The 140,293-nt window shown below is 53.2% G+C and overlaps 4 protein-coding genes and 1 long non-coding RNA gene across 8 annotated transcripts; 3 read left to right on the top strand and 2 right to left on the bottom strand.

The window, feature by feature from the left end:
• The first annotated feature begins 661 nt into the window (after positions 1-661).
• On the top strand, positions 662-9,821 carry LOC147583971 (uncharacterized). The gene is made up of 6 exons (XM_086674838.1): positions 662-676; positions 777-936; positions 1,285-1,373; positions 1,857-2,457; positions 4,602-4,754; positions 7,202-9,821. Exons 1-6 carry the CDS (start codon positions 662-664, stop codon positions 7,432-7,434), a joined length of 1,251 nt encoding a protein of 416 aa, XP_086530964.1. The 3' UTR covers positions 7,435-9,821.
• A 4,829-nt stretch (positions 9,822-14,650) lies between these two features.
• On the top strand, positions 14,651-31,728 carry LOC147583970 (uncharacterized). The gene is made up of 5 exons (XM_086675107.1): positions 14,651-15,374; positions 19,184-19,218; positions 20,682-20,782; positions 26,258-26,330; positions 29,988-31,728. The coding sequence occupies exons 1-5, from the start codon at positions 15,189-15,191 to the stop codon at positions 30,226-30,228; spliced, it is 636 nt and encodes a 211-aa protein (XP_086531233.1). The 5' UTR covers positions 14,651-15,188; the 3' UTR covers positions 30,229-31,728.
• Positions 31,729-36,690: 4,962 nt separating this feature from the next.
• Positions 36,691-63,023, top strand: TPPP (tubulin polymerization promoting protein). Of its 2 annotated transcripts, none has more exons than XM_086675101.1 (4): positions 36,691-36,802; positions 48,804-49,124; positions 58,337-58,490; positions 58,660-63,023. In XM_086675101.1, the coding sequence occupies exons 2-4, from the start codon at positions 48,808-48,810 to the stop codon at positions 58,852-58,854; spliced, it is 666 nt and encodes a 221-aa protein (XP_086531227.1). In that variant the 5' UTR covers positions 36,691-36,802; positions 48,804-48,807; the 3' UTR covers positions 58,855-63,023. The 2 variants fall into 2 exon arrangements, with proteins under 2 accessions (XP_086531227.1, XP_086531219.1); XM_086675093.1 differs by lacking the exon at positions 36,691-36,802 and adding an exon at positions 37,447-37,713.
• A 3,969-nt stretch (positions 63,024-66,992) lies between these two features.
• On the bottom strand, positions 66,993-103,446 carry CEP72 (centrosomal protein 72). Of its 3 annotated transcripts, none has more exons than XM_086675063.1 (12): positions 103,341-103,446; positions 97,527-97,654; positions 96,436-96,628; positions 94,627-94,735; positions 86,539-86,717; positions 85,038-85,220; positions 82,265-82,566; positions 79,989-80,130; positions 78,721-78,917; positions 71,753-71,879; positions 69,086-69,197; positions 66,993-67,611 (listed from the first exon to the last, which is right to left on the bottom strand). In XM_086675063.1, the coding sequence occupies exons 1-12, from the start codon at positions 103,420-103,422 to the stop codon at positions 67,470-67,472; spliced, it is 1,896 nt and encodes a 631-aa protein (XP_086531189.1). In that variant the 5' UTR covers positions 103,423-103,446; the 3' UTR covers positions 66,993-67,469. The 3 variants fall into 3 exon arrangements, 2 of the variants coding, with proteins under 2 accessions (XP_086531189.1, XP_086531200.1); XM_086675074.1 differs by having other exon boundaries at positions 97,539-97,654; XR_015240226.1 differs by lacking the exon at positions 71,753-71,879 and having other exon boundaries at positions 67,479-67,611.
• A 20,910-nt stretch (positions 103,447-124,356) lies between these two features.
• Positions 124,357-126,451, bottom strand: LOC147583969 (uncharacterized). Its single transcript, XR_015255049.1, has 4 exons — positions 126,048-126,451; positions 125,488-125,582; positions 125,183-125,228; positions 124,357-124,985 (listed from the first exon to the last, which is right to left on the bottom strand). It is a non-coding gene; the product is annotated as an uncharacterized LOC147583969 (long non-coding RNA).
• Positions 126,452-140,293: the final 13,842 nt, after the last annotated feature.

Raw genomic sequence — 140,293 nt, 5'->3', positions numbered from 1 at the left:
AGGGTTGTGCTCCGTGCAGCCCGGTCATGGAGCGTCGTGGTCTGTGCTCCGTGCAGCCCGGTCCAGGAGGGTTGTGCTCCGTGCAGCCCGGTCATGGAGCGTCGTGGTCTGTGCTCCGTGCAGCCCGGTCCAGGAGGGTTGTGCTCCGTGCAGCCCGGTCATGGAGCGTCGTGGTCTGTGCAGCCCGGTCCAGGAGGGTTGTGCTCCGTGCAGCCCAGTCATGGAGCGTCGTGGTCTGTGCTCCGTGCAGCCCGGTCCAGGAGGGTTGTGCTCCGTGCAGCCCGGTCCAGGAGGGTTGTGCTCCGTGCAGCCCGGTCACGGAGCGTCGTGGTCTGTGCTCCGTGCAGCCCGGTCCAGGAGGGTTGTGCTCCGTGCAGCCCGGTCACGGAGCGTCGTGGTCTGTGCAGCCCGGTCCAGGAGGGTTGTGCTCCGTGCAGCCCGGTCATGGAGCGTCGTGGTCTGTGCTCCGTGCAGCCCGGTCATGGAGCGTCGTGGTCTGTGCTCCGTGCAGCTTGGTCCAGGAGGACCATGCTCCGTGCAACCCAGTCAAGAAATGCTCCACTTGTTCAGGTTGGACAAGTGTTGCTGCTTTGAGCAGAAGGAAATGCAAAGCTGTCATGATTAGAAAAGTCTAATGAGAATCGGGGGCCTGGGAGCCCCCATGCCGCCCTCTCCCGTACAGAGGAGGAGCCCCAGGCCAGCTGGGGCTGCCTCCTCAGGGTAGCAGGGCTTTCTTCTCTCCCCCAGACGCTCCTCTTAAGGCCTTGGTGCCACAGGCTGGTGGCCTTGAGGTCTGGTCAGCCGTTGGGGACGGGCGAGGGTTTGTGGCCCTGCCACTGAGGAGGACCAAGCAGACCGGGCCCCAAAGGGCACACAGGGTGGAGTTCCGAGGTCCTGACAGTGGCCTCCGGGCACAACAGGCTGCAGAAGTTCCTGGTGGGGACGGCTGGGCCCCAGGAGCCCTCCTACCCACTGGGCAGTGTCAGCAGCAAGGAGTGTGCACAGAAGTGAGTGAGGGCACCGTGTGTGCGGGGGTCCTGGTGAGGGCGTGGCCACCCCTGTCCACGTGGAGTCCCAGACTCCCTCCTGTCCCTTCCACCGTCAGGCAGAGAAAGCAACAGGAAATGACTGCATTTAGAAGACGAGTTGGCCAAAACAGTTGGCAAAGTGTGATAAGCTCCTGAGAGGACGTGCCTTCATGGGGAAGTGCCCGGACTGGGCGCTGAGGCACCACAGACGCGGGAGTCAGGGACGACAGCGACGTTTCTGGCCCCGAACGTGCAGCTGGAGTGGCTTTGGCCCTCACCCTGCCGGGAGGGCCGCCTCTGGCCGGGTGCCAGCAGCAGCGGATGGCCGAGGGCCTTCTGCTGAGGGTGAGCCCGCCGGCTGGAACAGCTGCACTGCACATTACAGGCTCCCCGGGGACCAGAGCCAGGTGTGGGGCCAGGCTTCTGCCCCCTGCAGCTTGGGGACACACAGGACATGTGCCCTCCAGGGCCTTCGACAAGGGGCCACAATGCAGGCTGCCCTCCACATCCATGTGACCCTTTGAGGACATTCACATTTTAGCTCTCTGCCTAAAGATGTGTTAAAAAAAAAAAAAAAACAAACCTCAAGATGTTCTGGAAAAGAATAACGGAGTCAGATAAATTTCAGCTGGAGAAAAGACATTGATGAAGATTGAAAATGCTAAAGAAACGGTTTCCTTAAATATCACCACGGTAGAAAGCCCAAAGGAAGACCTTGCAGCAGAAGCTTATTCCAAGAATTGCTGACCAGAATTTAATTTTTGGATGGTTAGATCATTCTCTGTCCTGAGCACAGGCAAGAGGACAGGAGTGATTCTGGTCTAATGCCAAAGCACAAGATGTCACTTGTGCACAGAAGTGTGCACAGGCCCCTGGAGGGTGTGTGGAGATGATGCACCGTGGGCCGCTGGCCGGCCAGGTGCCTGTCCCAGCACCTCTGGCCTTCCCGACCTGCTGGGCTTCCATGCCTCTGGATGGAAGCACAGCACCCAGGATCCCGTGCAACATGGGGGGCAGGGGTGGTGGTCCCGACCCCGACCTGGTGGAGCCCTGGTGAGCGGTGGCGGCGTGTGGAGGAAGCTGCGGGCGGCCCGACCTGCTTGGAGCCTCTGTGTACCCACCTGGGAGCCAGGCCGGGCCCTTCTCACTGCCGCGTGGGGGTGGGAGGGGGACAGAGAAACTGGAGGTGCCCTCAGGGCGTCCCCTGGGGAGCTCGGGTGCCAGGAGACAGGAAGAAGGCTGGGCCTTGGGTTCAGGGTCAGGGGCACCTTGCCCAGCCCTGAGTCTGGCTCTGCCCCCCGCAGATATTTCTTCTGCTCCTTGGTCTCTGCCTCGGCCAGCCTGCTCTGCCTGATCACCATCCTGCTGTACATCTTCATCCAGTACTTTGTCAACCCGGAGGTGCTGCGCACTCATCCCCTCTATGAAGGTACGGGGTGGGGGTGGGGGCTCCTCTCTGGCGCTGCTTTCTCTCGGGTCCCTCGTGGTGGTAGCCTCTCCCTCCAGCTGTCTTTCGGGGAAAGCTCTCCCTATGGGGGGTATCAGTCTGGCCCGCCCCCTAGCTGGTTGAGCTGCGGGGCCGGGCAGGAGGGCAGCAGCCCCCCAGGCACCAGAAGGCAGGTTTGGGGCCCGGTGCCCATCACCCAGTAGTTGGTCTTGGCAGGGAGCAGGGTGGGGCGGGAGGGCAGGGCTGCCTGGGGAAGGTGCCGGGTGGTGTGTGGCTGCAGGTGTCTGCTGAGCGGCTCCAGGAGCCTGGCCTTGGGAACACATGTGCCTCAAAGGTCTGCCCACCACTGCCCACCCTCCGGGCCTGTGACCATGACCTTATTTGGAGAGAGGGTCCTCCCAAATGTGATTAAGGATCCTGAGATGATCATGGGTTACCCGGCAATGTGTGGGGTCCTGGATCTAGTGAAAACATCCTTATAGGAGACTGGGGGGACATGGGCACAAGCCCAGGGGTGCCTGGAGCCCCAGAAGCTGGAAGATCCAAGGATAGATCCTCCCCCGTGGCCTTGGAGGGAGACGGGCCCTGCAACAGCCTGACATCGGGGCTTCATCTCTGCTGTTGAAACTGCCTGGTCTGTGGCCATCGGTCACAGCAGCCCTGGACACTGATGCAGGGAGGACCCCAAGCAGAGCACCTCGTGTGTCTGTCCTGAGTGGGGATCTCAGCCCTCAGGGTGCAGAGCAAAGCTTCCTTTCTCAGTCCAGGCCTCTCTCCAGAGCACGTCACGGCCATGCCCTCTTCCTGGAGGGGCACCATGCCCTGTGCACCTTCACCCCCAGGCCCGCACTGCACCTGGGCTGGATGAGCCCTCGTGGGATGGGCCATCTGACCTGCACCTGCTCCGGAGTGTATCCTGGTGATTTCCATGGTAAAAGGGAACAGTGGGGTCTCAGCGAGACCCGGCCCTGCTCAGCGGGAAGAGCCACCTGCGCTCTGCACACAGCCAGCTGGAGGCCTCCGCCTGCCATCCTTCCTGACAGTCTCCACACGCAGCCTGAGCAGAAGGGCTGGCCGGTGACCGCCGCCTCAGAACAGTCACCGGTGGGCACTGGGGCTTCCCCGCAAAGGTCCTCCCGGCCACGGGGCCTCTCATCGCCCCAACACACTCTGAAATGTGGCTCGCACGTGGTAAGGGGCAGCCTCAGTGCACCCGAGTTCCATGGCACGTGTCCTTACTTCCTCCCAATGTGGGCGTCGGCTGGGCCCTCGCTGCCACACGCTGGCAGGACAGAGGGCAGCCTGGTCTCCGAAGGTGCTTCTCTCTGGGAACTTGCTGGCCCCGGAACCATTGTGGATGTGCCGCACATGATTGCCTGATGACTGAGGCAATCTCCTGGGTTTGCTGTTCCAGAAGACTCCATGGGGCTGCTTACCCGCCAGTTCCCTGGGGCACTTTGCTCTCATTGGTGGGAATCATCAAGACATTACGGCTGAGGGGACAAGCATGTGGCCGGCCACCCCATGGTACATCCGGCCTCATGCACACTGCGCTGCAGCCCCCGAGGCGCACAGCGGGCCTGGCGGCCACTTTTCCATGCCACATAAGGGACTGGAATCAGTACCTCCCAGACTCTGTGGTGGGATGAGAGCGTTTCAGCTGGATTCCATCTCCATGGGCCTGCCTGCAGATTCCTCAGTGCTTTCCTCACACTTAAGTTTGGAAGTGTCAGCAGCCCTCGGGGCCCAGAGGACCACATCCTGGAAATGTCCCAAGGCGCTGGCTACTGCCTTGCAGTTCCCTGTGAGGGCGGCTGACTGAGAACGGGGAGGGCCTGGCACAGTGGCATGGCCCTCGGGACAGGGTGGGGGTTCAGCCAGGCAGGGTGTCAGACTCTGTGACCCGGACCCTTAGTTATCCTCTCCCAGCCTCACCTTCCAGACCCGTAAAGTGGGGCTGCGACACCCACCTCAGTCAGGGGGCTGCAAGGGCACCTGGGCGAGGTAGGGCACACACTGGGGTGGGGAAGAGGCTCCCTCGGGCTGCTCACCCTCCCCCACCTCCCAAGGAGGGGCTGGCCATGCCCCAGGTGCTGGATGCATGCGCGTCTCCCTTGCCTCCGCAGACGTCTCCAAGGACACTTGGCTGCTGTTCCTTCCTTTGTTCCCTGTAAAGACGAAGACCCTGGTGGTCCTGGGCATTGGGGTGTTCGTCCTGCTGCTGTCCGCCCTCAGCCTCCTGCTACTTGGACACCTGCTCATCTTCCACCTCTTCTTAAGTATGTGTCCTGACCCCCACTCCAGTCTTTGTCCCTTGCGTTCCAACATGGCCCAAGACAAGGTCTGCTGGCCCCTGCTAGAAACGAGCACAGCAGACAAATCACAGGCAGAGACACCCCTAGAGGGACAGCCGGGCTCATTCTGCTCTGAGGCCCGCAGAGGACACGAGAGGGCCTAGGAGTAAGTTAGATAAGGGAGCAGAACGTGTGAGGCAGGAACAGGCACCATTAAAAAAAGAACAGGGGATTTAGAGAAGCACCAAGTCCTAACAATGAAAAATAGTGAGCCAGCGACAGGGTATCTGCTGACCCAGCTCGCTGCAGGGACACTGGCCGTTTCCTGGAGTCCACGCAGCACTGCGTGCAGCAGGCTCCACTATGCCGTGGCCCAGGGGAGGACACGACTTCTCTCTGTGGCCTCTGCAAGGGAGAAGGTGGCAGCGGGGGCCCTATGTGGCTGCCGGAGCAGGTCTGGCACAGGGAGTGTCCTCAGCAGAGCCAGGGCCAGAATCAGCACCCAGAGCCAGCGGTGGGTCAGCCCAGGCCCTTATCCTAAAGCTTCCACGCACTGGCCAATAGGGACAAGGGTGCATTTGGGGACAGTGCCCCAGCTGCAGCCTACATGACAGCCGGCAGGTGGCAAGCTGGGCAGGTCCAGAAGTCCACTGCGGCCACTCAGGACAGATGGATGTGAGACTGGAGAATAGGCCCACGGGACAGATGGCCAATGGGAGAGGGACCAGAGGGCCCCAACCCAAGCAACAGGGAGGGTGGTGGTGCCACACTCACTGTGGGGGTAGGGGAGGGAGACGCACACGGAGCTTATGGCTCAAGGTACTGTTGACAGGGTATCTGGACAGCAAAACACAGACTTCCAGAAAAAGTTGGATTATTAGCTATTGTTACAGTAAACTTACCCTGCTTGAAGTAACAGAGTTATCACCTTGCAGTCTCTGTGGGTCATGGGTTCAGCATAGCTTCGCTGGGTCCACTGGCCCTGCTCGGCCACAAGGCTTCCGCCAGGTGTGGGGAGGGCTGTGGTCTCATCCGACCGGGACCCACGTTTAGGATCAACGCCAGGGTGTTGGCAGGCCAGTTCCTGGCCTCAGTTCCCCGTGAGTTGTTGGCCGGTGCCTCTTCCCACCAGGACACTCCAGCACGAGGGGGCAGCCGGCCTTTTGTAGCCCAGTCATGGAAGTGACGCCCCTCACCTCTTATGCAAGGCGCGGGGGCCACCCACTCTCCAAGGGACGGTGTGATGCAAATACCCTGAGGTGGGGGGTGGGGGCTGCTGGGGGGCCTGTCGGAAGCCGTGGGCAGCTGGACGCCCCGTGTTGAAGTTTGGGGGAAGGACATCCTGACGAGGCTGCAGCACGAGCGGAGTGCAGCGTTGGTGAGGGCAAGACCTCCCAGGAAGACGCACGGATGTCGGGGTGCCAGCAGCAGGAGTGTGGGGAAAGCCTCCTCCACACGAGCGGGGGGACAGAGCATCCCAGAGACCAGCGGCCCTGGCTGCTGTGCTGGCGCCTAGTGTCGCCGCGGGGGGGGGGGGGGGGGGGACATGGCAGACGCTCATTCGGTGCACACCGCACTCTGGCCTCCCTCCCCAGCCACATCTCCTCTCGCTACTGTCAGATGAAGGCGTTTACACAAAACTCAGGACGAGTGTGAGCTCTGGGGAACACACAGTGTGTACTTGCCACCCGATGACGATGGCAGCCATCCCTGCAATCCCTGCAAGAGAACGAGTGTTTTCGCGAGCGTGTGGCCAGGCGCAAATGACGCCCTGACGCAGGTTCTGGGGGAGGTGGGAGGACCAGTAAGAGCCAGGTGGAGTTCAGCAGGAAGCCAAAGCAAACACAGACAGACGCACTTGTACACACCACCCAGGGAAGGGAACGGGCTCCACGCGGGTGTGGGGGCAGCCCACCCTCCGTCTGCTCCTCCAGCTGCGAATAGGCTTCTGTGGGCGGCCCTTCTCCCTTTCCAGAAATAATTAGAAGCCATCTGTCCTCGTGTTGGTTTTGGGGAAAGAGAAGTGGGAGGATTGGTGCCTCTGCTGAAGCAGGCACAGAACCCGTTTCGTGGACGGTGCTGTCTGTTGACAGACCTGGGTCTCAGATGTCCTTTCAGTGACCCGGGGTGCTTCTGGCACAGTGCCGGAGCCGGCGTCCGGGTCCACACTGGCTTTGCGGGCCTGGAAGGCTGCAGGGCAGCTGTTCCTGGGACGGGGCGCCAGCAGCCTTGGGGCTGTGACGAGCTACCGCTTGCCTCCCACAGGCCAGGTGGGCCCTGGGGTGGCCATGCAGCAGCCTCCCGGCGCCCGGGGTTAGGAGGCAGCTCCCGGCACCCTGGGGGGAAGCCCTGGAAGACCGGCTTGTGGCCTGTGGGCCACTCTGCCCGCCTGCGTAATTGTAACTGCCCGTTTCCGCCTTTCTCCTCTCTAGTGTTCAAGAAGTTGAGCACGTATGAGTATGTGACACAGAACCGCTGTCAAAAGACTCCAAAAGTTCCAGCAGGGAGGAAAGAGCTGTCCTTCAAAATAAGCACGCCACAGGTAGCGGGTGCCCCTCTGCTTCACCATCTGCGCTATCCGGGCCTGGGGCAGCGCCCAGTGTCACCTTGCAGCTGGGACTTCTCAAACACAGTCCTTTGCTTCTGTGTTGGCACAGTCCTCTGATCCCGTGTGTGTGTGCACGCGCGTTGTGTGATGCAGTGCAGGTGTGTGTGATGCGGTGTGTGTGCGTGTGCGTGTTTGGTGTGAGATGCACTGCATGTTTGCACGTGTGAGTGCATGATGTGTATAATGTGATGCACATGTGTGTGGTTGTGTGTGCATAGTATGTGATGCAGTGCGTGTGTGTGTGGTTTTGTGTGTGTGTGTTTAGTGTGAGATACAGTGCGTGTATGTGACTGAGTGCATGTGTGTGACTGAGTGCATGTGTATGTGTGCATGTGTACATGGTGTGTGTGTGTGCAGCACGGTACATGTGTGTTTGGTGTGTGGGAGGATTTGTACGTTCACTATCCACAGAATCAAGCCGGCAGGGCTGACTCCTTTTAGGCCCATATATTAATGCAGCTGCTTCTCATCAAAATTAAAAACATTTGCTTTTCAAACGGGTGCCATTAAGAAAATGAAAACATAAGCCAAAGGCAGAAATATATGCAAATCATATACTTGTGTCCAGAATATATAAAGAATTCAAAATTCCATTATAAGAAAAATGACCCAGTGTTTTAACTTTTTAAATGGGCAAAAGATTTGAACCAACTGTTCACCAAGGAGGATCCATGGTGGCAGATAAGCACATCGACATCATTTACCACTAAGAAAACACAAAACCACAGTAAGATACCATTACACACCCATTAGAATGGCTATAATCAAAAGAACCAACAATAAAAAGCGTTGGTGAAGCTGTAGATCGAAAGGCTCCTACGTTACTAGTGCAGACACCAAACTCTATCACTTTGATAAGCAGTGTGGTGTTTTCTTAAAAAGTGAAATGTATACTCACCGTTGAAGTCAGCAATCCCACTTCCAGTTTCTTAACTATTAGAAGTGAAAACACAGGTATTCATGTGATGGGTGCTATCCCCCAGTGAGATCCTTTCCTAGGGCCCAGGAGACTGAGGCACCATTACTCAAAATTAACTAATAACTGACTTGAATTGTGTATAAGACTAAGCCCAGTGTCAGCAGCTTTTTCACTTTGTGAATTTTTATCGCCCACAGCAAGCAGATGACGACCGGAGTCCATCTGCACGTAGGTAAATGTGTAAGCTTACTAGAGTTGTTTTATCTGTCTGACAAATACTATATGCTCTCAACAGTCTTGCTTTAAAAAGTCTTCATGACTCCAAGGTTACACAAATGTTCACATTCTTTGCTAGTATTTTCACCAGTTTTATTCGCTTTGCTTTTTGATTTCCAAGCCGTCCTGAATTTGTTTGCGTGTTCACGGAGACAGGGGCTAAGGTCGTTATGTCGCCCTGAGCCAGCGCCGCACTTCGCCCAGGACCTGGTGCCCCGGGCTCCCCCGGGAGACCCTCTTCCGGCCGCGCCTCACCCTGAACGTCCGGCAGGGGAACGCCCTCGGCATTCTTTAGTTTTCATAGTTGACAATTCCTCCACGTTTTTAGTTTCTGTGTAAATTTTTAAATAGTTTTCGTGCAGTTCTGAGGAAGGCGGAGTTCGAAGTGGAGTTACAATAAACATTCCCTAGAGGCGGGAGGGAGCGGAGCCGCATGGTCTCAGCTCCACGCCCTGAAACTGCCCCGGAAGTCGGTCTCCCCCGGGGGAGCGGGCCGGAAGTGCCTCAGTTCGGTGGTGCTCTCGGAAGCTCGGTCCTCGCAGAAACGGGTCGGGGGCGACTCCCGTGTTCCGGCGGAGCGGGGCGGGTCGCAGGGCCGGTGCCGGCTCGCGACGGAGGAGCGGGAATCCCTCCAAAGAATCCGCTCGTTCCTTCTGCGTTTGTTTCCTTAGACACCCGGTGGCCATGCTTCTGGGAAAACCCGGGTCGTTTGGGAGTTTCACTTGAAGCATCGCCTCACTGCGGTCCAGGTACAATCTGAGCACATTCCCCTCACCCTGACCGGCCTGGGGGCCAGCCGCCTCTAGAAGCAACCGAGGCTAACCCCGTTTTCGGGCAGTCGGTGTGGACGCCGCGCAGGAACTGGGGACCCAAAGTCGCTGGCCGCCCCACGCGCTGCAGTCACTGCTGGCGCTCCGAGGACTGTCTTCCAAGTTCCGTTTTAGTGTTATTTTGTGAGTTATACTCACGATGCTTTGTTTTTATAAAATTGTAATCACATTGTTCAACTCTTGAGCCCCTTTTAAAAATTCCATATATTGTGGTGCCACTGGGTGGCTCAGGCTTAGGTTAAGCATGGGACACTTGGTTTCTACTGAGGTCATGATCTCACGGTTTGTAGGTTTGAGCCCCACGTTGGGCTGTGTGCTGGCAGCAGTGAGCCTGCTTGGGATTCTCTCTGCCTCTCTCTCTGCCCCTTCTCCCCAAGGTCTCTCTCTGTCAAAATAAATAAATAAACTTTAAAAAATTCCATACGTTGTGGACATAGTTAAAAGAAAAAGAACCATAATTTTTATGAATATAAGTTATTTCATCTTTGCGAGGGACCATATTCCTCATTTCTGGAATGTTATTTCTTATTTTCAATCACTATAGTGTTCCCTTCTCCAACTGGAAAGTGAGCTGCTAACCTTTGTATTGAAAGGTCGATTGTGTTGAGAGACAAGCCCTCTCAATGCGCTGGGCCGTCTGTCACAGTGGCCTCTCTTTCCTGCAGAAGTGTCCCTAGTTTGACCTGGACACTCACAGCCTTACATGTTAGGCAAAGCCCACTGTCAGAATGTCAGCTCCTAGAGATCAGAGAATATGTTTAAATCATGTGGCACTCCGCCCACCCCCCAAAAGAAAAATCCACTCAGTAAGTGCCTGTGGAGTTCCATGATGTAAATCACTGGTATATTTTAGGGGAGAACTTAGTGTCGGACTCTCTAAGGTGCTTCTCTCTAATAGTAGTTATCAGGCCAATTTGTTGGGAGTATTTCCTCTGGACCGTTAATCTGCTGCGAAAGCAGGATCACACGTGTGAAGATACTTCTTGCCTAATTCTACAGGTGTTGTGCTCAGCTAATGTCCATCAAGTGGCTTGTATTTATTTTCTATTGCTACGTGGCAAATTCCCACAAATGTAGTGGCTTGAACTAAGACTCGTCTGAAAGCGCTTGTGGGTCACGTGCCTGGCAAGCTCAGCTGGGTCCCTGGCTGGTGCCTCCCAAGGCAGCAGTCACGGCTTACAGGTCAGCCCTCCCTTCTGGAGGTTATGGGGACGAGTCTGCTTCTGGGCAGATTGAGAATGCCGATGCAGCTGTTGCTTTCCCGCTCTTGCCACGTGGCCCTTCTGTCTCTAAGTCGGTAATGGTGGGTCTAGTCTCCTCATAGTTTAGATCTCTCGGACCTCCTCCTTTTCCTCATTTCTCAGTTTTTAAGGATTCGTGTGATTGCATTGGACCTACTTGGGTAATCAAGGACAATCCTCCGTTTCCTACAGTTGCTGCAAGGAATGAGCACAAAGTGACAATGCCGTGGTCTCCAAGGCAGGTCACTTTGTCCATTTGTAACTGAGCTCTGCTGCACCCACAGACTCGGGCACGCAGTGGCCCAGCGTGGGGGCGCCGCAGCAGGAAGAAGCACCCCTGTGGCCTCCCGCCGGCAAGCAGTCATAGACCTTTACGGGTGGCGCTCCTGCGCTGTGTCCTCCGTCGTGCAGCCAACCCGAGGGCACACGGACGGCCTCCCAGGAGCTGCTGGCTCTGAGGCTCCGCAGACGAGCATGTCACGATGGCGGCCAGTGCATGGAGCTTTGCAGCTGTCGGCGGCGCTCTCTGAGCTCACTGCACAAAGCAAGGCCCTTCTTTGCTGATGGGAGTCTGTCCTCCCTTTTGCCCCATCCCTGTAGAGAGCAGCGCAAGGAGACCCCGCCGCAGCCGAGGTGTCCGGGTCTGTGTCCCACCATCGCCACGTGCCGGGAGAGCTCCCCGCTGCAGGTGAGAGCCGCCGGGCACGTGAAGGGTCTCAGGCTGCCCCCGGAATGAGGACAGAAAACGCTTGGGATTGCTTGTTTGATTTGAAGCATTTACTCGGTACCCGGGCATGCTACTCATATGGGAACAAAGGTGGAGGGAGAAGACAAGAAAAACTGACAGAAAATATTCTTAACTTTAGGGCTTATAGTGTGTGTGTGTGTGTGTGTGTGTGTGTGTGTGTGTGTGTGTGTAAGGGGAGAGAAAGAGATAAATGCAGTGCAATTGGGGTGTGCTAAGACTGAAGTGGCATCCGTGTGCTTTAACAAAGGGTACTGATGTCTGTGTCCTGCTGGCTTTGAAAAGGACCAGAAAATAAAATGATGGATGGATAGTCACGTGTTTAAAAAGAAATATTTACAGCAAAATTTTAATGATGATAGGACCTGGAAATTGAGTGTGTGGGCATTCTTGTACAATCCTTTCCACTTTCCTGGGTGTTTGAAATTGTCCATTCTTAAAAAAGTGTTAGGGAATAACTATAGGCCACAGACATGGAGTAAGGGGTGTGTGTGTGTGTGTGTGTGTGTGTGTGTGTGTGTGTGTGTCTGTTTATGTCTGCTCTTCACAGATTGAGACTGAGGCAAGAATGTCCACCTCAAACTTCTATTTGACATTTGACTAAAGTTCCAGCCAGTGTAATACAGCAAGAAATACACAGACATATAGATTTGAAAATGAAACTGTATTTATTTGCAGGAAACATGCTTCTAACAAATCTGCAAGATATATGGTAGAAATAATAAGATAGCTCAGCAAGGTGGTAGGATACAAAATCAATATAATAACCCCAATTATATTTCTGTATACTAACAACGAAAAATCTCAAAATGATATTAAGAAAACCATTCCACCTGCAATAGCATTGAAAATGATAAAATAAAATAAAACAAGCACCAAATGTATGTACTTAAAGCTACAAACTATTGATGAGAGAAACTGAGCACAATCCAAATAAACGGAAAGATTTACAATATTCGTGGACTGGAACGCAAAATATTGTCATGATAGAAAACTCCCCCCAAAATTGATCTACATAATTACCATGATCCCTATTGAGTTTCCAGCAAGCTTTTTTCTTTAAGGAAATAGCAAGCCAGCCCTAAAACAGATACAGAAATCCAAAGGACGTAGAGTGACCGAAAGAATTTAGAGAAAGAAGCAGCAAATTGGAGGACTTACTCAACCTGACTTAAAAATGAACTATCGGGCTACAGTAGTCGGCACAGTGTGGGCCGTGAGGGTGGTGTGCCCAGTGAGGGGAGACATGCAGGTCAAGGGAACAGGATAGGAGGTCCAGAAATAAAACCCGATCAGTGGGTGTTAGAGGTGCCAGGATAATCCAACGGGGAGAGATGAGAGCACATTCAATAAACTGTACCAGAACAATTGGATGACCGTCTGCAAAAAGAGAGGCGGGGAAGAGCTTAATAGCTGCTTCACACCATACACACAAGAATAACTCAGAATCAGTCACAGTTCTGAATTTAGGGGCTAACCTATAACACTGTAGGAAGAAAACGGAATAAAACCTTTGTGGTCTTGGGGTAGACAAAGTTTTCTTTAATATGGGCACCAAAACCACTATTAAGGAATAAAATGGAAAATTTGACTTTTTTATATAAAAGAAAGCATTTCCTGTTCAGAATTCACCACTGCAAAAATAAAAATGTAAGTCACAGGTTGGAATAAATATTTGCAAACCCTGTACTTAAATCCAGAATAAATAAAGAACTCTTAACACTTAATAGGGAAAAACGGCCCCATTTTTAAAATGGGGAAAAGATTCTAATTAACTTTACCAAATAGGCTATATGGGTGGCAGATAATCACCTGACGAGATGTTCCACATCATCCACCACTAGGCAAGTGCAACTAAAGCCACGGTAAGACAGCGGAACGGCTCCCTCAGAAAGGCTACCGGCGCCAGGAGCGGGAGACACGGAGGGACCGGCGGCCCGCAGGTAGCCGTGCGAAGTCGGGGGCTTCCGGTGACACCACCGTGGAAAGTAGTTCGACAGTTTCCTAAGATCTTCAGTGTGTTCCTAACCTCTGACACGGCGACCCCCACGCAGAGACCCCTTCCTGGGAAGGCCCTGAGCCACACGCACCTGAAACTGATGACGGACTTGATTTGCTACGAACAAGCCTCAGTACCAACGATTTCTTCTCCTTTTTCCTTTACTCCCACAGGCAGCCACGGGTGACCTGCAATCACCCTCACACAGGTAGGTTGTAAGCTTCCCGGACTGGTTCTCTCTGAATGAAAACGGCTACGCGCTCTTAAGTCGAGTGCTTTGGAAAGTGACTCACGTCTGATGGGGTATTTTGAAATCATGTGACAACACAGTAGGAAATAACGCTGTTTCGCGTAGCAGTGCCACGTACAGCTACGCAGGGACCTCTTGCGCTCCACGTGCTTGGGGAAATGCAGTAATTGTCTCCCTGCGGACGACTCGCATCTCAACCAGCACGGCAGCGGCAGCGCTCATTTCTTCTGTGTGTCGGTCGGAGAATGTGTGAGGAGCGGGTCCCAGCCTCCTTTCTACGACCTCCGATAATACGTAGTTGCCCGTCGCTCCTGAGCCGTGCCTGCTCATTCTGAGCCCGCGAGGAGTCACACAGAGGACAGCCCTGCACGTGCACACGCACCCAAAGTGCACCCCTGCAAAGTCACAGAAGCAGAAAGTGGCCCATTATGAAGGTCACGACCCAGGGTGAGCACACATTTTAAAACGTGCACTTGGTCTCCACTTTGAAATCGTACCAGTGTGGAAAGTCACCTCGGAACACGGAGAAACGAGAAATGTGCTCACGTTAGGGTGAGGGTCTCGATCTGCCAGGGCTGCCCTGACAAAGGACCACAAAACAGGTGGCTTAAAAAACAGAAACGTACTGTCTCACTGCTCTGGAGGCTGGAGCCGGACTCACCTCGACGTGTCCCCAGTCACAGGACCTGCACTTGGCTTCTCTCCTTGGCTCGTACCTGATGCTGCTTTCCCTTTGTCTCTTCAATTTTCCCATTTTGCCCCTTTCTGGCAAGAATGATTGAAAATTAACGAACCAGGAGGGCCTGCCTGCCCTCTTGCACGGACGCGGTCGTCAGGCCGAGGGCCTGCCCGTCTTCTGGCATGGACGTGGTCACCCCTCTGAAGGCCTACCTGTCCTCTTGCACGGACGTGGTCGTCGGGCTAGGGCCTGTCCTCTTGCACGGACGTGGTCGTCGGGCCGAGGGCTGGCCTGTCCTCTTGCACGGACGCGGCCATCGGGCTGAGGGCCTGTCCTCTTGCACGGACGCAGTCGTTGGGCTGAGGGCCTGTCCTCTTGTATGGACGTGTTTGTCGGGCCGAGGGCCTGTCTTCTTGCATGGACTCGGTCGTCGGGCCGAGGGCTGGCCTGTCTTCTTGCTCGGATGCGGTCATTGGGCTGAGGGCCCATCCTCTTGCACGGACACAGTCGTCGGGCTGACCCTGGTCTCAGGCGATGACACCTTGAGCTGCTAGAGTCGCTGCATCTGAAAACCCCCCTTACAGCGATGTGAGGTCATTGGTGGACACTGTTCAATCCACTTGCACAGTTCAGTTAGCCGAGTGTCCCACGACCTACATCCCCACCATTGCTCTTGGTAATTCCTGAACGTCTCTTCCCTTCCAAACCCAGGGCCTCTCCCCAAATCCCCTCCTGATCTGCAGGGGCACCCCTTGTTGTTGACACCCCCTGCTGCTCCTGCAGCTCTCCCTTTAGGTGCTCCTCCCCTGCCCTCCCGGGGTCTCCCACCGTGCAGTGGACCTGAGGGGAAAGGGCGGTAAGGAGGCTGTGTGATGCCGTGGCCTGTGGTTTCCGGCAGCCATCAGCATCCCCTCCAGGAAGCAGCGGCCGTCCTTGCCGATGAGTGTCTCCCCTTCCCCCCGCCATCCCACAGAGTGAAGTCCAACCGTCTGCTGCCGGACGTGCGCTCAGGTCCACCCTCCTCCACCAACGCGTTCGTGGAGGACTCGTGGGTGATGGTGAGTGAGGCGTGGCCGTGTGTGTGTGAGCCTCAAACACAGGGGTGGGGTCCAGTGCTGAGTCTAAGCTCCCCACAAGAGCAAGGGCAGGACAGTATTTGGACCTGCTTGTCTGGCTGGTTTAAGGCATTTATGGTGTCCTTCGGGGACACTGCTCGAACAGGACAGTGGCGGGAGGGGGATAAAGGGAAACAAGGCGGGCAGCACAAACGATCTACAGCGCGGGGCGTGTGTGTGAGCAGAGAAACATGACGGAAAAATGGGTGCAACTGGAACGGAAGCATCACACGTGTGCTTGGGTGACATGTGTGCGCTCCGGCAAGCTGGCGGGATTCTGGCCAGGAAGGGCTCAGTGACCCACTTACTGTCACGGCAGAAGGGTGCCCCTGCTCATCTCCCAGGTCAGCGGGGAGGAGGGACATACCTGGTCCACTGTGTTCATTGCAGAGCCTGGAGTCAGAGCTCCGTGTTGGAGATGCTGGAGGCCGGTCTTCAGTGGGGACTGGGTGTGACTGGCCAAGTCACAGCTTAAACCGTAGCCAACACAATTATGGCATGACCCCTCCCCGCCACTAGCTCCCATCAAGCCTTCCAACAAGCACATACTTTACGTGCATGGAGACCAGGCTGCTGCTCCATTCCAGGGGTCACAGTGGTGGCTGTGGCAGTGATAGCATCTATTGGCGCCCATCCCTGCCATCCCTTCTGGGGTGGTGGTGGCCACACAGCTTCTGAGTGACATGAGGACACATCTCAAGAAGCAAAAATGTGATGACCATGTGGGTGTTGACCATGTATGACCGTGAGGGCCATGTCCCCCCGCTGGTTATAATGTGTGTCCAGGTGAACATGTGGAAGCCCTCTCTCTGATGTGTGGCTCTGGAGCTCGCCTCTAGAATGTGTAGTAGAGCAGTCTCAGGGCCACCTCATTCCGATCCTGTCTCAGGAATCCAAGGAAGCTGTGACCGTTCGTTGTCACTCTGCTGGACACTTGTCATCCATCATCACGTTTAATCCCTCTGTGGATTGTCTGAGACAGATCATCATCCCACTTTGATGGCCGGGCTCGCCTCTTGGTGTGCGTGGAGCTTTAGGACCCCACCGGCTTAAACCCTCCCCACCCCACACCCCTGAGGATACATTTTCTTCTGCTTTCAAAACTGTATATGCCAGATATGGTCATATGGCTTTCTAGTGCCACAGTAGTAACAGCATGGGGTCTGGGGCTTTTAAGCATTTGTATACTTCACTCTAAATCTTCCAGTGTTGAAAAACGCATTTCTCACTTAAGAAAGGTAGTTACCTTTCCAGCCAATTTACACAAATTACCAACACTGTCGAATTCTACCAAATTTTTAAAAAATAATGACACAAACCCTCTCAGAATATAGAGGAAGGGAGACCTGTTCTGTGAGGCCAGTTCCAACCTGATACCAAAGCCAGACAATGTCATCCCAAAAGAATACCATGAGGCAAAATCCTTCAAGAAAACACAGACAGAAACCATTGATTAAGTGTTAGCAAACCAAATCTAGCAGCACACAGGATTAAGTACCATGGCTATGTGAAAATTAATTGACATTATACAAAATACTAACAGTAAATGACAATAATATGGCACTGTCAATTCAGAAAGGGAGTTGCCAATAAGAAACTCTCACGTGTGACAAAAAAATAGTCTCAACAAATTAGGAATGAAATGAAAAGATCTTCATTCTGACCTATGCAATACACCTATGAAATACAACTAACATACTTCGGTGAAAGACTGAGTACGTCTTAAAACCGGGAATAAGGCAAGGATGTACTGAAGTTCCAGCTGGTGCAATAAGACAAGAAAAAGGAATAAAGAATAGAAAGTGAAACTGTGTTGATCACAGACAACATGATTCTAAAATACAAACAAAACAAAAAACAAAACTACTAGTAATAAAATAGCTTTGCAGGAAGCAGGTAAAGTGCTCTCCAGTAAGCTCTGGGACATTTATCTTCAGTGTTATCCAGAGCACACCTGAAATCAAGTACAGTCCCTACCTGGCGTCAGGAACCTCTGTGTGCCTCCAGCTAGCTCCACAGCAAATTGCCTCAGCATGGTCAAAGTAAAAGTTTCTCCATTGCCTTGGCTGACCTAGAAATGTTTTATGTAATTTGCCATTATCTGGAATGGAAACAGTAAAAAATAAATCTCTTTTGACTTTGTATTGTTAAAAAAATAGCAAATCCAGTCATATTTCTGTATTTGGCAAAAATGCCACTGAAAATAATATTAGTTATTTTATTAACAATAGCATTAACAATAATGAATTTAACGAAACTGTAGTAAAGTCTATACATTGAAAGTTATAAGTCATTGCTGAGAGAAACTGAAGACATTTAAAATAAATGGAAAGATATACAACGTTCATGGATTGGAACACTCAATATTGTTAAGATAGAATTTCCCCCAAAACTGATCTATGGACATAGTACAATCCCTATTGAATTCCTAGGAGGTTCTCCTTTGTTTTGTTTTGTTTTGTTTTGTTTTTTAACCAACAAGCTGATCATAAAATGTACATGGAAATTCAGAGTACCTAGAGTAGCCAGAACAATTTTGAAAAGAGAACAAAACTGGAAGAATTATACAATCTGACTTCAAAATTTACTAAAAAGCTATAGTAATCAGGTTAGTGTAGTCAATGGAATAGAAATGGAATAGAATAAAAATTCTAGAAATAAGCCTTCACATTTATGGCCAAGGCAATCCTTTGGGGAGAAGTGAAAATTTCAACAAATGGTCCTGGAACAACCGGATATCCATCGTGAAATAAAAATAACACCGTACTGGGAATGCAAGCTGGTGCAGCCACTCGGGAAAATAGTATGGAGGTTCCTCAAAAAGCTAAAACTAGAACTACCCTATGACCCAGCAATTGCACTACTAGGTATTTATCCAGGGGAGACAGGTGTGCTGCTTCAAAGGGACACATGCACCCCCATGTTTATAGCAGCACTATCAACAATAGCCAAAGTATGGAAAGAGCCCAAATGTCCATCGATGGATGAATGGATAAAGAAAATGTGGTATATACAATGGAGTATTACTCGGCAATCAAAAAGAATGAAATCTTGCCATTTGCAACTACGTGGATGGAACTGGAGGGTATTATGCTAAGTGAAATTAGTCAGAGAAAGACAAAAATCATAGGACTTCACATGAACACAAGGGAAGCAAAAATAATATAAAAACGGAGGGGGACAAAACAGAAGAGACTCATAAATATGGAGAACAAACAGAGGGTTATGGGAGGGATTGTGGGAGGGGGGGATGGGCTAAATGGGTAAGCGGCACTAAGGAATCTACTCCTGAAATCATTGTTGCGCTATATGCTGATTTGGATGTAAATTTTAAAAAATAAAAAATAAAATTAAAAAAATAATAATACCGTACTTAGGTATTGACTGCCCTGAGACCCAGGTGCTGTCAAGGTCAGACTCTCCTGGGGCGTCTCCCCTCAGCTCTCCGAGTCCTCAGGCGGCCCCTCCTCTGTGCGCCTCGGTCCTGGCCGCTGCCCGCGTGCAGACCTGCCACAGAAGTCAGGGCCGCCCGGTGGCCGCGTGTGACACATACCGGTCCTGAGCGGGCTCCTTGGCCAGTGTGGACACTGGCTGTGGAGCGGGCTCCCCCACAGACCCCTTCCCTGGCCCCGGGACCCTGAGGACGTTTGCTCCAAATCGGTAATAACGAATGTCGTTTTGTTTAACAGTAAGCTCGAGGTTGACCACTCCATCTTGTTTCCTGTCGTGAACAATCATTTCTTCCCTCACAGGAAATAGCCAGCAGCCTGACTTCGTCTGCCCTCAGGTGAGTCTCTGAGCCTCCTGCAGGTGCTTCCCGCGTCTCAAAGACTTCACCACGATTCCCGACGAACACAGTCTTTGGTGGGAAACCTTAGGGTACTGTGATGATGTGATCGAAGACAAACCAGTTTCCCTTGACGTCACAGACGCGGACAGCCACCCGAAGGGCTCGCCGTACTCTGCTCGCTGGAGCTTGCGATGAGACCTCTCTAGGTTCTTCACAAGTAACGCGAGCCAGTGCACAGGTGTGAGCGATGCCCGTCTACTTTCTGTCTGTGAGCATGTGCCGCGTGCAGAGGGTGCCGCGGTCCATGACCGTGTGCAGCAGAGGCAGGGCTCTCCATGTGCCGGGTGGGTGACCGCACCTCGCAGGCCCCTGGGGAGCACACGGCCTCTGCCCCTCCTGTGCCACAGAGGCAGAGAGTGGCCCCTTTCACATCGTGGCCCAGCTTCAAGCGCACATTTTAGAGAGTAAATCAGGTGCAGCGGAACACTGTGACTACTGTCCCCGCGACAAGACGTCGTCTTCTCCTGGAGTATGAGTAACAGGAGGCCACACGGCACCCATGTCAGTGAGGTCCGTGCTGTCTCCCCTACATTTCCCTGAGCACACGGTGAGCACAGGCTCCCTCTGTTTCTGGAAGGATGGTTCTGGGGAACATTTCACAGCTGTAACTGTCTGAATATTGTATCCTCACTTCACAACCTCAGTAACTTTGCACCAAGTGCCCTTTAATGCATTTGAAGTGAAATTAAAAAGGGCAAGTTATTTACTTGAATGTCACCCACCACACACACACACAGACCTCCCGCTCTGGCCTGCAGGGACTGTTGCAGAAAATGTTTCTTTGGTAACCGAAGAGTTTGGACCCAGTTGAGCAGCTAGCACTTTAGACACCTTCCGTGGCCTGCTCCTGAGGCCTCACCCGAGTCTCAGTCCTCGAGGCCCACCCACCAGGGGCCTCCCTGGGACGTCGATCACAGGGAAACCTTGTAGGACTTCATACAGCCCGTGTTCCTCGCGGTCGCTGGCAGACAAACTTATTGGGAGTACTTCTTCCCGGCTGCTCATCTGTCTAGGGTGTCCGGTCTGCTGGTTGTGTACAAATCAGCCAAGCAGTGAATATATGAATAAGGGGGAGGGTCCATCATGCAGGTGAAGCTGCTTCTGTCTGGTTTTAAAGGCATTTCTGTCGGCAGAAATCCACCGGGTGGCTTGTTTTAGTTTTCCACTGGTGGTGGAAGCCTGCAGCGTCCTTCTCGCATGAACCTTCTGCGTGTTTATGGCGCGGGACCCCCTCTGGCACTCAGCCTCCAGGCGCTGCCTGCTCCCCAGACTGCAGATAAGAGGGGGCCCCAGCGGGGAGACGTCCACGGGCACCGTGGAGCCTGCAGGGTCCCCACGCACTAGCCCGCCCGGCGAGGGCCTGCCCTGTAACGTGTTCTTTCTTCCCCGCTCTGCCCTAGCGGACCCGGGAGCAAGGTGTTCCTGTCGCCATCCGGTGATCCAGTGACTTCACCCTACACTCCACCTTGGCCTCCGGCACAGAGGACCACCTGCGGTGAAGGTGAGCCCGTGCTCAGATGTAGGGCCTGGGGCTCCCTCCTAAGCCGGGCTCAGCACCATACCTGGATGCTGGTCGCACTGGTGTTCTGCATTTACTGGGTGCCTGGGCCACTACACAAAGGGCACCGACGGTGTGTGTGGAGTGGGAGGAGAAGCGAGGGCAGATCACGCTCCTGACGGGGGCCCGTGTGTGTGAGAAGCGGAGTCCCCAGACAGGTGTCCCTAAAACGAGCCTCGTACGTGTGCTCTGGTGCCACGTGCTGGTGATGGCCACGTGGTAGGTGACACAGACCAGAACGCCCGCTGTGATAGACTCTCAGCAGTGGGTGTTTTCAGGGTGTCCCGTGTAATCCCTTCAACTTTCTGTGTGTTTGGAGATTTTCATGATAAATGTTGGGATAGAGAAGGGGTGTGTATAACTGACAGTCAACACAGAGCGTGTGAGCCACACACGGGGTTGAGTGAGGAAGCCTGCAGACGATACGCTCATGGCCCCAGGACCGGGCGGGCGGGGTGGCCTGTGCGGCCAGGCAGGAGACACAGGCAGACACAGTGTGGTGGCAGTCTCACCGGCAGGTGAGTGTAGAACCCGGAAAGGCGGGGCTGTGGAGGGCCCGGCTCCCACTGTCCGTCCTTCTGTGTGCTCCCTTCCAGAGTGGCTCACGGGGCCACCCAGCCAGTGGGGCCTGAGTTGCTTCTGTAACAGCAAGAGGCTCCAGACAATGTGCTGGAAGCCTCGGCTTCGAGCCTGACGGCACTTGAGAGGGCCCCTCAGACCCTGGCGCTCAGCCGCCCATGCACATTCACCGAACTCACACGCCCAGCCCCGGGCTGGGGCTTCCTCTCTGCTCATTCTGGAACCCGCGTTTAATCCTGACGCCCTGTGTGCCCCACTTCACGCCAGGCCCACCCCTCTGCGGGCGACCCCAAGGCCCGTAGCTCTTAGCAGAGTCCTTAGAGACAAATGGGCGCCATAAGGCACACTTGGACTTGGGAGTCCACTCTGGTGTGCAGGCGTGACTGGCTCCACAGCCCAGAGTAAGTTCTTTAACCTCCTGGAGTGCCTGGGTCTCCACGCTTGCAAGATACGCATGGACTCCGTGAGGGGTCCCGAGTCCTGCTGCCGGTGTCCAGCTGGGACTGGTGCTCAGTAAATGGTAACCGCCGTTCCCCATCATACCTGCTTTGGACTTTGCTGCCCATTAATTATAATCCTCATCTGAGGACACAGACTCATCACTGATCTATGCGTTACCTGCTTCCTAAGTTTACTTGGTATTTTATTTATTTTTGGTAACAGAGGTAGCATCACTGCCCCCCCACTCCCCGAAAAAGGCAGGGTCCTGATGTGGTCAACTTCTGTGTGGCCCGGCCATGTGTGGTCTTCTTCTGTGTACGTGGCTTGGCCACGCTCTTTGTTCTCATGTTTTCCTTTCACTTCAGTGTTTCACATCATATGTAGTCCTAAAAAATAGATGCTCACAACACATCGGTTACTCTTTATTTCACAGAAAGGACATAGTGTGTATGTGAAGTTTGGAATTTGGGGGAATCACCTTTTCACTTACTACCTCTCGGTCAAAACGGTGGTTCCCTGTCCCGGGTGGCCGAGCTCATTTGCCTTCCTTCTGCGACTGCTTCTTGTAACTCGTCCGTCCCCTCTGCTGTGGGCCAGCAGGACGTGTGCCCCTGTGCGGGTCCCTGTGATGAGCAGCAGGCCATCTCTTCTACAAGGCCAGACTCTTCTACAGGGGTGCTCGGTCTGCACTCCCGCAGAAGCATATGCATATTCGGAGCCCCGTAGGTCCGTGTCGTCCCCAACACCTGGGGCACCGAGTGGTGCGGCTGGCGGCTCACGATCCCTCCCAGCCTTCCCTCACCACCAATGGTGCTGAATATGCATTAGCCATGTAAATTTCCTTCTGTCGGAAGTGCTTCCTCTTGTCCTTGGCCCATTTTCCTCCTGGGCTCTTTCTGCTTTTCTTATAGATTTATTTGTGTGCTTTATATATGCTTGATACAAACGCCTCATTAGTTGGGTGAATTACAGATAGAGTGTCACAGCAACTCGACTCCATGCTTAGCTGAACTCAACATTTGATGAGTCAGAGTCACACTCACACTTGTGCATATTTTATGATAATGCCTTTTGGTCTCGATTAATCTTGAACCCAATCTTCTAAAAGACAGTCATCTATACTTTCCACTGCTAATTTTCAACATTTGATTTTGAGAGTTGAGTCCTCACTCTGTGGGTCATTGGTGTGTTTAGTGTGAGGTAGGGATCCAGCTTCATCCGTTCCAGGTGGTTTCTGTTGCTCCAGCTGCTTTTGCTAAACATCAGATTGACCTTCTTTCCCCCACTGATTTATTTTTTGTATGTCTCGTATATTTTTTATTCCATAATTCCTCCACTACTGCCTTTCTGTATTTAGTTGAATTTGCATACTGTGCCATTGTGATTCCCATCTTCTTTCCTTTTGCTTATACTTTTTAGTTACCTTCTTACTGGTTACCTTGGGGATTACAATTAATACCTTAAGCTTATAAGAGTCTAGTTTGAATAATACTACGTTAATTTCAGTAGTATATACTCTGATCCTATACGTCTTCCTACCTTTTCCTTTATATTGTTACATCTTTATACATTGTGTGCCCATTAAGAAAGATTTATAATTATTCTGTGAATTGGTCTTTTAAGTCACATAGAGAAGAAGAGGAGTTACAAACCAAAGTACGACAATCCTTGCTTATGTCTCGACCTGTGTGGTTACCTTTCCGAGCGTACTTTATTTCAGCTACTGTCTAGAGCCTCTGTTTTAGCCTAAAGATCTCCCTTTAGCATTTCTTGTAGGGGAGGTCTGTTGGTCATGAATTCTCTCAGCTTTTGTTTATCTAAGAACATCTTAATTTCTTCTTTATTCCCAAAATACGGTTTTGTTGGATTTAGAATTCTTGGTCGGCAGATTTATTTTCCCTCCAGGACTTGAAAGGTGCCCTCTGGACTCCATGGTTTCTGATGAGAAATCAGCTGTTGATCTTACTGAGGCCCCCTGTACGTGATTAACCACTTCTCTCTCAATGCTTTCAGACTCCTCTCTTTGGGTTCTGAGAATCTGGCAGTGCTGTGTCTTGGTGCGAACCCTTCTGAGTTTACCTTGCTTGGAGTTTGTGGAGCATCTTGGATGTGTAGATCCGTATCTTCCATCGGATTTGGAAAGCATGCGGGCAGTGTTTCTTCGGATACTTTTTCTCTCTGCCCCCTCTCTTCTCCTTCTGGGCCTCAGGTCCGCCAGGTGCTCTTCATTTTCCTTTGTTCCATTTTTCTCCCTGGTCCTCAGGTTGGAGAATTTCAATTGTCTTCAGGCTCACAGATCCTTTCTTCTCCTGCTCTGTTTTGAACTCTTCTAGTGAATTTTTAATTTCACACTTTTCAGTGGCAGAATTTGTTTGGTTCTTTTTTGTAATTCTATCTCTTTATTGATTTTCTTTTTTGTTCATTCAGTATTTTCATGACTTCCTTTAACTCTTCACCTTGGCTCATTGAGCACATTTAAGATAACTGACCTAATGTCCTTGACTACTAATTCAAATGTCTGGGCTTCTTCCAGGAAATTCTGTCAAATTCTTTTTCTCCTTTGAATGGGCCATATTTTCCTTTTTCTCTGGATGTTTTATAATTTTTTGTTGAGAACTGTATATTCTGAGTATTATAATGTGGTTAAGTCTGGACATCAGATTCTCCCACTGCTTGGGATTGTAGATCTTTGCTTGTTGGACTATCAGTTTGTGACTCTCCCAGGCTATTTTTGCAAAACATGTATTTGTTGTTGCAGAGTTTCTCTCATTATCTCTGTGGTCAGCCAGTGTTTTCCTTCAATGTCTGGCTGAAAATAGGGGGACTAAGGTCCCAGTAGATGCTCCCAAAGACAGCTACTGCTGCCAAGGGGGCCAGGGCAAGCGAGCCCTTGTGCCGGCCCCTCGGGACATGACCAGACTGACCAAAAGGCACAACAGACAAGTTTTGGAGTACAGAGTCCCTACTGCCTGCGCAGGAATGAAGGCTGTTGGCCTGTAGCCGCAGGAGGACTGAGGGTGGGTTGTCGCTGCTCTGTTGACACCACTCACTCGGGAGAGTTGGACAGCATCTCTCCCCTGGTGCTGTGCAGTGTGTCTGGTCTGGCTTCAGAGTCTGGAATAGTTGACCCCAAAGGCTCTCTTTAGCACAGTGGTCACATCTGTGGAGGACCAATCTCTCGTGCTTCCTGATCCCCGGCTTTGTCCTCAGGTGAAGGATGCTGATGTGCACTCTGAGAACACGTGTCACCACCTCCCCACAAATCTCTACCCCGCAGGCAGGCCTCCACTGTTCCACTGCCCGGCTCCATTGTGTTTCTGTTTTCATTCTAAGCAAACAGTGTGCTTCCCTGGGACATCATTTCAGTAATACCTTGATCACCTTTGCTTCCAAGCACCACCACCTCCTTCTGTGGGTTTTTCTTACACGTCCTGCCTCTACCAGGTTGCTGCCCACTCCGTGGCCCTCTGTGGCCAGCACGCCCACCTCTTACCCATCGGAGCCTTGCCCCCACCTCAGCTCCCACAACTGCCTCTGCGTTGGGTCCCCTGGGGGCCTGTCCATCCCGACAGCATTGTCCTCACACCTGGCTTTTCTACAGTCTGTTCCCGTTTGCTTCCTCTTCTTCAGGGAGTCATTGTTCATTGAGGTTCCCCTTTCATTTCCTTCCTATTTAATCTCATTCACGCCTCAGTTTGTATCTTGACCAATTCTCAAGAGCTGGCTCTGGGAGGAGGATGAAGGCATGTACGGGTTTAGAGATCTCCTAGACACACTGGACTTGCAGAACCTTCCAAGGAAAGTTGTGCACAGCTGCACAGTCCAGTCCCGCCGCACACAGCCCTGTAAGTCAGAAGGAGCACCGTCCCTGGCCGTTTGGCAAGAGCCGTGCTCTCCCCTGTCGTCCGTGCGGGGGATCTGAAGTCACCGTCAGCAGGCCCAGTAGCACCAGGGCAAGGGAGAAACCTCCTGCTTTCGGGAGATGGTGTGAGGACATTCGGGGCCTCTGGGTAGCCAGGACGCACCACCAGCAGGCAGAGTTGTGCAGAGAAGGTGCCAAGCAAGATGAGGCGGCCTGTGTTGTGTCTTCCCCCCCCATGCCAAGGGTCCAAATAGGCTTTGGTGCCCCCCGGGAGACCCTCCTGCTCATCAGGAAAAGCACCACTTGTCTCTGTCCCGATGCGCGTGCAGAGGGAAAAGCCACCCCCCACCCCCAGCGCAGCCTCATCAGCAGCCCCACATACAAGCGAGTGCTCTGAACTCAAGAGGCGAGATGGCCGCCGGTGTCCCAGAGCCCGTCGTGGCTCCGTCTCCAAAATGTGCTCTTGCTGCTCCGTTCTGTTCCCTTTGGCAGTGCAAGAGATGCCATGTCACGTGTTTCCTGTTATTTCTCTGCAGGTCTCAAAGGACCAACAGGAAATGAGGTTGCCTGTGAAAGCAGACAGCGCCGAGGGCAGAGGCCCAGCTTCAGGTAAGACATCACACAGTGTGGGAGTTGAGATCCACCCAAGTTTGATTCCCTAAAGAGGAAAACGTTTTCTACAGAAAAACAAGGAGAGGGAGAAATCACCGGTGGGGCGTCAAAGGCTAGGATGCTTGTTGTCTCAGTGGCACGGAGGACGAGCTCGGGCTCACGTAGTGTCTGCCGATGGGGCCTGGCGTCCCCGCGCTAGCCCCGCCACCTGCTCTGTGTGCCACAAGGCAGCAGGTGCAAGACGTGGGGCTGGATGCCCAGCTGAAAGAGCGCCTGCAAGGTAGGAGCTGGCCCTGGGTGGCGTCGCTGTGGCCACCGATCTGAGCCGTGGACCCTGACGTGCAACGGTGGCCAGCCTAACGATGGCACCAGAGCGAGGGCCACGGAGAGTTTGACTAGTGACCGGAACCAAAGGCCCGATGTGCTCTGTTAGAGGCTCAGACTCCACCACCCGCACGCTGTCTGCCGAAATGCACGGTGATTTTGTTATTCACTCGCCTGACCTTTCCAGAGTCCTTCTGAGACTGCCCCACCTCATCTAAGGAAATGTTCACCACTCGGCTTTGAAACAACTACCTACCCTTGGCCACGATGACGCCTCCTGCTGCCGCCGTCGCGTCAGAGCTCACAGTGCAATTCTCCAGTGCTCCTGTTTCTAGAAAAGAGGTGGAGGCTGACCTTTCAACACACCCGTGGCCGCAGGAGTCAGTGGCTCCTGTTTCTAGAAAAGAGGTGGAGGCTGAGAGGGTGAGTTTGATTTCTGCGTGATTCCAGAAAGGCCAAAGCTGGATTTTAAGAAACCTAAACTACGAGCAAGTGGCAAAGTGACAGGGAGCCTGAGCCTCAGGTCTGGGTACGTGGCAGGTTGGCTCCTGAGTGGACTGACGCCACGGGGGCATGCATGTGCACGCCGTCCATGTGGGTGTAGGTGCTCGTGGACAGGTAAGAACAAGGGGTCCTCAGCCAGGGACGGAGGCAAAGAGAAAACCCACAGAGAGCCCCGTGGGCACCTGCAGCCTGTGTCCCAAGGGCCCCTGCCTCCCTGGTGAGCCGGGTTCTCGTGGCCTCACAGGGGGGAGAGACAGGCCCAAGCTCAGGGCGCAGCCAGAACGGAAGGCCGGTAAGTCATCCTGTAAAATCGGGACCCAAATGGCTACGCGCGCATGGCAGTGGTGAGCCCAGAGGAACCCCGTGCTCCGCTCCCTCAGGACACAAGAATGAACCTTGGAGCCGAAAGGAGCTGAGAAAATCCCCCAACTCCTCAAGCTGAGGATTAACACCAAGTGATTCTGGACCAGCCGTTTGCAGGTGCCGAGAGGCGCTCCCCTCGCAGGAGCTGGGAAGATACCAGCGGCGCTCATCCCACATGGCCACGCCCTCACGGAGGCCAAGGCCACCACAGAAACAGACACACGTCGGGAGTTGGGCTCGAGGACCAAATGCAAAGTAACTGTGGTTGTTGTTTGGGGAAACAACAGGCAAAGGGAAAAACATCTGAAGAGAACAGAAAACTTGTTTAAATCGCACGTGTATTTGAAGAGAAACCAAATGAAACTCAGAGCTGCAGAAAATACCACTGACATGGGGCGGCTGACTGAGGGTTTTGCGGCACGCGGGTCACAGTTGGAGTTCGTGAGCTCGAAGCTGGAACTGGAGAAGTTACCTGACACCCAAAGACGGGATGACAGGCGGAGAGCGCGACCGGAGGTGGGGCTGGGGTCTGCGGTGTGAGCGGAGTCCCCGGCAGGGAGGGGCGCTCGGGGGGCAGCGTGCGAGGCAGTGGGGCTGAGGGCCCTGCGCTGCAAACCCGCACGCACTCGGGTCCGACGAGTCCAGGAACGGCAAGTGAGACTGTAGCTGTGTCGTGAGCAAGCTGGCACACTCCAGAGACAAAGAAAATGCGTGTTTTTAAATATTTGGCGATAAAAAATGGGGAGTCCTTCCAGGGAATATCGACTGACTACGCTCATTGTAACGGAAGCTACGGCAGAGTGGAGTCCTGCCTGCAGTACGGGGGCCATCAGCCCAGGGCTGCCCTCCTGGCTGATGCACCTTTTAAAGTGAAAGTGAAACAGGCTGTTCACACAGAAGTAAGGAACGTCAGGGAGTGAAAAAGAGACCATTTTCGGAGCGTTTTTAGAAAGCGACGTCCCTAGGAACAGATCTAACAAAAGACACGCTGGACTCATGGAGAAAACGATAAAATTTGCAGAGGGACGTCTTAAGGAGCCTGATGAGTGCGGACAGACCCAGCTCACGGCGTGCGTGCCGGGCGTCCCAGAGAGGCCAGTGCAGGACGCCAGCTTGAAACCCTGCGTCTGAGATGTGTGTGGAACTGCAAAGGACCAAGAATGCCAAGAGGCAGGAGAGGAGCAATTTAGGACGTCTGGCCGGGCCGCTTCCACGAAGCTTGTGAGTCAAAGACAGAGTGGGGTCTGTGCCGAAATAAGCACAGGGCCTGGCGTGGTGGCTTGCAGGGGCCGCGAGCACGTCAGTGGGCACAGGGACACTGTTTGTGGCACGGGGCGGCTGACGAGCAGGGGTGGGTAGATTGTTTCATAAACGCGGAAACATTTGGTGCCGTGTGGGAATAACACTAATGAAATCAGACCCCACCTTGTACCGTTTACACAAATTAATTCCACGTGGACTAAAGACACAATGGGTGAAGGGACAACTATACAGACTGGAAGATAATATTTGGTACTATCTTCTTTTTTTAAGTTTATTTATTTTGGGAGACACGGAGAGTAGGGGAGGGGCAGAGAGCCAGGGAGAGAGAGAATCCCAAGCAGGCTCAGCACTGTCAGCACAGAGCCCGACGCGGGGCTCGATCCCAGCCCCCCCCCCGGGCACCCCTGGTACTGTCCTTATGTCCTCATGGTGACTGAGGGTCCTTAAGCAAGGTTTTCTTAAAGGCACTGTCCCTAAAGGAAGATACACAGAAATTAGATCACACCCAGATACAAAGGGAGGCTGTCAAAAATTGGGAAAATATTTGTGACACATAGGTGACAAAGAATTGGTGTCCAGGACACGAAGTACTATGACACCGGCAGGAAAAACATAGCCACATGATGGCTGGGCACTCCGGGGAACAGGGAACCCAGAAGACCCGCAAACAAGTGCGTACCTTCTGCCATCCTCCGGGAAATGTGACTGAAAACCACACGTGGTGGGGTGCGGTCCCTGTCCCATGAGCAGGTGTGAGTCTGCCATCGCTGAGGACTGGCACGGGTGGGCCTGGGACGCGCACGCGGCTGGTGGGCTGGGCCAGTGCCGCGCCCACAACTGGTGGACAAGGCCGTCGGCACCGCCAGCCATCCCGGGTGTGGGTCGGGAAATGCCTGCCCGCTGCACCAGGAGCCATGAGCATTGCTGCTGGGTCCGAGGAGGTGCCCAGTACAGGGACGCCAGCACGGGGGAGGGGTGGAGGAGGGTTCCCGCTGACCCGCTGAGCGGGGCTGTGTGTGCAGACGCTGATGTTCTGTGCAGAAGCGGCCGCCCTCCTGGCAAGAGGTCAGGACGGACGGCACCAGGAACCTGTCCTTGGCCTTCCTGGCAGAGGGCCGGTTCTGCACCCGGGGCCAAGCACTGGGCGCGCCCTCTGCTCACCGCCCTCGGGTGCTCATGGCACTTTCTTTTGCTCTGCAGGAGCCAAGGAGCCCACACTGGCCAAATGGGCGTCCACACACCCGTGTCCTCAGAGATCCGGGCTCGGGAGGCGGCCCTGGAGAAACTCAGGCTCCCGCACCTGCTGCCCTCCAGCAGCCAGAACGTGCTGCACCTGGATGTCCCCTTGCGGAGGCAGCAGGTCCAGGGCACGGAGCCTGCCACTGTCACCACCACTAGGAAGCCAGCGGATGGGCAGGTGTGCAATCTCCAGCACCTCTAGCTCCCAGGACAGACAGCAGAGGTGGCTTGGGGCCAGGCATCGCCATCCAGCCAGGAAGCAGAGGGCCCGCTCGATGCTTAGGGAGAGACCAGGGTCAACCTGGATATCTGTGTCAGCACGACTTGTGTCCGCGCTGCCACGGATGCCCCTGAGTCCAGGGCAGGCGCTCACCCCGACTCCCACGATGCCTGCCTGGCCTGAGGCCGGCAGGGGCTCCCGCTGTGTTCATGGTGCAGCGCAGCCCTCGCCTCTACGCAGGCACCGGTGGCAGCCGATGGCCCGGCTTCCTCCAAGCCGCGTGCTGGGTCCGCGTCCAGAGTCCAGGAAAGAAGGGAGCCTGTGCACACCCTGACTTGCGCTATTTCCCGAACACGTCCCCATCGTGCTCCAAGATTCAGGACAGACTTGGTGTGATGTTTTCACTTGTGTTACTTAGGAATGTTGACAACTGTTAGGAACCTAAGTAGCCTTTAGGGAAATTCTTCAGAATTTCTTAGACAGTTATACGAAATAATAAAAAATAATTTCATTGGCAATAAGCTTGAAATCAGTCTTGGTAAACTTTAAATTCTTGGGTTTCAAGTGGCCTTTTCGAAGCCTCTCCTGCCCCCACCCAGCCTGAGTCCTGGCCAGAGTGAGGACGAGGGGTGTGATACAGAGGAGGGGATTCTGGCCTTTTTTTTTTTTTTTTTAAGTTTATTTATTTTGAAAGAGAAAGACAGTGAGCAAGGGAGGGGCAGAGAGAAGGGGAGAGAGAGAGAGAGAGAGAGAGAGAGTCCCAAGCAGGCCCCATGCCACCAGCACAGAACCTGATATGGGTCTTGAACTCACAAACAGTGAGATCATGACCTGAGCCAAAACCAAGAGTCAGATGCTTAACCCACTGAGCCCCCCCCCCCCCCACCAGGAGCCCCAGGGCTTCTGGCTTTATGGTGAACTTTTCACCATAAGATAATTAGTGCTCTCATGAAAATGTAATTTCATTACATCCTGGATTCATACAAAGTGAGAAAATCCCCCCAAAACTGGAGAACAAAAGTGAGCTGATAGGTAGGTGGTCCAGGACCAGGGGCTCCTTTGAAACCAGGTCTTGATCCAGAAGCCAGGAACAGAGCTGGGGGCAAGGATCCAGGATGAATCCAGTCTCAGGCAGAAATAAACCGAGCCAAGTTAAGAAGCTAGATTTTCAGAGCTTAAGATCAGTCCAGATAAGCTCACAACCAAAGATCACAAACCATCACGCACGAGAGAGCCAAGAAACAGTAAAAGAGAATTCAGACGCCCAGACACCTCAAGGACTAGAAATACAGGATATTAAGGAGGATGCACAGAATCTTTTAATGTTGGGGCGCATGGGTGGCTCAGTCGGTTGGGCGACTGACTGCAGCTCAGGTCACCATCTCACAGCTCGTGAGTTGGAGCCCCGCGTCGGGCTCTGTGCTGACAGCTGGGAGCCTGGAGCCTGCTTCCGATTCTGTGTCTCCCTCTCTCTCTGACCCTCCCCCTTCATGCTCTGTCTCTCTCTGTCTCAAAAATAAATAAACGTAAAAAAAAATTTTTTTAAAGGCTGAAAAGAATTTTTAGAAATAAAAAATGTACTTGTTAAAAACTTGGATAAATTAAACACCAGATTAAACATAGCCAAAGAGAGAGTTCTTGAACTGGAAAGTAATCTGAAGAAGTTGCCAGAATGTGGATGCAGCCGTGAGGGCCACGTGGAGGGAGGGCCGGCGGGCGCGGGGGGCAGGTGGGCCTCAGACGCGTCCACAAAGCCCTCGAGAAGGGACTGACTGTAGTGGCAGGGTCGCCCAGGACTCACAAAACACGTGCCGGTGGCTTCTTGTCCAGCCAGCTGCACAGGTGAGATCTACACCTCGACCTCCCGTACGGAAGCACGGGGCACCGGAGACACTCTGACCTTAAGAACAGCCGGAGGAAAGATCACCGACAGAGGAAGAGCAGACGGACAGCAGACCTTCTGGCTGTAAGGACAGAGGGAGGAAATAACTCCCACAAAGCATGACAGAAAACAGCTGTTGACCTGGAGTCACATACCCAGAAGTGCTACGCGGAGGAAAAAGTAAAACCACGTTTGTAGATGACAGAGAACTGTGCTTCCTACCACCAAACCCACAGTGCTGTGACTGGAGAAGACAGAAAGGAGAGAAGTGTGCGAAGCAAACACAGACAGGAGCCATGGGAACAGGTGCGACATTCACCCTGACCCTCTCGTGCTTCCTGTCGGCTCACCGGGTTTTCGCACAGTAAAGACACAAATTTGGACGACACAAGTAACGAGCCTGATTCGCGGGACGGCTGCGGACCCCGGGCTCACTTGTTGGGAGGTGTGTGTTCTCCCGGGGCTCGTGGACCTTTTCTAGAAACGGAGCTTGGGCTGACCTGCCTCACCTCAGCGCACTTACCACCCAGGGACCCTCGGCGTGCCGCCCCTCTGTTACTCTGCCCCTTCACACTGTGCCGGTCTCCCGGCTGTTCCTGCCCCTTCCTGCTCACTGCCAGCAGCGTTTCCCTTGTGGTCCTTATGGTTGGGGAGCATCCAGCCTCTTGCGTCTGTGGGTTATAGTTTACGTCAAACTTGGAAACGTTTTGGCCGTTATTTTTCTAACACCTTTTCTGCACCGTTGTCCCAAGTATTCTCTCTGCTTTTGGGGGGACCCCGATTAAGCACACAGTAGGCTGCCTGAAGCTGTCCCACAGATCACGGACGATCCGGGTTTTCTAATTCTCTTCTTCCTGTTTCACTTTGGGTAGCTTCTGTTGCTACATTTGTTCCGTGTCTAATCTGCCATTGGCCCGCCCAGGGTATTTTCCATGTCACACGCTGTGGTTTTTCAGTCCTACTAATTCAGTCTGTGGTGCTGCTGTGACTCCCATGTCTCGACTTAACTTTCAGGCCCTGTGGAATGCAGTTAGCTGTGCTAATACCTCGTGTCAGTCCTGGGTCGGTCCCAGATGGCTGGTCTTGTCACATGGATCTGATTTTCCTGCTGGTTTGTACCCCTGGTAGTGCTACGTGGAATCATTATGTTCACCTTATGGGGTGCTGAACGTTTCTGTATTTTTATGAATATTCTCGAAATTCATTCCGAGATGCAGTTAAAGAGTTTGATCTTTGTGCCTTGGGTGGGGCTAATGGTCCCCCACTAAGTTGTCTCCTTCCCCTGTTGCCTCAGTCGGCACCCCACGGATGCTGAGTCTTGAGCTCGGCCTCCGCACTCGCTGCACACACCGGCCGGACCCAGCTGCATTCTCACGGGGCTCCTGCGGGGCTCTGGGTCCGTCTACTTTGGTACTCCGTCTTTGGGTTCGGTCACCCTGCATGGCGCTTGGAGGCTATACCCAGGCGCTTGCTGGGGACCCTGCCGCTCAGGGGTCCTGTGCTTTGCTGCCTTTGCTCCATGTGAGAGAGCACACCTAATTCCTGTGACTCCGCCTCATCTGGACACGAAAACCTGTTCTGTAACAATGGGACAGACGGTACGTGCTGCTGCACAAAGGTCCATTTTCCTCTGCAAAAGCAGAAAACGCACTCACGGAAGCAGAGTCTGCTGGACCTTAAAAGGCTCAGCTGCTGTGTCCCCGGGAGGTGGAGAGGCGCTGGGATGAACCCCATCCCAGAACTCTTGAGGGGAGCACTGTGTCAGAGCCGAGGGCATGGCTGCGCTAGCCAGGAGGTGCGCACGCGGTCCTGTGCACGGAAGGCCGCAGAGGAACGCTGGCTTAGATTAACTGGGGGCAGATCTGGACCGTACTAAGGGACAGATTTTGTTACCACGTGGAGGCTTCCTGGGAGGCTGTGGCACCTCTCTGTCCCACGGCTGCCTTCTGACAGGTTTTCATGCACATGTGGGAGCAGCTCCTTGAAGGGCTTGGATCTCAGTGGTGGCAGATTGTTTCTGTTTTCATCACCCGACAACTTGGTGATGCACCGCGTCCTCCCAGACGGGCAGCCAGAGAGCCACCTTGTTCACACACTTCCTCTGGTGCACACTCCAGGCCCAGTTTTAGGATTGCAAGGATAAATTCATAAGCTAAAAAACAAGTTTGGGGCTCCCTGGGTGGCTCAGTTGGTTGAGCATCCAACTGTTAATTTTGGCTCAGGTCATGATGTCACAATTCATGAGATCGAGCCCCGTGTCGGGCTCTGCGCTGACAGTGCGGGGCCTGCTTGGGCTTCTCTGTCTCCACCCCCCCCCCCGCCCCTTCCCACCTCTCTCTCTCTCTCTCAAAATAAATAAGTTTGCATTTAAAAATAAAGATGAAAAAGCAAGTTTCTGAAGTAAGCGTCACACGCACGGGCTGTGGGCGCCAGCCCTGCCCTATGCCTCTGTGTGTCCTCTCTGAGTCCCAAGAGTTGCCTGGCAGCAGGACTGCAGTCAGGGCTGTGTTTGCCAAGGACCCCGAGGGGGACCCTGAGCTCTGTTCAATACTCCACTGTTGCCATCCTGGGGGTGCTACCGAGTTTTGCACAAGGGGCCCCAAGTTTGAATTCTGACCAGGCCCCATATGTATAGCTGGTCCTGACAGTGATGCTGTCTCCACCCTCCAGAAACAGGGCGCCAGTCCGCCTGGAATGTGGGGGCAGGACCTCCGCGGGCCCTGACTCTGCCCATCTGGCCCTGAGGGCTCCCCCAGCGCCCTGCCCTGAGGGTGTCCCCATCTCCCAAGGCCTTGCCTCTCCTTCCCAGGGAAAATGCTCCTTGAATATTTATGCTCCTTGAATATTTATGCTCCTGAAACCTGGTGCCCACCTCCGTTGGCAGATTTCCCTGTGTCTATGTCAGAGCTCTAACAGGTCTTGCAAAATGGATTCAACGGTCACCTTTGGCCGATACGACAGTGGGAACATAGTGTGCAATGTTTTTCTTTCTTCCTCTTGCATCGTTAGTAGTGATGTCCAGGAGAAAGCAGTGCTGAGGCCTGAGTGGGATGCAGCGAAGACGCTGTCCAGCTCCGACCGGAACCAACAGAACCCTGAGTCTCAACGAACAGACCTCTAGACGGTCGCCCATCTTCCACCAGTTTGAAGCGGAAGTAGAAACTAGAGGGTTGACAGGAGGCATGTGGAACCCAGGACCTCTGTGGGGCTGGGGTGGGGCTGAGCCCCTAGGGCTGCCTGTCCCTGGCTCCTGAAATGTCAGGAAAAGCACGTCCTCCCCACCGTGGCCTAGTGGACTGCGGCAGAGCCTGCACCACCGCCCCCTCTCTGGTTCGTGAGCTGCCTGTGCAGGCTCTGAGCAGGCCGGAATCTCTGAGGTGAGCCCCAAAGCTGCATCCCACCTGCAGAGGCTGGCACTTGTGATTCATGGGGCTCTGAGAGCAGGGCAGAGTCTGGAGGGGGTGTATGTGTGTGTGTGTGGGGGGGGGGGGGGTCTCTGCAGCTGGGAGAGTTAAGGACAGAGCCTGGGTGGGGGCGGGGGTCTGGTGCCAGATGGACCAAGGACAGAGACTGGGTGGGCATGTGGGTGGGGGTTCTGTAGCCAGGAGGGGAGGGCAGAACCTGGGGTAGTGGTTCCTTGGCGAGGTCCAAGGGAGCCACAGCAATGAAACTGGAAGAAGGGTCACACCCCGTCCCCCGACCGGCCTTCTCCACTGGAGGGTGTCCTGCAGGACAGACAGGGAGGCCCTTGCACCCCAAGCTCCAGCACTAAGCAAGTGGGGCCAGCCTGGAGGGGAAGGGCTGCGGGCCTCACCCAGAAAAGAGAAGGAGACTTTGGAAGATTTCCGGATCTGCGTGCGCAGGTAGGCAGGACGGGCCCACCTCGAGCGCAGGAAGAACAGGGTCTCCAGAGCGCAGGAAGAGAACAGGGTCTCCAGGCTGCGCTGGGGATGCAGCCGCTGCTTGTCCCTGGGAGGGCGGCTCCGGCTGCACCGGGGCCCAGCACAGCCTGACCGCACCCAGGCGCGGCTGCACGTTCCGGCTGCTCCCAATCTCCCGGACGAGGCCCATTCCCCGCCGGCCCTCCCTGCGCCCCCTCCGTGAGGTTCCAGCCCGCACCCCCGATCCCGACCCCACTCCACATTGGGCCTTCTCGTCGGCCCGAGTCTCCGCGGAGAGGGCAGGGCCCCGCCGTCCCCCCGCCCCTCCCCGCAGGCCCGTCCGCTCGCGTGCTGTCGGCCGCGGGGATGCGGGCGGGCCTCCCGAGGTCCCGGAGGGCCAGGTGCGGCCGCCCCTAGCCCATCGCCCCCGGCTCGCCTCCCCTGCGGGGTTCCCACGCCCCTGCGCCGCGCCGGCCTTGTAAGGCAGAGCCGCGTCGCCGCCGGCCTCCGTGCGCCCCGCGCGCTCCCCGGGCCGGGAGGGGCCGGGGGTGTGGCAGGGCCGGGGGCGGGCCAATGAGCGCGCGGGGCGGGGTGGGCCGGGGGCGGGCCAATGAGCGCGCGGGGCGGGGCGGGCCAATGAGCGCGCGGGGCGGGGCGGGCCGGGGGCGGGCCGTCGGGGCGCGCGGGGCGGGGCTGGCGGGCCCGGGGCGGCGGGGGCGCGGGCGCTCGCCGGACACCCGGTCGCGCGCGGCCGAGTCGCGGAGGCGCCCGCTGCAGTGGCCGCATCTCCGAGGTAAGCGTCCGCAGAGCTCGGTCCGGGGCGCTGGACGCAGGACCACCCACCCCGCCCTGGTCCGCCGCGCCTGCCACCTGCGCCCGCCGCGCCTCCTCCTGGCTGCGGCCCCCTGCGTCCCTGCGCCCCCATCCCCGGCCCTGGGCTGCCTGGCGGTCGGTGCTGCGCGCTGAGGCCCCCGGGGGCTGCGTCGGGGGCGTGGGTCCGGGGGCTCGAGGGGCGCGGGCGGGGGCGACCTCGCTGCAAGGGACAGGTGGTTGGTGCGTGGGCCCCGGATGAGGCGCTGGGCCTGTCTGGGCGGCAGCGCTTCACGCGACGAAGCCGCCCCCCCCCCCCCCGGCAGCCCCTTTCCCCGCCGCCGCCGCCGCTGCCGCCTCCCCACGTCCCGCTACGCGGACGCCCAGGCCTGGGGTGGCAAGACCGAAGGGGATTAGGGCGTAGAGGGTGTGAAATGAAGCCAGTGCCCTGCAGCCCCAATTCCAGGAGACCCGGGGCCACGCAGAGGGCCCAGAGTGAGCGTGGTCCCTAGGCAGAGACCGCGCCGCCCCCTCGGGGTCCCAGGCCCCTCTCCGGCCGCATTTGCGTCACCATTATCACGCCAGGTGACAGTGTCAGCCGCACAGTGTGAGACTCCAGCAGCCTCCCCCGGAGGGTGTCACGTTCTCTTATCGCCTGTGAGCACAGAACCCGGCAGTCAGGATGAAGAGATCGGCTGCCAGCAGGTTTGCTCACACACCTCTGGGGAGCAGTGCCCCACCTGTGCAGCAGGACCAGAGAAACCCTTTATTCTGCGGTTTCAGTTACGCAAATGCAGCCTTGAAATGAGCTGGGGAGAAAATCCATTCCTGCCACTCTGCTCATGACTATTTCGACAGGCGTTTGGTGTCTCTGAAGATGAGACACCGTTTAGGGTAAGCTGACAGTGTGGCCATCTATCTGCGTATTTAGTGGTTAATTTACCTGGCATTTTTTGGATACCGGCAGGGTCTCGGCAGGGTCTCGGGGATGCTGGATAAAGGACCCAGCTCCCATGTCCCACTCTGCAGGCCTGTCCTGACTCCCCATGGCCAGCCTCTCAGGGAGGACCCAATGGAGGTGGGGGGGGGCAGGGGGAGCTCTGCACAAAACAGGGCAGCCCGGCACTCCTAGATGGTGATTGGTAAAGGCCAACCTGGATCCCGAGTGCCCTGGGACCACAGGGGCTTGGAGTGATGGGGAGAGAGCTTGGAACAGGCAGGAAATGGGGGTGGGGCAGCGAGACAGCGGCTTGACCGAGGCCTTAATTAAGCTGGGTTCTGTGACCCCGTCTCTGGTACCAGCCACTGTTCCCGTCACATGGTCCAAATCACAGGGCTCCTCGAGGGTTCTGGGGGGAGGGGTGCTGGTGAATTTGTCTGCAAATTGCCTGCGGTAGGAGGGTATGTGCATTCTCCTGGGGGAAGGGTCTGCCGCTTTCCTGATTTCCAGAGGGTTCCGTGAGTCAGAAAGGTACCATAACTTCAGTGCTACATTAGAAAATCCCTCTCCGTGAGTCCGGAAGGATGAAGTGATGGAGATCATGGGAAGCTCTCTTGGCTGTATTCTTATCTCCCTGGTGCTGTTTGGCTCCTCTTCCCGAATCCTTTGAAGTCTCAGTAAATAACTGGTAAAACCGTATACGAGGTTATAAATACTCATGGTGGAAAATGTGTAAATCACAGGAGAATTTAAAGAAAATTAAATCACTCATCACTGCTTGAGGATGCAGAGAAGGCTTTTAGCAGCCAGACGGTCCTCAGGGCCGCAGAGTGCTCCCGGCAGGAGAGACCGAGAATGAAAAGCTTCCTCTGGGAGAGGCTGCGCTGCCTGGAAGCCAGGCCTATTTATAGCTGGTGATGTTGCTGGTGAGGCAGGAGGGGCACGTCTGGGGATCTTGGGACCATGAGGCAAGGGCCCTGCTGCACCTTGAAGTGTCAGGTCCTCTGTGGGCTCAGAGTGGCTCCCGCTGGAGGGCGGTGGGGGCGGGGCGTGTGCCCCTGAGCCCTCAGACCCTGGACCTGGCAGACACTCCCCTGTGTGTAAGCAGCAGCCTTGCCTCAAGGGGGTGGGGGGATGGAGCGCACCTGCACCTGGGGCTCAGACGTGGTCTCCAGCCTTTCTGGGTGGGGACGGAGCCCTGGTGTCTGCCCTCGGCAGTGCGGTGCGTCTTCAGGGGGACCCTTTGCGGCAGCGGAGAGTGCGGGGTGCGGGGTTGGCCCTGCTGGGGCCTCGGGTGAGGGTGCGGCCCTGTGTGAGCCCCAGGAGCGGCCTGTGCGGGGGGCTGCCCCTCCCTCCTCCCCAGCTCTCATCTGATGTGGGGTGTCGGTCTGTTCCCAGGCTCCTTGTTCCCTGGAACTGTGCAATAGCACAGGACGGCCGTCAGCCGGGAGGTGTAATTTAGCGTCCAAACACAGGACCTTCTTTGGTGAAGAGTCCAAAGTCTTGCACGGAGAGTAAGGCAGTGACAGTTTTCTGCCTTCCCCGCCCGCGCCCCCAGCCCTCGCTTCTCTCAGCAGCGGGACCTGCCGGCCGGTCCTGGGAGGAGCACGTGCACACCGACTTTTTCTTGATTTTAATGAGGTTTGTGGTGAGGAATGATGGGTTCTTCCCTTTGCTGAAGCCTAGACGTTAAAACCCCCTGGAGCCTTTTCCACTCCTCCTGCTGCCTCTGTGGTGGGGCGCACCCATGTGTCCCCAGCGTGTGTCCCTGTGTGTCCCCACATGTCCCTGCAGGTCTCCAGCATGTCCCCAGGGTGCCTGTGTCTCTGGTTCTCTTGGCATAAGTGCGGCGCCGCCGCGTGGGCTCCGTGTGACCTCCTGCCCTGAGCCACGTTTCCCCAGACCTCTCCCTGTCACACCTGTGTGATTGCATGTCTGCTGAGCACCTGCCAGGTGGCCTTTACCTGGGAAGCCCCGCTGCAATGGGGACAACACCCAGCAGCCGGCGCCCCCGGGTGACCTCGTGCAGTCCCCACATGCCCCGCTGTCTCACCTGCATGGGGCGGGGGCGGGGGGGGGGGGCGCCAGGTGAGTGGGGGGGTGGGGCGTGCGGTGCAGGTGTGGGTCTGGGCCCAGAACCGACGTTAAGTCGGATTAAGTCAGGTGCTCCCCGAGTGTGCCTGCGACCCTGCGTCACAAGCTGTCTGTAGAAAGCCCGCCCACACCCTCCTTCTCCATCCAGGTGTACGTGCTTCGTGCACTCACTGACCCTCGACCCCGCTCCAGTCATTTAATGCCGTAGGACAGACTGTCCCCAAACCAGGGCTTTAAGACAGTGACCCCGTTTGCTTTTGCTCATGACTCTGCCAGCCAGCAGGGCTTGGCACGGACAGTGGTCCCCATCCCCGGACCTCGGCTAGGGGTCTGCTGGCCAGACAGGACCACCCGAGGCTGCCCTGCTTAGTTGAGTCTGGGTTGAGTGACTGGCACGAGGCTCCCCTGTCTCTGTGTGGGGTCTCTCCAGAACGTTTGCCTGTCCCTCGAGGGAACAGGGGAGCCTGGTTCTTTGTCGTGTGGCTGTGTCCCACGGTCCAGCCAGCTGGGGAAGTGCCCCTGGCTTGAGGGGCGGGAGCTGGTGGGTGGGAGACGCTCTAGGGTGGCCCCTCTTCTCGGTGCTTCGGAGGACCAGTTGTGGCAGCCCCTGGGTCCCCTGGCCCTGTGCCCCTCGGCCTTTGACGGCCCCTGGCCTGCTCCCTCGGGACTCGCTGCACCCTTTCCGTGGCAGCAGGTCGCACGTCTGTGGGTGGACGGCCCCCCCTCGGCCGCGCCGCCCGCTGCGCCCCGGTTCTGAGTCCTGCTGCTTGGTCAGCTGTCCCCCGCGTCCTCGGGGTCTGAGGCTCCGTTCTCCTGACACCCCGCAGGCCCTGCCCCACTGGGCCTTCCAGCCCGGCAGGGGCCCCTGCCTGCTTCTCTGGACTTGCTGCCTTTTTCTCATCGAGTTGTAGGGTCCTTTACGGGTTCTGGAGACAAGCCCACATTTGTATCTTCTCCTACCCCGTGGCTTCCCTTTTCTCTCCATCGGTGATATTTATTGATGAACAGAAGTTCTTGATTTCAGCCTGCTGCCATCCTAGAATGGTTTCCTTTAAGGGCAGCGATTTCTGAGGCTTGTGCAGTGGATCTTTCTCTATCCCCAGGACGTCAGATACCCTCAGCCCTCACCTTCGCGAGGATTTTGCCTCTCCTACTTCAGTCCTCGGAGCGCCTGAAGGGTGGTGTCGACGCCCCGTCTCCCCTGCATCTGCCATTTACTGAAAATGTGCTCCTCCCTTTTTCTGCAGGGCCACCTTGTCACACATGTGTGCGCATGTGTTTGGGCTCTGGCGTCCCTCCCGTTGGTGGTTCTGTCCCATTGGTGCTGTCTTTGCTTCCAGACCTTTCTCTCGAGTCTCCATGCCCACGGAGCAAATCTTGTCTTTCTTTTAAGATCGCTGTGTATTCACAGCCCTTCTCCCACATATGTCAGCTCAGTGCGTCTAGACACTAGACACAAAAGCTGTCGGAGTTTTTATCCAGATTAAGTTAAGCCTGTGGTCGAATTTAAGGACAGTTGACATCTTTCTGTACGTAGATTCCAACCCATGTTCATAACGTCATCATTTAGGCCTTTCGTTTCCTTCAGTGGCCAAGTTTTCTGTGTTGACTGTCTGTGCGTCCTCTGTGAGCGGTGTTCCTAGGAACTTGTGTTTCTTCATATTTTAAATGTTGCGTTTCTAAATGCTTTTTACTGTGCATCTTTGCTGTTACGCAGAAACGAAATGGCCTTTTGTGTGTTGACCACGTATCCAGAAACACCACTAGACTCACTTACTGGTTCTAATAATCGTCCTGGGATCCCTTTGGGTTTGGTGTGTGCACAACCCTAGAAGCTGCAGATGATGAGTTTTTTTCCCTAACAATTTTTATATCTTCATTTCCTTTTCTTGTCTTTCTGTACTGACATGGGGAATACAGTACTTGCCCCAACTTAAAAACAAACGCTTTCAATATTTCAAGTGTGGCGGCTTTTTTCAGTTTTTTTGCAGGTGGCCCTTTTTCTCGGATTAAGGAGTTTTCCTCTTTTTTCGATTTACTAAGAATTCGCATGATGCATAGATGCTGACTTCCGTCAGATGCTCTCCCTGCGTTTATGACGGTGGCATTAGTGTGACTCTCACATTTAGCCACATTCCCGGCCCGGCTCCAACTTGACTGCAAAGTGTTGATCCTTTTTATCTCTGACGGGATTCCGTTGGTTAATGTTTTGTTTAGGATTGCGAAGGACAGTTTTTGTATCCATGGGCAGCTCCTCAGGTCTGCCTGCGGTGTGGAGTGACTCTGGCTCCCACCGAGGCCGGGACCTGGCCGCCTCGCCCCTGCAGCAGGGCTGTGTAGGACCCCCCACCCCCCACCCCCGCCCCCCACTGGCCACTGCCCCAGCATGGGCTTTAAGCCTTTCCTAAAGCAACAGGCTGTGTGAGCCGCCTCTTCCTGTGCCCAGTGCCTGCAACTTGAGGCCAGAGCAGGGATCCCAGCAGGCAGGTGTCATATGGCTGTCCTGTACTGGGAGCCTGTCCTCCAGGGGCCTTTGGAACCCGGCCCCGCCTGATCCTCTGGGCCCTCTGGGCCACGGCCCCTGGCTTCTCTCCTCCACGCACTGTTATCTGTGGGGGACGCTCCTCCTCTGGTCTCTCTGGTCCCCTGAGTGCTCCGAGGTGGCTGTGACAAAGAGCCACAAAACGGTGACTTAACACACAGAAGTTTATCCTCTCTCAGTGCTGGGGCCAGAGGCTTGGGGCCGGGGGCCGGGGGATCTCTCTCCCTCCGGAGGGTCTTGGGGAGGGTCCTTCCTGCCTCTTCCAGCTCCCGGGGTTCCAAGGCTGTGGCTCTGTCATCACGTGGCCTCCCCCATGTCTGTGTGTCTGCTTCCAAGAGCACTTGTCATTGGGTTCAGGGCCGCCAGGCAAATCAGACCTCGCCTTGGTATCTTCAGCTTGATGATGCCCGCAAAGACCCTTTCTCCAAACAAGGTCACATTCACAGTTCTGGGGGTTAGGATGTGGCCGTTCGTTTCTCGGGGCCGCCTCTCAGCCCCCTCCACTTGCCCTCAGGCTGCCTGCAGGCGCTGACAGAGACCCCTGGCCGGGCACTTGTGGGGCCAGGCGCTGGGTGACTGAGCGGCTGGAAGTTTCCACCTGTGTCCTCATCCAACCCGTAGGGCGCCACCTGCCCGGGGACATCTGTCCGGGAGCCTCAAGTCTCCCTCCGGCTCAGCCCACCAAGACCAGAGTATAAAGTGTGGGAAACGCAGCACCCGCACACTCAGGGCTTCAGTGCTTCCCGTGTCGTGGCTGGGACTTGTGGGCAGAGCATCTCAGGACAGGTCTTAGAGAACCCGTGGCCCAGACGGTGAGCCACGGGCTAGTGTGGGCCTGGGCAGCCGTCTCGGAGACCCCAGAGGGCCCAGGTGGGCTGAGCCCCCTTCTCTGTCCCTGCTGGTGCCCGGGGGCCACCCTCCCACGCCACTCTGCTCTCCTTGGTTCTGAGGCCCTCTTTCGGGATTGGGGGTGTGCCGTGGTGCCCTTTGGGGCTGCCCCTTGGCCCCCACAGCCTTCATTTTCTGAGATCCACATGCAGACATGGTCTCCTTCACACTCCTGGTGAGCTGTGGCTTTGGATTCTCTATGAAACTCTCTGAGGGAAGTGGGTCCCCCCGAAATCCCTGGCTTCGTGGTGAGAGGAGAATGTCCCGCTGTTAAGGGGCTGGGGAGAGCCACCCAGAGGTCCTCAAGGGGTAGGTGGGGTTTGAAGGTGCCCTGCCTTCCTCAGTCTCCCTTACCGGAAAGGCTTCTGCCCCACAAGGTCACCTTTTGGAGAGCACACAGCTTGTCCTGGCCCCCCTGTGCTGGCTGCCCAGCCCCCAGCCCCGTCCCTCCCGGCCCCCCAGCCCCGTCCAGCCTGGCCCCCCTGTGCTGGCTGCCCCTAAGCCTGACCCACCAGCTGGGCAGCAGCTCCCCAGGTCAGAGGCTGGGGCTCCCAAGGCAACCTTGCTGCGGGACAGTGCAGGACAGGTCCATGGCCCCGGGATGTTCGGGGACACAGACAAGACACGAGCTTGGTGCTCTGCTCGTGTTTTTCCATTGGAGAGAACTCAGTTTGGTCTTCTGACTGGGAACACACGATGGCCTGGCCTCAGGGCCTGGACAGCCTGGCCCCGGGGGACCTGTCGGGGCCGGTGGCCTCAGGCTACGGGATCTGGGACCTGAGCCGTATCCTGCTCACGCAGCCCAGGTCACGCCAGCTCTCTCACTGGGGCTGTGTCCTGTGGAGGGTGGGATTCCTGGCTGCCCCAGTGTTTCTCGGGAATGCGCAACTCAGAAAGCCTGCTTTGTCTGCCCGGGAGGCTCTCACCGCTTGGAGCGGCCCTCAGCGGGGAGGAGTGGCCCCGGGAGGCTCTCACCGCCTGGAGCGGCCCTCAGCGGGCACGAGTGCCTTTGTTCCCCCAGGGGCAGCAGCCAGGGCGATGCACCTCTAGACCCTGATGCCGGGGCCTGAGCCTCCAGGTGGGCTCAGAAGGTGGAGAGCAGGGAGGCAAGCCACATGAAGTGTTCTGGAAAGGGCCAGCCCGGGGACCTCGGTGCCTCTGCCCGCCGCATCCCACAGGGTCTGCCTGGAAGCCTCAGAGGGGCAAGGAGCGTGTCTCATGTTGTCGTTCTCTTCTGTCTGCGCCTTTTGTTCGCCGTCTCCGCGTTGTCGCTGAGAGCCTGGTGGCATCCGGTAAGGTGCCTCCCACGGCCTCCTCCTGGTTTCCTTGGGTCAGCCCCCATCCCCAGCTGCGCTCCTGGCCGCCCATGAGGTCTGAGCAGGATCCCGCTTTACGCTTGTGTGGCCAGGTCCCTCGAGGGTTCTGGCACAGAAATGGGTTCTCGGTCTGGACCCTGGGCCCCGGCGTCCCGTCGGTGGGCCCAGCGACCATCCCCGGGGCTTCAGCACCTAGAGCTGTCGCTGGCCTGGGCCCAGGTGTCAAGATCCGGGATATGTGGGAGTGAACAGCGGGGACACCGAGCAGGGCCTCAGGGAGAGCCAGAGTGGCTTCCAGGAGCTTCCCTGTGATGCGCCCGCCCCCAGGAGCCCTATCCCCCTACAGGGCCTGTGGTGTCCCTCAGGGGCCCAGAGCCCGGTTCTCAATTCCACTTGCAACACAGTGTGTCCCGTGCAGACCCCGCTGCACCCAGAGGGGCTGGTGCTGTGCCTTTAGCGGAAGAGGTTAAGGCAAGAACCCTGAACAAGATCCTGCCTTTCGTGGGCGGGCACTTCTGGGAGCCAAGGGGCTTGGCGGGGCGAGCAGCCCCCACACAGGCCCGCAGGCCTGTGTCCCTGCCCCTGCACGCAAATAGGGAATTCTCCAGGGAACGCTCTAGGTTCCAAGGCTTCGGGACACTCCAGCCCTGTTATTTTGCAAAGAATATCCGCCTCTTCTGGTTTTGTGGCTGCAGGGTGTCCCCGAGGAGGACACCGGTTCCCCCTGTTTCGGGGGCCTGGACTCACACCGCACCCCAGCAGCACGGGGAGGCCAGCTCAGGACACCGGGGTGCCAGCTGGGCAGGACCTGGCTCCTTCAGGGACACCAACGTGGAGTTCCAGGAGTCAGGACAGAGCCCGGGAGTGTGCTGGGGCACTTGGGGTCACACTGGTGGGCTCCCCCCCATCTCAGAGCGGGGGCCCAGGGGCAGGTGGGCGGGAGGAGGGGCTGGCGTTTCTCAGACAGGGTCTCTGGGAGGCTGCTCACCTCCAGGCCAGAGGTTCCCGGGGAGATGGGGCCAGAGGAGGGGCTCATGCAGTCCCCGGGAAGAGTGACAGAAGCCAGCAGCATGTGGAGGACTGGGGGACAGGGGTCTGGGTGAGCTCTGGCTTCCCTGCGGCCTGTCCAGATTCCCAGACACAGGCGTCCTGCCGGCCCCCACCTTACCCCACTCTGCACGCCATCCCTGGTCTCTGATTCAAGTGTAAGTGCAGCTCTTCCACAGAGCCTGCTCACAGACACCTGCTCCTGCTCACAGACACACCTGCTTCTGTTGCAGGAACATCACTAACAGGGAATTCCAGGTCAGGGAATTCCTGGTCAGGAATTCTGTGTGCTGATGTCCGTGTGGCAGATGACAGTGGTCTGTCGGGGTCTGTCCTGTGTCACCTTTTCTGTAAGTTTCGCTTTAGGCAGCCGAGGCTTAAGGAGGTTGCCAGGGAGAGTCCTTCTGAATTGGGGCCCGACTCATTTTGGAAATAGGGGCCTTGGCCTGGTGCCTCTTTGGGGCCTCGATGGCTCCCGGGGGGTGGGGGCCGAGGAGACCACATGGCGTCTGAGAGACAGCCTTTCCCGGTGGCGGGATGATCCCTGTCTGGCACACACTGGGGCTCAGGCCCATCCAGGTCTGTACGGGGCCCGCTGGCAGGGGCTGCCCTCCGGCCCCCCCCCCCCCCCCCCCCCCCCCCCCCCCCCCCCCCCCCCCGTCCCTATTCCACCTTGGCAGGGCCTCTCGAGGCCCTTCTTTGAAAATGCAAATCCAGTAACACAGTCTCCCCACACCCAGTGTGGGTGTTTATCAGCTCCCTGCTGCTGACCCTTCTGGCCCAGGGGGATGGCTCACGTGAGACCTGGGTGCTTCCTCCCCCTCCTCACTTCCTCTCCACCCCCCTGCGCTCGCTTCCTCCCCACCCCCCTGCACTCACTTCTTCCCCCTCCTCACTTCCTCCCCACCCCCCTGCGCTCACTTCCTCCCCCTCCTCACTTCCTCTCCACCCCCCTGCACTCACTTCCTCCCCACCCCCCTGCGCTCACTTCCTCCCCCTCCTCACTTCCTCCCCACCCCCCTGCACTCACTTCCTCCCCCTCCTCACTTCCTCCCCACCCCCCTGCACTCACTTCCTCCCCCTCCTCACTTCCTCCCCACCCCCCTGCACTCACTTCCTCCCCCTCCTCACTTCCTCCCCACCCCCCTGCACTCACTTCTTCCCCCTCCTCACTTCCTCCCCACCCCCCAGCACTCACTTCTTCCCCCTCCTCACTTCCTCCCCACCCCCCTGCACTCACTTCTTCCCCCTCCTCACTTCCTCCCCACCCCCCTGCACTCACTTCTTCCCCCTCCTCACTTCCTCCCCACCCCCCTGCACTCACTTCTTCCCCCTCCTCACTTCCTCCCCACCCCCCTGCACTCACTTCCTCCCCACCCCCCTGCACTCACTTCCTCCCCCTCCTCACTTCCTCCCCACCCCCCTGCACTCACTTCCTCCCCCTCCTCACTTCCTCCCCACCCCCCTGCACTCACTTCCTCCCCCTCCTCACTTCCTCCCCACCCCCCTGCACTCACTTCCTCCCCCTCCTCACTTCCCCCCCTCCCCACCCTGATTCTTACACATCCCCAAACAGTCTGGGTTTTTTTCAGGAAAGCAGGTGAGGGCAAGGAGAGAGACTCAAGGGTTTCACGGGGGGGGGGTCGTGGGGGTGTAGGGAACTCTTGGGGCGGTCCTGAGCTGGGGGAAGTCCTCACATGGAGGGAGCGGGCAGGGCATTCGGACCGCCAGGTCTCTGGCCAGCCAGAGTGATCCCTGGGCATCCCTGGTCGTACCTGGTCACACGTGAGGGGCCTCCACCCCCACTGTGTGCTGATTTGTGTCCTGCAAGGTAAGGGCTCTCCTCGGGTGACCAGGAGACCCGTGCCCGCAGGTCCGGGCTGCCATCGTCGGCACAGACGGGCCTCTCTCGACAGCTCGGTATTCCAGGAAGCCTCTGCTAGAGCTCTCGGGCTTTTACAAACTAATCGTGTCATTATCTCGTCATATAGCATGTGGATTTATCAAAGGATGGGAAAGGACACGCAGAACGCCTGTGACTCCTCCTCCCTCCGCCCTAAGAAGCTCCTTTTTCAGACAGAGAAATGGGGTCAGCGATAACACTGGAAGTAACTGGGTGTCACCCGGCCTCTGCTGTGGGTCCCTCTGAGGGCAGGCACTGCCAAGGCAGGCGCCGGGTTCCCGTCCCCGGGTGGGCCTGCGGGAGCCTAGAGGGTCTGCTCCCTGTGCATCCACAGGGGGCCGCCTGGAGGAGAGGGCATGGGTGGCCTCGAGAGCCGTCAGTCCAGACCTGCACTGGCTTTGCTGACCGGGTGGGCATGGGTGACCCCGGCCTCAGGTGCCCGTCCTGGCTTCCTCTGGGCCGGCCAGGGCCCCCAGCCCAGACTGGGAGGGGACGCTCACTGAACTGAGGACTCACCACATGCTTGCCGCTCAGGACTCTGCGTGTGCCCTGGGGGCACTCTGCTCTTGCCGAGCCCCCTGGGGCACGGACGGCCACCCACTGCTCCCCTGGGAAGCGACTTCTGGGGGCTCGGTCACACACCTCGGTGGGGCTTGGACACCTCAGGCTCCCGTCTGGGCCGCTGGCCGTGACACAGGGAGGGGGCCCCACAGGGACCCACCGGCCTTGGGGATCAGGTGCCCCACGAAGGCAGAGACCCGTGGATAGGGCAGGGCAGCCTCCGCTGGGCTCCTGATGAGGGGCCCCACATGTGGTCCCCACCCTGGGGCCACGTCTGCCACACTCCCGCTCCCGCCATGTGCCTGCACTAGGTCCGCAGCCCACGGTTCTGGGTCTCCCTCCCCATCACCGGCAGGTCCCTTGGGAGGATGTCATTCTGGAGAGTCAAGCAGATGTGGCCCAGGAAGGAGACAATGACACAGTGGCCAGGAGGGGAGTGACAGGAGGGGCGCCGAGCCCACAGGAGGCCGGATGGGGCGCCTCCCCGTGGACTTTGTTTGGGGACAGCCCTCATCCAACCACCGGGCGCCTGGCGGGGGCCAGCGCTGGGAGGGGCAGAGTGCCTGGCAGTAGCTTGATGCCCGAGGGGCCTGCCCCATCCTGGGTGCCCACTGTGACATGGGCGGCCGGCCTCCTGCCCTACGCATGGCTCTGTAGAAGCGTGGTGACCCCTTTCTCCCCTTCCTCTTCTAGCAACATGGCTGACAGCAAGGCCAAGGCCGCCAAGGCCGCCAACAAGACACCCCCCAAGTCCCCAGGGGACTCCGCAAAGGACAGAGCGGCCAAGAGGCTGTCACTGGAGACAGAAGGTGCCGGCGAAGGGGCGGCCGCTGCGGCCCCAGAGCTCAGCGCCCTGGAGGAGGCTTTCCGGCGCTTTGCCGTGCACGGGGACACCAGGGCCACCGGGCGGGAGATGCACGGCAAGAACTGGTCGAAGCTGTGCAAGGATTGCCAGGTCATCGATGGGAAGAATGTGACCGTCACTGACGTGGACATCGTCTTCAGCAAAATCAAGTAAGTGCCCCCCAGGCCTCGCACTCGGGACTCCCGGTGGGCGTTGTGTTCAGCTGGCAGTGAGGGGTGTGCCAGTGCCCCTGACCCGTCCCTTCTCCGGATAAGATGCCCAGGATTTGGCCGGGGCTGGCGGGGGTCCCTGGAGCTGGCGGCAGAGCTGAGAAGCCTGCCCCTCGGGCGTGACAGGTGCCTCGCACCCTCGAGCCTGGGGAGGTGTTCACACCCGAACTGTGATGCAGCGTCATCGCCGCGGACTCGGTGGCTGTGAGCAGCGAGCCCGTGTGCTTCCTGCACGCGTGCGCGTGTCCTTCCTCCTGGATGCTGGAGAGAGCGTCAGGCGTGGTTACGTGCCTTCCCCGTCCCTCTGGGCGCTTCTGCGGCCCGAGGACACCCTCCCCCGCCTCCCGCCCTCCAAACCTGAGGACCCACCCGAGAAATGTCACAGCGCGCCCAAGGCTGCCTGGCGTCGAGCGATCTCGGTGTAGGTCACACTTGTGGGAAAATAGCTTCTTTCTGACACGTGTCTATCTCAGTTACTGTGATGCCTTAGCTGCACGTCCCCGTGACCTGGGCACGTTTCCTGGGACGGCCCTGTGCCCTCCCTGTACATTCAGCGGTGGATGGTTTCCTCCCTGTGTCCCCCCAGCGGCTGTGACTCCGTGTCACCAGACATGGCGTGTCTATCCAGGGAGGTCTGCCTGCTTTCCTGGGCAAACACTGGTGCCTGTCCTCACAGTGACCACCGACCAAGGGGGCAGCCTTCTCCTCCAGAGCTGGGAGGTTGCAGGAGGGTAGAGCTGCCCCACGAGAAAACCAACCCTTAGGACCCAGATCACTCACCAGGTGGAGGGGACTTGGTGCCAGAGGAGGAACCAGTCAGAATTCAGGGTCCGGGCAGAGGCCCCAAGGGGACCACAGCTGACGGAAAGGGATTCTAGTGAGCACTCCACTCCCAAGGCCCAGGGTCAGAGGGGAAGGGACAGGGCTGGGGTGCAGGGGGGATGAGGAGGGAAAGGTGGGGTGCAGGGGGAGGAGGAGAAGGTGAAGGCAGGGGGAGGAGGAGGAGGGGAAGGCGGGGTGCAGGGGGAGGAGGAGAGGGGGAAGGTGGGGTGCAGGGGGAGGAGGAGGAGGAAAAGGCAGGGTGCAGGGTGAGGAGGAGGAGGGGAAGGCGGGGTGCAGGGGGAGGAGAAGGTGAAAGTGGGGTGCAGGGGGAGGAGAAGGAGAAGGCAGGGTGCAGGGGGAGGAGGAGGAGGGGAAGGCGGGGTGCAGGGCGGGAGGTGCTCTGTGGTTGGTTTGGGGTCCCAGGTAGACATTCCATCACCAGGGCCAGGTGACGCCCTGGGAGCCCCGGAGATGTTCTGCCGACACTGTGGGCCAGAACCCCCAGAGGCCCGGTGTCCCCGCCCCTCCGCCCGCTGACCTGCGCAGTGTCTGTGGGGCAGGGCCCCGGGCGGAGGGCAGGTGCGCGCTCCAGACCTCCTGGGTCCCTCATCGGCTCCCTGGTCTGTAGAGCCCTGGGGCCTGAGGGCCCTGGTCCCCGAACCTGGACCGCTGTCCAGCAGACGGACCGCTCCTCTGACTGGGTGTCCACACGGCGTCGCCTGTGCCCCCCCACCCCCCGGGCCCCGCACCTCCCACCTGTGGAGGCTGAGGAGATAGCCCGGTGGAGGAGCCGGTGTAGACAGATGAGCCCCCCGCCTCTGCCCCCGCTCACCTCTGTTGCTCTGATCTGTGCCCCCTTCTGACCCCGCCCTGTCTGCCCACCCCCTCTGTGCCTGGCTGGGCGCTCTGGTCCCACCCTCCTCCACGCGTCTTGGACTTCAGTGTCCGTGTGGGGTTCGGCTGCGTGGGACCTCCCCTCTGGGGTGTGCTGGGTCTTCTGGTCACTTTGTCACACTGACCTCGGCCTGAGCCTCGGGGCTGACCCCTGCCCATCGCCGCCCTGCTCGCAGACCTGCTGGACCCTGACTTGTGCCGTCCCACCTCCTCACAGAGGCCCAGCCCACCTGAACCCCCACGCACCTGGGGCGCGGGTTCCCGCCCTCTCTTGCTGTGTCCTTGGGGCATCTTCTAGTCCCTCCTCGGCTACAAGCTGCCCCCTGGAGATGAAAAGCTGTGCGCTCCTCAGCTGGGTCTGCCTGATCCCCAGGGTCACCCCCACAGAGCAGGGGCCAGACTCTGGGAGCCTCTGGGAAGTGTGGCCTCAGGGTCAAGGACATTCCCAAGAGGGGCAGGGGCGGGCCACCTCGGCCCAGAAGGTGCTAAAGTGTTCCTACTTGGCGTCCACCGGGGAGGGGCCCCCGGGGAGGGGCCGCATCTTGGTTCTTTCCCCCGTGTCTCCGGGTTGGGGGCTTCAGGACCTTTGGGGACCAGGGAGCCACACGGAGCCTGCCCCTACCCACTGCCCAGGATGGCAGTCTGGCAGCTGGCAGGGACCAGCCCTCTGTGTCCCCACCTGGGGGTCTGCACGTTTGCCGTCCCTGTGGCCCCCGGGGTTGTGACCAAGGGGACTGATACCTGACTCTGGAGATGCTATCATCACCAGGGACCGGGTTCCAGCCCGAGGTGCTGTGTCCTCTGCCGAGGGGGTGGTGGGGGGGGGGGGTGCTGGCCTGCTCTCCTCGCTAAGAAACACGAGCCAGATCTGTGGTGTGGTTCCCGTGGACGGTTGCCACGGCCAGCCGGTCTCGGGCATGTGGTGCCGCTGTTGGCCGACCCCCAGGGCCAGACGGGAGCCCGCGGCTGCCTCCGAAGGTGTCTCTAGCACTTGTTCAGCGGTTCAGCGGTGCAGCCGTGCTCCGGCACCCCAAGCGGGAGGGACAGGAGGGCAGCCGTGTTTACCGTGTGCTCACACTGCTGGGGTGGGGTCAGCAGGAGCCCCAGGGGGCCCACGTGTCCTGAGCTGGGGGGCAGGAACCCCGATGAGGCCCAGCATGGCCCCCATTTCTCCCCTGGGTGTATCTTCAGGCCTTCAGCACTGACCTTGGGAAACCACACGCATCCAGGAGACATGGGCAGGCCCGGGAGCAGAGGAACCTCAGAGCCGTGTCCCTCGGGGAGGGTTTCAACAGGGCGGGGAAGGCACAGCCGGTAACACGCCAGGGGTCCCACACCCTCGGCGCCGGCCCAGACGTCGAACTGTCAGGACGGGTGATGGCAGCCCTTCCTTCCGTCACCTTTCATTCCTGTCACAGAAAGTTGCCTCCACGCTACTGCGCACAGGCATTTGCACATATATGCACACACGCACTCACAGCCCACACTCGTGTGCACAGAAGCACATACACGCACACGGCTCCCAGGACACATGTGTGCACGTACGCAGGCATGTGTGCTCACAGGTAGAACTCAGGCTCTCCACACCCCCGGGGGTGGGGAGGTGGCTCACTCCGAGGATGGGTGCCCTCCTGCGTGCAGGAGGCGTGGGCAGCCCGCCACCCAGGGAGTGGGACGCGGGCCCTGGTGTGAGCACCCGCAAGGGAACCCCATCTGGTTGCAGTCCCCGTCCCAGGAGGCAGGGCGTCAGCCGCTCAGAAGCTTGGGGCCAAGGCTCGGCCCCCGGCCCCTGGGCACAGAGGGCTCCACATCGCAGAGCCCAGGGCTCCCTGGGACCCCCCTGGCGTCTCTGCCCCGGCTCGCATCGGCGGGGGGGGGCGGGGGGGGGGGAGTCGTCTGATGGGTGGGCAGTGGGGGGCCCCAGCCCAGCAAGGGGTTGTGGTCACAACGCAGTCACATGGGCCTGTGGTGGCCACTGGGGCCCCTACAAGGGGGCAGGTGCGGGCAGGGCCCGTGCCCGGGTAGGCTTGCTGGTCACCTTGGAAGGGTGTGGCAGGGGCATCGTGCCTTGTCCCCGGAAGGGGAGGCGGATGGTGTCCCGGGCGGGGTCGTGGGGTCCCAAGGGAAGGCTGCAGGGTTAGAGGACGCTGGGAGGTCCCGAGGAGACCGTCTGGATCTGCTTTTATCTGGCCTTGTGACGAGGGTGGTCTTGGGCGGGACGTGCACGTCCTGATCGATGGGGTCTGGGGTCACACTTGTTCCAGGTGGCAGCCGTGGCAGAAGCGTCCTCGCCTCGTGGGAGCCACGGATGCGGAGCCACAGCCGCAGACTGGTGGAGGAGATCCCGCTCTGTTTGCAGGCGGTTGCCATGGCTCTGCGGGCGGTGGCGCCAGCCCGGGTATCTGCAGGCTTTGTTTAGGTCCTGTTGCCACGGCAGCGCTTGTTTGTTTTGATGTTACTATGTGTTAAATTTTAAACAAATTTCTCGCAGCTCCACTCCAGGTCTCGATTGAACGCTATTGTTACCAAGACAAAGCCTTCTGGCACCCTCTCCGCCCCGAGGGGCAGACCTCGGTGGGTCTGAAATACTAATTCATCCAGACTCTGTGTGCCCAGCACGAATAGCACCCTGACAGCCCCGCGTGGGGAGCCCGGACGACAGCGTCCCCTCGTTCTGCCCGTGTGCTCGCGTGGGGTGCAGGTGGAGGGCCCGGCCTGAGGGGGGCAGAGGGCGGCCTCCTGGCCCCTGCGCGCGCCTATTTTGGGGTTGCTGTGTGTTCAGTGAGGGGCCGTGTTTCCTGCAACATGATGCCGGCGTCTGGGTCTCAGGTTAGGAAGAAGCACCTTGGCGGGGCTCCCTGGGGCCTGTCGGCCACTGACCGGCTCCATTCTTGCCACACACCCCGTGGCCCCGGCCGGGACATGGCCACGGCCCGGACGTGGTGGGACTTGTCCGAGGCAGGAAGCGGGAATAACAGAGCTGAGCCTTCCCCACAGAACACAGTCCAGATGCTGCCCGCCGCCGGTCCACCACGATTGTGGGGCGGGGGCGTCCACGGGAGGTCCGGGTGAGGTTGGCAGGGCCCCGTGCGTGCGGGCACATCCCAGAGACACCAGGGACGGGGGCTCCCCTGTGCCGGGTCTGCCCAGGGCCCACACTGTCCAGGCGGGGGGCAAGCGAGCGTGGGCATTCGGGGTCAGCGGCGGGGTCAGGATGGCCACGTGGCTGAGGCCTTCTCTGTGGGGGCCCTCTCCTGGCCCGAGGCCATGCAGGGCCTCCGCGGTGGGCAGCCTGGTGTGTCTGGAATCAGGGAGTTGCTGGCCCTTGGCCCCTCGCTGGGTTGATGTGGATGCTGGGTCTCAGCATACCTTTTGTCCTTTTAAGGTGACCTTCCCCAAATGCTCAGAAATGGTTTCAGTGACCTCAGTGGGTCTGTTTCATAGCCCATCCCCTGCCATAGCCACGATGGCAATTAGGGGTGCAGGTTGTGGGCGGGGGGGTGGTGGCTGGAGCCCCCAGGGACCCCGCCCCTGCCCCTCACAGGGCAAGCCCAGCCCCAGGCTCCTGCATGAAGCAAGCACGCTAGGGTGGCTTTTACCTACTTGGCGGGGAAGAGTCGGGGCCACAACTGCCCCTTCAGGCAGATCGGGGCCTCCCCGCGGCCCCTACAGACCCACAGCATCATGGTTGTGCCCGGGCCCTGATAGGCGGGTTGGTCAGCAGCACTGGGGAGCCCTGGGCAGGAGCAGGGCGGCCGCTGTCTGCCAGGAAGGTCTGGCTGCAACTGGTCCTCCTTTTTTTGTTGTTTATTTTTTTTAAGAGAGAGCGAGAGCAAGCGAACGCAGGGGAGGGGCAGAGAGAGAGGACAGAGGGTCGGTAGCAGGCTCCGAGCTGTCAGCACAGAGCCCGAAACCCGGGCTCGGACTCGTGTACCGTTGAGACCATGACCTGAGCTGAAGTCAGACACTTGACCGACAGAGCCCCCCAGGCGCCCCACCAGCGGTCCTCCTTGGGCACAGCGTGCAGTTGGAGCCACTCGTCTGGCCTGGGAGCTGCCCCAGGTCAGGCATGACGTGAGGGCACCGCTACGTCACAGCCACAATGACAGCTCCCCCAGGAGCCCCCCACTCCTGCCAGCCCAAAGGAATTCCCCACAGGCCCCTCCTTCTCACTGAGCCTCATCAGAGCCTTAAGTGGCCCCTCGACACCCCACTTCCTGCCTGCGCTGTCACCCTGGCCAGCCAGGCTGCCCTCTGGACAGGTCTCCCAGGGCCCTGGCTTTGCTGCGGGTGGGGGGGGGGGAACGGGGGGCCAGTAGCTTCCTCCCACCCGAGCAGCAAGTTCTCCATAATGACCCAGCATGCTGCCTCCCACCTCTTGGAGAGGTGTCCCTGGGAGTGCCATCGGTCCTGAATCATGGAGGTGCTGGCACGTTTTGGCCCAAAGCCCGGGAGCCTTCCTGCTGTTGGCCCTGGAGGGACATACGCCTGTCTCTGGAGGGCTGCCCTGGCCCCCGCCAGCCCCAGTGTCCCCGGGTGACCTTTGGCACTGGCAGGGTTCAGCCCCCTGCCCACCCTGAGTTGGGTCTGGAGGCCTGGGGGACACAGGGCTTCGGAAGCAAAGTGAAACCCCAGCTCATGGGGCCTTGTGTGTGATCAGTGACCCCATTCCTGCTGGGCGGGCCTGCAGGCAGGGCACGGGCCAGCCCGGCCTAGAGCCGGGAGAGGGGGTTTCAGGGTGGGGACACCCTCCAGTTCTGTGGACTCTGGAGAACAGGCTCACTCTGTGTCCAGAGAGCAGTGTAATGTGATCAGTGTCTCTGGGGAAGAGACGGGCATTGTCATTCTAGAACTTGCTGCGCATGGCTCTCTGCAGCAGGGTGCCGGGTCCCCTGGGGAGAACTCCCTGCTGGGCAGTCACGGTGGGGACACTTGGGGACACCCGGCCCGGCCAGGTGGAGCGGGAGAGTCGGCCTTAGGCCCGTGTCCACCAGCTCTGAATGTGGCCCTCTGATGGGAGCCCCCGTCAGCCTTCCCCCCCACCCCCAGCTCAAGTGACTCACACTGGTGGCGCCTGGTGCCGCGGTGCCCAGAGAGGGCTGCGTGCTCCGGCGGCCAGTCCCGGGGCTGGCCGTCAGGCCTGGCATCCACATGCCACCCGGGCAGGGCGTGAATAGGAGATAGGAGTGCCTTTGACGGCCCAGGACAAACAAACAGGGCCTTGGCCCGGCAGCAGGGCAGGGATCTCCGTGCGGGGCGGCTGCTGTGAGAACCTCGCTGCCCAGGAAGGTTTCCCCAGAGGCTTGCGGGGGGGGGGGGGGGTCGAGACCAACTGCTGCGGGGGCAGAGCCCACTGCCCACCACTGGGTCTGAGGAATCCCTGCACCCGCCAGGCCACCAGCCCCTGCTGTGCGGTCGTGGTCGGGAACAGCACCCGAGGACAGAAGGGGCGTTTGTGCTGAGTGCAGGCCCCGTGGGGGCTCGGGCTTCCCAGCCCCACTCCCCGACTGCGGGCTGTGTCCTGTGTCTTCCGACGGGCACGTCAAGTGCCTCTGAGTCCCTGCGTGTGGTGTCCAGCTGTTCACTGCTGAAGGACACCTGACTACGTGGTTCCCGTGGGACTGCGGTGCGTCTGTCCTGCGTCGAGCCCAGACGTGGGGGCTCAGAGCCGTAACTGCCCAACCGCCTCCCCGGGTGGACGCCACGTCGGAGTGCCTGGCTGACCACATCCTCCCGGTGCGGCCATTTCACCGGCTTCAGCCACGCTGGCCGTCCGGCCCGGTAGGACTCGCCATGTGGGGTGGCGCTTTGTGTACTCTGCCCTGGCCACCCAGGGGTCTTCCTGGACAGTGTCCGGTTCGGGTATTTGCCCCGTTTTCTATGTGGGATCCTCCCTGTTAAGTTTGAAAAACTTTCTCTTTCAGGTGTCTGTTTGCACGTGTTTTCTCCCCATCTGTGGCTCGTTTCGTATTCCTCGGAACAGCATCTTTTCAAGGGCGTGGGGTTTTAAATTTCGGTGCATTCCAATTCCTTGTTTCTTTTATGGACTTTTTTGGTGTTGTTTCTAAGAAATCTTTGCTTCACCCGAGGTCACAAAGTTTTTCTCTTAGGTATTCTTCCAGAAGTTTATAGTTCTAGGCTTTGTGCTGAACTTAGGACGATGGCCCGTTTTGAGTGAGTCTCTGTAGGCACTTCGAGGCACAGGACAGGGCTGGGTCCCCGCTGTACCAGCACCAGCTGTTTCGAGACGGCCCTTTCTCTGCTGAGCTGCCTTTCTTTGCTCTTGCGTGGAAACCCTCGTGTGGGTCTGTCCCTGTGCCTTCGTGGTTATTGTGGCTGTTCTGGGCCGTCTGCTCGTGGACATGTGCAGGGCTGTCCCACTCAGGCCTCTGCACCCACAGGGTGTCCCTGCATGGCAAGGAGCTGCCCCCACAGGACCTCTTGTTCTAAAACCCTGACAACTCACTCCATGGATTAGCAGGAGAGATCCAAAGTGGGAAAAATGGTTTTTAGTAAAAATTATAAAACGTGCACAGTTTAGAACCTTCCTGAAATTTTGTGAGTGGCCTGCGGCAGGGAACGAATAGGGCTGCATCTGCCCCTAGCCCCCTTGTGCCCCTTAGGCAGGCGGCTTTCAGGTGGGGGCAGTGGGGGTCCTGGGAGGAGGGACGGGCCCTGGGACCACCTTGCTGGGCGTATCGGCGAGGCGGCCTCCCGACCCCGTCCCCGTGTGATGACAGGGACGTCGGGCCACGGTGGCCCCAGGCAGGATTCGGCCTCTGTGTGGTTCAGATGGGATGAGCGTCTTGACCTGACTTTTTCCCTCCTGCTCTGAGTGGATGCCACACACGCCCCATTTTAGACCCAGACAACAGCTTTGTTTTAATGTCCAGTTGTTCATAAAGGATGTGGTTCCTTTAAGCTTTTTTCCAAGACAATTTATATTTGCTGCCGTTGCCCATGGCGACCGACTGTTGGGCATAAACAGTGCACACCAGGGTGGGGGAGGGGCATATTCTGTATTTTAACGTTAGACTTGATTTCTGCTGTGGGAGAGAGGTGGGTGTTCCCCAAGGCCACTGGGCCCCCACCAGCTTCCTGGGTGGGGATCCCCTGATGTCACTGGTCCCTGGGTGGGGGCAGGGTTACCCCGATGTCACTGGGTGCCCAGACAAGGGCAGGGGTCCCCCGATGTCACCAGGTCCCTGGGAGGTAGTCTCCCGATGTCATCGGGTCCCTGGGCAGGGCCAGGGTTTCCCCAATGTCACCTGGTCCCCGGGCAGGGGTCTCCTGATGCCACCAGGTCCCTGGGAAGGGGTCCCCTGACATCACCTGGTCCCCGGATGTCAGCAGGTTCTGGGGGCACTATTTGGTGGGGCTGTGAGTTACGGAGGGGAGTGGCCCTGGCCCGGGCCCTGAGCGCTCTCCTCCCTCAGAGGGAAATCCTGCCGGACCATCACATTCGAGCAGTTCAAGGAGGCGCTTGAAGAGCTCTCCAAGAAGAGATTCAAAGACAAGAGCAGCGAGGAGGCCGTCCGCGAGGTGCACAGGCTCATCGAGGGCAAGGCCCCCATCATCTCAGGGGTGACGGTGAGCATGGCTAGCAGGGACTCCCTGGAGGGCAGCAGCCCGTGAGGTCTGGGGTGGGACAGCGGACGTGTTACTCCCTGGGGGTGTGCTGACCCAGCTGCCGACGGCCTCACGCGCTCACTTGGCCCCTTGCGCTCACACGGGCGCGCCCCATTCTCTCCCTCTACAGAAGGCCATCTCGTCGCCCACTGTATCCCGGCTCACGGACACGACCAAGTTCACGGGCTCCCACAAGGAACGCTTCGACCCATCCGGCAAGGGCAAGGGCAAGGCGGGCCGTGTGGACCTGGTGGATGAGTCGGGCTACGTACCGGGCTATAAGCACGCGGGCACCTATGACCAGAAGGTGCAGGGTGGCAAGTAGCCAGCCCAGGAGCAGCCCTTCCCGCGGGGGCCTGCGCCACCTCACACTTCATTACATTCCCTTGCTCCCTGGGGCAGAAATCAAGACTGGGGCCCCGGGGGGCCTCAGGGGTGGCAGTCAGGCCTCCCCCTGCCTGGGGCCTGGCATGCTTCTCTCTGACCCCCAGGTGGGGCCCCGAAATCACTGACCGTTTCTAACACACCTGCCTCGTCCAGTGCTGGCCGACGACAAACGGCCTTTTTCAGAGCGTCTCCTGGGACCAGACCACACTAGCTACCTGACTTACAGGTGAAAAGGCCATTTTAAAGGGGCCAGTGAGCCACAAGGGGTGAGTGGGACAGACCCTGTCAGAAGGTGGCCACCTGCTGAACTGCAAACCCCTCCCTGGAACCTCGAGGGCAGCACAAGCTAACGCACTAACCAGCAGCACCAAGAAGACAGAAGTGAGCTGCTAACAGGACATCATGAAGGTGTGGGGAGGTGGGACAGGTGCTTGCATGTGCACAAACACTCACACATACCCACATGTGTGTGCCTGCAATACGCACATGCTCGCACACACACACACACGCACACACGTCGTGGAGCCGGAGGAAGGTGAGCCAGTGGAAGGGGCTCCTCAGTGGACCAGAGGAACACAGTCTGAAGTTGTCAAAATGGAAGCCAAGGACAAGACCGTTCACTTTATTGTGTTTTCCCAAGAAGAAACTGGAAACGTATTTGTTCCCAGAATGGGTCAGCGAAGACAGAATACCGTTTCTGCCCCTTTCTCTCCTGCCGTTTGTGTCTCTAGGCCAGGAGACCCTGCTGGCCGAGGCTTCCCGTGCAGTCGCTTTGCTGGCATGATGCTGTCTTCTGTCCGGGGCCCCACTCTGCACTCAGGGCCTCCGGGCTGTGGGTCCCCGTGGCTGCTCCCTGTTCGCTGTTCAGGTTCGTGGTTCAGTCTCTGCATGAGTCTTCCCTAACCTCTCCCAACCCCTGCAAATGCAGAAAACCACACGACAGAGGCAGGCCCACAAAGGGCCCCGAGGCCAGCAGCATTTGTTGGCATTTGGTTTCTCCGTGAGTCTGGACAGGGGAGCCGAGCATTGGGACTCTTGTCACAGCGGCTTCATGGGGACATGTCCCCTTGCAGAAGTGCCACCAAGCCTGGCGAGTGACTGGTGGGGCCGTGTGGTCCTGGCACTGGTCCTGGGAAAAGCCCACGGGAGCCTCAGGGATATGCTTCTTGGAGCCCGTCCACCCTGGCCACTGTTCTGTGTCCGTGGCAGCTGGCTGGTTGGGGGTACTCCCTGGCGCACAGCACAGGCGGTTGAAATAGACCGGCACCGGGGTGGCACACGCACCCGCCTCTCTGTGCCCATCGTCGCTAGAGCTAGGGATGGTCCCTCGTCTGTGCGGTGGGGCTCGGGGCTCGAGCTCCCATCCAGCATGGCCCCTCTGAAGGGATGTGGTCCTCCCCCTCGCCCCCACGGTGGGGCCTCGCCAGCAGCTTCCTCCCGAGGTTCTGAGACTTCCCAGTGCGTAAAATCAGAGATGGTTGCAGGCCTTGAGTCACCTGTGCTCACTGCAGTCTCTAGTTTCTACCTTGGCGATCCTGAGCTGCCCGGCCGGGCCTCTCCACCCCATGGTGGGGGAAGGTGGAGAAACCGAGGACTGAGTGCTGGAGGAGGGACAAGCAAGCAGGACACAGGACCCCCGGCTGGACCGCGGTGAGGATCTGGAGGCAAGGGGAGGTCGTGGGAAATGTTGGAAGGCGACTCTGAACACGACAAATGTTTCTCAACAACGAGCAGATCACAAACAAGACCTCCTCCCAGATCCTCTTGGGCACCATGTTGGGGAGCACCGTCTGAGGCGGTGGGGCCCCGCCTCCTGCCGTTAAACACCTGGGTCCCCACTAGCACAGCCATGACACAGCGTGGACACTGGAGTCCAGCAGGACCTTGGCTCCCACAGTGTGCATGCCCCAGTGAGCAGAGGGACGAGGGTCCCCGTGCCACAGCCTGTACCGGGAATGCATAGCCCCCCTTCCACCGGCCCTTCTCAGCCCCCCTCACCCCCAGGAGGCCACCTTCTGTGCCAGAGCGGAGTCTCCAGGCAAAACAGCCTCCCCAGGACCACCCTGGGAGACTGGGGTCTAAGCAAGAGAAACCACACATCTGCCTGCCCACGGGGACCCCTGCTGTCACGCCCTCCCCACAGCAGCCCTCTTCTTAGCGGAAGGCACCAGCGCCGCGGGCTGGTGGAGCTGAGCTGCTCACTTGTGACCAGCGTTTCCCAGTGCGCTCCTGACTGTTCTCACAGCACCTTCCCGTGGGGTTTGTGAATGGGACCCCTTGGCGGTCCACCCCGTCCCACAGCAGGGAGGTCCGGTTGGCCACACAGGGGCTACAGTCTCCCCTGCCTCCCCTGCCCAACCCCAAAGCCTCTTCGGACGGCGCCCGTCCCCAAAGCCTGGACGTTCCCTCAGTCAGGAAGGAGGGGGAGGTAGCAAAGACTCCATTGCGAGACTTCAGCGCTCTCCATTCCATCAGCTTAAAATCATCTGCTAAACGTGTCGCCGCATGTGTGTGGCCCCCGCACACGCACGCACACGCATGCTCCTCCATCGGGGTCTGAACACGGAGAACACACAGGCAGGGTGTGTGTCTTTGCTGCATGTTATATGCAATGCCAATTAGCTTCTACTAACCGCGGTTACCCAGAAATCCAGCGTCTGTGTGTGAGTGAGAGACCGCACAGCACGAGGAGACAGGACGCGTTCTGCCAGGGAGGGCAGGGCTGGCAGCATCTGAGTGTCAGGAGAACTGGAGGAGGATGCTTAACACTGATCACACCAGAACACTTATTTATTTCTATTTAACGTGATAGGATAGGCAACTAGGCGGCGGTAACAGTCAGCTTTGCCAAAATGAAGTTCAAATCATGTAAGTTTAGGATGTTATCGCAGAAGATATGTATTTATACTGGAGTATTTTCACACCTCTAGTGTCCCCAGTCCTACGTTTGCGGCAGATGAAAATCATAGCCGATGCGAGAAGCCGGGGAACGGTGCGCGCAGGCGGCTCGAGGGCACCACTTCCTGTTGGTGTGGCTCTGCGTCCGCGTCCCCGTGCTCGGCGCTCAGGACAGGCCGCGGGCGTCCCCCTGGCTGCTCGGTGGACAGGGCCTGCGGCAGCGGGCTCATGCCCCCACCCCAGACTGCCTCTGTGAATAGTTTTCTGGCGCCCAGCTGTGCCCGTGTGCTCAGTCGGGCAGGACGTGTGGCTGCTTTTGCGCTACGTCGCGTGGTGGTGGTAGGAGGGGACACCTAAAATTTTTACCATCTGGCCCTTTACGGGAAAAGCATGTGCTGGCCCTGCCCTGGGGACCCAGCCCAGCTCTCTCCATACACAAGCGGGCTGCTCCCCCATCCCGCAGCCCACGCCACATGGGACGCCCCGTCGTCACCTGTTCCGTGCAGGCCAGGTTGACAATTCAGCTGTACTGTGAAGTTACCAATAGGCTAGAATGTCCTTAAAACACTGACCCCGAACAGCTCCCCTCCACTGATTGACTACTGAACACTGTGGAACCTGGTGGTTCAGGGTGTGGCCTCTGTCCCTGGGCATGTGGAGGGCATGGCCCCAGGTGGGCTGGGCAGTGGCCACCCTGAGCTTCGAGAGGTTTTTTTCTCTCCCTCTAGACTCTTGAAAACCCAAACCAAGCCAAACACAAAGGAAACCCGCACAACTTAAAAGAAACTTGAAAGGGATCGTATACTACTAGTTTGTACTAAGTTTTTTTCAGGAAAGGGAATTAAATTTATATATATATGCAATATATTTTTACACTGTTTTGTTACCATTAGGGAGTCCTGAGTGTATCACTTTATCAGTGTGATGGTGAAGAGTAGAGTCGACGTCTTGGGTGTTCTGACTCAGAAAGGCACGTCTGCTGGCGTCTCAAAGCCGCACTCAACCAGGGATATGTATGGGATCGGGGTGGCCCTCCTCTCCCTCCCAGAGCGTGAGGCACGGTGTCCCCGGTCAGAGCTGACCTGCGAGGCCTGACCTGCAAACCTGTAGCGAAACGGCTCGTGTCTGTCTGCATACTGCTCCTCCTGTGTTCGCTGTTAACATTGTGTGTCAAATTGGTAAAGTGATAAATAAAGGTGTTGAAATGTGGATCTGTTGTCCTCCAGGTGCACCACCTACACCAGCAGTCACACACAGGCGCTGACCTCTAACACGGACGGGCTGTGGGAGGGGCTGTGGGAGGGACGGGAGCCACAGCTCACAGGGTCTCACGTCACCTCCCCGCAGGGAGGAGACTTTTGCTTCCTCATTTAGACGGGGTGACTCCTGGCCTGACCCCAGGCCACCTGCCTCGTAGTCCCAGGCTCGTTCCAATCTCGCCCTGGAGCAGCCCCGGGTGGGGGCCCAGACATAGCAATGATGTCCTCGAGTAAGTACCAACACGAAATCCTCTGTGAGATAGTTTTCAAAACTGAGGATAAAGGCATTCGTTCTAAGACACAACAGGGAAAACTGCACCAGCAGACATTAAAAGTTAAGTCTAACTGCAGCAAAAACATGACCACAGACACAATGTCTGCAGGGAAGTGGCTCAAAAAATAGGCAGTAAGTAACCATACAAAAACCCGGTGAATAAATGCTTTCTGTGGGCAAAAATATTTCCCTACAATACTCGAACACTGGGGCGCCTGGGTGGCCCAGTCAGTTAAGTGTCCGACTCTTTATTTCAGCTCAGGTTGTGATCCCACAGTTCGTGAGTTCTAGCCCAGTGAGGCTCTGTGCTGGGGGTGGAGCCTACTTGGTTGGGATTCGCTGTCTGTCTCTCTCAAAAACAAAACAAAACAAAAACACTAAAGCAAAAACCAAAAAACCCTTAAAAGCCATCACATGGAAGCCGAAGGGTGCCCAGGGAGGTACATGCCCATGGCTCCTGCACACTACCAGGAGGAGCAGAAGCCCTGATTAGATGAACACCCGCTGTGATAATATGCCAGAAAGAACGCATAGCTTCCAAACCCAGCAGAGGTGAAAATGGCTACAGTGTAGAAGGGGACAATCACAGAAGAAACAGAATACAAAACAAGAAGAAACAAAAGCGTATCGATTATGTCAGGCGATGTGGCAAGAGAAAGGAGAGAAAAGCGATAAAGTAAAAGGTTTTAGAGCCGAATGTGTCAGTAATTTCCACTAAAGATGGAAAGGAACAGAAGCTGTGGTGCAGGAGAGGAAGTGAGAGAGAGAGCGGCGCCACGGACCAGCACGAACCATGGCCAGGGGGACAGGGTGGCCCTGGTGCCAGGGGGAGGACGCAGGTGCGGACCAAGCCTTGCCGGCCCCGCCAGAGCCCCGCAGCTGGCCCTGGTGTTCTGCCTGCTCTGTCACCGGCCAGGGCCGCCCCAACGCGTCCTGGGCTTGAAAGTGGAGTTGGAGCCTGAGGTCGGGGGCAACCCGTGGCCATCGCTCACCCACGTCCCTTCCCTTCCCCGAACGGCAAGGACTTGCTTGAAGCAACCACCACCCCGACGGGTCTGCCTTAGGGACACAGCTCCAGATGCTGAGGCCGTGGAAATGCCATTAAAAGACTGTTAGGCCAAAAACTTGGACAATTAGGCAATATGAGCGAATTCGAGATACAGCCCTTATGAGAACTCAGGAAGAAAGGGACAGCCTGCGCCATCCCAGGGCTTAGGCCGAGTAACTAATGGCAAAGTAGAAAAGCCCCCAAACCTAGTGGCTGACACAGTGACATTCCTTTCTTACGCACACGGAGTCCAGCCGAGGTCAAGGAGGGCTCTCTGCCCCCAGGAGAGAAACAGGCCCGCTGGTCAGGGGCACCGCCAGCAAGGCTCCGGAGGGGACGGCGGCCACCCTGGTGGCCCGGCAGCTCTTCTCTGTCCCACTCAGAATGAGCCACATGGCCCCAGACCCACTGCGGGGGGCTGGCGAACGGAGGGGTGGACGGTGCTCTGTGAGAAGGGGCTAAGGGAACTAAACCCGTGGCCAGAAGTCTCCCGCAAAGAGCATTTGGGCCCAACTGGCTTCCTCAGCAAGTTCCATCGCACACTCAGGGAAGAGAGAGTTACAACCTGTCCTGAATTCTCCTAGAAAGCAGAGAAGGGTGCACAGCCGAACTTCTGTCACGGGCATGGCGTGGCGGTGTGAACGCAGAGGAGAGCGGTACCGTAAGGGAGGACCGTGGGTGGCGTCACCGCGGGGACAGGACGGGTTCCTGTCGCCGTCCCAGCCGACAACCACACCATGCGGTGCCGCGTCAGCGGGGTCCTGGGACCAGACTCTAGCTACCATTTCCTCTTCACGACAGCGGGGGCAGGCACTTATCACCCCTTGCTACAGATGAGGAAATGGAGACCCAGAGAATTCCAATAATTAAATGTCAGATATTAAGTGGGGTACCCGGAATACAAAATCCTAAACAAAATAGTAACCAAATCCAACAGTATGTTTGCAAAGGAAAACCCACCATTACTAGGCTGTGCTTAACCCAGAAAATTTCGGTTGTTTTTACATTAGCAAATTACTGTAATTAACCATATGAACAGAATAAAGGAGAAAAACCACATGATCATCTTCAATGGCTGCAGAAAAAGTGATAAAATTCATCCATTCACGATAAAAAATGTCTTGGCAAATTAACACTACAAGGAGCTTCTTTAACCTGATAAAGTCGATCTATAAAAACACTATGCATCACACACCCTCTAGAATGAAAACATTAAATCTTTGACAGTAAGTGCTGGAAACATGGACCGACAGAAACTAATACACTTCTAACGGAGCATCAGTGTAACCATTCTAGAAACCATCTGAAATTATCTGCAGCAAAGGCGTTAAGAACATGGTTCAGGAGTTAAGTGAAACACGAACATAATGGGACACAAAGTTAATAAGAACCAAATGGGATTTTAGAACTAAAAACATGTAATCTCTGAAATTAAAAATCCATTATCTACACAGGCCCAACTGCAGAATGGATGAGGCCTGTGACAAGGCAGCAGAAATGACCCCAACAGAGGGCAAGAACGAAAGATGGGGAAAAAGACCCGAAGTCTGGGGACCCGTGGGGATGCTACCAAGTGGTCTGGGTGTAACTGGGGTCTGGGAGGGAGGGTGGGACAGAAGCTGGATTGAATAACCATGTTGAAGAAATGGTGGCCAAAACTTTCCCAGATTTGATGAAAATTATAAACTCACAGGTCTAAGAAGCTCAACGAAACCCAAACAAGAGGAACATAAAGTAATAGCATGGGGAGCGTTTCCAATAAGCCTAAAATGGTTGAACGCTAAAATCTTTTCAAAAAATTTAAAGAAACGGTATGATGAAAGAAATTGCACTCCCCCACAAAAACCGTATTTGCTGTGACATGCTTTCCTGCTAAGTTGCAGAGAAACTGATGCCAAAGGACACAGCCACGACCAGACAGGAGGGAACCGGGGAGGCCACCCCGGTTCCTGAGGGAAACGCCCAACCCCCGACCGCCAGTGGCAGAGCCCGACGACACACGCAGGCACCTGTAGGCCTGCCTGCTCTTCTCCATAAATTAAGTAGGCTTGGTTTAAAAAAGTACTTTGTTTTACCTAGAAGCCAAGTATTTACATAAGATAAGTTTCCAAACTAAAAATCTAGTATTTTGTCCGTGTGTGCTCTAATTTTCAGAAATGCACTGTAATTGTAAGCAAGAGAGCGCCTGGAGAAATACTTCCACTGTCAGGCAGTGATGTCACAAAATGGTATTTTTTTTTTTTTTTTAATTTTTTTTTTGAACGTTTTTATTTATTTTTGGGACAGAGAGAGACAGAGCATGAACGGGGGAGGGGCAGAGAGAGAGGGAGACACAGAATCGGAAACAGGCTCCAGGCTCTGAGCCATCAGCCCAGAGCCTGACGCGGGGCTCGAACTCACAGACCGCGAGATCGTGACCTGGCTGAAGTCGGACGCTTAACCGACTGCGCCACCCAGGCGCCCCAACAAAATGGTATTTTTAATGTTTCCCCAAACTGTGTTACTTTTATTAAATCTTGGAACGTATCTGTCCCACCTGCGCCTAGCTTGCTTCATGAAAGAATTCAGTGAGAAAATCTCAGTCAATTTATAAAAAGTCACTTTTTAGAATGTTAGTTTATCTTGTCACACAAAATTATTTAATGATCACACACACGCTCTTTAGGGAGAAAAATACTGCATTTTATCTCAAGATATTTCACGGAAAATTAATGATGCTGGTCTCAAAAAACATCAATATGTCTTGTCTCAAAACATGTGAAGGGCTTGGATTAATCCTTTTTTTTTTTTTTTTTGCAATCTCAGGAGCAGGAGCAGCGTGGAGTCAGAGGGAGCCACCCTGGTTAGCACCTCCCTGCAAACACTACCCCTACATGTCCTTGTTCACAGACTCACCTACAGGCAGATCAATCCCATCTTTTCAGGGTGTTTTACAAAACCGAGCTGGAGGCCCTGAACACGTTTCAAAACTTCAGCTGATTATGAACGGGAGGCAGAGCTGTGCCCCACAATCGTACCAGGTAGAAAAGAGCTTCCGCGGTTTACTAGGTGCGTGGAGGCGACGCAGACGCGGCCTAGCAGCTGCCGCGCGGGAACAGGCCCAGCGTCTTCTTGAGCTCCTTGTAGCTCCAGTGCAGCTGCTCGACCTCGGCCTTGTGCTGCGCGTGCGCCTGGCTCAGTTCCTGCAGGAGGTACTCGTTGGTGCCGACCAGGGAGCTGGAGGAGGGCGCGGGGGAGCGACGCCTGAGCACCGCCTGCCGCCTCCTCTCCAGCAGCGTCCTCCCTCACCTGGCCGGGGCCCTCCCCGTCCACCCCGGTCCCCGCAGCCAACCCCTTCCCGTCTCCCACCGGATCCCGCTCCCGCCATCCGCCCCTGGCCTCCAGACCGCGTGAGGCTACGCGTGACCCGAGCCCTCGGCCACCAGGCCACGTGTAGGCTCAGCACCCGGACGGACGGGCGAAGGCAACGGACGACAGGGGTGCCTCGCTACTCCAGCCGCACCTGTTTTCTGAGAAAACCATCATCATCTTCCCAGCTAGCAGAACAATGTTCTCATTCTGGAACAGATCCAAAGACTGACATATTTCTATCTCCCGGTCCAATGTAAAGGGGCTCCCTGAATAATTCTGACATAGTGATAGCGTAACTGAAGAGTCCTGGTTTTATAGTGTTGACCACGGTTGCCTTTGGAAGGACTTCAGGGAAGAAGCGGCCCTGTACTGCCCACTCGGCCATCTGCGAAGCGCCCCCGCCCCCCCGGTCGGCAGTGACCAGGGGTAGATGGGAGCGGGGCCATCTTCCCATAGACGCATGCCCCCGACGACAGACCTCCTGTGCAGGCACGAGCCGTCTGCTCCGGCCAGGCTAAGGCCCAGAGTGGATGAAGTCAGCGTGGACCACCACTGCCCCCCACTTCCACCCGCTGCACGGCAGCCCCATCCACACGCGGCCCACAGTGCTGCAGATGGGGGCCCATCGGGTTCTGGGAGCCATCCTGCCTCGCCTGTCCCCCCCCGCACCCATGACGGCTACCTTTTGCTCCCTTCCGCTGCTCCATCTATGCTCCAGCTCATCTCCCAGGAGCCCCTTCCCCTCTGTACCTCGTGCTTGGGGTGGGCCCGCTGACCCCCCAGTGTCACAGCCTGGCTCCACCTAGGGCCGTGCTGCACTTGAGCCCGGGGGAGGTGTGTGGGACTCAGCCCAAGGTGGGGGAGTAGGGGTGAGTTGGGCTCAAGCTCTGCACCTCCACAAAGTACACCTCACACCACCCAGTGAGCGGCACGCCTCCTCCCTGCACCCGCTTCCCAGCACACGATTCTCTGGATAGAAACTGAGGCTCCGCCTGGACAGCCCCCACACTGCCTGCTCCCTTCTCACCACCCGGCACACAGCTGGGAGTAAAGGGGGAGGCCCCGCGCTCTAGGAGAACTGACAGGAGCCACGCCGGGTGGACCGGGACAGCCCAGAGCCTCTCAGCAGCGCTCACCCACCCCTCACAGACGCCGCAGCAAGAAGGGACGTGCTTTTCCTGAAGAAAGGGGAGCTCAGGGGAGTTCGAAGTCAACCGGCGACGCGTGCGGCCCAGAACCCCACCTGCTGCGATGCCACCAGGTGGCTCCTCCGTGTACCCTGCTATCACCGGGGCCGGCCCTGCCTCCCCCTGCCCCCGCCGCCGCCCCGGCCAGGCACCTGTGGCTCTCCTGCAGCATCTGGGTCAGCTCCCGGACCTTGTCGTAGTGCTCCAGATGCTGCTTCAACTCCACGATCTCACCAGAGAGCCTCTTCACACTTGTTTCAAGTCCTGAAAGAGAAAAAAAGTAGCATCATTTAGTGAAATTGAATGTGTTTGAGTGTTTCATGTACTGAAAGCTAAAACAGTTCGAGTTTAAACTGGATTGGGACACCAAAGACATATAGCGTGGAAAAGTTCGGTTTCTGTAAGCAACTCAAAAATCACCTTGGGATTAAAGCCTTGGGCCTCTGCCCTCCGGACACCCACGGAACCACAACCCTGCATGGAGGGTGGAGAGTGGAGACAGAGGTGGGCCTGGTGCCAGCTGGAAGCTCATTCCACTGATCTATGTGCTGGCAGGAAAGGGCCTTCAGGGGTGTTTCTTCCACCAGGCAGCAAGCTCTGCCCTAGGGAAGGCCTTGAAGCTTTGGGGACAAGCGACAAGAGGCCCGCAGTGGCCGCATGTCTCTGACGTGTCCTCCGCTCCCAGGCCCATCAGTGACACACTGTGTGTTTGGACTCCATCTACGTGACTCCTGTCTCTGGGCTTCCAACTTGTGAGGAGAAGAAATATATCATTTCTTGGCTCCCAAACCCCAAAACCAGGATCCAAATAAATCCACACACAGACACATGGCTGTGGAACTACACAAGTCCAGAGACAACAGGAGAGCCAGAGCGGGAAGGTACGGGAAGAGGTTCGGTGAGGACACGGATAGCAGGCTCCCACAGCAAAGGCAGAGGCTCCCAAAAGCACTACGATGGACGACACTCCTCGGCATCCACATCCACCTGCACTTACACCGGAGGGTGAGTGGAAGGGATTGTGGGAAGAGGACAGTGAAGGCACAGTTTCGGCATCCCCCAGAATCCCCATAGCAGTCTAGCACCAAGAGTAACTAGATGACAAAACTGGAGTCCCACAGACGACCTTTCAGCACCTGGTGGTGAGGCAGCCTCAAGACCCAAACACGAGAGCCACAAGCCATGCATGGCTTCATCTGTGGGAGAGGAGCAGCAGTCAGGAGGGGGGCAGCTGCTAAGTGTCCCCTATTTTCACAAGAAATCCCTGCAGGGCAACTGAGGACCTGCAGCTGACACGAGAGGCTCGGCCTCCCGCGGCAAGGGCAGACCAGAGGACCCCGTGTGGTCTGAAGGGACTGGAGCAACCCTGGGCCCTCAAGGCTGGCCTGCCCAGTCCCTTCCAGAGCAGGGCCATACCACAGAGGAACAGCTGGGGAGGGGCCCAAGTCGTGCAGGAGAGGACACCAGAGGCAAGCGGGAGAGTGAACAAGGCCTGGGAGTCCCCCAAGGGGCTGCTGAACTTCTCTGTGAAGTTTGACGTGCTGCGTGCTGTACTCCTGGACACTGAGAGGACGAATTCCATGTGCAAGTGAACAGCACAGAGCACTAAAGGCAAACCCCACACACAGCTGTTGCCCCCGGACAACAAGAAGCCACACTCGGGACACATCAAAACCAGGACTGGATATTTCAGAATGAGCTAAAGACAGAAAGGAATGATATAAGAGGGGTGCCTGGGTGGCTCAGTCGGTCAAGCATCAGACTCTTGGTTTCAGCTCAGGTCGTGATCTCACGGTTTGTGAGCTCGAGCCCCACGTCGGGCAGTGCACTGGCGGTGTGGAGCCTGCTGGGGACTCTCTGTCTCCCTCCCCAACTTGCACTGTCTCTCTCAAAATAAATAAATGACCTTAAAAAAAAAAAAAAAGAAATGATACAAGAAATGGAAGAACAACTTAGTCAGAAATGGGAATGTCAGAGAGGAGGCGGCTGGCCTCAGGCACGAGCTCACAGCAAAGGAAAGCTTCATGAGAAGTGAAGGCTGAGCAAGTGAAACAGGACAATGACATCTCAGGAAACAGGTGAAAAGTGGAAAGTTTTTACATGAATATTAAAGAAGAGACTATGACGAACTCTTAGCATGCCGTGAAACAGCCCGATAAACACAGCGGAAGAGGCCTGAGTAGGTGCGTCACAGACGCCTGCCCAGAGCGAGGGTCTTGTCTGTGGCTGCGCTCCCAGGACCAAGCCCACAGAGAGGGCCTGTGACGGGCCGTAGCCCGGAGACATCTGCTCCGTGGCCCTTTAAGAAAAGTTTCTGGACCCCTGGGGACCTCGGTGGGGCAGTCCTCAGTGAAGTTAAAACCTCCCAGCGACTTTGCGGTTTGCACCCAGACGAGGTTCACGGAAGACACAAACTACCACCAGCCCGTCACTGAAACCCCAGAATCTGACCTTGAAATACCGAGTGCACTTTTGTAAAAATGGCAAAATAGAAATACAGTGAAGAGAGGGAAATGAAAGTGACCTGGCTCTGGAAGAAACGTGACAAAGAGGAAAAGCACCATGCTGCTGGGAAGAGCCAAGGAGACAGAGGAGTGACCGTGTGCATGCTCGGGGAGGCGGGCAGGGGGCTCCCCGGTCCATGGCATTGCCAACAACACGGACCACATCCGAGCTTTTAGGGGTCTGCTCAGACCAAGTGGGAGCGTCTCTCAGCCCTCAGGACATTTTACAGTATTTACTGGACCTGAAGTCTACCTATGAGTGTTTGAACACTTACACTTCACCAAATAATGTTACCAAATAAACCACAAACTCACCAGTAATCTGCAAGTTTAACGTAGCTGCAGTGTCTGCATTTTCTACTTCTTTTTTCAGGCTGAACAAAAGAGCCTTTAGGCTACTATTCTCCTCCAAAGATTTGTCTAGATGCTGTCTCAAGTCACCCTAAGGACACAGAACAATACACTTAAGACAGATGAGTCAAATTCAGTAAAACGTATATAGAAAACTAAACCTTGGAAATCACCAGACGTTAGTTTTCTTTCATATGTCATAGCCAACAAACCACAATGTGAACAAGAGAAATCACAACTGCCCCCAGCTGAGCAGCACAGTGTACTTCAAAGGGGACAGTGAGAGGGGTGGCACAGTTCACGAGGGGGCAGGTGGTGTCCCCGGAGTCCCTGGGGAGGGTGTGCTTCAGCAGGAGAGGAGATGTGCGGGCTGCCGGAGCCCTGCCTCCTCCAGGAAGGCTCCACGGTTACCACAGCCTGGCTCCCTCTCTCTTCTCAAGGAGCAGGAACAAGGGCTGGGCAGTGTGCCAGCCCCAGGTGGTCCCCCTGGGCTCACTTCTTGGACAAGAGCACAGGCAGACCCCAGGGCTCCGCACTACCCCCAAGCAGCGCCTCCCTGCAGCCTGTAAGTGGATGGAATCAAGCCTGCGGGAGCTGCAGACGGAGTGGGCTCCCCTCGCGCCCGGAGACAGAGGCAATGCCCAGCACGCCACGGGACGTTAAAAGGGAGGAGGGGGGACCGAGGCCACTGTGAGAGCCAGTGGCGTATGACCCATCAAAGCCACCTTGCCTGCAGAGAAACCAGCACGCGCACCCCCACCAGAGGAGTGAGCGTCTGTCTCAAAGTGACAGGGGCCCTTTCAGGAAACTGCTACGCTCATTCTCCACCCCAACAGCCCAGCCAGCGCACTGGCCCCTCTGTGTGCACATACGCTAGGGCACTACAGAAACTGTTACACGGCCAGTTATGTCCGACGACTCGTCTCCCGAACACGTGGAGTTCTGAGAGGGCAGGGGCCGGGCCCCAGTGCTGACGGTCTCAGTGGAGGCTGAAGCAGGGACAGTGGATAGACGGCGCTCAGATATGTGCTCAGATATGTGCGACACTGCTGCCTAGAGCCAGGCTGGACCGGTTCGGGGGCAGGGCTTTCACCAAGACCGGCTCCCCGGGCACTGGGATCTGAGGAGACACGGCTGAGGAACCAGCGTCCTCACAACGGGGAGGAAACCAGGGTCAGCAATGGGTCCTTCAGGAACAAATGACTTCCTCTGTGAGAAGTACCTCCTGGCTGACTCACCACAGGTCTCCTGACCGAGCTCCACTGACCACGCCTCCCCTCCCCTGGGATGGAGTCAATGGGGTGAATCTCAGAAACAACTGAGCAGGGCTCTTGGGCTTCCTGATGGTTCAAGACTGCTTGTCCGGGCAGGACCTCTCACTGCCCCCAGACAAGGTCACCCTGTAGGACAGGGTCAGTCAGACCGTCCACAGAGGTGAAGGAGCGCGACTTCCACACTAGACTGCATCACTGTGGAACGGGCCCCAGGGGCCCGTCTGCATGGATCCCACTGGTCCCACACTCAGCACTGTAAGGGGACGGGCTACCTACTCATCTGCACCAAACCCAAAAGCCGTGGCCTTTTGTTTCCATGGTTAACCGGCCATGCCGCGTCCCATGGGGTCAACACTGTCCAACAAAAAGAACGTCTACGCAGTGATTATGGTTCAGGGTCACAGGGCTCCAGTCCTTTCTGGATGCAGTCACCACTTGTGTGCACACATACATGTCCACAGTGCATCCATCTAAAGACCAGAGGCCGCCAGTATCATTTCACCATTTTTTATCTTTTTCTCTAAAAGTAAAGCTTCGTGTGGGATCTCTGAAATGGCAGCTTCTCATATAGATGGTATCAGGTGTTCCAGAGACCTGTCTCCCAGCAATCCTGTGGCTATTCTCAGTCCCATCTTCTGAAAGACACGGCTGATGCCGAGGCTGGATGGGCAGCTGCCAAGACGGCCCAGGGGTGCTCCCGCCGTCACGGGGCGCCCTCCCCTCATGTGGGTGGACCTACTGACTGGATCCCGAGCAACACACTATGCAGAAGTGCTGACACGTCCCTCTCAAGAGCAGGTAACAAAGGACGACCTTCTACCGGGCCACTCCCTGGCCCTGAGGAGCAGCTGCCATGCCGTGAGGGCCTCGGGCGGCCTGAAGAGAGGCCCTCGTGCACAGATCCAAGGCTGCTGTAGGCAAGTCCGGCAGGGGCTACCCACCTCCATCAAACCCTCAATCGACAACGTGATGGCAAGACCCTGAGTCAGACACACAGCTCGGCTGCTCTGGGACTCCTGACCCACAGGAGATGTCGACAATAAATCCTTGCTACTGACTGTGCTGCCCTCTAGGGTAACCTCATAGGCAGCAGTGAGGGACACCACACAGAGGGCTACGTAACTTGCGAGGACTGACCGGCTGCTGTGTCCCAGCCCACCCTCTCAACCGCATGACATAATCTGTTAGTACTGACTCTTTACAAGAAGAGCCCCCTGAACACAGTCCATCTAGTAAAACTCAACCATAATACTTAGCAAGGTAAACAACTTCACCCGGCTGAGTGCACAGTAGACATCTTACTCATTTACACACACACACACACACACACACACACACTTATTTATTTTGAGAGGACAGCACGAGAGCATTTGAGAACATACAAGATGGGCAGAGAGAGAGGGAGAGAATCCCAAGCAGGCCCTGTGCTGATTGCCCATGTGGGGCTCAATCTCACAAACTATGAGATCATGACCTGAGCTAAAATCAGGAGTCAGACATTTAACTGACTGAGCCCCCCAAGCGCCCCACATGACAGACATTTTAAAGTAAAAATCATATATATTTGAGGTGTGCACTTGATGATACACACATAGATGGTGAAATGATTACCACAGTCAAGCTGATTACTGCAGCTTCTCCTCACAGTTAACATTTCTTGGTGAGCACATCAAAGCTATTTTCATAGCAAACTTCCAGACTCACTGCAGTATAGGAACTGTGGCCCCAGACCTAGTCATCCTGCACAACCACGGAAATGTCCCCTTACCGCCACCTCCCTGTCCCCGCACCTGCCCGCCCCTGGTGATCATCTCCCACTCCGTTTCTATGTATTCAACTCTTAGACTCCACTTATAAGTGAGACGATGCAACTGATTTCTTGCTCTGTCTGGTCACCGGGCACACTGTCCTGCAGGTCCCTCCATGTTGTTGAAGACAAGACTTCCTTCTTTTAACGGCTGAGTAATAGTCCATGCTATAAGTACACATTTTTTTTAATCTGTTCATCCACTGACGGACAGTTCGCTTTCCCATGCCTTTGCCACAGTGGATAATGCTGCTGTGAGCATGGGGGTGCAGATCGCTCTTGGAGGTACTACTTTCACTTCCTGTGGTCACATACCTGAAAGTGGGATTGCTGGGTCATATCACAGACTTATTTTAATCTGGGGGGAGCCTCCATACTGTCTTCCATGCTCGCTGTGCCAGTTTGTATTCCCTCCAACAGTGCACGAGGTTCCCTTTTCTCCACATCCTCGCCAACACGTTTTGTTTTTTTGATTCTAACTGCTTCTGACAGGTGACGTCTCTTTGTAGCTTTGATCTCCTTTTCCCTGATGATGAGTGATGCTGGGCATCTTTTCGTGTAGCTGTTGGCCATTTGAATGTCTTCCTTGGAGAAATGTCTATTCAGAGCCTCCAGCCATTTCTCAGTTGGGTTCTCTTTTTGCTACAGAGTTGTGGTATTTATATATTCTAGAATTTAGCCCATTATGAAACAAATGGTTTGCAAACATTCTCTCCCAGTCCATAGGCTGCTTCCTCACTGGTACTGTGCAGGAGCTTTTGAGTTTGATGTAGTCCCACTTGTGGATTTTTGCTTTTCTTGCCTGTACTTTGGGTGTCAAATCGAAAAAATCATCACCAAGACCCTATCAAGGGGCCTTTACTCTGTTTTTTTCTAGAAGTTCTACAGTTTCAAGTCTTACATTTCAATCTTTAATCCATTTTGTTTTCTTTTTTTTTTTCTCAACGTTTATTTATTTTTGGGACAGAGAGAGACAGAGCATGAACGGGGGAGGGGCAGAGAGAGAGGGAGACACAGAATCGGAAACAGGCTCCAGGCTCTGAGCCATCAGCCCAGAGCCCGACGCGGGGCTCGAACTCACGGACCGCGAGATCGTGACCTGGCTGAAGTCAGACGCTTAACCGACTGCGCCACCCAGGCACCCCTCTTTAATCCATTTTGAATTGACTTCTATGCATGGTGTTAAGGGTCTGGCTGCATTCTTTTGCATGAAGCTATCCAGTCTTCCCAGCACCATTTATTGAAGAGACTGTCCTTTCCCCATCATATATATTCGTGGTGTCCTTGTCAAAAATTTGTTGGCCATTTATGTATGAATTTATTTCTGGGGTCTCTATTCTGTTCCATTGATCTGTGTGTCTGTTTTTATGTCAACACCATACTGTTTTGATTACTATAGCTTCCTTCATAATATAATGTGAAATCATGGAGTGTGAGGCCTTTTTCTTAATATGGGTTTGGCTATTAAGGGTCTTTTTGTGCAACTAGAAAAAGGAGAATACAAATTTTAAGAAAAATAATCACAAATTTTATAATTTTTTATGTCTGTGAAAAATGCCATTGGAATTTTTATAGAGATTGCACTGAATCTGTACATAACTTTCAGCAGCATGGGGTTTTTAACACTATTAATCTTCCAATTCATGAACATAGGATATCCCTCCATTCATTCATCCATGTCTTAATGTTTTCAGTGTTTAGATATTTAACCTCCTTGGTTAAATATATTCCTATGTATTTTATCCTTTTTGATGCAGCCATAAATGAGACTATTTCATTTCCTTTTCAGATGACTGTTGGTGTAAAGAAACACGACTGATTTGTTATACTGATTTTATGTCTTGCAACTTTACTGAATTGATTAGTTCGAATAGGTTTTTGTTGTTCTGAGTCCTCAGGATTTTTCACACATACAATCCTGTCTTCTGCAAACAGATAATCTTACTTCTTCCTTTCCAATCTGGATGTCTCCTTGTCCTGCATGCTCTTGCTACTACTTCCAGTGCATGGATATGCACGTCCTATATGTGTCCGATAGTGGGTCTTAGCTTAGAAAGCAAGCTTTTGGTTTTCTCCCACTGATCATGATGTTAGCTGTGGCCTTATCATAAGTGGCCTATATGGTGTTGAGGAAACTTTCTTGTGTTATCTGTTTTGTTGAGACTTTTTATAATGAATGGATGTTAATTTGGTCAAATGCTTTTTCCCATCTGTTGAGATGACTGCGTGGTTTTGATGTTTCAATCTGTTTATGCGGTGTTTTAATTAGCATATGTTAAACCAACCTTGCATTCCAGGGGGAAATCCCACTTGGTTATGGTGTATACTTTTTTTGATTTGTTTCTTGAATTTGACTTCCTAGTATTTCACTGCAGATTTTTAAATTATGTTCATCAGTGGTATTAGCCTGTTGTTTTATTTTCTTGTGGTGTTTTTGGTATTAGGGTGATGCTGGCTTCATAAGTGAGTACAAAAGTATTTACTTCTATTTTCTGGAAGAGTTTAAGAAGGAGTATTAATTCTTCTGTGAATGTGCAATAAAATTAAGCCATGAAGCCATCAGGTCTCGGTTTTGTTTGTTGTTGTTGTTATTGGGAGGTTTTATATTATTGCCCAATTTCCTTATTTGTTATTGGTCTGTTCAGGCTTTTTTTTTTTTTTTAATTTTTATTCATTTTTGAGAGTGAGAGAGACAGAGTGCGAGTGGGGGAGGGGCAGAGAGAGAAGGTGACACAGAATTTGAAGCAGGCTCCAGGCTCTGAGCTGTCAGCACAGAGCCCAATGTGGGGCTCAAACTCATGAACTGCGAGATCACAACCAAGCTGAAGTCAGACACTCAACTGACTGAGCCACCCAGGCACCCAGGCTTTACTTATTCTTGATATAGTCTTGGCAGGCTGCATGTTTCTCGGAATTTACCCATTTCTTCCAGGTTCTCCAGTGTGCTCACATATAAGCACTGGTAACAGTCCTTAGGACCCTTTTTATTTCTGAGGCATTCACTGTGATGTCTCCTCTTTCACTTGTGATTTGAGTCTTCTTCCATTTTCTTAATCCAGCTAATGGTTTGTGGATTGTGGATATTTTTTCCAAAACCCATCTCAGTTCTGGTATTTTTTCCCCATTATTTTTTGAATTCTCTATTTATTTCTGCTCTGATGTTTACAATTTCTTTCTTTTTTTCTGTTGCTAACTTTGGGTTTAGTTTGCTTTTCTTTTTCTAGTTCCCTGAGGTGTAAAGTTAGGTTGTTGAGATCTTTCTTCTTTTTTAACATAGGCATTTGTGTGTAACGGTCTTACACAGTGAGGTTAGGAAGGGCGGGGGCAGCCCTGCCCAGCCAGGAGTCTTGGGCTCGGGCGCACTGGGGTGGAAGCTGTACTGGCTCTACCTGCCCTTGGGTGCCACCTGGTGGACAAAGTCCATCCGGTCCAAAAGCAAGCACGTCGTGGGCCTGTGCTGACTGATGCAGGCAGGACAGCAGCAGGGACCCCAGGCTCACCCAGCTAACTGGAGCCTCTCTCGCCAGTGGTCCCCAGTGGTCAGGGTGCCCAAGCCAGGGAGCACCAGGGCCACAAAAACTCCACCTCAAGCCCAGCTCCATGTGTGCTCTCTTGTGCAGGACAGGCAGGGCTAGGACATTGAGGCTAGGACAGGATGCTGTCATCCACAAAGCCCTGCTGTGTAGGGCTCGGGAACCATGTAGGGAGTTGGGGGGTGGGGAGGCTGGCGGGGGAGGGGACCCCTGCCCCTGTGGCCTGACAACAGCCAAGGGGAAATGCATCCCCAAGCAAGGCCTCCACCCCACGAAGAGGGGTGATTGAACAGAGACGACGCCAAGGGCATGGCTCACCATCTCCTTCCGCGTGTTGCTGAGTTCCGACGCCACCTCACTCATCCTCATGCTGTACTGCTGCTGCTGTTCAGCAAGGAGCTTTTGCAAAGATCTCTTTTCCAGAGTAAGGAAGCTAATTTCTTCACTCACGGCTGCTGAGATGTCCTGAGCTGCTGTAAACTCTTGCATTGATGATAAAATCTGTCTTGCCTGAGCTAGGAGTAAAAATCAAATGATATTGTGGCAGTTACGTTGAAAACACGAAGAATAAGCAGAACGTGTCCAGCACATCTGGAGTAACACAAACTCTCAACTGGCAAAAGGACACGGACGCCAGCGACACCACTTCCCTCAGGTGTCTGCACACCCATCCACTCACAGGTGGGAAGGGAGGCGGGGACACAGGAAGAGTTTTATTCTAAAGCAAAGGTGCCCCTGAAGAGAAGGCCACGACTGGACAGTGTGCCTGGACGTCCCAGTGGCCTGCCACGCTCTCTTCCATGGCACTGCCTGCTCCTGCTCCTGCTCCTAGCCTGGGAGCAAGTGGGTAAGATTTACAGGATCAGGATCCAGGGGCTCCAGCATCCTGGGCAGTCCTGATTCTAGAAGCTCCAGGGCCATGATACCAAGCACATAGCTCAGCTCCGGGCAGGGTCCAGGGTCTGCAGGAAGGACGAGCGAGCTCCTGCCCCAACTGAGACCCTGAAGGCCACACACTGGGCTGCGGGAGAAAGACACAGTAACCACCCCAGGGTGTGGCGTCTCACTCTCTGGATGAAGGGCGCCCCGTGTGCTCCTGCACCCAGGCACGAGCAGAAGCAAAGCCAAGCCCTCCCTGGGAAGTGACCACCCTCCTGGGCCTCATCCTCAGTGAAAGCTCAGCAAATCCAGGGCCCTGCACAAAAGAGCACACGTTCGGAGGGCCGGAAGGAGACGGCACAGCTTTGTGATCTCTCCAAACCTTCACATAAACCAGAGCAACGAGAACCCAACATGTGAACAGCACCTCCAACAGAACCAGGTGACGATGCAGAGTACCCGTAGGAAAACCAACAGCCACAGTCCTGCACGACACCCCTCGTGCCTCACACCTCATGGAAGTCCCGAGCCGCTTCAAGAGGGCGTCAGGATGCTCCATGCAGTGCGGCAGGGACGGTGACAGCCAATGGGGAGGGTCCAGCAAGGTGCAGGGCTCAGAACCCAGCAGGCAAATAGCACCTGCAAACAGAATGCTGCCCGGAGGGCGGCCCAAGTACGGGTCTGAGCGGACCGTCCTCCTGACTCACCGCGGAACACCTCGTTGCCATGCAGGGACTTGCAGCCGCCCCAGTACCTGTCCACCAGGTCGAGGAGCGCCTCCAGGAGCACCGCTTCCAGGCCAGCCTTCTTCCCGGGTGGCGGAGCTGAGTACAGTTTGGCAGGAGACACCTGCCACGGAGACAAAGCCATGATGCTGAGATGCCAAAATCAGTGGTTACTGTGTGAAGCAAAGCCTCTGACGCCAGCATGCCTCATGCTGATGCCCTTGTCCTGCAGAGGTGTGCACGATGGGGCTGTCCAAACATCACAACGCTACAGGGGTGGCACATGGGGATCCCTTTCCTGCCCCCCCCCCCCCGGACGTGTGGCATCCTCATACCGGGAGGAACAGCTAAAGGACGCGCTAGCAGGTGTCACACCAAGTATGTCAGTCATGAGACCCACATCATAATTTAAGCTCTAAGGCTGTGGGAACCCCAGTCCCACAATGGCCTGTCCTGGGCCCTCCTGAACCAGTGCACAGGGACTCCTGGAGGCTGCAGACCCTTTAGAGTCAGTCTCGGCCTGAACGGTCCCCCAAATGTATGAGGCCACATGCCAGACCAGACGGAGGTCAGGCCAGGACGATGTGGGCAGAAGACGGCCAGGCAAAACCACCAAGACTCCACCCAGGGCCTGGCCACATCAGTGCCGCGTCAGCAACCACATCAACAGCTCTCCTTTCCTCGTTAGAAATTATGTCACCAATTTTAAAGAATTACCAAAGAAAAGGGAGATGGTTCTGCCCTCCTGCCCACTTTCCAAGCATCTGGGCGTTTGGGGAGGGAGGGAATAGAAGCCTGCATCTGTCTCTGGGCTGATGGCCAGAGCCAAGACACGGGCTGGTCTCAGGTGTCCAGGAAGAGCCGGGACATGGGCTGGGCTCAGGTCCTGCCACCACCGCCCACCCCAGGTCCACCAGGGACAGGGCCTGGTGAGCGAGCACCGCACTGACCAAGGTCACACTGGGGGAGGGGCAGCGTGAAAATGCCAAGGCCTGGCTGCCCACCCCAAAAAGCTAAGGGTAAGAGCATATAGCCCTGGTGAGTGTCTGGCACCAACACTTCCATCCTCCATCAAACTATCTGGACACCTGTCCTCAGGCACAGGTGACAGAGCCCATGTCCCCGGTGCACTCACTCAGGCTTCTGTCTCCTACCTGAGGAGCACAGGGCAGTGTCCTCTGCGAGCGGCCGATCACCGTGAGGTCCCAGCCCCTCGGTGAGTGCATGAGCTCTCTGGGTGAAGCTTCGCACCTGGCGCTGTCCATCCTTGGTGAGCGAGGCCAGGCCTCCAGGGGGCAGGAAAGGCCCGGGCCTGTTCCCCACTCAAGCAAATCCTCATTTCTCTTCCTTCTCTCAGTCCGACAGTGAGAGACTGGCCATATAAACAAACAGTGGCCGCATCCTGTGTGAGAGTGGCCCTCTGACCCAAGACCTGCAGTGACCGGCCCAGAAGCCAGCCCCTCATGTATGGCAACCAGCCAGGAGGCCAAACTGTGACCCCTGTAACGGTCAGCCCAGCAGGCAGAATTTGATCAGTTAAGTGACAGCTCCCCTAATTTTTTTTCCCTCTTTGCAACTCAGGACCGACCACAGGAAGCCAGATCATTTCCCTAACCAAGCAGCATCTTGTCCCTCACTCTGCTGCACCCTCTCTCTCCCCTGGCCCCAGACCCCCTCCACTGTGACGCTCTCCCACTCTCCCGACTGTCTGGGTTTGTCTGGCAGACCAGCAACAGGGCAGACCCCCTTGCCACAGCCCATGCCCGCCCAACGTCTGCCCCAGTTCCCACAACTTTGTGCCTCTATCTCCAACAAAGCCAGTGACAAAGGCAACAGAGTCATCACCCATGTGGCTCTGGGTCATTTGCAGGGTGGCAGAACCCTCAGTCCCTACCCAGGGCCAAGTCCTTTGGAAAACCACAGGATGCACGTCCAGGACACCCTCACAACAGGGCCATTGGGGGCTCCTGGCCAAGATGATGGGTTCCGCCTCTAAGACAAGCACCCTTGCCAAAAAGCAGAGCACAACTGCCCCTCAACTGTGCCCACATTCCAGCCTCAAAGCACGGAGCATGGCAGAAAGTGGTGGGAAGCCTGGGAGTATATTTCCACCAGATCAAAAGGTAGCAAATGCTGGGGAGAAGCACGTGTAGAAGTTTCTCCAGCTGGGAGCCAGTGAGCACAGGGAAGGGAGAGGGGGCACACAGGCCTGGCAGCCCCCACCTCTCCATCCGGTCCTGCTCACCTCTCCCACTCACCTCTCCGGTGCCACTCACGCTGGGGGGCCTCTCCTCTTCGGGCTCCAACACCGCTGAGTGAGGAAAGGTCCTTATACTCCTGCCCTCCGAGCCACTCTGCCTGCTCACACTCTCCTCAGGGCTCGAGGGCACACTGGGCCTCTCTGGGCAGTGCAGACACTCCTGGTCTGCAGGTGCCTGAGATCTCCCACCAGGCATTCTTCGCTTCCTGTACTTTTCAGGAGCAGGCAACGGATTCAATACCTTTTGGGCTGACAAACTTGACTTCTGAGAAAGGGTAGACTCCTCAATGTCTGTGGAATCTGTAAAGGAGAGCGGAAGAGAGCCCTCAGCAGACCAAGTTCTCTGGCCTCAGTGACCAGTACCGTAATTTAAAAAGGTGTGTGTGCGCGCATATGTGTGTATGTGCACACGCACAAATATGGAAAATCCACCCAAAAGTGATAAAACTGAGCTAATAACTTTAACAAATCAATCAACCAACTACTACGTTCCTGACAAAATCACGTATGAGAAAAAGAAGTGAGTAAAAACTTAGAATCTGGGAATTAGAGAGGACTGAACGATTTGCCCCTGTAGCAGACTTTGTTAACATGTCAGTCCCTAAGACCCTCCCTGCCACTGGGACGGCCACTGGGCCACGTCCCTGAAGCGGGCTTTCACCAAGCACTGCCCGGCACCGGGAGGAGACGAAGGCTCTCCCTGGCCCCTCAGGCCCCCGTGTGCTGCAGACAGGGCCTTGCTCCGTGGGCAGACTCTCCCTGCATCCCCTCCCTGCTGCCGTCTCGAGGCACCACAGCACCGAGCTCTGCCTGGACTCTGGACTCTGCACGCCAGCCTGGCTCCTCAGGCCCCATGGCCACACCCATCTCACCAGGCCACCCTCCAGCCCAGGCCTCTCCTCTGGGCTCTTGCTGCTGCGTTCTCGCGTGGCATCGACAGCTCCAAGGCTCCTCGGGCTCACCAAGCCAAGGACTTCCCTAGCGAACCTGTGCCTCAAGTGCTCACGACCTGAGGAGACAACAGTCATCCAGCTGCTAGGTCAGAGGTCACCAGCGCTCTGCTCCCTGAGCAACACGTCCATCGCTGAACCTCCCCAAGTCTGCCTGACCGCTGCCTCTTGCTGGGACTGGTCTGCCATACCCTCTGGGGCAGACCCTCCCGTGCACCCTCTGCAACCCAAACACACAGCAGCCACTCACACCACCTCCCCCCACCCCTGCCCCGGGGACAGACACAGCCCAAGTGCTGCCGTGCCACCTCACCTCAACCTGTGACCTGTGCTCTTCCTTCTCCCCTTCCAGCCCACCGCCTCCGCATGAGCCCACTCTCCCAAAACGCACGGTGGAGTCTGGCCACCAGGGATCAGCAGAGCAAGTCACAGTGGGGGTAAAGTCAAGTCTGAGTGCCTCAAGGATACAGAAGATGGAAAGACTGAGAAACTGTTCTGGGTCATAGGAGTCTGAGGAGATGTGACGATTAGATATGCTCTGTGCACCTGGACAAAATCCTGGACCGGAAAAAAAACAAAACAAAACATCAATGGAACATTTAGTGAAACATGAACAGAGTCTATGGGTTAAGTGGCAGGTCTGTGGTAAGGTTCATGTCCCATTCTGCAGAGTTAACGCTCGTTATCCAGGGGAGTGTCGTTGCGCTTAGGAAACCACACTAGAGTGGTTAAGAGTGACAGGATACCCTTCCCCGAGAAGGTTCCAGAAAGGCCGACGACAGCCTACGTGCACACATACATATGCGTATACGTCCCTACGTTACATACGTACATAAGCACGTGTGCCCGCGCAAAGACGCACACACATACGTACCATACACACATACGTGGTGGGGAGGGGAGGGGAACGACCGAACAAATGTGGTAAATGCAAACTCTGGGGGCATCTGGACAAAGCAGACATGAACCTTCATTGTTCTGTCATGGCAGCTTTTCTGTGGTCCCTCTGTGAAAGTTCACAGGGACTACACATCAAGAGAGGCCTGAACATCAAGCACATGGTCTTTGTGAACAGAGGTAAAATAAGGAGCGCTGACAACGTGGCGTCCCGTGCCCCACACACCCCCCGGCACCACCGTGAGGCCTCAGGGGTAAAAGCAGCCGGTCTGCCATGTTTCGTTAGGCAGCGGCCACAGGCAAGCCAGGCACGTCACCGGCACGACCTGCTGGCTTCGAAAGGCCCCACAAACAAGCCTCAGGAATGTGCCTGGTTTGCTCATATCGGGAGGTTTTCTGACAACTTTGCCACACACATGCATACAACACTCCCAATTTACTTATTTTCTTCTTTTTTTTTTTTCTTTTTTTTTGAGAGAGCGAGAGTGCAAGCAGGGCAGAGGGGGAAAGAGGGAGAGAATCCCAAGTAGGTTCCATGCTCAGTGCAGAGCCAGATGCGGGGCTTGATCCATGACCCCGGGATAGCGACCTGAGCCGAAATCAAGAGGTGGATGCTTAACTGACTGAGTCGCCCAGGTGCCCCTCATTGTGATTTTTAAAATGTAGCTACAGTCGTAACCTGGACCCCTGTATTCAGAAGATGTGTATGTGTGTACAGATAGAAGGGCCAGGTACTTAGCGACTAGACTCTACAACACGGATCCACTACACGTTTCAGTGTAGGAGATTCTCTCCTAAGACATCTCAGAGAGCTCCACAAACACACAAATATATCGAAGACAGGAGGAGAGATTTCACAGGGACAGCACACGGTGAAAACAGGCACCGCCAAGGAGCTGACAGAGGGCGCGTGACGCTGCTTACCTGGGCGTGGGGCAAAGCGTGTGTGCAGCCCACACTGCGGTGGGAGCTCCCCACAGTACTGGTTCTGAGGCCTCTCTTCTGAGCCACCCCCTCGAGAGCTGCTTCTCCTCTTCTCGTGGCCTTTCTTTATGGAATCCCCACACTGGTACTGTACTGACTGGGGACTCAACAGGTGCCTGGATTCTGTTTTATTAAAAAACATTTTAGAAGCTTTATTTCATCAGAAATGACATTTTAACCTTATGACAGTGGATGATAGCTACAGAGTACACAGTTAAATAGGAAAAAGGTGACTGAGCAGCCAACCCCGCAGTGACAGCAGCACGTGCCGCAGACGCCTGAGCTCAGCACTTACTGCACAGCTGGTACCGGTACAAAGACTCGACAACCAACAGAACACCACACAGAATCTAGAAAGAGACTCGAGTCAGCTGAGTTAACAGATGTGCCATGGTAGTGAGAAGACGGTTTCTTCGCAAGCACGGGGTGGACAAAGATTTCTTTACGGGACACCAAAAAGCACAAACCATATAAAAAACAGAATTGACAGGCAGACTCCACTGAGAACTTCTGCTCTTCCGAGCACGTTAGGCAAAGAAACGGCAAGCCACAGAACAGGAGAGGTCTGCAGTGCCTGCATCTGAGAAAGGGCTTGTACGAAAAAAGCCACAGAGAACGAGCTCTTATGACCCGGCACTAAGAAGCGAAAAATGGGAGGGGAAGAGGCTTGAACAGAAGTGTCTCAGCAGACAAGTGGCCCTGAAAACCTGCCCATCAGAGTCCTCAGGAAAGCACGTGTTAGAACCATAAGGAACACCACCGCGCTGCCTGAGGAGCCGGAACTGACAAGACTGACAACACGGAGCCGGCGAGGACACCCAATGGGCAGATGTCCTCGCGCCAGCAGGTGAGTCCTGGGGTTTCAGCCCCAACTGATGCCTCAACCTATTGCAGTCTTCGTGAAAAGCTCTCAGAAACTCCTAACAGGAGAAGAAGCAGAGCCACAGCATGGACATAAGCCCTGGTGGAAAACAGAGGCCCTGAGCAAAGCCCTTGAAGAAACTCACATGCTATAAAGACTTCACAACACCCTCGTCCGGTCTAAAGTTCTGAACCTGGCAGCCTGAGCGCTCAGTGTCTCCTAAGCTAAGGGAACACCCACTCATGGTACAGACGGACAGTAGTCTCACCAGCCACAGGACACTCTACCCTCCTGTCTACTTTGACCTTTTGGGTCTCCTGTGTAGTTGAAGTCGATCTGAGGAAGGACACAATTTCCACAACCACGCCGTAGAACTATACACTCAATTATACTGATATTTTCTGTCAGAAGTCTATAATCCAAACTACTGGTATTTACAAGTTCACAAAGCCTTCATGAAGATTCTGTACTTAAAGGTGAGTTTTCTAGAAAGCACAACTGTGTGTCTGGAAGCCAGTAATTACCAGAACCCCGCAACAGGCTGGCCCACTGGGCCTTGGTGGTAGAGTAGCAGCCTACCTTGGGAACTAGGGAGGTTGGCCTCTCGCCCCCTCTGGCTGGAGCTTGTGCTCCCGGGAGGGTTGCTCAAGTCCCACTCGCACTCAGCAATGAGGTTCAGGACCGCCTCATCATCTGCGTCCATTACCAAGCATTTCTTGGCCGAGGGATCAGTGCACGTGGCCCTAGAGTGGCGTGGTCTGCAAGGAAAAGCAAACTCAGTGCTGTCGTTCAAGCCAGCATCATGCTCCAGCCCACGCAGACCCTGTGAAGGAAGATGGGTGCTCTATCAGCGGGGCCACAAGGTCTCCGGGGAGGAGCTGGTGCACTGAAGAAAATGGCTCTGGGTGCCTCTATTGCAGAAGTCAGCACAGGGCTTCCCCAGGATGCTGGGTGATGAAAAGAAGGTCATGTGATGTCTCCATGGCATCCCAACATCCCAGTCAGGTCTGTTCAAGAATGAAAGTTCCAGAAAGCTCCTGTTCTGAAATCCCCTAGTGTGTTCTCCTCCTAGCATATCCATGATGTGATGCATTTGATCAAGAAAGTTAAAGCGAATGGTGTTTGAAATTTCTATTTTTACATTAAGTGAAAACCTCTCCACACTGACTGAATATGAGGTGTTTTAGATACGACATCCCTACCAATGGTGACCCCCCCACACATGAAGGTGAACACACATGAAGGGAATTCATTTCCAACAAGGCAGCTTATGAAATCTCTTCAAGATAATAATCACCTACTATGAACACTGACTCTGTGATATCTGATCATACTTTAAAAAGTCAATACTGTTCACTATTTTCTGAGAGTTTTCCAGCTCACTGCAGAGGGAAGGGGTCTTGGGTTCTTTTTCTGGTCTGCCCACAGAAACCTGACACCTGACACACTTCTGCCTTGGGGGTCTCCACGTCACCTATGGATCACAAGGTTCCACTAGGTCACCTATAAGACCCTCTGAGCTCTAAACGCCATAACAGTTCAGTCTCTAGATGGTCAAGAACTAGATAAGCTACAGAATATTGCTGGAAAAAATTAAAGACATAAATAAGTGGAAAGACACCCCATCTTCATGGACTGGAAGATTTAACATTGTTAAAATGTCACTAGTCCCCAAAATAACCTACAGAACCAGTGCAATCCCTATCAAAATCCCAGTGACGTTTTTTGCAGAAATGGAAAAAACACATCATAAAATGCATCTGGGACCTCAAGGGACGCCAAATGGCCAAACAATCTTGAAAAAGAAGAGTAAGCATTAGAATTGATATAGCAGAATTGCTAACATTACCAGACTAGGCTTTAAAACAACTGCAAGTAATAATACTGAGGTCTAATGAAGAAAGCAGACAATATACAAGAACATGTGGGAAATTTAAGCAGAGAGCTGGAAATTCTCTAAGAATCAAAAAGACATACTAGAGACCAAAGAAGAGAAATGAAGAAGCCTCTGATGGGCTCATCAGAAGTCTGGACACAGCCAAGGGAAGAGTGTCTGAGCCCAAGGATAGCTCAAAAGAATCCTCCAAAACTGAAAAACAAAGAAAAAGATTGAAAAAACCCAGAAGAGAATACTCAAGAAATGAGGGACAAACCACAAAAGGTGTAACACATGCTTCTTGAGAACATCAGAAAGAGAAGAGAAAAAAGGAACAGAGAAAATATTTAAAGTCTGAAAATTTCTGTAAATTAATGTCAGACACCAAACCACAGATCCAGGAAGCTCAGAGAACACTGGCAGAGTAAACAACCAAAAATTTACATCAAGGAATATTGTATTCAAACTGGAAAAAAAAAAAATCAAAGAAAAAGTAAAAAAAGGCTGAAATAAGGCAAAGGGAAAAACACTTTATGTATAGAGCAAGAAATATAGGAATTACATCTGGCTTCTCCTCAGACACCACACAAGCAGCAAAAGAGTGAAGCATTTCAACTGTTGAGAGAAAAAGCTATCAGCCCAGAATTTGGTAACCTGCAAGATTATCCTTCAAAAGTAGAGGAGAAATAAAGACTTCCTCAGATAAACAGAAGCTGCAATGTGTTGCCAGTAGACTTACCGTGTGAGAAATGTTAGAAGAAGTTCTTTAGAGAAAAGAATGATGCAGGTCAGAAACTCAAATCTACATAGAAAGGAAGGGCACTGGGGCACCTGGGTGGCTCAGTCGGTTGAGCATCCGACTTTGGCTCAGGTCATGATCTCACGGTCCGTGGGTTCGAGCCCCATGTTGGGCTCTGTGCTGACAGCTCAGAGCCTGGAGCCTGTTTCAGATTCTGTGTCTCCTTTTCTCTCTGCCCCTCCCCAACTCACGCTCTATCTCTTTCTCTCCCTCTCTCTCTCTCAAAAATAAGTAAGCATTAAAAAAAAGAAAGGAAGAGGACTGATCTAACAGATGAAAGTCTGAAGTACCAGCAACAATGTAGTATCTGATTATGGATGCCCACGTATTACATGCAGTTATAGCTTATTCATCAATGAAATCAATGATGGCACCGATACAAGGGACAGGAGGGTGGAGTTAAGAATGTTTTGTTAGTATGAGGTATTTCCACTGCCCGGGAAGCAGTGCAGTGTTACTTGAAAGAGGACTTGGACTAGCTGTAAAGGTCTACTTCATACTCTAGGGCAACCACTAAAAAAGCAAAAATATAACTGAGATGCTAACAAAGGAGAGAAAATAGAATCGTGTAACATGCTTGTTTAGAAGCACAAAAGGAAGAAACAAAGCAGAACAGGAACAGAGAAAACAGGAATGAATATGGTAGATATGAATCCAACTGTATCAATAACCACTTTAAACATCAATGGTCTAAACGTTCCAATTAAGAGAGATTCAACAAGGATCAAAAAACAAGATCCAACTATATGCTGTCTACAAGAAACCCATTTTAAATATAAAGGCATATATGGATCAAAAGTAAAGGGACAATGACAATGACAAATACATCATCCTGATGCTACTAGAGAGAATGCAGAAACAGCTACATTAATTTCAGATGGAGCTGACGTCAAGCAAGGAAAGTTACAGGGATACAAGGGGCATTACATAAAGATAAGGGATCAATTCTACAAGAGGAATTTAAAGCCCTTAACCTGTATACACCTAACAACAGAGCATCAAAATACATGAGACAAAAACTGACAGAACTACAAGGAGAAATAGATGAGTCCACCACCACAGCCGGAGACTCCAGCACTCCTATATCAGAAATGGACAGACCTGGCAGGCAGAAAATCAGTAAGGACACAGCTGAAGTCAACAGTATCATCAATCAACTGGATATACTGACGTCTATAGACCATGTCATCCAACAATAGCAGAATTACACATTCTTCTCAAGCTTCTATTCAACTTATTTTTTTATTTTATTTTATTTTTTTTTTTATTTTTGGGACAGAGAGAGACAGAGCATGAATGGGGGAGGGGCAGAGAGAGAGGGAGACACAGAATCGGAAACAGGCTCCAGGCTCCGAGCCATCAGCCCAGAGCCTGACGCGGGGCTCGAACTCACGGACCGCGAGATCATGACCTGGCTGAAGTCGGACGCTTAACCGACTGCGCCACCCAGGCGCCCCTATTCAACTTAGATAAATCACACTGTGAGCCATAAAACAAATCTTCACAAATTTAAAAGAGGAGAATTCATAGAGTATCTGCTCTCAGACTACCAGTAATTGATAACAGGAAGAAAAATGGAAAATCCTAAATACTTGGGAGATTAAAGAGTAAATTCCTGGGGCGCCTGGACAGCTCAGTCAGTTAAGTGTCCAACTCTTGATTTCAGCTCAGGTCATGATCTCACAGTTCATGAGTTCGAGCTCTGTGCCAGGCTCTGCACGGACAGCATGGAGCCTGCTTGGGATTCTCTGTCTTCCCTCTCTCTGCCTCTCCCCTGCATGCAATCGATCTCTCTCGCTCTCTCAAAAATAAATATTTAAAAAAACATAATAAAGAGCAAACTCCTAAATAATGTATGACATGAGTCAAAAAAGAAATCTCCAGAGAAATTTAAAAATATTTCGAATTCAATGAAAATACACCTTATCAAAATTTGTGGGATGCAGTGAAAGCAATACTTAGAATGAAATTCACAGCATTGAATGCATATGTTAGAAAAACAGTAAAATCTAAAATCAATAATCTAACCTTCCACCTTAGGAAATTAGACAAAGAGCCAATTAAATCCAAAGAAAGCAGAAGAAAAGAAATAATAAAAATCAGAGAAATCAGTGATACTGAAAACAGGAAACCAACACAGAAAAATCAACAAAAACCAAAAGTTAGTTCTTCAAAGAGATCAATAAAATTGAAAAACCTCAATACCAGGTTAATTAAGAAAAAAAAAAAGAGACAAATTACTAATGTCAGAAGTGAAAGAGGGGTCACAATGACAGACCCCATGGACATCAAAAGGATAATAAAGGAATACTATGAAGAACTCTATACCCACAAATTTGATAATCTAATCAGACCAGTTCCTGGAAAATGTACTAATCTAACAAAATTCACACAAGGAGAAATGGATAACCTGAATGGACATATATATTAAAGACACAAAATCAATAATTAATAGTCCTCTGAAACTAGGTTCAGATGGGTTCAATGGTGAATTCCACCAAACATTTAAAGAAAAAAAACTATAGCAATTCTCTATAATCTCTTCCAGAAGACAGATGCAGACAGAATACTTCCTAACTTATTCTATGTGGCCAGCCTTATTTTAATATGCAAGAAAACTATAGACCAATATCTCTCATGAATACAGATGCAAAAATCCTCAACAAAATATTAGCAAACTGTATCCAACAATGTATAAAAAAAATTAACTCACCACAACCAAGTGGGATTTATTCCAGATATGCAAGGCTAGGTCAACATTTGAAAATTAATGCAATCATCACATCAACAGACTAAAAAAGAAAACTCATATGCTCATATCAATAGATACAGAAAAAGCATTTGACAAAACCCACATCCATTCCTGATGAAAATGATGAGCAAACTACAAATAGAGGGAACTCCTCAACTGGATAAAGAACATCTACAAAAACCTGCAGCTAACATCCCCCTTAATGGTGAGAAACTAGATGCTTCTTTGCTAAGATCAGAACAAGGAAAGGTGTCCCCTCTCATTCCTTCTTTTAAACATCATATTGGAAGTCCCACTAATGCAATAAGAAAAGGAAATAAAATATATAGAGATTGAGAAGGAAGAGATAAAGTTTTCTCTGTTCACAGACACATGATTGTCTATAGAAAATCCCAAAGAATCAACCAAAAACAAGAAAGGAAAAAACCTCCTGGATCTAACAAGTGGTTATATAGCAAGGCTGCAAAATACAAGGAGTTATAAGTTGCATTGTATTCCCTGCCACCCCCCGCCCCCCTCCCCCCGCCACCAAAAGATATGAAGTCCCAATACCCTATACCTCAGAACATGACCTTATTTGGAAATGGGGTCTTTACAGAGGTAATCAAGTTAATAGGAGATTGGGGTGGGCCCTAATCCAACCCGACTGGTATCTTTTGGGGAAACTGGGACACAGAAACAAACATGCAAAAGGGGAGATTACATGAAAAGACACAGGGAGAAGAGCCATATAAAGAGGATTGGAGAGATACATCTGCAAGACAAGGAACACCAAAGATTTCCAGCAAACCATCAGAAGCCAGAAGAACCACCAGAATCATGGGATAGATTCTCCCTTACAGCCTCCACAAAGAATCAAGTCACCAATACCTTGATTTCAGACTTCTACCCTTAACAACTGTGAGACAACAAATTTCTGTTATTTTAAGCCACCCCGTTTGTGGTACTTTTACATCAGCTCTAGGAAACTAATGCATAAGGTTAATATACAAAAGTCAACCACTTACTACATACCAGTAATGAACAACTGGAATTTGAAATGAAAAAAAGGCAGTGCCATTTACAATAGCATCAAAAAAATGACATATCAAATATAATCTAACAAAACATGTACAAGATCTGTTTGAGGAAAGCTACAAACCTCTGATAAATGAAATCAAAGAACTAAATGAATGGACATTCTATGCTCACAGAGAGGAAGACTCAATATTGTCAAGGTGTCAGCTCTCCCCAGCTCAATCTACAGATTCAATGCAATCCCAGTCAAAATCTCAACAAACCGATAGTTTACACGGAAAAGCAAGAGACCCAGGAAAACGAACAAAATACTGAAGGAGAACAAAGTTAGAGGTCTGACACTACCGGACTCCTAATCTCACATGGACAAAGGGGCTAGGAAACTCTTTTTGTAACAGCCACCAGACCCATTCATGAGTCTCCATCTTTATAACTTAATCACCTCTCAGAGGCCCGACCTCCTAACACAGTCATCTAGGGGTTAGGATTTCAACACATGAATTGGGGGGGGGGGGGGGGGGCACAAACATCCAGACCACTACACAGGGTACTGGGAGCAGCTGTCTACACAGTAATTAATCTAGTTTTAATGGGGAAGTGAGGAGAAGATGGTGACAGTGTAGGTATCTGAGGGAACAGGAGACCCCAAGGATTTGGAATCGATCTTGAGAAATCAGAACAGAAACTGGCAAAATATGGCCCACAAGGTCAAATCTAACCCATTGCCTATTTTTGTAAATAAAGTTTTACTGGAACACAGTCATCCATTTAAATATTGCCTATAGCTGCTTTCATGCTACAAAGGCAGAGTTCAAAAGTTGAGGAAGAGATCATATGGTCGGTCCACAGAACCAAAAATATTCACTCTCCGGCCCTTTTCAAAAAAGAATTGGTAACCCCTACATTACAAGAATTTAGGGATGAGCTAAAGCATATAATGCAAGAAAAAGAAAACCACTAAAAGCTTCAGACAAAACAAAATGGTGTACAAGATCATGTAATTTCTAGCACATTATAAGCAATGTAAACATAGTGTATTGATTTTTGCCCTTTAAAATCAACCCACAGGGGTGTCTGGGTGGCTCAGTCGGGAGTCTGACTTCAGCTCAGGTCACATCTCGTGGTTTGTAGGTTCGAGCCCCACGTCGGGCTCTGTGCTGATAGCTCAGAGCCTGGAGCCTGCTCTGGATTCTGTGTCTCCCTTTCTCTCTGCCCCTCCCCTGCTTACACTCTGTCTCGCTCTCTCTCAAAAATAAAAATTTTTTTTAAAAAAATCAACCCACAAACCACGAAGACATTTTATGGTCTCAGGACACATTTAAATACTACCAACCATCACAGTGTACGTTAAACACAGCAATGCAGCCGCGGGGAGGTGGCACAGATGTGGGGCACAGGCAGGCATAGGATCCCACTCCCACGGCACAACTACATACGGCACCGCCAGCACTGACCACAGAGAACATGGGAAGGATCGTACTCCACAGGCCGTGAGCACTGGGGTTGGGGAGGAAGGGGCTGTGACAGTCAGCAGTCAGCTACCGCTTAAAGTGCTCACACGCATAAAAGGTGGCGTGTTTGTACTGTCTGGAGATGAGAAAGTAACTCAAGCAGGAAACAACCATGAAAGTAAGCAGCGGCTGCCTCTGAGGGACAGGCCAAGGAGGAGACAAGATGCTGTGACTTCCTATCGCTACTTGACTTTACATGTTACTACTTTATTTTTTTTTAATTATTTATTTATTTATTTTTTACATTTTTAAATTTATTTTTGAGGGAGAGACAGAGCACAAGTGGGGAACAGGCAGAGAAAGAGACAGAGGGAGAAACAGTATCCAAAGCAGGCTCTAGGCTCTGAGCTGTCAGCACAGAGCCCGACGTAGGGCTCGAACTCACAAACCGTGAGATCATGACCCAAGCCGAAGTTGGATGCTCAACCGACTGAGCCACCCAGGCGACCCTACATGTTACTACTTTAATAAACATTTTAATATTATAAAATAAATGTGGAAAACGTGGACAACGGGGGAGAAATCCCCCGTCCCACCACCATTTCCTTGAGCCCCCGTTGGTACCTGAGCATTTCTTCTTTCCTCCTTTGCACGTCTGCCCTTGAAGTGGCAATCAGCACACAAAGAAGCTCCTATCTTTTAGGTAAACATTCTATCAACAGGCAAGTCTGAACAGCTTCTCTCAATGTTCAAATACCACTTCTGTTCATACCTTCCAACTCTTAAAACAGCTGGGAAGCTCTGCTTTGAGTCCAGTGATTCCTCTGATGCAAAACGCAACTGGGATGCTTTCCGCTCGCTCTCTCTCACGGGACGATCATCTAGGGAGAAGATGCCAGAGAACTAGCAAACACCACCAAGAAGCAGGTGACAGGCCCCCAACAACCCAGCCCCACAGGGGCACCTCCTAGCAGCCTTGAAGCACATCACCCTTCCCTTGGGAATGAAGGTGCCCCCGTCACCCACCCTGCAGCACACTGCACGGGACCAGCACTGCCACCCCTGGCTCAGGGACCTTCCATCCCCTGGGGCCAGTCCTGCCACAAGCATCCCCTGTTAAGTACTGGGTAGACCCAGTAAAGGAATGCTGGGCTCTGGTGGCTACACTTGGTTTCCCAGATGACAAATACCGATTCCAAGAGGGTCGGCCTCCTCCCGTAAAGCTACTCCTCAGACACTACTGTGGAGGCCGGCTGCTGCCCGTGGGAAAAGAAATACACATGCAAGTTGACACACAGGCACGTCTTTCTCGGCACGTCTACCTCCTTTCTATGCATGTTCTCAGTGCTGGATGAGGTTCTGGAACCACACTGAGCACACCTGAGATGTCTCCGTGGATGAGAATCCTGAACATGCTGAAGAGTGAATGTGGTGGCTGTGTGTCTGGGCCTAGGGTGTGCATCCTCAGATCCAGAGTTTCAACTGTCCCCACACATGAGCCCTGAGCCCCAGAAGGCCTCTGCTCACTTGTTACTGCTGGGTCTTCCCCCAGAAAACGTGAGAGTCAGATGGTTCCCAATACTAAAAGTCAATGCTGTGCAACTTTTCACACATCCTACCACAGAACTAACGTCACAGATGGTTAAATTCCAAAGCTGCTTCCCAAAGAGCATTTAATGGAGGCACACCCCAACTGCCCCTCAGCCTCACCAAGCAGTGCACTGGCCCTCAGGATTGAGGATGCACTGTCATCACTGGGGACACAGAACAACACTGCCCTTCAAGCAGACATTCCCACACCCCCAATACCCAGCACTTAGCTCCCTTCACGGAGGAGGAGGATTGAGCATACAAGGCTCCTTCTCCTTCTTCATGCTCCGCGTGCCCTGGTGCTCACACTCCAGATCTCTCACTGGAGGTGCAACACGGGGAGCATCAGCAGTGCCACCGGCGAGAACGCTCATGGCAAAGACAACTCCTGGTAGCCGGGCAGGTGGGTGGGAAGGTGCCGCTATGGATGGCTTCCCCAAGCATGAACTCCCAGCTGGTACGACCACTGGGCACCCTGGGAGCTCTGCCTGCAAGCCTGACACAAAGATCTGTTTCTTTTAGGGACATGGGCTACTAAGCCAGTGGGTAGCTACACCTGCCAACAGGACCTCACACTCTCCCATCGCTATCACCTGGGGGAGGGGAGGGCACATGAACCCCTCTTCCTACAACTTTCTAGGCAGATGTGAAACAAGGTAAAATCCAACCGCCTGGCCGAGCCTGAGATGAAGCCCAGGGAGTCACACACAGAAATGGCACCGGATGTTCAGAGAACACGTCCAAGCCAATCACCTAGAAAGTGGAGGGCCAGAAAGGGACAGAGCAGCCTGGCCCACACCTCTGCTCATGGCCCCCCCGGCAGGTGTCTGTGGCCAGAGTTCCTGGCCATCCCCCCAGGCAGCGCTCCCACAAGACTCACGCTGAGAGACACAGGGACTCCACCAGGGGAGTAGAAAGTCAACTTCTGAGAGCACAGAACACCTATTAGGGCTCCCATGAGCAAGGGTGTGAGCACAGCTGTGGAGCCTACCCAGCTGCCTGAGCTTCGGGAGCATGTGCACGACAAAAAGGCGGTAATCAGACTCGTTCTTCACCACAGGGTTCAGCCGGAAGTCCACGTCTGTAAGCTCCGTCAAGGTGTGGAGCTGAAGCACTTCGGCTAACGAGGAGATGCAATTGTAGTAGAGACTGAGGCTTTCCAGCGCAGTCAGGTACTGAATGCCCTGCCAACGGGGCAGAATGCAGCATTAGTTTATGCTTTGAAAAATAAACAATACAAACCAACACCAACCTAACAGAGGCACCCGCGAGCGACCACATGCCACTGCCAGGAGGAGCACAAAGACGGAAGGCGCCCCGTGCCGTGCAGGTTCGGGATGCCACGTCTGCAGCAGCGCAGACCGCGGAGGACAGCCCGTATCTGCGGAGTTCTCACAACTTCATTCAATCCGCACACAACCCCACACACTAAGAACTGTTACTGCTCCAATTCTACAGATTAGAAAACAGCCCGGGGAGGTTGAACAAGGGGCCGGCCCCGGGTGTGCCCTGGACTGAAACTCCCAGGTGAGGCCAACCAGGCTCCAAGCGCTCTCTATAACGTGAGGCAGAAGCCTCCTCTCCAGGAAGTCGTGGGCAGTGTTTACACAATCCCCCCCCCCCCCCCCCCCGCCACCACCTGGGTGATTTCTCACTCCCTCACCAGGACCAAGGGCTTCCCAGGATGCCCTGCACACACGGCACTGCCACTTAAGGGTCTGAGGCCAGATGTGAAGTGCAGAATGTGGATGGAAAAAAACACAGCTGAGACAGGGATGGACAGTGACCAGCCCACAAACACTAGTCTTTCGGGCCTTATTTTATTGCCTTTAAAGATACAGCTGTCTTCATCGGAGACATGAGTTTCAGTTGTCAAAGTAGTTTAAAGGTGTAATGAGATGTGTATGAAATCTACAGGTCATAACAAACACAAGAAAAAACGCAATATTGCAACCGTTAAGTGTACAGTCTACATACATTATAAGCAAAGTTATAAAACATACTGCATTGTTACTATAAATGTACTTTCCACTGCTACTGACAGCAATAAAATTTCTTTCAAGAAAAAAACCTAAAACTTACCTGTAGACTCACCAAGGAGTTGCGTGAGAGGTCTAAAGATTTTAGGCCAGTTAAGTTCATCAAAGAATTTCCTAGGTGAGTAATCTTTTCTTGGTAAGTTCCAGGAATAGATAATGACTGAAGTTCAGCTAAGAATAGAAAAATCATGAGATTTTCACCTTCCTTTTCAGTGAAAATATATTACTGTAATAAGAATGAGCTACAGCAGGGTCGCCTGGGTGGCTCAGCCAGTTAAGCGGCCGACTTCAGCTCAGGTCATGATCTCACGGTCCGTGAGTTCGAGCCCCGAGTCAGGTTCCGTGCTGACAGGCCAGAGCCTGGAGCCTGCTTCGGATTCTGTGTCTGTCTGTCTGTCTGTCTCTCAAAAATAAAAAAACATTAAAAAAAAAAAATTAAAAAAAAAAAAAAAGAATGAGCTACAGCAACCTCAGAATCTGAAAAGTCACAAGAACAATGTAACTCCAAGTCTGAGTACTGATACTACAGGAGAAATGCATGCAAGCTTCCAGCTCACGTTTATCTCCAAAATGCCTCCATGCCCACGCATGCCCTGCTTCCCACCCCCCTGCTTCTCCCCTCAGACACTCTCCCACCAGGAATATCTTCCCAACTGGGCCCCCACTTCGACTCGTGGCTGCTTCACTCTGTCACCTGTGGAGCCCCCATGCAGGGATCACAATTCGAAAACCAATGGTGAGCTAACGTGACAACTCCCTGCCAGTTACATGCAAGGGCACAGTGTGTGCTCTATGCACCATATGCCTCTGCGTGCCATTAAATGAATGGCAGCCATTAAATGAACGTTGCTACAAAAATAAGTTTCTGTGATCAAAAAGACAGTTTGGGTCTGAGCACACCAGTACTTTCCCAGGAAGAATTATGTTTTAAAACACATCTTAATTAAATTTAAAATTGATTTGTGGGCTTCCATTTCCAGACAAGACAGAGTAGACCCATTTCACCCTACTCCTACTCAGGTACTACACCTAAGTGCCTGGAAAACAATATATGAAACAAGCACCAGACAAATCTGGAGGGTGGGGAACAGAAGGCCAACTGTTTAGGGACCTCAAGAAAACAGTCCAGCAGTGAGGGCCCTGTGCTGGTTTGGGATCCTTTTTGTCTCCCATATGTCCCAATATGAGTGCCAAAGAAGCTGGTGACACACAGACACCATGGACACTGACTGAAAAGTAAGGATAAGCCTGCTGCCTGTGGTAGAAGGACCAGGAAGGGGCAGTGGTGGAGGAAGGACTCCTGAAATCAGCCCCACTCTAGCTCAAGAGCCAGCAAAAAAAAAAAAAAAAAAAAAAAAACAACCAAAAAAACACACCACACACCTGGCCTTGCACAGTGGCCAGCCCTGGGACAGACTGAGAGGATGCTGGTTACCACCTGGGTTGCAAGGAGGCGGCCCACAGCCATCTACAGAGGCTGCGTGTGTGACAGGAGCCTGGCCACTACCTTAGGAACAAGGCAGCGCCCGCTCAGTGCCAATAATGTGTAACAAGATTCAAATAAGAAACAAGTCTCTCAATACCCAAAATGTCCATGACACAAGAAAAAAATGACCAAAACCTGAAAAAAATCTCAATTTAAATAGAAAAACAATCAACACCAACACTGACAGGGCAGAATTATTTAACAAGAATTTTAAAGCAATACTTTAATGAACAATTATGAACACTCTTGAAACAAATGATAAGATAGGAAGTCTTGGCAAAAAAAACCCCATAAGATATAAAGAAGAAAAAAATAGGAATTTCAGAAACATAAAATACAATAACCAAAACAAAAGTACCACACAGAAGCAGCTCAGTAACAGCATGGAGATAACAAAAGAAAAAATTCAAAGAGTGAATGCAAAGATAGACTGGTCAAAATTGTCCTATCTGACCAGCAGAGAGAAAAGAGACTTAAAAAAGAGGAGAAAGAAAGAATGAATGAACAGAGCCTCAGGGGCCCATGGAAAAAGAAACCTAACATTCCTGTCATGAGTCCCCATGCAGTCCCAATTAGAGTTCCAAGAAGAGAATGATAGTATGACTAAGAAGAAAAATGTTTAGCAATTACAGAAATAATGGCTGAAAACTTACCAAATTTGGCAAAAGACATAAAACTATATATTCAAGAAGCTGAGAAAACCCCAAACAGAATAAAGACAAAAAAAAAAAAAAAAAAGCCATGCCCAGATACATCAGAAATAAACTTCTACAATCTAAAAACAGTGGAAGAGGGGTATCTGAGTGGCTCAGTTGGTTAAGTGTCCAACTTCAGCTCAGGTCATGATCTCGTGGTTTGTGAGTTCAAGCCCCACATCAGGCTCTGTGCTGACAGCTGTGTCTCCCTCTCTCTCTGCCCCTCCCCTGCTCACGCTCAGTCTCTCTCAAAAATAAATAAATATTAAAAAAAAATTAAAAACAATGAAAGCATCTTGAAAACAGCCAGAAAGAAAAGGCATTACCCATAGAGAAAAAACAACTCACAAAGCAGGTGATTATCCTTCAGAACCAAGGAGGCCTGAAGGAAGAAGAGTCACATTTTCCATGTGCTGAAAGAAAAGAACTTTCAACCATGAAACCTGTACCCAGCAAAAACAATCTTAGGTACTGAAGTGAAATAAAGATATTTTCAAATGAAGAAACACAGAGAGAATCTGTCATGAGTACACCTGCCCTAAGGCAACTGCTACAGAAAATTCTTCAAATAAATAGGAAGGATGAAAGAAGAAAACCTAGGTCATCAGAAATGAAGGAATAATGAAACAGGTAAGCATGTAAGTAAAAATGTTTCCTCCTGAGTTATTTACAATTTTGGATGACTGTAAAAGAAAAAAGTGATTAATGTGGTTCTCAAGGTATGCAAAGAAAATATTTAAGGTCACTAAATTATAAAGGATAATAAAACCAAAGGACACATTGGGTAAGGTTTCTACATTTCACTGGAAGGGGTAAAATGTCCACACAAGTAGACGGTGTTAAATTACATAATACATTGTAACTTATAGAGCAACCACTAAAAATAGGTATACAAAGAGATATGCTCAAAAATATAATAGAGAAGTCAAAATGGAACACTAAAAAAATACTCAAATGGCAGAAGGCAGGAACAGGAAAGGAACAGAAAACAAATAATAAAATGGCATACTTCCGACTATCCTATATTAACAATTCCATTAAATGTAAATGGTCTAAATACACTAGAAAAAAGAGATTGGCAGAGTAAATAAAAATGAACCAACTATAAACTGCCTATAAGAACCTCACTGCAAATATAATGATATAGATAAGTTTAAAGATTACACAGTAAATAGAAGGGAAAGATATGCCCTGCAAACACTAATCAAAAGTAAGCTGCAGTGGCTACACTACATGCCTCAACAAAGAAAATCATCAGGGACAAAGAGCAACAGCACATATGTTACAAGGGTCACTTCAAACCCTAAATATGTAGGCACAGTGTCAAAACATATGAAGGGAAACAGAGAAATCAACAATTACGGTTATGGACTTCAACACTTCCCTCCCAGTAACTAATACAATCACTAGACAGAAAATCAACAAAGATACAGAAGAACTAAACCTCATCATCAGCCAACAGGGTCTAATTGATATTCACATAATACTCCACCCAACAACTTTCTTTTCAGGTGCACTTGGAACATTCACCAATATAAACCAGATCCTGGACCCAAAACAAACCTCAACAAATTTAAAAGAATTAAAATCATAGAGTATGTACTCTCCCCATAATGGAATCACACTAGAATAAAAGAAGGGGAAAAAAGGAAAATCTCCAAACACACAATGAGAAAACACACCCCCAAGCAATCCACAGGTCAAAGAGAAGTCGTCTCCAGGAAAACCTTTAATGCACTGTACTTAATGAAAATGAACATATAACAAAATTTGTGAATGCAGCTAAAGCTGTGCTTAGAGGAAAACTTATGTCACTAAATTATAAAGTATAAAATCAGTAATCTAAACTCTCACCTCAAGAATCTACAAGAGAAAACTAAATGCAAAGTGAGCAGACAAAAGGAAATAATAAAGAACAGAATCAATAAAATTTGAAACTAGGAAACAATGGAGAAAAACCCACCAAACCAAAAGCTGACTCACTGAAAAGGTTAATACAATCGACAAACCTTTACCAAGTCTAAAATCGAAGACAGAAATGACCAATATCAAGAATGGAAGAAGGGTTACCACCACAGACCCCAAAAACATTTAAGAGGCTGGTAAGGGAGTAAACAACTCTACACACATAAGTTCAACAACTTCTAGAAAACAATCAATTTTACAAATCCCAACCATAACTCACCCAAGAAGAAACTGATAATAAGGATAGTTTTACAACAGACAGAGAAACTGAATGTATAATTTAAAAGCTTCAGGGGCGCCTGGGTGGCGCAGTCGGTTAAGCGTCCGACTTCAGCCAGGTCACGATCTCGCGGTCCGTGAGTTCGAGCCCCGCGTCGGGCCCTGGGCTGATGGCTCGGAGCCTGGAGCCTGTTTCCGATTCTGTGTCTCCCTCTCTCTCTGCCCCTCCCCCGTTCATGCTCTGTCTCTCTCTGTCCCAAAAATAAATAAAAAAACGTTGAAAAAAAAAATTAAAAGCTTCAAATATAGGGGCGCCTGGGCGGCTGAGATCATGAGCTAGGGGTTTGTGAGCTCCAGCCCCTATGGGGCACACTGCTGTCAGTGCAGAGCCTGCTTCTGATCCTCTGTCCCTCTCCCTCCCCCCCTCAGAAAGAAACATTAAAAAACAAAAAACAAAAAAAACTTCAAAGCTTATATGGTTTCAGAGAGCACCAAATCTACACAAACTCTTCTAGAATGCACATGAGGAAGCAACACTTCCCAACGTATTTCAGGTGCTCAGCTTTACCTTGATGCCAAAACCAGAAAAAAACAGGACAAAAAGAAAACCAGCGACCAATGTCCCCCATGAATATACACACAAAACTCTGCAGCACAGAGAGATGGGAGACCAGAACTCAGGGGACAATTGTGCAACAGGGGTGGAGGGCACGTCTTCCCAGGAATGAAGACCGCAGGTTCAAGGTTTTATTAAAAGCCAACCTGGAACCGCCTTATTTATGGGTGAAAGAATGCCCCCCCCACCCCACTCGGGCCCCGCGCCCCACTCGGCCCCCCCCGACCCCACTGGGGTCCTCCGCCCCACTCGGCCCCCCCGACCCCAGTGGGGTCCCCCGCCCCACTCGGGGCCCCACCTCCACTCGGGCCCCGCGCCCCACTAGGCCCCCCCTCGACCCCACTGGGGTCCTCCGCCCCACTCCGGGCCCCACCCCACTCGGGCTCCGCGCCCCACTCGGGCTCCGCGCCCCACTCGGCCCCCCCGACCCCACTGGGGCCCCCCACCTCCACTCGGGCCCCGCGCCCCACTAGGCCCCCCCCTCGACCCCACTGGGGTCCCCCGTCCCACTCCGGGCCTCACCCCACTCGGGCTCCGCGCCCCACTCGGCTCCCCCGGCCCCACTCGGGCCCCCCACCTCCACTCGGGCCCCGCGCCCCACTAGGCCCCCCTTCGACCCCACTGGGGTCCCCCGCCCCACTCCGGGCCCCACCCCACTCGGGCTCCGCGCCCCACTCGGCCCCCCCGGCCCCACTCGGGCCTCCCACCCCCACTCGGGTCCCCTCGCTCCCACCCCATTTTCCCCACCACCTCACACCCGCCTTCGACGGTTCAGGAAGACGCGGTCCGGGTGCCGCGTCTCTGGCCGGACCCCGTCCGCCGACCCCGCGGCGGGAAGCTCGCGCCCCCAGCCTGCCCGCCGTCACCGCCACGCACACAGGTCGCGGTGAGGCGCCAGGCCGCTCTTCTCCCGGATCTTCTCTTCACACAGCACCAGCCACGGACCCGCAGGCGCCATACTTTCAAACGGCACGCACCTGTGTCCGCGCCTGCGCAGTGGGGCCGCCGCGGAGCCGCGAGGGGCGGGGCGAGGGGCGGGGCGAGGGGCGGGGCGAGGGGCGGGGCGAGGTGGTTTGGTCCTCCGTCTCTGAGCTCACCTGCTCTGCCCTCGCTGAGAGCAGTGCCCTCCCCAGGAAAGCCTACCAGGCGGTGGGGAGCCTAACCCACCGGGAGACCCCGCACGTAGGGTCACTCGGAGGCGGCCGGTGACGTCTGGGGTCCGAGCTTGTGGCTCTCCCTCTGACCCGGAGGTTCGTGGCCTGTCAGTCCCTCTAGGGCCTTTGAGCGTCAGGAGGAGCATTTGAGATCTGCAGGGTTTAGGGAAGACTCGGCCGCATCTGCCCCAACCAGCCAGAACCGTGGAGTCACCCTCTCCTCCTCCATCTCCTGGTATATGGGACCACCTCTGCTGCCCCTCGCCCCAGATGTGACCGGCTCCTTGGCAAGGTCACGTGGCATGTCACTGCCCGAGGGGTGGTGGTGTAGGGGGGTGTACACAGGGTGGTGGGGTACAGGCTACCGCATCTCTGCTAAGCAGAGCAGAGCTTCCAACCTCGCGCACTGGGCCCTTGTGCTGCCGAGTCATTTACTGAGACTGGCGAACACTCGGTAATACTTCGGGCTTGTCCTGGGACTCTGACACAGGTCCCATTCCAGGTACTGCCCGCGCTCCCCTCTCTACGGGTTTGGGCACATCCCAGGGCCAGGGTGTGGTCACCGCACCAGGTCCGCTGAGGGGGACTTTGTGCAGGCAAGACACTGACAAACAGCGAACCCACGTCCTGCTTCAGAAGCGAAGAAAGGCCAACAAAAGGCTTCAGCTGGCGCCGCCCGAGGGAAGTGGCTGGTCGGGGCGGCCCACACTCCACACACCCACTGCTTCCTCCGCTCACGGGTCCTGAGGCTGGACAGTGGACCTCTGCGCACACCCTGCAGGACAGCACCACAGAGGCAGTGTTTCTGCCGTCATGGACGCATCAAGAAAGCTTGGAAAATCGTGTTTTCTGCTTCCTGAAGTATCACATATTCATTGGAGGAAAAATGCAAAATACAGGAGAACAAAGATTAAGTATTCCAGCACGCAGAGAAAAGCACCGTTAATGTTTCCACATGTGTCCTTCAAGTGTGTTTTCCAAGCCTGTGTATATTTTACAAAAACGAGACTATGCTGACTGTTCTCGTATTATATACACGTGTATTTTTTACTTTGTAAGAACTCTTTATGTCACTAAATATTCTTCAACATCATTTCTTAAACTTCCATTAAAAATTTTTTTAATGTTTATTCATTTTTGAGAGAGAGAGAGAGCGTGAGCAGGGGAGGGGCAGAGAGACAGAGGGGACAGAGGATCCGAAGCGGGCTCTGTGCGGACAGCAGCAAGCCCGACGTGGGGCTTAAAATCACGAACCGTGAGATCGTGACCTGAGCTGAAGTCGATGCTTAACCCACCTAGCCGCCCGCTGCCCCAGACATCCATTGTAATGGACCATCGGATCATAAACCAAACCCAGGTTCATCTGACCCACCTTCCATTGCTGGACCTTCCACCTGTTTCCATTTCCTTACATTGACAAGTCTGGTGGAGTATTGTTTCAAAGTTCCTCTTGGGGCCCTTTGGATGGAGCCAGGAGTGTTGGAGCCTGGAGCTGGCACCATGAAACCATAGAGCAGGAAGGATCTAGAAGGGGAGGCAGGGACTGCCTAAGCCCTGGCCCACATAGCCCCCACTCACCCCCCAGGGAGACAGCAGGAAACTCCATGGCATCCTGTCCTGAGTCCTGGCACACCTGACTGCATTGAACTGGGTTTCACGGAATAGTCTCCAACAGGTGTGTGGAAACCACTGAGGGAACACAGCCCTGTCCCAGCTCAGCACCTGCCTGTCCAGAGACCCAAGGAAACTGCCTTTCAACTCTGGGGATGCCTTTATCCAGCTCAGGGAGACTAAATCCACCCAGGAAGACTAAAACCCAGAAAGCGTGTTCGTGGCCAGTGCAAGGGGCTGCATGGAGAAATTGGGGGGAGCCCAGGTGGCTAGGCACTGGACACAGGGGTGGAGGGCCCCCCTGTGCACCGAGCTCTCCATTGCTTGCAGCCCTCCACAGCTTTCTAGAACATTCCAAGGAGGCTTCTGGGCCTCTCAGCCTCAATCCCCAAACCGTAGGCAGCAACTTTGGGGTCAGTTCATCCCTAGAGATGAGGCCAGAGAAGGAGACAGACCAATCTGAGGATGTGCCCATGTCCACTGTGCTGGGCAGCTGGAGAGGTGCCCTGGGATGTCTGGACTTTTCCTAAATCACGGTTCTTGCCAGGGAAGGGGTGGGGGTGGGAAGAGACCTGCGATGTGGGGTGATTTCCCACTTTCCTCAAGACAGGGGAGCTTACCCATCCCTGGGAACCAGAGTGGCTGAGGGGTGCTCGCTGTGTGCCTCTGAAGTGCTCTGTTACCTACTATGAGGCGTCCCCTCTCCATCCTGTGGTGTAAGCCAGCATCGTGTTGTTTCACTGGCAAGGAAACAGAGTGACCACCTGGGTGCAGTTTTAGGGCACAGGCTCCACACCTGTGCTTTTGTGCCAGTTTTGTGCCAGGTCCAGCAAACACAGGGGCTCTTGTGTGGCGAGGATGGGCCCACCTCGCCAGTCTCTAGCGAGCCCACTAGACTCACGCGTGTGCACCTGCACGCTCACAGTCACATACCCTCACACACACGGCCTTCCCCAGCCGGGTGATGGAACCCACCCTTGGCCAGGCTGGAGACACCCCCCACCCAGACAAAGCGGGTGCCCTGCAAACACACCTCATTCAGAGACTTCATGGAACGTGCCTGTGGTCTGATGTGGCTACTGGTGTCTCCTGAGGGCCATGCTGGGAGGGAGGGAGGGGCAGGCGGCCCAGCGGGCACGGTCCTCCCCACCTCCCACCAGCTCCTCCTCCTGAAGAAGCATCTGACGAGGGCTGGCTCGTGCTCACCCACAAACCGAGAGCCCACCCCCCGCCGTATTTCCAACAGCAAGAGCAGCATTGCTACCTGTGAATTGTCCATGCATCATTTTGCCAACTAACCCCTCTCCTCAGAGTAAAATGAGATGGGGTGTGAGGCCCCTTCTGGGCTGTTTTAAGGTCAACTATCAAGGGTAGTTTGGGGGGCTCGTGTTAGTATGCTAACCTCGTACGTGGCTAATCGTAACTCGGAGGAACGGGTGGTGCTGCCTCTGCTCTGGCCCCGGGCCGTGTGGCCAGCAGGGTGGAGGCTGTGGGGGCTGTCCAGGCAGGCAGGGGGACGGGCCGTGGGAGGCCACGGCTCCAGGCCGGGAGCAAGTCCAACTGTGTGGACTCCACTTGTCTTTGGGAAGCACTCACGGCACGTGACTCTGCCCCTCATTTCCGGGAAGGTGAGAGTCCAGGCCTCTGCCGGGGAGGCCTGCAGCTCCAGGGGGCCTCCTCTGGGGGAGTGAGGTCCTCGGAGCAGGAAAATGCACCCGCCCTGGGAAGCGTGGGCGGGGGTTTTGTCTCACCTCGGAGCGCCGGCAAACATTCTACCGACTTCAGGTGTCAGACGCAATGCAAGCCCCGGATGAGACACAAGCAGAACCCCTCATGCGGGGCGAGCTCAGCTTTGCTGCCGGCAACCCGCATCTCTGTCCAGACGCTTGGCCGCAGCTCAATTCCCATGAGGCCGAGTGTGACCCGTTCCTGTCCATGTCCAGTGGAAACCCCTGCCTCCACACCCCGCCTACAGAGCCCGGGGAGCCTCCCCCCATCCAGCAGTCTCTGTCCGTGGGCTGGGTGCCCTGTGTCCCCGAGCCACCCCTGTCCCGGTCAGGGCTTCGGAGGGGGAGAGAGGAACAGAGGCTCCGGTGTCCTGTGGTTGCCAACACCTAAAATCCAAAGACTTCTCAGGAAGATGGGGACTTCCAACTCCTTCTGGAAGGGGACACGGGACAACTGGGCCTATGTTTGCACACTACAGCAGCATGGGGGCAAAGCAGCAGTGGCACCATGGGGACAGGCCTGCAAGCTCCCCAGTCCTCTGAGCCTTGGCCCTTACCCGGAGATCAGGGACCTTGCCCACCATCTGGGACAGCCAGCTCCACTGCGGGCACACTGCATCCCATGGGCACACTGCATCCCATAACCACCCTGCATCTTCTTGCTGTGGACTTAGGGTCTTCCCAGTGGGAGCTGCCTCTGCACCCACCCCCTGCCTTCCCTCCCACTACCTACTCGGCTGCTAAGGGAGAGATGCAGGACAAGTGAGGGATGGACCTCAGGTGTCACCCCACCTCCGTTGGGTCTGGGGACCCGCAGCCCGCTCTCTACCTCTGAGACTCTAGTGAGCACAGGGCTCAGGGTTCCTTTGGACCAGGCAGAGTGTGGCCACACGGAGCCCCTGCCCCCCACCCTGGTCCTTTGCCCACGAGCCTAGGTCAGCCAGCCCTAACGTCTCCAGAGAGCTGGCCACCCCCAGCCTGCACCGATCCCCGCAGATCCCCACGGGGCGGGATTCCCTGTTGGGCTGAGAGTCATCACGTGGCAGAGCTTGGCAAACACAAGGAGAAAGGTCAGGTGCTGCCCACTCTTGCGGCTCGTGTGTTACGTCCACCGTAAAGCAGGCAGCATGGAGGGCGGGAACACCCGTCTGCGAGATGCTGTTCTTGTTGCGCGACACAGCTGGGGGCAGGGTGAACAGGCCAGCCGGCCTGTGAACCAGCAGGCGCCGTGGGCAGGCCCACGAGTTTGTGTGGCCGGGCAAGCCGCTCTCCGAACCACAGATTTCCCCGTCGCTAAAAACTTAGCAGGGTTTTGAGGCAACCGGCGCTTCCCTACCTCTTCAATTTTGCCGATTTCCATTTCGGACTGACGAGAAGTAAGCAGGAGGCTACCATGGCATTTTGGGGTAGAGTTTTGATCTTCTGGAAAAAAGGATAAGTGTAGGTGGCACATGCCACGCCCCCCCCCTTGTCTTGAACACGTTGTGATGCCTGGGGTTGCAGCAGTTATTTGGGGACAATGAGGGGAAAATTGGCATTGCGCAGGTTCCCAGCCTGGGCTCCAAACCAATGCCAGTCCCGGCTACCCCGAGCCTTCTAGCTGCGAGAAGACCCCAGTGTGCAGTGACCCTGCTACGGCCAAACGCAGCCCCCCTGCTGTGGTGGGCGAGCCACGCGTGGCACGGGCTGCGCCGGGTGGTGAGTGTGCAGTCAAGGATGTCCCCAAGACGTGATATTCCGCAAGGCGGACGTGGAGGGGCTCCCTTTCTGCCTGGGGGAGAGAGACAGGCTCCCAGAAGAGGGGCGGACGGGGCGTGGAGGTGGGTGTTGCCAGCAGAGTGGGGAGGAAGGGGCTCTCCTGTACCCGAGGCTCAGTCAGAGAGGAAGAGACGCCTGGGGTGGGCACGGCCCTCCCTCTGCTCTGGGGTTGAGCTCAGTTCCAACCTGGCCAAGTCCAGGCGGTTTGTGTAGACGATGGAGCAGACGGGGCCATCATTATCATCCGGTAAGCAGAAACCGGAAACAATTGACTGGTTTCCCGGCTACAAAGTGAGCGAGAATTCCGACAGCCAGGCCTCCTGCCCTTCGTGCATAATCACCAACAGTTAAGACAAACAGTGACGAGACTCCCAGAACAGGGACCAAGCCTCCACTTATCACTGTGGGTACTGCCCAGAACAAAACCAAAGCGGAAGGTCTTGCCTACAAAGAGCTTATAGTTTAGCTGATAGCGGGTACCCGAAAAGGCTGTTTTGGGAAAACATTTATGAAACTAGAAGTACTCTTCTCTCCCCCCAACAAAATCCATGTAAAATCTCTCGAACCTCAATGAGATTAATTTAAGGATCTTGGGAGGAGTTTGTCCTGGATTTTCTGGAGGGCCCTAAATGCAATCACGTAAAAGAAGAGAAGACGCGAGAAACACACTCTGGCCCCCATGGGACGAGGGAGGCGGAGGTCACAGGGACACGGCCAGGGGGAGCCCAGGGACGCCTGGGGCACTAGCAGCTGGAAGAGGCAGGAAGTACCCTCCCTGGAGCCTCCAGAGGGAGCACAACCCCACCAGTGACTTGACCTCAGACATCAGGCCCCACAGCAGAAGAGAGTAGATTTGTGTTGTTTTAAGCCATGAGTCTGTGGTGATTGCTCACAGCGGCCACGGGAGTCGAAATACAAAATGACCTCAGAAATTGCCTTGATCAGCCCCTTCATACGCAGAAAGTTGATTTTTGCAGGTGTGAAATGCCTTACCTAAGCTCCCAAGATGGTCAGTTGTCTTCATTTTCGAGGACACTGCTCCGTGGTGCTCTTGTCCAGTCTGTGTTGTATGGTGGGTTGAAGGAAGACATTTCCACGGGGTCTGCCTCCTCCCACATCTCAGGAGAGCCCGGGCGGGGCGGGGAGACCACGCCCCTGACAAGTGTCCCAGGACACGGGGCAATAGGACCAACCTCGGGACAGGGCAGAGCCATCCTCAGAGGAGGCTGAGAAGCAGGCCCTCAGGGGTCGATTCCCCCGTGTTGGGCCAGGCAGGTTGCCCGTGTTGTCTTGGTCAGCAGCCATGAGGATCCCATGAAGGTGCTACGGGATGGAAGATCCTCTCTCCCACACCCATTCTACGGGGGAGCGAACTGAGGCTGGAAGGAGCCATGAAACTTGCTCAGATCCAAACCCAGCTCTGCCTCCTGCCCTGAGCTCTTCCCCACTAATGGAGACCCCTGGAGGGCAGGGCGGGCCATGTGGGGCCACCTTACTCCACTTTCCTCCAACGCCCGCAAAAGCCTGAGTTGTCTCCTGCGGCTTATACACTGTTTTCTGTACTTGTTTAACTGCCGAAACCATTTTCAGAACTCAGTCCCTGTAAATATTTTTTCAAAGGTCCCTTTTCAGTCTCAAGGAGCAGGAAGCAGTATGCTTTTAAAAACCAATTAGCCACACATTTTTGCTCATTAAATAAATATTTTTACTTTGGACCCAGTTGACGTCTCAGTTACACAGAACAATGAGGCTGACTCACCTGTTTGCGCCTCGGTTGCCCCTTTTCTCCCCGAACCTTTGAAGTCCCTGTGAGGCCGCGACACCTGGCCCACGCGTGGGGCCCGGCCCGACCCACAGGCACCACCTGAATTCTCACCCATCTCTCAGGTGTTTGAGACGCTTTCGATATGCTAGCACAGCAGTCTTCTTGGAACACTAAGGAGGTTCGTGCTGCAGGACATGGCCTGCGGAGGAAGGTGACCGAGACGTGAAATGAGCGGACAGGACCTCCAAGAAAGTTGTGCCCTGGAGCCCCTCCTGGCGGTTCCGGCCTGTTCGCCAGCCCTGCCCCCCCTTGCTTCCTGACACCTCTACTCTGTGGTTGCTTGTACCCACGGAAGACAGGTGGGTGAGGCCAGTTCCTTCTGTGGAAGGAGCCTTCATTCACCTATTCAACAGGTGTTCACGAGTGCCTGCTCTAGGCGCTGGCCACACAGTGGGGCTTTGTTTCCACTGAGCAGAGGCCGGAACGTGGCATCAGGAAAACGCTACAGTGTGCCACAAGCTGAGCCGTGCCGTGGAAACAAGAGACGGGAACAGGAGAGGAACACAGGTGCCGGGCACGTTGTGGTTTTGAATACGCACAGGATAGACCCGATCCGGGAGGCAGGGTTTAGACAGGGTTACACCACACCAGGGTTAACTGTTTACACCGGGGACCGTGCAGGACAGCATCTGAGCATCGCGGGAGAGCCAGGCGCTCATCCGGGTGCACTGGGGTCAGGTGGGTGGCACCTCGGCCAGCTGTGCAAGGGTGATGCACTCACCCACCGGGCCCCCACTGACCGGCATCAGCACCTCCCGAAACCAAAGTGCCAACTGAGAATTTGTCCTCATCCTTTCTACCCCCGACTTCATACCTGAAATTATTCTTCTGCTGACCTCCACTGAATCCACCTCCCCACTTACCTATCCGGTGGCCTTCGTACCTGAAATTATTCTTCTGCTGACCTCCACTGAATCCACCTCCCCACTTACCTATCCGGTGGCCTTCATCCTTCTTCCTGTTTGTGTGGACTCACAGCATACCAGACCAATGGCAGGTTGTACACAAAGATGTATTTAATTTAGTTTTCTTAAATAAACGTCACATCAGTTGTTTGGTTTTAAATATTTATTTTTTTTGAAAGAGAGAGAGAACACTCATTCAAGGGGGACAGGGCAGAGAGAGAGAGAGAGGGAGAGAGAGAATCCTAAGCAGGCTCCACACTGTCAATGCAGAGCCCTATGTGAGGCTCTATTTCAGACCCTGGGATCATGACCTGAGCCAAGATCAAAGGTCGGACGTTCAACCAACCGAGCCACCCAGGCACCCCTGCTACATTAGTTATTTAAATAGTCAACTGGTAAGTTTAATACACTTGCATAGAAATAACTGTAGGTATTAGAAGAGTAAATAAAGATTCGGAGCCCAACCCTAAAGAAACAGAATAGGCAAATAATTGAAATATGTAAGCAAGTGTCTTTCAATTTGTAGTGGCTCTCAATTTAGTCGTTCACACACTCATAGCTGATTTATTACCATTGGTAATATTAATTGGATTCAACCAGTTCATTTTCTACTTCTTGAAGTAAACTAGAATGGACTCATGGGATCATTTCTAACCCACACTGAAGGTTGCGTGTCCTTAAATTCAGCCGGCACATCATAAGACCGAACTAGAAAATTGGTGAAACCACGATGTAAAAGGAGCTGGAGAGAAGCAAGCGGTAGAAGCCTTGGAAGGGCAGCGTGGCTAGAGCGGCTGAGAGGGGAGGGCGCGGAATGTCAGCCTTTGGGAGCCAGACGACTGATCTCAGGAAGGGATTCAAAATAGTCCCCAACTTTGGGGAAGCTGACACGGAAGCACAGATGTGGGAAGCCACAGCGATGCTCTGTCCACACGGTGACTGCAAATGTGGGAGGGGCGGGGAAGAGGCAGGTCCACGTACCCCTGGGGGAGCCTCTGCAACTCTGGGAGTCCGGGAAACTGTCCCAAAGAAGACACCTCACTGGAAGGCACGCGTGGAAAGAGGACATCAAGTGCTGGAAACACAAGCCAGAGTGACCGGCTCTGAGGCATCTATTAACAAAACTGGTGGACTTGGAAGAAGAAGAGAAATGACTTGGTCAGAAGACAAAAAACCCAGGTCACTTTTCAAGGAAAGAAAACCAGAGAGTCCTCTTTTTTTTGCCAGAAGGTAACAGAGTGTCATATTTAAGATAACCAAGGAAAGAGCATCTAGGCCAGGGACCCTACGCCCTGCCCAACTGACCCACATTGCTAACAGAAGGGCCACAGGCAGACCCGAACCCCTCAGAACTCAGGGAATCCGCGCGTGTGGTCAGCCAACGTTGCCTTGGGGGCTGGATGGTAAATATTTTAAGCTCTATGGGTCAAGAGGCAAATTGAAGATATTATAAAGATGCTTACCTAACCACCTAAAATATAAAAAACTGGTCTTCCTTGGGGATTCATAGAGACAAGTGGGGGGCTTGATTTCGCCAGGAGTCATGGTTTGTTGAGCTCTGTGCTACAGAATTAGCCTCAGACAACCAAACGGTGGGGAGACGTCAACTACAGAATTTGGAATCTGCGTTTGGAGTCAAGATTCTAAACACAGAACTTGGAATTCAGAATCTGAACCCAGAACGTAAACTGACAGCTTAGAAACAGGATCCAAAATGCAAATCAAAAGGACAGGCTGAGATGTTAGTTGCCAATATTGACAACACTTCAGAAACTTTTAAAACTTATACTCTTTCCTTTTCATTTTAATTTGGTTAATTAATTTATATGCATACCACAAAACTTACTTTTTTCTAATAAAAAGAAATGATCAGGACACAAAATAATTTCATCATGCCAGAAACTTCCTTCGGGCTTCCCTGGTGGAGTCAAACCCTTCTGCCACCGCAAACTCCTGGAAACTCGCATCTGTTTCCCCATCTCTAAAGTTTTGCCTTTTGTGAAATGTCACAAAACATGAGCCTTTTTAGACTGGCCTCTTTCGCCCAGAGGGTGTCCATGGCTTCATCCAAGTTGTTACACATGGAGAGCTAGTTCCTTTTGTTACTGAGCAGTATCCCCTTGTGCAGGCGTCCACACTTCATCCATTCACCTGCTGAGACACATTCAGTTGTTTCCAGCTTTGGGTGATCATGAATAAAGCTGGTATAAATAGTTGTGCACAGATTTTTCTGTGAGGTAAGTTTTCACTTCTCTGGGGGTGGGATTACTGAATTGCATGGTAGTGAATGTGTAGCATTAAAAGACGCTGCCACTTCTCCAGAGGACCTGTGTCACCTTTCAATTCCCACCTCAACAGAAGAGACTTCCAGGTGCTCTGCACCCTCACCAGCACTTGATGCTGCCAAGTGTTTGCTTGCTCTTCCTTCCTTCCTTCCTTCCTTCCTTCCTTCCTTCCTTCCTTCCTTCCTTTCTCTTTCTTTCTTTCTTTCTTTCTTCCTTTCTTCCTTCCTTCCTTCCCTCCTTTCTTCCTTCCTTTCTTCCTTCCTTCCTTCCTTTCCTCCTTTCTTTCTTTCTTTCCTCCTTTCTTTCTTCCTTCCTTTCCTTCCTCCTTCCTTCCTTCCTTTCTTTCTCTTTCTTTCTTTCTTTCTTCCTTCCTTTCTTTCTTTCTTTCTTTCTTTCTTTCTTTCTTTCTTTTCTTTCCTCCTTCCTTCCTTCCTTTCTTTCTTCCTTCCTTTCTTTCTTTCCTTCTTTCTTCCTTCTTTCCTTTTCCTCCTTCTTTCTTTTCTTTTTTCTTTCTTTCTTTCTTTCCTCCTTTCTTTCTTCCTTCCTTTCCTTCCTCCTTTCTTCCTTCCTTTCTTTCTTTCTCTTTCTTTCTTTCTTTTCTTTCCTCCTTCCTTCCTTTCTTTCTTCCTTCCTTTCTTTCTTTCCTTCTTTCTTCCTTCTTTCCTTTTCCTCCTTCTTTCTTTTCTTTTTTCTTTCTTTCTTTCTTTCCTCCTTTCTTTCTTCCCTTCTTTCTTTCTTCCTTCTTTCCTTTATTTCCTGTTCCTCCTTCCTTTCTTTTCTTTCCTTTTTTCTTTCTTTCTTTCCTCCTTTCTTTCTTCCTTCCTTCCTTTCTTTCCTTTTCCTCCTTCCTTTCTTTCTCTTTCTTTCTTTCTTTCTTTCTTTCTTTCTTTCTTTCTTTCTTCCTTCCTTTCCTTCTTTCTTTCTTCCTTCTTTCCTTTCTTTCCTTTTCCTTCTTTCTTTCTTTTTTCCTTTTCTTTCTTCCTTCCTTCCCTCCTTCCTTTCTTTCTTTCCTCCTTTCTTCCTTTCATTCTTTCTTTCCTCCTTTCTTCCTTTCATTCTTTCTTTCCTCCTTTCTTCCTTCCTTCCTTCCTTTCTTTCCTCTTTTCTTCCTTTCATTCTTTCTTCCTTCCTTCCTTCCTTCCTTCCTTCCTTCCTTCCTTCCTTTCCTCCTTTCTTTCTTTCTTTCTTTCTTTCTTTCTTTCTTTCTTTCCTCCTTCCTTCCTTTCTTTCCTTCTTTCTTCCTTTCTTTCTTTTCTTTCTTTCTTTCTTTCTTTCTTTCTTTCTTTCTTTCTTTCTTTCTTTCTTTCTTTCTTTCTTTCTCCCCCCTCCCCACCGTGTGCTAATTCTGATGGACACAGGCAGCACCACACTGTGAGGTTCCTCTTCATTCTGCCTCGACTAACAGTGTTGAACAACTCTGTGTGTGCTTATCTGCCATCCCAAATTCTTGGCTGAAGTATCCATTCAAATCTTTTGCCTTTGTGTATTGGGTTGTTTAGCAGTTCTTTGTATATTGTGGATGCAAATCCCTTGTCAGATGCATGGCTCACAGATGTTGCCCTTTGGCCTGTGCCTTGCCTTTTCACTCTCTTAATAGCATATTTTGCAGAGCAAAACATTTGATTCTTGTGAGGTCCACTTTATCCATTTTCTCTTTCACGGTTTGTGCTTTGGTGTCATGTCTAAGAATTCAATTTCTCGCCCAAAGTAAAAACATTTTCTCCTTTGTTTTCTTCTAAAGTCTTATAGTTTTAGATTTTGCATTTACATTTTTGATCCATTTTGAGTTAATTTTTACAGATCAGTGTGTCCATCGGCATTCATCTTCTTGCATGTGGACGTCCAATTGTTTCAACATTATGTGTTGATAAGCTGATCCTTTCTCCATTGAACTGCCTTTGCATTGATTATAAAAATCAATGGGCCTTATTGTGTGGGTCTTCCTGTTGATTTATGTATCTGTCTTTTTGCCCATACCACACTGTCTTTATATCCTTCACAGTAAGTCTTTTTTTTTTTTTTAAAGCTTATATATTAATTTTGAGAGAGAGGGAGAGAGAGAATCCCAAGCAGGCTCTGCACTGTCAGCACAGGGCCTGATGTGGGGCTCGAACCCACAAACCGTGAGACCATGACCTGAGGCTTAACCCACTGAGCCACCCAGACACTCTGCCTTCACGGTAAGTCTTAAAATCAGATAATGTGACTTCTCCAACTTTGCTCTTCTATTTTAAAATTGATTTAGGGGCGCCTGGGTGGCGCAGTCGGTTAAGCATCTGACTTCAGCCAGGTCACGATCTCGCGGTCCGTGAGTTCGAGCCCCGCGTCGGGCTCTGGGCTGATGGCTCAGAGCCTGGAGCCTGTTTCCGATTCTGTGTCTCCCTCTCTCTCTGCCCCTCCCCCATTCATGCTCTGTCTCTCTCTGTCCCAAAAATAAATAAATGTTGAAAAAAAAAAATTAAAAAAAAAAAATAAATAAAATAAAATTGATTTAGCTAATCCAGTCTTATGCCTTTCCATAAAAGTTTTTGAACATGCCTCTTTATCTAGAAAAAAAACTTGCTGGGGTTTTTGTTGTAATTGCATTAAACCCATAGGTCAATTTGGGGGATAGTTTTCCAATCAATGAACATGTTAAAGCGGTCTTAAGTAGTAAGTCTTCTTTGGCTGCTTTCATCAGCATAAAGATCCGGTTCATGTTTTGTTAAGTATATATATATTTAATTTCCTCTGCAGAAATTTTTTTTAACATTTATTTATTTTTGAGAGACAGAGAGAGACAGAGCATGAGCGGGGGAGGGACAGAGAGAGAGAAGGAGACACAGAATCTGAAGCAGGCTCCAGGCTCCGAGCCATCAGCACGGAGCCTGATGCAGGGCTCGAACTCATGAACAGCTAGATCATGACCTGAGCCAAAATCAGACACTTAACCGACTGAGCCACCCAGGCGCCCCTCTGCAGCAATTGTGAATGACACTGAGCTGTAAATCTCAGTCTCCACATGTCCACCCTCAGTACGTAAGAGTATGACATATGAGTACTGGTCTTGTATTCTGTGACCTTGCCAAACTTGTTTATTAGCTCTGAATATCATTATATTTTGTAAATTCCTTGGGTTTTCTACCCAAACAATTCTAACATCTGCAAATAGGTATGGTCTTATTCCTTCCATGTCTGAATGTCTTTATCTTCCTTTACCCTTACCTTGCTTTCTCACCCTAGCATGGGGTTGGAAAGGGGTGGAAAGAGCAGGTGTACTTTTCTTGTTCCAGATCTTATTTTTTTTTTTTTAATTTTTTTTTCAATGTTTATTTATTTTTGGGACAGAGAGAGACAGAGCATGAACGGGGGAGGGGCAGAGAGAGAGGGAGACACAGAATCGGAAACAGGCTCCAGGCTCCGAGCCATCAGCCCAGAGCCTGACGCGGGGCTCAAACTCCCGGACCGCGAGATCGTGACCTGGCTGAAGTCGGACGCTTAACCAACTGCGCCACCCAGGCGCCCTTCTTGTTCCAGATCTTAGAGAGAACATGTTCAGTTCTTTGCCATTAAGCACATTAACTGCAGATCTTTTTCTATTATTATTTTAGAGTGAGAGAGACCATGAGTGAGGGGAGAGAGGCAGAGGGAGAGAAAGAGAAAGAGAGAATTTCAAGCAGGCTCCATGCTCAGCATGGAGCCCGACACAGGGCTTGATCCCACGACCCTGAGATCATGATCTGTGCTGAAATCAAGAGTCAGACACTCAACCAATTGAACCACCCAGGTGCCCCAGCTGTAGATCTTCTAATAGATGCCCTTTATCAGACTAAGGAAGTTCCCTCTTTCTACTTTGCTGAGAGTTCTTGTCATGAATGAATCTTGAAGTTTGTCACTTTTTTTTTGCATTATTTGAAATGATCATGGAGTTTTTCTTCTTTCATATGTTAATATGGAGGATTGTGCTGATTGAATTTCATAGGTTTAAGCAGCCTTTTACCCCGCTTGTCACTATGCATTATTGCTTTTATATATTGTTTACCTGATTTGCTAATATATTGATGAGTGTTTTTATATCTGGGTTTGCCAGAGATATTTGTGTGTTGTTTCATTTCTTATATTGACATGTTCCTGGTTTTGTTGTCAGTGAACAGCTGGCATCATGACATCAGTTGGGAAGTGTTTCTCCTCCTCTATTTTCTGAAAGAGATTCTTTAGAATTGGTAGTATTTCTTCTTTAAATTTTTTTTAAATGTTTATTTATCTTTTGAGAGACACAGAGACAGAATGCAAGTGGGTTAGGGGCAGAGAAAGAGAGGGAGACACAGAATCCGAAGCAGGCTCCAGGCCCTGAGCTGTCAGTACAGAGCCCGACACAGGGCTTGAACTCATGAGCTGGGAGATCATGACCTGAGCCACTCAGGCACCCCTCTTCTTTAAATATTCATAAAATTCACTAAGGAAACTGTCTTATCTGGAATTCTCATTCTCAGGTTTTTCCCTTGTGAAGCCAACTACTTTAATAGAGAAAGAATTATTCAGATTATTCAGGGTCTCTATTTCTTCTCGGATGAGTTTTGGTAGCTTGTTGCTTTCAAATAATTGGTCTGGTTCATCTAAGCTGTCGAGTGTATGTGCACAGAGCAGTTTGTAACATTCCCCTACTGTCGTTTTAATGTCTGTGGGAACAGTAATGAAGTCTCCTCCTTCATTACTGGAATTGGTCATTTAACCTTCCTTCTCTCTCTCTCTTTCTGTCAACAGTCTGGTTAAAGGTCTATCAATTTTATTGATCTTTTCAAAGAACCAGCTTTCAGTTTCGCTGATTTTTTTTGATGGTCTTTCTGTTTTTAATTCCACTGATTTCTCTCATTTATTCTTTCTTTCCTTCTGCTTGTTCTCAGCGTACATTACTCTTCTTTTTCTAATTTCTTAAGGTGGAAGATTAAATTGTTGATTTCTAGTTTTCCTTTGTTTCAAATATAAGCATTTATTTCTTCTTTCTAATTAAATGCTTCTAATATAAGCGGTTCATTCTTTTTTATTTATTTAAAATTTTTTTTTACATTAAATATAATTTATTGTCAAATTGGTTTCCATACAACACCCAGTGCTCATCCCAACAGGTGCCCTCCTCAGTGCACATCACCCACCCTTCCCTCCCTCCCACCCCCATCAACCCTCAGTTTATTCTCAGTTTTTAAGAGTCTCTTTTGGTTTGCCTCCCTCCCTTTCTAACTTTTTTTTTCCTTCCCCTCCCCAATGGTCTTCTGTTAAGTTTCTCAGGATCCACATATGAGTGAGAACATGTGATATCTGTCCTTCTCTGACTGACTTATTTCATTCAGCATAATACCCTCCAGTTCCATCCACGTTGCTGCAAATGGCAGGATTTCATTCTTTCTCATTGCCAAATAGTATTCCATTGTATATATAAACCACATCTTCTCTATCCATTCGTCAGTTGATGGACATTTAGGCTCTTTCTATAATTTGGCTATTGTTGAAAGTGCTACTATTTTTTTTTTAATTTTTTTTTAACATTTATTTATTTTTGGGACAGAGAGAGACAGAGCATGAACAGGGGAGGGGCAGAGAGAGAGGGAGACACAGAATCAGAAGCAGGCTCCAGGCTCTGAGCCGTCAGCCCAGAGCCCGACGCGGGGCTCGAACTCACGGACCGCGAGATCGTGACCTGGGCTGAAGTCGGACGTCTAACCGACTGAGCCACCCAGGCGCCCCTGAAAGTGCTACTATAAACAATGGGGTTCAAGTGCCCCTATATAAGCAGTTAATTCTATAAATTCTCCTCTGAACACCACTAAGTTTTGATATGTTGTATTTCTATTTTTATTCAGTTTAAATAGTTTCTAATTTTTCTGAGAGATCATCCAGGACGTGTGGGTTATCTAGAAGTGTGCTGTTAAATTTCCACACCACATATTTGGGAAATTTTCCAGATATGTTTATTGGTTTCTAGTTTCATTCCATCGTGACTTTTTTGTTTTTGTTTTAAATTTGTTAAGGTGTGTTTTATGACCTAAAGTATGGTCTGTCCCAGTGAATGTCCCATTAGCACTCAAGAGGGATGCATGCCTTGAGGTCATTCAGTAACTATTCTATAAATGTCAGTGGGGTCCTGTTGGCTCCTGGCGCTGTCAGTCCTTCCAGGTCCCTGTTTGTTTCCCATCAGCTTTTCTTTTTTTTTCTTCCATCAACTTTTCTATCACTTACTGAAAGAAGACTTGTTAGGACTTTCCTTGCCTTCTATTTTCAATAGAAGAATCCGCCTGGATTTTTATATTTTTTGTAGATGCATATAGGTAGGTTGTGTTGCTTGTCTCCGGTCTAACAATCTCTGTCTCAGGTGGTGTGCTCACGTCATCTGTGCCCAGCTTCATTATTGATCTAGCGATGTTAGATGTCATCACGTGTTCCACCTATTATGTTTTAGCTATAGCCTTTCTCTTCCCCCGTCTCTCTTGCTTGCTTTCTTTTGGATTATTAGAATATATTTTAATATTTTGTTTTTATTAAATTTTCTTTTCTTTTTCTTTCTTTTTTTTTTTTTTGCTATATGTCTTCTCAGTTTCTTTAGTGGTTTCTCTACAGATTACAACATAGATATTAACTTCTCACTCTACTTGTCAATCTACTTAAAATTGACATTTTACTACTGCAAGTGGGATGTAGAACCTCATCGCCACAGGAAGAAATAGAAAAGTTGAAGAGATGGATAACCAGCAATGAAATTAAATCAGTAATCAAAAAACTCCCAACAAACGGAAGTGTAGGACCAGAGGCCTCAGAGGTGAATTCTACCAAACCTTTAAAGAAGAGTAAATACCCATTCTTCCCAAACCGTTCCCAAAATTAGAAGAAGAAGGAAAACTTCTTCTATGACCTTCTTCTATGACCTCATTCTATGAGGTCAGCATGACCCTGATTCCAAAACCAGATAAAGACACTACAAAAAGGAGAACTACAAGCCAATTTCTCTGGTGATCACAGATGCAAAAATCTTCAACAGAATACTAGCAAACCAAATCCAACAATAAATTAAAAAATAATTTACCAAAATCAAGTGGGATTTATTACCGAGATGCAAAGGTGGCCCAGTATTCACAAAACAATCAACATGATACATCACATCAACAAGAGAAAGGATAAAAACCATATGATTATTTCAGTAGATGCAGAGAAAGTATTTGACAAAGTACAACATCCATTCGTGATAAGAACCCTCAACAAAGTGGGTGAAGAGGCAACGTGTGATAAAGGCCACATATGAAAAACCCACAGCGAACATCATCCTCAATGGTGAGAACCTGAGAGCTTTTCCCCTGAGGTCAGGAACAAGACGCAGATGTCCACTCTCACCACTTTCATTCAGCACGGTACCGGAAGTCCCGGCCGCAGCAATCAGACAACAAAAAGTGATAAAAGCCACCCAAGCTGGTGAGGAAAAAGTAAAACTGTCTGTTTGCAGACGGCATGAAGCCCTGTCACCACATAGACCCCTCTCCCTTTACACGTGGCCCTCATGTGTATCACACGCACATACACGGAAAACCCTCGGACAGCCCTGTTGATGTTACACAGAACAGACATCAGAGCCAGGAAAATCAGGCGTGAAGAGGAGATATAGTCCGCCGTGTTCACTCGGGGATCTACCGCTTCTCTTGTTCCTCCTTTTGGAGTCTGAGTTGCCCTCCGGTGTCACCTCCTTCTGCCTGAAGGGCCCTTAACAGTTCTTCCAAAGCAAGCGCATTGCACCAGGCAATGAGAGTGCGTCCCGGGGGTCTGCATCTTCCTCGTCTCTGAAGGATGCTTTTGCTGATACGACTCTGACTTGATGGCTCTTTTGGTTTCACATTTTAAACATGTTCTTCCATGTGCTCTGGTCTCCACACGGATAAGAAATCTACCCTGTTTCAACTATTGTTCCCCACGGGGATGTGTCATTTCTTTCTGCTTCCCTGGCACGAAATTAACTCAAATGAACACTCTTTGCCGACAAACATGCTATCGAATACCTGTCATCGGTCACCCTCTGGACACAGTGGGAAGCAGAGCTCTGTCCAGGGCAAGGCAGACCTGTGACAGACGCTTGGACGTCTCTCCTGCTTCTGAATAAGCTTCCTTCGTGATTTACTCCAAACATTTTGCTCACATGCTAAGACACCCACTGCCTTTTTCTTACCTTCACTGTGGAGCAGAATCCCCTCTACAGCTTTTGGAAAACACTAAGACCATGTTGCATTCACTCATTCCAACGGCATTCGCCTTCCCAAGAAATTTTTCAGATTCTTAAAAGCAGAGGCTGTGCTTTCTTCTTGGTAACCATTGGGGTGAAATGGACATGAATTAGAGCACACATTCCGATCACAGCCCTGCGGCCAGTGACTGTATCTTTATGTCTGGGCAAGCTTCTGCCTGTCTCTGGAAGGCCAGTTCCTTGTGTGGCAGAGTAAGGAGATTAAACAGGGTGGTCGTTAAGGTCCTGCCGGAGATGTGACTTCTGCTGCAACATGCAGCACAGCATTAGAACCCCAACAGGCAGCACAAATGTTTATTTACAGTGAAGGAGGCTCACCTTGCTGCACTGGCTCTGCTGATCGCGGCCGCCCGGGGCCCCCACGGCACCTCCTGGTTTCTCGTCCTGCACAGCTGTGCTGTCATCACACAGCGTGGCCCGTGGGGGCAGCAGGAGGTGGCAGCTCTGAGGGGGCGCCAGCTCTGAGCTGGGTCGGTAAGCCCGTGTTTCTACCCCAAGGGCCCTCTCTTGGACAGCTGGACTGGGAGACGCTCCGGCGGCGTCCAGACAGAAGCTGGCACCTCGTGCCCACCTCACACAAGTGAGCCTGGAAGTGGACCCCCAGCTCCCCACCCAGGATGAGGCCACCATTGCAGCCAAGAGCAGGACGGCCACCACACCGGACCCTGAGCGGACCACCTGGCGAGACCGCCCCCGTTCCCAACCGCGGCCCCTGTGACATGTTTGTTGTTTCCAGCTGCTAGCTTTTGGGCTAAGGATCGTTCCGCAAGAACTCTGTCCCTCTGGGCAGGAGGACGAGAGTGGAGCTGAGGCGGCGGTTTGAGTTCTGTGAAGGCAGCTGCTGCCCTACCTCGGGTGTGAGCTATAAATTGGGAGTTGTCTGCCTTCAGTTGTCACTTTCCACAACAACGTGTCCCCAGCTGCATTATCCACGACTCAGCAAAGCAATGGGGTGACTGCGGGGCGAGGACGTAGACCCGGTGTCTCGAGGAGGGCTCCCGCTGAAACTGATGTTTCTGAAGACGCTTCCAGAAGGCTCAGACCTGTCACCATGGGGTCACACTCTCTCTTCCTGAATGTGGACGACTTCCGAGCTGGGGAAGCGGGAGATAAACCCCAGCGTGTCGACCGCCGTGGGGAGGCGGGTGCCAAGGCCAGCGCGTCCCCTCGGCGTTCCGGCCCCAGAGGGATGTGGGTCCGGGCTGCTCCCGGGCGAGGGCCACAGAGTGAGTGACAGGCCAGCTCCTCCCGGCTCCTCCCTGCTCCTCAAGGAGGGCTGCCTGGTGTCCGTGGGCTGGGGGAGCGGGCACAGAGCCTCACTCTTTTACCTCAGGTTATGGCTGGAAGCATCATTACTTTGAAGTCTACTCCCCCCAGACAGTTCGCAGCGTCTCTAAAGTAAATGGGTCACAGAGCAGCAGAAAAATGATGAGGGTGACAGTGGCGTCCTACAGGATAAGAGGCAGGCAGGGAAGGTTGTGTGGTCAGTGGGGCTTGGGAAACACTGCGCACACACACGCTGCACACCAGGGCTCCTGGAAAGATGCACGGCACGGCCCAGGAAGTCTGCTACAAAGAGACTTCATACCTGCTCAATCCACACAGAGCTGCCTCGGAACATCTCACCCCCGAATGCCCGAATGCTAATTCCAGAGGAAATGCAATTGAGCATAATTGCCATGTGGGATGGTGGCCACAGAAGTGATTCCCCGTTTTCCCGTGCCGTCCAGTTAACTAAGTTAGAGAAAGGGGCTTGACGTAGTTTCCCTCGTGGGAAAAAACTTAGGACAGAGATAGAGAGAAAGGCCGCGAGGGGAAGGAGACAGTCTGGGTTTGGGGCAGCGGACGAGGGGTCATCGGAACTTTGTCATTTTCTTTCAGTGATTACACCTGCCCAGCGGTCAAGGCTGGCTGGACCCTCAGCTGACCCGGGAGGTTTCGGCTCCCACCCTTGTACCCTGGGCGGGGCGGTGGCCCGGAGCACTGGCTAGGATCAACAAGTGAGTGGGAAAGATCTTCAACATACACACACGTAGGGAGAAGAGAATCGCACATACCCAGGCACTTACCCGCCGATTTAACAATTCGGCATTTTGTTATATTTGCTCCATCTACTGTTTGGGTCAGAGGATTTTGGCCAACTGACAGAGAGCGTGGCATTTTACCCCTTGGTACTTCACCGGGCATTTCTTTTTTTTTTTTTTTTTTAATTTTTTTTTTCAACGTTTTTTTTTATTTATTTTTGGGACAGAGAGAGACAGAGCATGAACGGGGGAGGGGCAGAGAGAGAGGGAGACACAGAATCGGAAACAGGCTCCAGGCTCTGAGCCATCAGCCCAGAGTTTTGTTTTTTTTTTTTTTTTCCACCGGGCATTTCTAAAGAATGAGGCCGGTTTCCTCCGGGGCTTGGCGCCACGGGCAACCACAGACCCCCGTGGGGACCGGATAAACGCGGTCCCTCAGGTCATCCAGCAGCCGGCCCGCATTCACATCTGCTGACGGTCCTGAGACCTGTGCCCGTGTCCCCCACCGCCCACTCCAGGTGTGCACTGTGCTGGGAGGACGGCGGACCAGTTAGCTTTACCCAGAGAAGCACAGACACCAAGAGCCGACCATGACCTCCCTGTCCGGAAGCCCCCGTTTACATTTTTGGAAAGTAAAGAAATGCTCAGGGGGTCGGAGGAGGAGACCAACCACAGAGAGGTGATGGGAAAGTCTCCGGCGGCCCCCGCTTTCTTGCAGGCCAGCCCCCAGAGCACCCCTGACTGTGTTTTCTCTTCCCTTCACACCAAATGACACTACCCTTACCCTGCGGCCCACCGCCCTCACAGATCCCAGGTGGCAGCGGGGGCAGGCCTGGGTTTCCGTCCACGGCTTCCACCACAGAATGTCAGAATGAGTTCTGTCAGCAACTTGAAGTTTTGCCTTGAGAGCACCCGCATCGTTCCAGGAGGTAGCACGGATGTTATGGAGCCACACCGTGACTTTGGGCTGCACATCTGCTAAAGAGGCACAATTATAAGTGGTGCGCACACCTGACTTTGCTCAAATCCCGCCCGTTACCCGTCCACTCAGCTCCCTCCCCGCGTTTTCAAGATGCCTGGAGGTTTCGCACTTTGCGCACCTGCTCAGGTGCCCTGGGCACCGGGCGGCCTCCCCGGAGGGAACACCAAGGGTACGGATCCCTGGAGCTTACCGTAAGAAAGACATTGCTTTATTCATTCTCTTCCTGCTTTTTAATTCTGCAAACAAAAGCATAATACCCGTGTGAAGGCTCAGAAATTGGAAATATTAAGTATCAGCAGAAACCAAAGAATTAAGAGCCAGGAAGGGAGCACTGTACGTGTGATATCACACAAATGCCCTAACGAGGCAGAACAAACGTAAAGAAATCTTTAAACACATAATGAGGATGAAATTCAAAACAAGGCCGAGTTTATCAAAGGAAGACACTGCCCGACACCGTGAGGGTTACGATGAAGGGGCTCAGTATTTGCTCACATGCTCGGCAAATGCTGAAACGCTCTGGGTCTTGCCTCTGTGAGAAATCCCCGTGTCCCCTTCGCAGGACGTGGGCTTCGTCAAAGGTTCTCACCCTGCGAAGAGAAGCAGAGACACCCCTTCCACGCAGCCCCCAGCCTCCGCCGTCCGCTGAACACCTACTGTGTGCCAGCCCCCCGGGACGCGGTGAGGCTTCGGTGGGGAGGGCGGCAGGGCCAGTCCAAGCAAAGTGAAGAGTCTTGGGCAGGACTGACTCAGAGGCCACTGGATCGCGTGTCCCCAGAGGACAGGCCTTGTCGGAGCTCACAGAAGACCAGGGTCAAACTCGCCTAGTCAGAAAGGGGGCACGACGGTGCAGGACCCCAGCCCAGGGGGGCCCAGCGCACGGCCTTGATCCCTAGATAGCCCATTTTAGGGCGGCAGCGTCTCAGACACTGCCAAAGACAGCACCTCCAGACCTTAGGTCTGTAGGGCCAGGACGAACCAGTCTTTCCCAACCCTTAGAGTTCAGAGAAATCCAGGAAGTGGCCGTCCACAGATAATATTCAGGGACCCCTTACCTCATCTGAGGAACAAGATGGTGATGAGTAACAGATCATCTGGCAGCAGAGGACCCTCGAGGGCATGAAGTCAGGACAGAGGACCCTCGAGGGCGTGAGGTCAGGGCAGAGGACCCTCGAGGGCGTGAGGTCAGGGCAGAGGACCCTCGAGGGCGTGAGGTCAGGGCAGAGGACCCTCGAGGGCGTGAGGTCAGGGCAGAGGACCCTCGAGGGTGTGAGGTCGGGGCAGGAGTGCGGGGTCCACTCTCAGCCGGGCCTCTGTGCAGCTGCGTGACTCTGGCCGGGTCAAACAACCTCTCTTTCCTTGCGTCATGGTGAGGACAGCAGTCCTGGCTGAACTGCGAGGAGGTGAACAGTGCTGGGCCCCACTCGCCGGCGCTACAGAGGCGGGCTTTGTCCCAGCCCACCCCACCGGTCCTCCTCTGCCCCTGGCCCCCCTACCCCCACCCCGGGGGGTCTCAGACCTGCTCGGCTTCCACGGTGACTGCACGTTGCGTCCGTAGGGTAGAACCGACCGCTTAACGACTATGAACACTCCACACCATGCAGGATGCTTCTCCACTCATTCGGGTCTCCCCTATTTCCCTCAGCCGTGCTTCATAGGGATCTTGTGGACCTTCTGTTAAATGTAGTCTTACGTGCTTGACAGTTTTGATGCTATTATAAACGGAGTCACTCAAAATTTTTGTTTCCAAATTATCTGCTGCTAGTGCGCAGATACGGGACGGACCGTGGCATACTAATCTTGTGTTCTGAGGCACAGCTGCACTCTTCACTCTCGTGTTTTTCTTGACGACTCCTTAAAAATTTCCGCGCGAACAGGTGCACCACCAGTGAGTGGAGACGGAGGCAGCTTGACGCTGTGCTGACCGGTCTCTGTCCCTTATTTTCTTCTTGCTTTGCTGCACTAGAGGCTGCAGTGAGACGGGGGGGGGGGGGGGGGGGGGGGTCGCAGGTCACAGCAGGCTCCTTCCCTCATTCCGCCTCGGAGGAGAAGCACCAAATATTCTGCCATTTAAGAATGAGGATGCCTATAGGTTTTACTTTGATGGCTTTGATTGCTGAAAGCTTTGATCTTGCACGTAGTTTCAGTTTGGGTCAGTGGTCTTTCTGTCCCCCTGGAGATATTCACAGGTTTTCTCCTTTATTTTGTCCATATGGTGAATTCCATCGATCTGACTCTCAAATAGTAACCTAACCCTGCAATCCCAGAGAAACCGACCCTTTTTTTACATATTGCTACATTCAGCTTGCTAGTATTTTGTTCAGATTTTTTGCATCTCTTCTCATGAAGGGTGTTCCTCTGCAGTCTCCATACCTTACAACGCCTTTGCCGGGTTTCGACATCAGAATTAAGCTGGTCGCATAAAACAAGGTTTCCTTCTCCCTAGTTTTTGGCATATTTTGTGAAATATTGGCATCATATCTTCATTAACTATCAGATAGAATTTATCTTTGAAGTCCTCTAGCTCAGGCATTGTCTTTGTGGGAAGGCATTTGATAACGAATTTAATTCCTTTACTAGATACACAGTCGTCAATAACAGCATCCAGTTCATTCTCACCTGAAAGAATAGGGCTATTCAAATTGTCTATTTTACCTTGTGTCAATTTTGGTAAGTTGCGTTTTGAAAGAAGGTGTGACACAAGTTGTCAAATTTGTCAGTATAAAATTATTCATAATGTTCTAATACTATCCTATTAACATACGTAGAGTTTGTAGTAACTTCATCTCATATTTCTGATGTTGGCAACTTATGGTTATTTCTCCTTTGATCAGTCTTGCTAGGGTTTTATAATTTTATTGATCTCAAAAAACAACTTTTGTCTTCATTGACTTCTCGGTCAATCCTGTAATTCATCTCTCACCTTTCTCATTTTTGCTTCTACTTCCTGCCACTTAATTTGGGTTTATTTTGCTCATTTTTCAAACTTCTTTAAAAAAATTTTTTTTTAATGTTTTTATTTATTTTTGAGACAGAGAGAGACAGAGCATAAGTGGGGGAGGGGCAGAGAGAGAGGGAGACACGGAATCGGAAGCAGGCTCCAGGCTCTCTGAGCTGTCAGCACAGAGCCCGACGCAGGGCTTGAACCCATGAACTGCGAGATCATGACCTGAGCCAAAGTTGGATGCTCAACCAGCTGAGCCACCCAGGCGCCCCTAATTTTTAAACTTCTTAAAGTGGAATCTTAGATCGTCTGTTTGAAAAAATTTTAATGTCTATTTATTTATTTTGAGAGAAAGAGAAAGACAGCATGAGTGGGGGAGGGGCAGAGAGAAGGGGAGAGAGAATCCCAAGCAGGCTCCATGCTGCCAGCACAGAGCCCGATGCGGGGCTTGAACTCACAAACCATGAGATCACGACCTGAGCCAAAATCAAGAGTCAGACACTTAAGAGACTGAGCCACCCAGGCACCCCTGTTTGATTTTTTTAATGTGAACATTTATATAACTTTTTAAATATAACCTTTAATTATAATTAAAATTTCCCTTCCAAGCCCGTCTTTGGCTCATCTTACAGATTTTATTTGTTATACACTCATTATTGCTCAGTTTGAAGTATTTTCTAATCTCCTGTGTGGTTTTTTGACCCATGGATTATTTAAAGGTATGTTCTTTAATTTGCAAATATCTGTTTTTCCCCAAATGTGTAATTATTAATTTCTAATTTAACTCCATTGTGATCAGAGAATACAGTTTCTAAGATTTCAGTTACTGGAAACATCTGAGATGTACTTTACAACCCAGCATATGATCTATAGTAATTTTAAGTTCCTGAATTTCCATTTGGTTCTCTAAAAAAATAATTTATATTTCTCTGTTGGGAATCCCCATCTGTTTATCTGCTATGACCATATTTTTCTTAAATTCCCTGAACATATTAAAGTCTTTGCCTTCTGGAGCACCTGGGTGGCTCAGTCGGTTGAGCCTCCAACTTGGGCTCAGGTCGTGATCTCACAGCTTGTGAGTTCGAGCCCCGCGTCGGGCTCTGTGCTGACAGCTCGGAGCCTGGAGCCTGCTTCCGATTCCGTGTCTCCCTCTCTGCCCCTCCACCGCTTGTGCTCTGTCTCTCTCTGCCTCTCAAAAATGAAGAAACATAATTTAAAAAATTAAAAGAAAATAAGGTTCTTGTCTTCTAGTTTCGCCATCTTTCATGATCTTGAGCTGGGTCACACTTCCCTGTGTCTTTGCCTGTCGAGTGACGTTTCGTTGGAAACCACTGCGTGCCGGTCTGCAGCCCAGACTCTGCGTTGTCCTAACTTCACCGGAAGGGTGTTCATCTTTGTTCCAGCAGGCCGTCTACCTGGCCTCGGCCTCCCTGTGACAGAAGCAGCTGTCTGCTCGGCCCTTCCTGCCTGTGGCTGCTGCTCCTCTGCTCTGAGATCTCAGCATCCGCCCCGCACGTGCGGCTTGGGAGTCAGACGAGGGTTTGGATGGAATCTGTACGCAGACCTACAGCCTCATTGTAGCCCTTCTGGGGACTTCACCCTTCACTTTCTGGCGTCCCACTCTTCAAGCCAGGGGGGCCGTGGCCTCTGCTTGACTTGCACGGCCCCCCACCCCCAGCTGCCATCGGGCCACAGCTGTTTCCGTGCGAACCCCTGTTGCAGTTCTATTCATTTCGGGTTTTTTTTTAAGTATTTAAGTTTGTGCCTTCGTTCATTGCTTTCCAATACCTTTAACTAGTGCTGTTTGTTTAATTTAAAAAAAAAAGCTATTTTTATTTAAAAAAAATTTTTTTTAACGTTTATTTATTTTTCAGACAGAGAGAGACAGAGCATGAACAGGGGAGGGTCAGAGAGGAGGAGACACAGAATCCGAAACAGACTCCAGGCTCTGAGCCGTCAGCACAGAGCCCGACGCGGGGCTCGAACTCACAGACTGCGAGATCATGACCTGAGCCGAAGTCGGACACTCAACCCACTGAGCCACCAGCTGCCCTTGTTTGTTTAATTTTAGAGAGAGAGAATGAGCATGAGCATGGAAGAGAGGCAGAGAGAGAATCCCAAGCAGCTTCCATGCTCATCACAGAGCCTGACGGGGGCTCCGTCCCACCACCCTGAGGTCACAACCCGAGCCAATACCAAGAGACGGCACTCAGCTGATTGAGCCACCCAGCTGCTCCTTTAGTGTTTCTAATTTTGTGCAGAATGTGTCATTACTGTCGAAGGGAGAGTTACTCTGCCATTTACAAAGCAAAACCCCATATAGTTTTCATGCCTCCCTCATGTTTTAATTTCAAAATAATTGATACTGTTTACATTTACATTTACCGATTTCTGTGCTCTTGCTTCTTCCAACGCATTTCCTCCTTCCGGACAAAGTACCTGCTTGGTGGCTACTTCAGGGGGAGGCTGTACGTTATACATACCCTTTTTCGTCACCAAATGTCCCAAAGTGCCTTATTTTACCTTCGTTCTGGAGCCTAGTCTGTCAATTTAGTGTTGACAGCTACTAACCCTCACACGATGAAGCTACGTTGCATTGTTTCCTGGCATCTGTCACTGTAAATGAGACGTCTGTGGCCAGTGTGATTTCCTTCCCTTTGTGGGTGCGTTGGACACATCTCACGCAGCCCTGCGGACAGTCTCAGCCTCACCTGCTGTCTGGACCCTGACCGCCTTGCCATCCTCAGTGTCTGGGACACATCCACATCACACACCCTGGAAAGAATTCCTCAAAGATATTCCACCGTCAGTGAAGACAATTATACCTTCTGAGTTATTCTGAAAAATCAGAGAACAGACTGCACATTTTAGAACATGACACCTTTAGGTTTCAACCTACATTAGCTGTCTCTTGGAGGCTGTTCAATGTAGGAGGACAGGAGTGTCGGGCACTGAGGGAGACAGTAAGGCTGATTCCCTAAAACTCTGTCCAAGGCAATGCTGAGCAATGTTCACCATCCCCTGCCCACCCTCCTGCCTTTGGTCAAGGGTAACATCGTAGTGGACTCAACACTTCTGGTCCTGAGTGAGGTGGCTTGTCCTGAGTGAGGGCGTGTGCAGAGGGGTATTCCAACAGCCTAGAGCCAAGCTTTGGGGGGACAACGGGGCATCTGTCTCAGAAAGAAAAAGTGTCCTGGCCACTCATAGTGTCTTCCTTTAGGGACCTTGGGGCATCCAGGCACAGCTCTCTTTCTTCACTTGGAACACTCAAGAGCTGGGTTCTTCTTGTTCTCCTTTGAGATATAAGTGGTAAGGCTGCTATTGGACAGCCAAGGAGACAGGTGCCTTTCTGGGCCCATGAGGCTAAGTCATGCAGAGTCCCCCAAATCCAGGCCGTGTAAGGCCAGCGGACCCCAGGGTTTGGTCTCCCTCTTCCAAGTCCCTAAGCAGGTGGATCGGTCAGTTCGGGACACACCCTCGTTCTTCATAAGACCAAAGACTTCAGATATAGAATACTGTTAACCGAACATTTCTGGCCCCCGTTTTCCAACTGAAATGGAACACCTGCTCATCTTGAAAAGGGAAAACAAAGGGAATCTAAGGCTGGGCTAGTACTGCCTTTACAATGAAGAAAATGTTACGACAAGAGGAAATATTTCTTTTCTAAAAGGCTGTGCAGGACACTGGGAAGGAGGCAGAGGACAGGGACCTGTCTGTGTGGGACGCTGGGAAGGACACAGAGGACACAGCATGGGGACCGGTCTTGCCATCCAGACAACTGCACTGGCAGAAGCTGGGTAACTGCTCGGACTGTGGAGTCTGCGGAAGGCCAGCAACTTCCCAGAGAAGTCTTGGCGGTAAACTGAGGTTAATTTCGCTCCATTGCAACTCTGAGCACAGGAGCAGCTCCCCAGGCCCGGCCCTGCCCGCCACGTGCTCCTGAAGCAGCTCGCACACAGCCCGAGAGAACCTGGGTGAGCAGAAAGGACCACGTCCTCCAATACTGAGGATCTGTGCCCCCACTGCTGGCTGATCAGGGAGATGCGGACACGGAGGTGGGTGTCGTTGTTGTGTCTCCCCTTCCCCCCACCCCACTGCAGCAAGCCCCTTCCCCTGCAGCTGAAGGGACTTCCAGGAGATTTAAAGGGCTTGGGCCCTTCCTCCCCTTCACAGCTATGGAATATACACAAAAAGAAATGAGAAGGAATTCTAACATTTCACTACAAAAAATCAACTAAAACAAGACAATAATGCAGAAACGGTAGACACAAAGGCTGTAAGGCACTCAGAAATCAAATGGGGGAATGACGGAAGTAAGGCACCCACTATCAGGGATTACTCTACACATAAGTGGATTAAACTCTCCAATCAGAAGACCAAGACCGCAGAAGGGACAAAAACACAAGATGCAGCCACCTGGCATCTACAAGACTCACTCGAGATCCACAGATACAAAGCGTGTGAAATGAGAGGCCGGAGGGAACACTCCATGTGAACAGTGACCAGATTAGAGCAGGTGGCCCTACCAATATCAGGCAAAACAAACCCCAAATCAACAAGTTTATAAGACACAAAGAAGGCATTATATGTTAATAAGAAGCTCTTTACAGCCAGAAGATACAATTACAAACATTTACGCACTCAATGAGAGACCACCGAATTACACGAAGCAGAAATCTGCAAGATTGGGGAATAGACAGTCCTGTGATCATAGTTGGGAGACTTCGATGTCACTCACAGTAACGGACAGGACAAGCAGTCAAGAGAGAAGGACACAGAGGACCTGAACCACACAAGCACCGACCTCTAACAGACACCCAGGGGACACTCCACCCAGCAGTGGCACACCTGTTCCTCCAAGAGCACGTTTTCCAGGACAGACCACATCTTACACCACTAATTAAATCTCAGTAGATTTTAAAAGACAGATATTATACAAAATACCTTCTCCAACCAGGATAGGATGAAGTTGGAAATCTGTAACAGAAGAAAAATTCACCAGTCTGTGGACATTAAATAAGACATGTCTAAACCACCAATAGATCAAAGAAGAAATAAATGCGGAAAATACTTAGAGACAAATGGAAACAAAAGCACAACACGTCAAAACTTGTGGGACACAGTGGAAGTGGTGTTAAGGGGGGAACTTATAGCTCTAAAGGCTTACATTAAAGAACAAGAAAGATCTCAAATCAACAAGTGAACTTTACTCTTAGGGAACCAGGAGAGGAGCAAACAACCCAAAGCTAGCAGAAGAGAGGAGACAGTAAAGCTTAGAGCAGAGGTGCATTAAGCGGAGAATAGGGAAACAATGGAGAGAACCAACGAAACCAAAGGTTGGTTCTTCAAAAGAATCAACAAAATTGACAAAATTTTAGCTAAATGCCCTGAGAGAAACAGAGAAGTCTCAAATACGAGAATCAGAAATGGGAGTGGGGACATTACTGCCGATTCTACAGAAATAAAAAGAATCAGGAGAGCCCTATGGACAACGGGACACCAACCAGTCCGATGACCTAGATGAAGGAGCACATCGCTAAAACACAAAACCCACCCAGACTGAATTACGAAAAGCAGACAATCTGGATGGACCAATACCTAGTCAGGAAATGGAATCGGTGATCAAAAGTCTGACAGAGAAGCCCAGGACCTGAGAGCTTCACCGGTGGACCTACCGAACATTTCAAGGACTAATACCAATCTTTCCCAAACTTCCCCCAAAATTGAAAAGCAGGGGATATTCCTAACTCATTGTGAGGCCAGCATTTCCCTATACCAAGCCAAAGACACTATGTACTCACAACCCTTATGAGGTCCCTCAAAAAGCAGTAGCAAACGCAATTTAGCACCTTCTTAAAAGGATCACGCCCCATGATCAAGCGTCCACGGACAGACGGATGGATGAGTGAAATGTGCCCCATGCATTGCATCGTAAGCACCCGGCGTGAGCACTCCAAAGGCATCCACTTCCAACAAACACAATGCCGGCTACACAACTAGGTACAGACACAGGCTGCCCCACCCCGGGCGTTCCCTTTCCAGAAAGCTCCGGCTGACCTAGATAGCAGACGGTTTGAGTTACCTCACTTTAATTCCTGCTCCTGTTTTAAATTCATCAACGAAGAGTGAACCCACACCCTAGGCGGCCCACGCTTGACCCCGATAAGGGCAGACCCCCAGGCCTGTGTTTTCTGTCTCCCTTGCCCGCTGTGACCTCGCCGTGTGGCCCCAGGCATGCTGCGCATACCCCTGGGACTTGGAAGTAAGACGCCTGGTTTCTTCAGTGCTCCTCGATGGCTGTTGCAGGGGTGTGTCCTCCAAGGCTGGTCCAGCCCCTGGCTCAGGTCAGGAGTGTCTGTGGAGGGTCAGGACAGGTAGTGCCACATTTCAGTCCACGGCGTCACTATCTGCAGGCGGAGACCAGCACAAAACAACGTGTGAGGCCGGCTTACTCAGCTTTAAGGAGGAGTGCGATTCCGAGCCTTGCTACAACACGGATGCACCCGGAGAACGTGGTGCTGAGAACAGCAAGCCATCACGGAGGACAGACGCTGCGTGGCTCCACTGACACGAGTCGCCAGAGTCAGAGCCGCGAGGGCCTGGGGGGCGCGGGCGGGGGTCGGCATCCAGGGGGCCGGAGCGCCGGTGTGGGGGTGGAAAGGGCTCTGCGGTGACAGTGGTGGCGTCTGCACGGCTGTGTGAACCTGCCTGATACAGCGAGCTGCACGCATAACACAGGTTAAGACGGAAAATGTTGCGGTTTGTGTTTTCCCGCAATAGGAAAATTGAAAGCAAAAAGTGGTGGAGGACAATAAATCTAGTTTGGAGGAATAACCGGCGGACTGCGTACGACCCCCTCCCGAGCATACACCTGGGGAAATGGAACACAGACGCACAAGGACTGGACAGAAACGCTCGCACCAGCATGGGTTTATTTATTTGCATATTTTTAATTTTGTTTTTTAACGTTTATTCATTTTTGAGAGACAGAGAGAGACAGAGCATGAGCAGGGAAGGAGCAGAGAGAGGGAGACACAGAATCTGAAACAGGCTCCGTGCTCTGAGCTGCCAGCACAGAGCCCGACGTGGGGCTCGAACTCACAGACGGTGAGATCATGACCTGAGCTGAAGTCAGACGCTCAACTGACTGAGACACCCAGGTGCCCCCCAGCATGACTTTAATAGCCAGAAAGCAGGAAAAGTCGAGGGAGCACCGCTTGACAGACGGGACGGAAACCTTAACATCCTCACAGAGGATGAAGGGCCGACACGGCCACAGTGGAGGGGCCCGGGCGCCACGACACTCTGTGAGGGCAGTGCGGGGACCACGTCCTCGTGGGGGCCTTTCTCTGAAGCATCCAGAACAGGCAGATCCTCGGAGACAGAAAGTCGCTTAGCCGTCGGGAGCTGGGGGCGCCTGCTAATGGGTGGCGGGTCTTTAGTGGGGATTCAGCGCTCTGTTGATATCGCGAGGGAGGCACACTCTGGAATATACTAAAAGCCATTGAATGATACATTTTTTAATGTGTATTTTTTTTTTTGAGAGAGAGAGAGAGACAGAGTGCCAGTGTGGGAGGGGCAGAGAGAGAAGGAGAATCCGAAGCAGGCTCCAGGCTCTGAGCTGTCAGCACAGAGCCTGATGTGGGGCTTGAACTCATGGACTGTGAGATCATGACCTGAGCTGAAGTCGGACGCTTCACCGACTGAGCCACCCAGGCACCCCGAATGATACACTTTTACTAGATGAATTATATGGTATGTGAATTACATCTCAACAAAGCTGTTTTTAAAAAACAAAAAAGCAAAAAGGAAATCGTGTAACAACGGACATTGACTCAACTTTGCTGAGTCCTAGAACAAAGCACGCGTTGGCCACTGGCTCGGCTCAGAGGAAAGTGAAGTTTGGCGAAACAGGGTTCGACCTTGCAGAGGAAATCACGCTCAGAGCCGGCCACACGGGGCTTCTCCCGGTCCCCAAACACGGTCTCCCCAGGATAAATAGCGGCTTCCGTTTATGGAACAACTTCTTGGAAAAATCCAAGCCACAGACAGAACCAGTCACTTGACAGCGTCTGATCCAGACGCGGGTGGAGCCAGGCAGGGAGTGGCCTCGGCCAGGGATGGGGACCCCAGGTGGGCTCTGCTCTCTGAGGGCCTGGGGCCGACTCCCCCTCCCTCCCTCGCAGGGAGAGAGGCAACCAGCCTCGTATATACGCACGTGTGTACATACTTATATTAACAGAACACACACGGCAGAAAGTTCGGAACGGACACAAAGGGTTTCTGTGTGGAGTGAGCCGCAGCCAAGCTGCTCTCGCTCCAGAAGCCACTGGTCGGGGCTGGCACTGTCCCCAGGCTCTCTGCCCTGCAGGATTCTTTCTCTTTTCCTACAGAGAACAGCCGCTCGCCCTCTCCGCCACCCCCCCACCCCCACCCCGGCTGGAAGACGCTGCTGTCCCCAGCCCCAGGCCTCCTGTCCCTGCACCGTGGCTCGTTTGGATCATCTGAGCCCTGTACGTCCTCATACAGTGAGTCTGTTCCCCCTCAACGCTGTTCCTTTCCAAAAGTCTCCTGGCTGTGATTTATTTAGCCAGAAAATCCTTTATTTCATTTAACTTTCAAAAGACCCAGTGTAGTTTAAAAATACTACCCCCCGTCGTGGGGAGGATCAGCCCCTTTTCCCTCATGAGGGGCCCCTCAGTCCCTGTGGTTCAATTTCCTGCGGTTTCCTGGAATCCTTAGCTCATGGATGGTTTTTACAAACTATGAATTTATAGCTCAACCAGCTTGTTTCAGTTGTTGGGTGAAAATAGTCTCTTGTGACTTTCTACATGGTAATGAAGCAGAACTTAAATGTACACTTTTTATATAAGCTTGTTTATTTGTAGAATTTTTTAAGTAATATATTTAAAAATTTTTAAATTTTGACAGGAATATTGCAAGAATAACAAGAGAAACGTTTTCTGTTTGACCACTGAGGATAACTTGGCAATGAGACGTGTCATTACCCCTCTACCTCCTGTTCGGTTCTCACTCCCACCTTTAGCTGAGGCAGTGCTCTCCAGCATCTTGTCTGTGAGGGTACCTTTCCCCGTGTCACTAATGAGGGTCTCTGAGACTACGCAAACGTCATAATCCTCCTCAAATTTCCCAGTTATTAACTTATGTAAGTACGGATTCATGAGCCCTACTCTCATTCACTAGGTTAGAATTCATTGTTATTATTACGGGGCGCCTGGGGGCTCAGTCGGTTGACTGTCAGACTTCAGGTCAGGTCATGATCTCGTGGTCCATGAGTTCGAGCCCCGCATTGGGCTCTGTGCTGACAGCTCGGAGCCTGGAGCCTGCTTCAGATTCTGTGTTTCCCTCTCTCTGCCCCTCCCCTGCTCATGCTCTGTCTTTCTCTCTCTCTCTCTTTCTCTCAAAAATAAACATTAAAGAAAAATTGATTGTTATGATTACTTACTTTCACGATTGGATGGTTTTGTTTCGGCTGGCTTGTGCTCTGTTCACACGGCCTCATCTTTCTGACACAGGTTCCTGGCTCATCTTGCCCCAGGACTCTGGGCTGCCCTGGGAAACCCAGGTCTGGTGTTGGGTGCTCTCACTGTTGTGGGGACACTGTTGGTCCCTACTGTGACCCCATCGGAGGTGGGACACGCATGCTAGTTCACATCTATAGTTATGTCTGTGTCCACCTTGTATTTTGAAAATGATCAGTTCATACAGATATAATCAGTTCCAATCCAAGTCAGAGTTTACAATGGTTTTCTCTCCTCCCAAAATTTGTAACTCCCTTTTTAGACATTTAAGAAACTCAGCTCCCATCATTCTCAACAGACTTATGTCTTTGATTCATCCCCTCTTAGGTAATCAGTCTCCGGTTAGCAGCCCCCTTCACCCCCATGACGCTCTGTCCATCTTGCTCGGGCTCTGACAGCCCACCCCAGGTCGCCCTGAGTGGATGCCTCTCACCCTGAGTTCCGGCACCACATGTCAGGCCGGGCCACGGTCTCTGCCCCCATCTGCCCATTGTGCTGGGGGTTGGCCACACAGGGTAGCGGATGCCCTACCCCCCCAGGCTCCGGTTCTGAGGTTGTGGGTCTTCACCCACAGGCGGCAAGGTCACCTGGGCACAGGAAGTGGGAAGAAAAGGGATTTGGCAAGGGCAGAGGCCAGGGGGCCACTCTGCCACCCAAGCAGGTGGCAGGGGGCTCTGTGAGGTCCACGCCCTGCTGTGGACCCCGCAGTGGGAACTTCGCGACTGCACCGGCTTTGCAGGTAACACGACTAGGTGTGCTCTCCGAATCCCAAGGCCGCCTTCCAAACAAAGACCAAAAGACCTGATAAAGAACGATTAAATGCCGTTTCTTCATCTGCTTTTATTTTATGTGACGGGCAGAACCTAATCTCGGGAAGGGATGGGCGGGCCCCTTATCTTCCCAGCACAGGGAAATGGACAACCCCCTCCCAGCAAAGTCTTTGAACTGCGGGTAAGAGCCGGCCCCAAGGAAGGCCTGCTGGCCAGAATCAAGGGAAGGAAGGAAGTGGGAGCTTATCTGGGGATGACCTGGCGGGGGTGGGGGGGGGGGTCACGGGCCACCTAGGACAAGGCTGGGCTTATGGTCAGCAAAGGGAAGGCAGCGGGGAGGTTGTGGGCAGAGCAGACGCAGCTCTGGGAAAAGGCGGCCAGAGGGAGGCGGGGCTGGCGTCGCTGGAGACCAGCTGGGCATTTCCCTGCACAGAAAAGGTCACGCAAGTTGTGAGCCCACAGAGGATACTCCGAGCTTGTCAGGAGCCCGGCACCCCACGCCCAGCATGTGGGCACGGGGATCTGGCCCGTATGCCTTTGTGCTGGTGGCCTGGCTCACGGGCACCGCCCACTCCTGGGCACTCGTCAGCGGGGGCCGGAGGCCAGAGACCACCGCCCCCTGGAACAGCAGCGGGATCCCGGCGGCCAGCGCGCGGCGGCTGTCTGTGCGGGGCCCCTTCCTCCTCACCATGTGGACCCTGGTGGCCCTTTCGTCCCTCTTGGGTAAGCACGCTGCGCCGGTTCAGGGTTTCCACCCTTGGGCTTGAAACAAACCTCCAAAAGCGTGTGCTCTGGTCCCACCAAGAGTTTTTCTGGTTTCATTTCATGATTCCTCGAGCCTTGTAAATATTCTCCGGTAAGCACTGTTCTTCCGGAATGGCAAACAGCTTCCTGGGCCCCTGGTGAGCAGCTGATGAGCTCTGGTCCCCTCCCTGTGCTCCAAGACTCCATGGCCCTTTTGTCACACACCTGCCCAGTGGGACCGGGAGGAGGGAGGCCAAGTCCTGGAGTCTGTTGGCCTTTCGAGGGCTCCTCTGAGATGAAATGGCCCACCTGAGCACACGAAGACTATCCTGGTCCATGCCACCTGCCCGATGGAGCCTCTCGAGCAGGGCCCATAGGCCTGGTCCCCATGTGTCTGTGCACCATCGTGCATGGAGAGGACTGTGTCCCTTGCACAGTGGGTCAGCCATCCCCTGGCAACTCTTGGCGCACACACTGAGCTTTTTTCAGAGAGAGAAAGAGAGTGCGGGCAGAGGGAGAGGAGCAGAGGGAGAGAGAATCTTAAGGGGACCCCATGCTCAGCATAGAGCCTAACACAGGGCTTGATCCCACGACCCTGGGATCATGACCTGAATGAGCCAAAATCAAGAGTCGGATGCTCAACCCACTGAGCCCCCCGGGTGCCCCACCATTAGCTTGCTTTATACCGAGTATGAAAAGATTAACATCAGCTGCCCCACGATTTCACAAATTTCCAAATAGCAGAGTCTGAATTTGTGTTTATTCCTTATAAAGAATGTCGCCTCTTGGTAACATTGCACAGAACAGTTAATTCAGCTCCAAGGGTAGACTGAATTTGGGGACTGCAGTATCAGATTGAACGAAAACCTGACCGTCCAGCATGTGATCAGATTAAGAAAAACACAGAATGTATTCAGTCATGCCTGATTCCAATGGCTTCTTTAGAAAGAGAATTGATGTGGCCAGAAAATTCCCAGCGGCACCTCTGTGTGCACTTAGGACTGGCTGCCCACGGGCGTACGCTGTGTGTGAAGATCTGGCCCCAGCCCGGCCTGGCTGATGGCCACGTGTCCTCCCTAAATGGAACTGGCTGGCCCTCAGGCAGTGTCCTACTGAGTACAGGCCAGTGAGGAAATAAACGTGAAGTGCTTTGCTCAATGCAGAGACACCTACAGAGAAGCCTGTGCCAAGCATGCAGGGCCTGTCAACAGACAAAAGGTCGCCCGCACCTGACTTGGGGTGCTGCCAGTTTCCCTGGTGACAGAAAACTTCTTGTGTAACCACACACGTGAGCAGCAGCC

This window comes from Puma concolor, chromosome A1 (genome assembly GCF_028749965.1).
Source record: "Puma concolor isolate L17-30 chromosome A1, mPumCon1.1.hap2, whole genome shotgun sequence".
Lineage (NCBI taxonomy): Eukaryota > Metazoa > Chordata > Mammalia > Carnivora > Felidae > Puma > Puma concolor.
Note: the sequence above shows the minus strand (reverse complement) of the source record. Positions and strands in the feature narration are given on the sequence as shown.

Excerpts from the sequence above, each read along its gene's own strand:
- LOC147583971 (XM_086674838.1), top strand. Across the intron at positions 2,458-4,601 it reads CACTCATCCCCTCTATGAAG|ACGTCTCCAAGGACACTTGG; the intron begins GTACGGGGTGGG and ends TTGCCTCCGCAG. Across the intron at positions 4,755-7,201 it reads CATCTTCCACCTCTTCTTAA|TGTTCAAGAAGTTGAGCACG; the intron begins GTATGTGTCCTG and ends TCTCCTCTCTAG.
- LOC147583970 (XM_086675107.1), top strand. The coding sequence starts at position 15,189 with ATGCCGTGGCCTGTGGTTTCCGGCAGCCATCAGCATCCCCTCCAGGAA. Across the intron at positions 15,375-19,183 it reads TGGAGGACTCGTGGGTGATG|GAAATAGCCAGCAGCCTGAC; the intron begins GTGAGTGAGGCG and ends CTTCCCTCACAG. Across the intron at positions 20,783-26,257 it reads GAGGACCACCTGCGGTGAAG|GTCTCAAAGGACCAACAGGA; the intron begins GTGAGCCCGTGC and ends ATTTCTCTGCAG.
- TPPP (XM_086675093.1), top strand. Across the intron at positions 49,125-58,336 it reads ATCGTCTTCAGCAAAATCAA|AGGGAAATCCTGCCGGACCA; the intron begins GTAAGTGCCCCC and ends CTCCTCCCTCAG. Across the intron at positions 58,491-58,659 it reads CCATCATCTCAGGGGTGACG|AAGGCCATCTCGTCGCCCAC; the intron begins GTGAGCATGGCT and ends CTCCCTCTACAG.
- CEP72 (XM_086675063.1), bottom strand. The coding sequence starts at position 103,422 with ATGGCGCCTGCGGGTCCGTGGCTGGTGCTGTGTGAAGAGAAGATCCGG. Across the intron at positions 86,718-94,626 it reads GCTGTTTTAAGAGTTGGAAG|ACCACGCCACTCTAGGGCCA; the intron begins GTATGAACAGAA and ends TTTTCCTTGCAG. Across the intron at positions 67,612-69,085 it reads ATGCTGCAGGAGAGCCACAG|CTCCCTGGTCGGCACCAACG; the intron begins GTGCCTGGCCGG and ends GCCCTCCTCCAG.